This window comes from Clupea harengus, chromosome 24 (genome assembly GCF_900700415.2).
Source record: "Clupea harengus chromosome 24, Ch_v2.0.2, whole genome shotgun sequence".
NCBI classification, from domain to species: domain Eukaryota; kingdom Metazoa; phylum Chordata; class Actinopteri; order Clupeiformes; family Clupeidae; genus Clupea; species Clupea harengus.
In genome coordinates, this window is record NC_045175.1 from 15,663,842 (window position 1) to 15,808,020 (window position 144,179).

Below are 144,179 nucleotides of genomic sequence, written 5' to 3' on the forward strand. Positions count from 1 at the left end.
GTAAAGCACCTCTCAGACCATTTACTGTTATTAGCATTTAAAAGGCCAAGCAGGTTTTGACGGGTATTTACTTTGTCCTAAAACTCCTGGATACAACTTTTTTCAAGCAGTGCTTAGTCTGCTCTCGGACTACCATACTATTTCGTTGAACTGGGCGTTGATATGGAGAAAATAATATAAAATGTAATTTCTAAATTGTTGGCATAGTCTATTTAAAAAATCAGCCGCTAAACAGAAGACAAAACATAGCCTACCTGCAACTTGGTGAAGCAGAAAAAAGTAGGATATTCCTGAGATTTTTCATTTATATGCCAACGTCATTAACTCCCTCTGTAGCCTACCCCGTGGGCCACATCCAGTTAGATTCAAAAGTGGCAGTTTGATGTCAACCTCTGTGTTTACAGATAATTGCAGCGTCACAAGCAGACTGTATTATAAGCAGATGTCTTATAAGAAACATACAGTATGCGTTGCTGAGACAGACCCAGTGTTAAGTCTGTGCAGATGAGCTCTCCTCCCAAAGCCACATTACATGTAACAAAGTTTGAGAGCATGGCTTTACAAGTCCCATCGGTAAGGCACAACATCAACTCCTCCTGAAGTAATGTTCAGCTATGACTACTTAATATGACAGGGGAGAGAGGCAGGCTTCATTACCAAGCCCCCCTCAGACCATTGACTGTTCAAAGCATTTGAAAGGCCAAGCCACTGATGTTGTGGTGAGCATGCAGACAGACACACAGACACAGGCACACAGACACACAGCACCACAAAGATGGAGAGGAGATGGAAGTCCACACAATAAGTGTCGCTCATTTTATTGATTATTGTACACAGGCACACAGACACACAGGCACACAGGCACACAGACACAGAGACACAGAGACACACAGGCAGGCATGCACACAGACACACATAGCTTCTTCTTACTACCAAATTGAAGTAAATTATTTTAAACGGCAGAAGTCTACTTAAAACCACTGGCAGCTGGCTGGCTGGATTGTTTAATGTGCTAAACAAATATCCAGCACTTAAGGCAATCACACAGAGGTCTAAATGGTTCAGCAATACAAAGAAAGAAAAAACTCTGGTGCTGTAAGGGATTCAGTAATGGTTAACAGTTTTCAGATTTCAGGAGAAGCAAGTAGTAAAAAACTATGTGTGGTCAATGTGTTGGCACAATCACACACAGAACTGTCCGAGTAAAAGAACATACTCCTTCACATCAACAAATATTTATGCTGTGTTTGTTAATGATTAACAGCAGTTACCTCAATGTGACCGCTCTCACAGATGACTTCTATAAACTAATGACATCATATCAAACACCTGTCTGCATTCCCTTATTACCTGCAGGTAAGGTGTATCATGTATATCATACAATTAACTTCATGGAAGAAAGTATGCAAATATCTGTCCCACAAAAGCTTTCCATAAAGCTCGCAAACTACAACCGCTCACATAAAAATCACAGCACCTTATAGCTCAGCACGAATATGTAGAATAATCTCCACATGCATAAACAGTAGAAGAGGCAGTGTCTAAAACATGTGTCTCAGTTGCTGAGCTGACAGCGCGGAGATTAAGGTATGACCGCTGTGGGTTTCCTGTGGTGAGAGTAGACCAGGGCCCACTCAGCCAAGGCCCTTGATGTTTTCATGTTATTTCTACAGGCGTTTAATGTCAGCCATTTTGCAAGCTTGAGCATTGAGAGGAAAACTGTGAAGAAGCATTACACAAAATGGTGGCCAAGGCCCACTGATGCCCAAAATGGGGACTACTGCTAGTACGGCCATACTGCAAAGCAAAAGTAAGTGGAGCTGTAGTTCCACAGTTTGTCTGTATGTATGCATATTCATTTCCATAGTGTAATAATATACATGTATATGATCTTTTGTTGTTTGAAATGCTACATTCATAGCACACAAATAGGTATTGTAAAGGACACTTGTGCCATGTATTTTGTAATTTTTCTAAACTTTATATTTTTTAAGATATTAAAGAAAAATGTGTCAAATTTCTCCCACAAATATTCATATACAAAGAGAGGGAAAGAATATCTCTTACCGTATGATTCATTTTCTTGCCTGTTATACTTTTAAGATGGACATACTTATTTCAACACCAGTTGTTGTGTCAGAGAGAGGAAAGCCTCCTGATGACTTATAATGATCTTATGAATAATTAAAAAAATAAAACTCTGTTCGAAAAAGACTTAAAGACTAAATATCAAGTATGTGTGTAAAACTCACCTCTTTCACCAACCACCAGTTTTAGTCCAAAATGAGCAGAAATAAACTTTTTGTTCAGAACAGTGGAGATAAAGTTTGTGTTCATGAAGTACAACTGTCAAATACAAACTACACACCACTGTTAAACACAAGTTATTATAGAACATAAAAACCACAGCAACACCCTTGTCTCCCACACACAGAACTGGCCAATCAGATCATCATCTCAATGAAATAAACCAATCACCTTATCACCATCTCAAAGAAGGTCTCAGTACAGGGCGTCATCTCAGTACATGTGTGCGGTCATGGCTTCCCCACGTGACTTCCTGTTGATGCTCAGTGACTGTGTTCTGTGCAACACCCTCTCAGACTGCAGCAGTGGCATACATCCTCTAACTGGCATCCTGCAAGTTTCTCTGAAGTCACAAGACCTCCCTGAACATAGAAGCCGAAACAGAGGTGAGATAGGTGCCCCCTGCTGATTGGACTGGTTTAGTCATTTTGTGGGTGTCACATAAACAGGCCAAGTGTTACATCCCTTAGGCGCAGGAAGCATCAGAACAAGGAATAAGAAACTGCTTCATGTAAATCCAGTGGGCATTTATTGGGTGTCTGACACCAAATTCAGATGAGAAACTCAAAGACTGTTCAATTCAATTATATTCATATAGTCCCAATAACACTTGAAATTGTCTCAAAGCAGCAAGCACTTAGGCGACTGGGGGAAGGAGAAACTGAAAGGCCGTGTGAGTGACAGTGTTGTCTGCAACACCTTCTATGTGTGTAAAACTGATCTCTTTCACCAACCACCATGTGCCTATTTAATGAGCAATTCTACTTATCAGTGATTAGAGTAGTGTAAGTGAAGTACACAGAGAAAGTGCAAATATACAATAAATTCAACAAACACTACACACGACCAATGATGCACACTGATGAAAATATTATTTAATTCTCTCCATATACCCATATCAGTCAACATGTCAACATGGAGGATCACAACAAAACATGTCCCAGTTTTCATGCTACTTCAGTAGTGTGCATAACACTGTAAGCTCAGCAAATATAAGACAAACGTAAAGTTCACTTTAGAAGATATAGTGCAGGTCAGAGGTGTGTGTCTCCCACTGGTGTTAGCAAATTCAAAACAGCATCAAAATATCCACCAGTGGCCAGAAATATATTACACCCATTCCTGTATTTCAGCAGACACTTATCTAAAGCCACTTACAGTAGCCTATAGGGTGTAAATGATCAAAAGTACTCACCAGCCTGTTTGCCTATAATTCCCATGTGTTTAATCTTAGCATGCTATATGTATATGATGTAGTCCAAATACAAATGTGTCCAAAACAGAAGTAGATGGATAGATAGATAGATAGATGGATACTTTATTAATCCCGAGGGAAATTTAGGTCATCCAGTAGCTTATACACATATACACTTATACACCTCACCGACATACATACATAAATCACATATACATACACATAGGGAGAACATATATACATACACATAGGGAGAACATTTTCACACAGAGTGTTTCCAGATACAGGAAAAGGGTCTGACCCTATTGTACAGAGTGCAATGATTTTGACAGTGTCGGTGTCCAGGAGGAAAGTGATCTTGTGCTGCTGGTGTGGATAGTGCAAAAAAAAATATATAATGTTCTTGTGCTTGTGAGGATGGGTAGTGCAAGATAGTGGTCTTGTGCTTGTGTGTGTGTGTGTGTGTGTGTGTGTGTGTGTGTGTGTGTAATGAAAGTGCAAAGAGCAAAGTGATAGTAGTGCAGAATATGTAAGTGGTAAAGTCTGTGCATGGGGCTGAGATGAGATGAGAAGGGGAGGGCAGACTGAGGTAGACTCATGCAGAGATGTCCATCTCCCTCCCCCTCCCCTTCTGTGTGGCATTAAAAAGCTGGATGGCCCTGGGGACAAAGGACTTCCTCAGCCTGTCTGATGAGCATGACAGTGACAGGAGTCTGCCACTGAATGTGCTCCTCTGTCTGTTGAGAGTTCTGTGTAGTGGGTGGTGGTCATTGTCCAAGATGGTCAGCAACCTACTCAGGGTCCTTCTCTCCGCCACTGTAGTGAGGCAGTCCAGTTCAGTGCCAACAACAGCTCCCGCCCTCCTCACCAGCCTGTCCAGTCGCCCTGCATCCCTCTTCTTTATGCTGCCTCCCCAGCACACCACAGCATAAAAAAGGACGCTGGCAACAACAGACTGGTAGAACATGCGCAGGAGTTTGTTGCAGACATTGAAGGACCTCAGCCTCCTCAGGAAGTAGAGTCGGCTCTGACCCTTTTTGTAGATTGCATCAACGTTGGCTGATCAGTCCAGTTTATTGTCCATATGAACACCTAAGTATTTGTAGGTGTTGACCACCTCCACACTGATCCCCTCGATGGAGACTGGTAGCAGAGGAGGCTGGGACCTCCTAAAGTCCACCACCATCTCCTTGGTCTTAGTGGCGTTCAGCTGCAGGTGGTTATTCCTACACCACTGCACAAAGTTATCCACCAGGCTCCTGTACTCACCCTCCTGTCCATCCCTGATACATCCCACAACAGCAGAGTCATCAGAGAACGTCTGGATGTGGCATGACTCCGTGTTGTAGGTGAAGTCAGATGTGTACAGGGTGAACAGGACTGGTGAGAGCACAGTCCCCTGTGGAGCACCAGTGCTGCACAGCAGTCTCAGAGACACAGTCCTTCAGTCTGACGAACTGTGGTCTCTCCGTCAGGTAGTCAGTGATCCAGGATACCAGGTGGACGTTCACACCCATCTGCAAGAGCTTGTCACTCAGTCTGAGGGGCTGGATGGTGTTAAAGGCACTAGAGAAATCAAAAAACATGATTCTCACAGCACCTTTCCCCTTGTCCAGATAAGAGTGTGCCCTGTGCATTAGGTAGACGATGGCATCTTCCACGCCCACCTTCTCCTGGTAGGCAAACTGCAGCGGGTCGAGTGCATGGCGTACCTGGGGTCTGAGGATGTGAAGTAGCAGTCTTTCCATGGTCTTTGAAATGTGTGATGTTAAGGCGACTGGCCTGAAGTCATTAAGCACACTGGGGTGTGGCTTCTTTGGAACGGGGATGAGACAGGATGTCTTCCACAGTGCAGGGTTGAAGATATGCTGCAGAGGCTCACCCAGTTCCACCACGCATGCCTTGAGAAGTCTTGGACAGACTCCATCGGGGCCGGCAGTGAAAATGTGTGTACTATATTTACAGGTGTGAGATCCAGGAAACAACAACAAGAAGAGGGATGAAGAGGGGACTCACAACACCGACCCTCTGGAGGTCGCACCAAAGGTCACACCGAAGAGGAACTGAGGACAGTATCACTAAAGTCTGTGTTCGCACATTCAAGCTCAGAAACAACTTGTGGAGAGACAATAAGTCATTAGACTCCAGTTATTGTTGTTATGAAGTTAATCTAGCAGGCTGTAATAGATTAACATTATGAAGTTAGTCTAGCAGGCTGTAATAGATTGTCGATATAAAGTTAATCTAGCAGGCTGTACTAGATTAACATTATGAAGTTAGTCTAGCAGGCTGTAATAGATTGTGAAAGTGAAGCCCAATAAAAGGGTAAAGGGGTGAAAAGAGATCTTTTTTAAACACTGTTACATTTGTTGTGTCTCCAGTCAAAATGACCAGTCAGCCGCGGCTGGTGGGGCAGGTGGTGCAGTGCCCCACCAAATGTTAATCCACTTAAAAAAACATTGATCCTTAAAATAAATGTTTGATCAATTGTTGTTAGTTCAATTACATCCTTAAAAGTAGTGAAGCATTTGTCTCTTTAGTGTTATGTTTATCAGTATACAATGATTGGGTATGGTTCACCCTGCTCATAGCTTGCCTCTTCTGCTACACTTAGGATAGTAGGTTTCATGTGGGGCAGAAGACGCCTCTGCACACAGGAACTCCACAGCGCCCCCCACAATTTCCCCATGTTAATCTGTGGTCAGATATGGAACTACAGTGAGACATAATAGACAGCCGTTGGGGCCAAAATAAATCTGCTCAATTGCTGTTTACATCATGCTGGGACCAAGGCAACGCAATGGTAGACCTACAATATTAATATTACATTAGTTCGCACTAGCAAATTGAAGAAATAAGCCAGAATGGCGTCTTATTAATATTCCGGAATACTGTAGTGTTACAGAAAACACTCTATGGGAGAGAAGCCCTCTGCCTGCTGCAGTCAACACAGACGCTAAAGTTAGCTCACAAGCACTGCTAGCTAGCTTCATGGCTCTGGCACAGCAGCCACCTCAGACCAACACAAGTGTTTGTTCTAAAAAACACGAAATACTAATAATCCAGAGATCAGATTTGCACTAGTGGTATGTAGAATATGTTAAAATCATTAAAATGAGGCTTAAAAACTAGACATGATATCTAAACAGATTGTAGAAGAAGAAGCTATGTTTAAAATTATAAATGCTACCAACAATGAAATGCGAGTCTGGGAGGTTCACACCGGTTTCAAAGAACAGAAAGGATCCTGCCTCAAACCTTTTGTTCCCTTTGCTTTGTACTTTTTTGTTAGCATTTTAATTTCCAGCAGGGGGCGCATTATCACTACTAATGTAAATGTATCAGGCCTACAGACTGCTCCTGGCTGATCCTGGGCCAATGGACAACTTTGCTACAGGGAGGGGTCTATCTGATCAGCTGATGAGCTCAAATAGCATCAACCTGGTGCAGGACCGTAAGAGCTGTTGGAATCTACTAGTCTTGAGGAAGTTTAGAATCACTTGTCACTTAAACGTTGTATTTTTCAGTCATAACTGAAGTACATACTGCACTTTCAAATTCAGCAAACACTATGTGGATTGCTAGTGTTAAAGTGTTACTTGACTTTGACTAAAAGTGTAACTTTTCCAATCAAGGACTGCACCTTTAACACAGCCTTCCCAGATGCCAGGAAATGGCTGTTGCTCAATACTTTGCTGAGCAACAACCCTTATGCACATATCTGAGTATGTTGAAGTATGCCTAGCCTGGGTAGACCGAGCACAGTTACTGTCTGACATAACCATTAATGCAAATGCATGTTATTTTTGTTTGCACTGACATAGACACTGGCACTTAAAGCACAGTTAGCTTTTTATCTGTATATTGTCTGTTTACTGTGTATTGTCTTAACAAAATCTTGTTTGAGAGTTACCATCAGCCAGATCCACATTCCTTATGTCTTCTGACATAATAAAATTGGTTAAACAAAACAGAATATTAAGTTTGAAATGTCACATTTCCCATTTCCCAAGTCAGAGCTCTGATGATGTCACTGCATTGGGTCAGTCACATCCTGAATAAATCAGTTCTAGACAGGAATGTTCCCTTTAAAAATAGTTTAATCATTTAAAATTTCACACATCATTCAACACAAGGCATCTGACTGGAATAAAACAAAGGCATGTAAAAGTACACGTGAAGGGATTTAACCTTCAAGAGGTACTGGATGGGATTAGAAATTTGAAACACAGGATACACACCCTTTGGGAAACAGTAAAGGTTCCCTTCCACAAGTAGGCCATTCGAATATCCAAGTCCTTACAAAATAACAATAGGATTTTATAATTTAGCATGTGAATAACAACATTAATAAAGTGCTTCTTTCAATGGTCGTTAAATATCAGTCGTTTTTATCCATTAATCATTCGATCCTCCAACCCAATCAATCCTCTCATCCAGACACTGTCTATATACAATCAAAGAAGGTTTCACATTTACATGCAGTCATTTAGCAGACACTTCTATCCAAAGCGACATACAAAAGGTGAGAACAATCAAGTTTTAAGAAACTGTTGAAAGACCAAGACCATTTAGGCTACACAGTAGTTATGGGTGCTTGTATTCCAGATCAATGTAATCAGGTCAAGTCCTCTGCCAGAGCCTGGGTTCTCTGGATATCCACATCACTCCACTATTCCGCTTCATTCCACTGTTCCGCTTCATTTCTGTCACTGTCACTTCGCTGTCATGCTTTTACTTATTAATTAAGTCTGTTAATCTGCCTATGTGTCTTTCCATCTAGTACACTGTAGAGGGAAGGACATTTAGGAGAGTAAGTACAAAAGAAAATGAGGAATTTGTAATCCAGTTGATTGTAATCCAGGAATATCTAGTTGAACTGTCATTGTTTGTGTTTTAGCGTCTGAAAAAAGGGGCTATGGAGGACCCTTATCCTGCCGCACTTCTCTACTGTTCTCCACCAGCCATCCTGCAGACTCCCTCTCTCCAACTGATGGGTCATCCTCCTCCCTCAATCACTCACAATCCTAATCTATCCATCTGCCTATCTATCTATCTACCTGGTAAGTTTCAGCGTCTGACAAAAGGAGCTATGAAGGACCCTGCTACTGCAGCGCATCTCTCTGCTGTTCTCCACCACCCGTCGTTCTCTCCCCCTCTCTCCATCTGCTGGTTCCTCTCCTGCCTCGGTCGCACACACTCCTCCCTCAGCTGTTCTGTTTCTATGCGTCTCCTCCCCTCCACCAGCCTCTGTGTCTCAAGCTCCTGTCGTCCTCTCTCTGCCTCCAGTCTCCTGGCTATCTCCTCCTGTTGTCTCTTCTCCTCCTCCAGCCTCTTCCGTGTCTCCTCTTGTAGTCTCTCTTCTTCCTCCAGCCTCCTCCTCTCCTGTTGCTGTCTGTTCTTCACCTCCTCCATTCTCCTCCTCTCCCTCTCTCTTTCCTGTCTCTGCGTTCTCCTTTCCTCCTCTTCACGCTCCAGTAGCTTTTTCTTTTTCCTCTCCTCCTCCCGTCTCTTCCTGTCCTCTTCCTCTATCTTCCTCTCCTCCTTTCTCTTCTGTCGCTTCATCTCCATCTCTCTCCTCATCTCCCCCCATTTTCTCTCCTCTTTTTCCTCCAGAGCTCTCACTTCCTCCTCTTCCACTTTCACCTCCATCCGAGCCTCCAGGAACTTGTCAGTAGCGTAGAATTCCCCTCCACTCCTCTCCACCACAGCGTCCATCTTCTCCAGCAGCTTCATCAGATGACACGGCTCCATCTCTGCCTTGCTGTTCACAGTGTGGTAGCCTCCCCCACAGCTTCTGATCAGGAGCTGCACGTCCTGCTGTGACAGGAAGTGGTCCCACTCTCGACTCGTGACCTTCTCTCTCCCAGTAAACAAAACAACAGTCATCCGTAGAGCCTCCTCGCCCAGCCTCTGTTTGATCCACTCCACAGCTCTCACGTCCCCCTCTGAGAGAGGCTTCCCGAGAGGGACCACCAGCAGGAAGGCGTGAGGTCCTGGAGCAGCCATGCTCAGACACCTCTCCAGTTCATCTCCACTTGGTCCGTCATCGCTTGAAGAGGAAACCATCAGACACCTCGGGGTGTTGTAAGATAAATTTGAATCATCAAATTTATCTAATCATATCACATTTAATCAAATGTATCAATGAAGTATAATCACAAGAAAAGGGCAGTCTGCCAACAAGTCAGAAAAACAGCGAGTAACATCTGCAGGGGAAATGTAAAGAGTCAGACAGGAGAAAGCAAGTTAAAACAAAGGCCCGGAAGAGGAGAGAAGCATATAAATCTTAGGTGGTCAAGGCTGGGGCACAGACAAAATGTCCAGACATACATGTCAGCAGATTAAAAGCAGAAGTTAATCATGTGTTATAACAAAGTGCCGAGTGGAAGACAGTGTATGTGGGAGGTGCAGGGGGCCAGAAGTGACATCACAGAATTAGGCCTTAAAAGTGGGAGCATCCTCTGTTTAGACTCTAGAATTCACATTCTCCGGCTTGCTTGACTGTACTTGACTGTCTGTTGGGCAAGTTGTATTGTGTCGTTACCTACCAGTAAAACTCAACCTTGTTACAACAAATTGCTTCGTATGGTGGTTCCTCTCCGAAACAACACGCAGAGTATTTTTTCTATAACAGTGTCAATCAAAGAGACGCTCCTCTCTCCGACATCTGATGTCTGCACAGAGCCTCTAGTGGTCTCCTGCTCTTCAAAAGCGTGTCTGCCCAGAATGGCGTTCGCTGTTGTTGTTTTCCCTGATCCAGGCTGACCCAGCAGCACCAGCCTGAGATCGAGTGCACCTGATGCTCTTCCAGATCCTACAAGGCATGAAGAGGTGTGTTGCTGGTTAAATGTAAATAGTAAAATAAATGACCAAATATTGTATTATCTTTAAACTCATAGTACATCGCAAGAAGTAAATTTAAAGGTGTAGTTCTTGGGTATAATCTCTTACACTTCCTGCCAAATTCAGTGTAAATCTCCTTGGTATTTGTGTGCCCTCAAGAGCCAAACTATTCTAGTAAATTAACATAACATGTTGCTTCAAGAACACAGGGATTGGTGTTATTTAATTGGTAACAACCTTTTGCCAGAAATTAGCACAGAACTTTCAATTTAAGAAGGAGCGATTTGTCATTTTCTGTGTTGTAAAAATGAGCTAAAACTCACCGTTAGAGAGATCCATCTCTCCTCAGGAGCCTCTGCAGTGTGGTGAGGAAGGTTTGTTTACGTAACGACAGCCAGGCAAACCACTGTTGGACACTGCAGTGTATTTACTCTTTTATTCCTAAATGGCAGATAAATACAAAAAAGTCACCTAAAAAGTGTCCATGCACGCAGGACCCGTAGACAAGCATACTGCTTTTGTCTCTTTTTCTTTACAATGAGAACAGAAATGCAGAGAGGAATAAAGCTCCTTTAACATCTTCCACTCTGTACAAAATACAACAATTAAATACTTGACAGGAATCTGGGAAAAGGCATTTTCTTCTTTATCTCTATAACAACCATTTTCAATACAGGTAAATCACAGCAACATCTGTTACGTCCCCCTGCCCCTAGGGGTCATAGTTTACCCTTGTGCCTATTTTGTGGCTGTGCCTATTTGTTTTGCTTGTGTGCAGGTGTGGCCTGTCAGCCGGGGCGGAGCCCGATACGTCTTAAGGCCGGGGTGGTCGTCCAGAAGGGTCTCACTCTACTGCGTGCCACATCAAACAGTGCAAAAAATAATTTCAATAACAATGCACATATATAACCTACATTTTAGTTGTGGGGCAACATACCTGAATGACAGATAAATACAAAAATGTCACCAGAAAAGGATTAATGCACGCAGGATCTGTACAGATAAAATAAAATAATATAAAGACTTACCATTAGAGAGAGCCATCTCTCCTCAGGAGCCTCTGCAGTGTGGTTTACAATTACTACCAGGAATCTGAAACCCAAATAAAAACAAACTGTAAACACAATGAAAGATGCTGTGGATCAGCTGGTTGAGAAAAGTGCGAACAACACCAACACCATGGGTCCAATTAACCAGAGAGAACCATGGGCTGGGTCCAACCTGTTCTGTAAGGTGCTTGGAAACACAAACACACACACACACACACACACACACACACACACACACACACACACACACACACACACACACACACACACACACACACACACACACACACAACCTTGGGCTGGGTCCAACCTGTTCTGTAAGGTCCTTCAAATCACTGACTACACACAAAGAAAAACCATTGAATGAGAAGGTGTGTCCAAACTTTTGACTGGTACTGTACATAAATAAATGACCATTACTTTGAACACTGTCACGATATCCACAACATGGCCTACAGGAAAGGCATCTCAGACGGGGAAAGGCATAGCTTCTCTTCACTGGAGGATGAATCAAGGATGGGCTAAACACACCCTGATGTGTTATAAATAATGACTGATTAAAAAAGTATAAAAGTCCCTTTACTGCTTTGTTTTTGGAATCAAATCAAAGCTGACATTGTATGCTATGGTGTTTAGGCAAAGTGAGGCATATGTATCCAAGCTTTTAACATTTTTAAGTGGTACAAAAAAAAAATAACAATTACACAATTGGGAACTTAATAAGTTGGAGTTGGAGAAGTATTCCATTCTTTGTTCATATTATTTAAGACTGTGATTCACGTCACCATCTTCCTTTCATTGAATAACGTTTTGTCCTTTTGATCACAGTTAAACTGATCTTAGATGATTGTGATCTATAATCCGTGCAATAAAAGTGACACATTTCAAGACTTGGTGGCCTTTAAGGTTATTGCGATGTATAGACAAACGTGCGAGGTGGTGAGCTGGGTACAGGTTTTACTGTGTTTACGTGTGACAGACTGCACCCACTGTACCCACGCTGTAGAATCCCATTGTCTCTCATGAAGTTAGGCCACATAAGATTATGAATCAATCTTGGTGTGTTTACGTGTGAATGACCAATTATCCATTTTGGCAGTTGTTTGAAGGCCCTGGGTATTAAAAAAAAAAATCAAAAATGATATTAAATGTTTATTTTTATGGTAAATATTTTTGTTGAATGGTAACTTCAGCTATAGATTGGTTAGGTAGCTCTCTAGGTGAGTGTTCCAACTGTTCCATAGTGCTCTTCCAACAACTCCATGGATTGGAGCAAAAGTAATTCTTGTGTTTAGGAGCTGATTGAGTAAAATATGATGTAATTGCTCATCACTTTTTAAGTAGACAAGCTAAATAAATATCATATGGAAAATGCAATATGTTCTCAATTATTAGTTTTGGTGTGCTAGCCTAATGCAAAAAGCAAAAGATGTACCATTACCTGACGGTTTAAATGTAAAATAAATTACTCAAATAATTGTTATACTGTAGGCCTGTGTTAGCTGCTTCGAAGTGGGCAACAACAAAAGCCTCACTTCGAGGCTACACTACTCCTCCACTCCACGCAAGCTCTTATGTTACTTCACAACCCAAAGGAAGTGCGCCCTCATGCAAAGATAATTACACTCACACGACCCAACTGCAACCATATCGTTTACACAGGAAATCACATCTGAGACTGAGAGTTGTAAACTCGCGTTGTACTAAAAACAGGGACACTGATATGTTAGCAGGCCCGGCAGGTTGGGCTACCAGTTCACAAATAGGCCGACGTGACCAAGCTTAGTTTACTGGGCCACAAAAGACACTGACGCTTTCCTCGTCATGTAGCCTAGGACTGTTCTGTGTGAGCGACTGTATGGCGATTGGCTTTGTGTGGGCCAAGTAGGCTACCTTAGCATAACCGATGTCAGTGACGTGTTTAGCACTTGAACTCGTAGTTAAACTATATCCAAAAACAACAAGCAAATGTCGTGGTTTGAGTAATAAAGCTGTTCGTGCTTCATGATATGTACCTTCAGCGTGTCAGTATACAACTTCAGATATTACAGCAACCTAGCAAATGTGGATCTTGTTTTCTTCTCTATTGAATGCCTGTCGGTGCATTTCAGTGGTTGAACTAAGCAATTGGCAGTGCCGTGTCTATCGAACTCTCTCCAGCGGTGTAGCCAAATTATCCACCGATTTAAAAAGTTGCTTACTCCTCCAACGAGTGAGATGTTTACTAAAGTTTACAAGAATCTCACCTGGTTTTTAGGTCCTTTGCATCTGATGAATACAACTTTTCGCTCTGGCTACTTCTTTCTGTCGGTGACGTCTCACACGAAACCGAAAGGTTGATCTTGAAAACAGGAAGGCTGCTGCGGTTCTGATATGTAAGAAATGGGAAAAATACAAGCTCTGATTCGGAGGAAAGGATTTGAACCCAAGGTGGTGTCGGATATTTTGTTCGGAAACGTTTGACTCGTGACAGTCATATTATAAACGCTATTTGATTACTTTTAACAAGTCATGTAATATTGTATGTGATATATTAACATTCTTAATGTAGGCTATTAGTGAACTTGCTACCGTTACAGCTCTGTAAAACACATTGGCAATAATTGATAATAGCCTACTAGTCCCATTGAGCTTGATTGATATGAACATTAGCTACTGATATGTTTCAAACTACTATAAATACTAATGTAAGGTTAATGTACTTCAGAGACCTTGCAGGTGAGACGTCCGATGCGTCAGATGTAGAAATCCAAACACCTGGATATGAAGTGTAAATGCGGTCACAAAGTTTTCAATGGTTTCTCCACTATGTGGTATCTTGAGCTACTTAAGATGTTTAGATGTATGTTTGACTCAATTTCCCATCATGCATGTAACATGTCACTTCCTGTTGCGCGTTTGGATGAATGACTGGATGTCAGCGTGAATTCAAGTTTGCTATAGGATTGAGCTGTAATATACTCTCGTATGCTCTCTGAAGAACTGCAAGCTGTAATATACTCTCTTAGTCCACACGCAGGCAAAAGTGGTATGTTATGTTTTGTTTGGTTATTATTTTAATAACGTTAAAGATTGTTCTTGTCTTTATAAACGTATGCTTGATTTTATGTCTTGTATTAATTTCTGTTTAGTTCTACGGTATTTTCGTGTCTGTGTTTTTCGGCGCAATAAAGAACATCAGTATTAAAGAACCTGGACCTTGGATGTGTGACTAATAAGAGCGGCATATGAAGATTACTGTTGGCTGATAGGTGGGGAGAGGTCCACTGTTGCCAAAGTGGGCTCTTGTAGTCCTAGCACTCTGTTGATTTACCATTTACTTCTAAATTCCTTGGTCCATGAACACACACACACAGGAAAATTAGTCCTTTTATTTGTTGTATTTAAATGTGAGGATGAATATGTATTTACAAATGGATTGAATTGTTTGCCCTCATTCCCTGTCATGTTAAATTCAGGGTGACCAAAAGTTTGCCTGACTTCTGCTTCAATAGACCTAAATAATGAACGGGCATAACCTCTTAATCTCAATATCTTAAACAAAGTTCTTGTAGCTATTTCAACGACTTCCTTCAAAGAGCAGATTCTTCTGAAGCCAATAAGTTGTGATTTCACTCTTCCCTTATGATCATGTTTTGAGTGGTGCAAGGTCTGTAAAAAATGTTTAAAAAGTGCATCATAGATTACAAATGTTAAAAATAAAATAAAAGGTAAAGTACATTAACAGAAAATTAAAAGATAAGAACATGAAATAAGAACATGTTAATAAGCATCATCCTCTGATTCTGTATCAACCCATGATTCTGTATCAAAATATAATCTCCTTTCAGCTGTTAATGCTGCTCCTGCTGCTGACGCTACTCCTGCTCCTCCTCCTGCTGCTCCACCTCCTGCTCCTCCTCCTGCTGCTTTTCCTGCTTTTGCTGCTCCTCCTCCTCCTGATGCTTTTGCTGCTGCTGCTGCTTTTGCTGCTATTGCTTTTGTTTTTGCTGCTTTTGCTGCTGCTGTTGCTTTTGCTGCTATTGCTTTTGCTTTTGCTGTTTTTGCTTTTGCGTTTGCTGCTGCTGCTGCTTCGGCTGCTCTTGCTGCTTTTGCTTTTGCTTTTGCTGCTGCATTTGCTGCATTTGCTTTCGCTGCCCTTGCTTTTGCTTTTGCTGCGGCTGCTGCCGCGTTTACTTTTGCTGCATTTGCTTTTGATATTGCATTTACTCCTACTGCTTCTGCTGCTGTTGTTGTTGTTGTTGTTGTTGCTGCTCCTGCTGCTCCTCCTGTCGCTACTGTTGCTCCTACAGTTCCTAGTGCACCAAACACAGCAGTGATTTTAGCTCTTTTATCTTGTTCTCTGAAGTCCTTCTCCTCTGCTTCGAATCTCTGCCTGTATTTTTCCTCGACCTCCTCCACCTCTGCTTTGAATTTCTTTCTCCTTTCTTCCGTGGCCTTCTCCTCTTCTTCTAATCTCTGCCTCCTTTCTTCTGCGGCCTTCATCTGTGCCTCTCCCTTCTTTCTCTTATCATTTTCTAACTTCATTTCTGCTAGTTTTTTCTTTCTCTCTTCCTCTGCTTTCCGTGTCTCTTCCTCTTCTCTTTTCCTCTCCTCCTTTTCTCTTATTCTTCTCTGCACCTCCTTGTACATCTCACTGGTATAGTTTGCTCCCCAATTCTCCTTCACCATGGCCTCAATTTTCTCCTTTAGCTCTCTGACTTGAGTCCTGTCTTTACTCTTATTGTTGAAGACGTGATATCTACCCCCAAAATGTTCAGTAAGACATGAGAGAGCAGGACTTCTGCACAGAGCATCCTTCACTGATTTCCCCTCCAGCACATCCCCATGAGTGAGGAGCACTATAGTGTACTTCAGCGCCCCCTCACCAAAGTTCTCCTGGATCCACTTCACAGCATTCTTCCCCTCCTTTGTGAACCTGACACCTAATCTGATCACCAGCAGGAAGGCATGAGGCCCAGGCACAGACATCTCAACACACTTCTCCATCTCATCATTCAGCTCTTCCATAGGCTTTTCTGTATGAAACAATCCTGGTGTATCAATCACTGTAATTTCTCTGCCATTCACTACAGTATGTTGATTACTGCAGGTTTCAGTCACAGATTCAAATGAGACGTCCTCTTTAAAAGCTTCCCTCCCCAGGATGGTGTTTCCTGAGGCACTCTTTCCAGAACCAGTTTTCCCCAGCAGCACGACCCTTAGAGGAGACACTGTGGATGAAACAGTCAAAACTCTTTAATGGTGTGGAATGAGCAGTCATTTTAGAAAAAGACAGGATCTATATCTGCATGACCTTATCCACATAAGTTATCAACACAAGAGGGTATTGGGTTACAATGTAACTTAATTTACTGTGCGTAATGTTCATATGAAGGTGCTGTCATGAGAAACACTAGTCATGGTATAGTCTCATTTAATATGGAATGGGATAAAGGCAATGGAACATGTTTGGTTCTAGAATGAGTAAGTATTGTATTGTCATCTTCTTCATGTGTACATGATGCTTGATCTCAAGTGTCTAAGCCTGACAATGATAGAATATATCACTGTATTTTGATATGGGGCAGCATGGCAGGCATTCATTTATCACGAAACCATGTCACATTGCAATGCCTTTTGTCCACAAGAAACACAAACACATCAGTATTGCGCCCACAAAATTATGAAGAGAGTACATTCTTTCATGCACAGAAAACAAAACGAATGATTCATGTCATGCACTAAAATGTACAAAAAGATGTAGGCATTTCTCACTATGTAGACAAAATTAACTAATTTTATAGACAAAAGCAATTCTGTCAATGTAATAGATGTCTAAAGCCAACATACCTACTTTTGTGGCATGAAAAGTAGAATGGACTCTACTATGATCATTCTGTGCCATTGAATATGAATTTTGTCTATGGTAACATGGGTTTGCCATATTACTGGAAGTATGATGTGCACAAAAGGTCTTTGGTCCGATACCCAACATCAGTCAGCAGGTTATATTATGCATGTCAAAATGAACATGAATACATAAAAATGTACTCACTTTTGGGAGGTAGAGTAATGCAATTGCTCCGTGTTCCTAAGAGATCAGCGCACAACAATGAATGTTACTTAGAAACGCATACAGACTGATTTAATTACAATAAGTTTTGATTTTGCAGAACAGAAAAAAATGTCTAGAATGAAGTTATGGCAAAATACAAGTGATTCTTGGCTAGCAGATTAATTCCTTAATGTTGGTATGTGCTGTATCTATTTAAAAAAAAAAAGAAAGTTTAACTGCAATGTGTTAGGGGAGAACGGGGTTAGTTGTCACACGGGTTGGTTGTCACACTCATTATATCTCGCCACCAGAAAGCGCTGTCTCCAGAATTTTGGTATGGAAATTTCCAGAATTTGGATCAGAGCTCACCTACATAGTCTCCTCTGGAGTAAGACAGCTGAACTTGAGTTGAGAGGACTTTTTGTGTTTTTCATGTCAAATTGAAAATATTCAGCTCCTCAGTATTTTTCTTCTAGGCTTTTACACAATGGGTTTATAACAAAACAACTGTTCAGGCATATTAGCGTTTAGATGGCCATGATCAGGCATATTAGCGTTTAGATGGCCATGGTCAGGCATATTAGCATTTAGATGGCCATGCTCAGCTAGACCCCCTGACTGGCAATCACACCTCCAATATCCCTTTTCTTACACGTCCCCACCTCACACCTTGAACTAAGGCCCCCACACATACATGCATACCCCCTTTCCTTATGTAGTACACCTATCAAACTATAGACCTATTGTCCACAATTTCTTCCCCCACGGAAATAGCGACACATTTATCCCCCACATGCCCCAAAAGCTTCCGCCAGGCGGACAGCTGTGGGTAATCTTTATGCCACTGTTTAGTATGTTACTACGTTTTGCTGTGACATGACTTCAGTAGGAGGCTTCAAAGTCTCTATTCTCAATTCAGAAGGAGGACACTGGCTGTGATGTTGCTGTGACAGAACTTCAAAAAGAGGCTGGGTACGGTCACACGGTCTCTTTGTATACAGTATAATCATATCAAAAGGGTCAAAATTGTCTTTCTATACTTCTCACATAGCCCACTATAAAATATTGTGTATGATGTGTTTCCATACTGAACACTTTGAAATGCTGTTTTGGTAATGCACTGGACTGTAAACCATATGTGCTGCAGTACTGCTACAGCCCTAGCTCACAGTGTTTTGCATTTTTGTAAATTAAAACCTGTAATACAGGTCCAGGTTGAGAGGATTAGTCACTTGTGGGATGTCCCCACATAATAGAACACGGACTTAAAAATGGTTTCTGTCTATAACTAAAATAAAAAATCAACATCAAAAAGACTTCAACATCAAGAATACAGTATATTACAATTTGGAGCTGTGGTGAAGGTCATTTTTCTTACGGTTCTTGGGTGGCTACTCTTCTCCAACGTAGCCTCTGTCTTGTCCAGCAGTTCCAGTCTCCAGTTCTCTATATAAATACACACAAGGGTTTAAGAAATGGTTGAAAGAACAAGACCATTAATCCCAGCACCTGATAACCGCTCTGAATGGCTAACATTTGAGTGCTTAGCTGACCAGTGATGCATTCACACAAAGCATTTTTGTTGTGCATTGATCATAAATAAATGACCATCACTTTGAACACCGTCCACAACACGGCCTACAGAAAAGTCATCTCAGACCAGGAAAGACATAGCTTCTCTTCACTGGATGGGATGAAAACATGCTAATGAAGGATGGGCTAAACCACCCTGATTGGTTTGAAAGTCCCTTTACTTGTTGAGGCAAAGTGAGAAATATGTATCTCAGCTATCCAAGTAAACATTTTTCAGTGGTACATTTTTTCCCCACATATAACAATTGCACATTTGGGAGCTTAAGTAGTAGTTGGAGAAGCTCAATATTTCAGTATTCCATTCTTTGTTCAGATTATTTAAGACTGTGATGTCAGTATTACATTCTTTGTTCAGATTATTTAAGACTGTGATGTCTGTAATATGTACTAACACCAGACAAAATATAGCTTAAAGGTGCAGTACGTGATTCTGGTGAAGGTTGTTAATATTTGAGATCAACAACAAATCAAATTTCAACCTTCTGTTCTCCTGAAGTCATTTTCTGATTGCTCAGTTGGAACAGAGGGATAGCTGGAACACCTTAAATAACTCACAATCGCCTCAACCACAATCTGTGACTTTAGCTCTGCACATGCTCAGAAGCATCCTCTTTGAAGGTGGTAAATGTTGAGGATGCACCCCTCTCCAGTCTAAAGATATTTTACATTATTTTGACATCTCAAACTTCGTTTCCCACTGAATAGCTTTTGTCCTTAGATCACAGTTAAACTGACCTTAGATGATTTTGATATTTTATCTGTGCAGTAAAAGTGACACATTTCAAGACTTGGTGGCCTTTAAGGTTATTGCGGTGTATAGACAAACGTGCGAGGTGGTGAGCTAGGTACTGGTTTTACGTGTGACAGACTGCACCAACTGTACCCACGCTGTAGAATCCCATTGTCTCTCATGAAGTTAGGCCACATAAGATTATGAATCAATCATACTACTAAACACTCATATGTGGAAAGGTGAGTGTTCCAACTGTCCCATGCTGCTCTTCCAACTGCCCCAGGGTTGGAGCAAAAGTACTCCTTGTGTTTAGGAGCTGATTGAGTAAAATATGATATAATTGCTCATCACTTTTTAAGAAGCTAAGAAAAAATATAGTTTCTCAATTATTAGTTTTGGTGTGGTAGCCTGATGCAAAAAGCAACATGTGTGACAATACCTGGCGGTTTAAATGTAAAATAAATTTCTCAAATAATTGTTATACTGTAGGCCTGTGTTAGCTGTTTAGAAGTGGGCGTCAACAAAAGGCTCACTTCGAGGCTACACTACTCCTTCACTCGAGCTCTGATGTTACTTCACAACCCAAAGGAAGTGTGCCCTCATGCAAAGGGGATTAGACTCACACGACCCAACTGCAACCATATCGTTTAAACACGGAAATCAAATATGCAAACTCGCCTTGTACTAAAAACAGGGACACTGATATGTTAGCAGGCCCGCCAGGTTGGGCTACCAGTTCACAAATAGGCCGACGTGAGCAAGCTTAGTTTACTGGGCCACAAAAGACACTGACACTTTCCTCGTCATGTAGCTTAGGACTGTTCTGTGTGAGCGACTGTATGGCGATTGGCTTTGTGTGGGCCAAGTATCTTGACATAATCGATGCCAGTGACGTGTTTACCATGTGAACTCGTAGTTAAACTATATCCAAAAACAACAAGCAAATGTCGGGGTTTGAGTAATAAAGCTGTTCGTCCTTCATGCTATTTACCTTCAGTGTGTCAGTATTCAACTAAAGATATTACAGTAGCCTAGCAAATGTGGACATTGTTTTCTTCTCTATCAGATGCCTGTCGGTGCATTTCAGTGGCTCAACTAAGCAACTGGCAGTGCAGTGTCTCCCGAACTCTCTCCAGCTGTGTAGCCAAATTATCCACCGACTTAAAACGTTGCTTACTTCTCCAGCGAATGAGATGTTTACTAAAGTTTACAAGAATCTCACCTGGTCTTTAGGTCTTTCGCTCTGGCTACTTCTTTCTGTCGGTGACGTCCCACACGAAACCGAAAGGTTGATCTAACAGGAAGGCTGTTCCTGCGGTTCTGATACGTCAGAAATAGGCAACATACAAGCTCTGTTTCGGAGGAAAGGATTTGAACACAGGGTGGGGTCGGATTTTTTGCTCGGAAACGTTTTACTCGTGACAGTCATATTACAAACGCTATTTGATTACTTTCAACAAGTCATGTAATATTGTACATGATACATTAACATTCTTATTGTAGGCTATTAGTGAACTTGCCAGTGTTACAGTTACACATTGGCAATAATTGATAATAGCCTGCTAGTCCCATCGAGCTTGATTGATATGAACATTGGCTACTGATATGTTTCAAACTAACATAAATACTAATGTAAGGTTAAAGTACTTCAGAGGCCATGCAGGTGAGACGTCCGATGCGTCAGTAGAAATCCAGACACCTGGATATGAAGATTACTGTTGGCTGATAGGTGGGGAGAGGTCCACTGTTGTCAAAATTGGCTCTTGTAGTCCTAGCACTCTGTAGATTTACCATTTACTTCTAGTGAGGTGATATGTCAAGATAGACACAACCTAGGGTACATTGGGATTTGTTATGTGGGTGTATGAGGGGATGGGGGTGATACCATCCAAATATAACAAGGTGAGACAACCCTCGGCTCTGAACACTAAACACGATCATCAGTTTTTTCTACATACTGTTGGCTGTATGCCGAACCACAGCTGATGGATGAAACTATTTGTGAAGGCTGGTTGTTGAAACAGAGTATGAAGCATACCATAAAGAAAGGAACATTTGGATAAATAAGCCCTTAAAATGATGAGACCAACCTTCAACAGATTCTATGTATCACATTTTAACTCATTCAGTTTGTGTTAAACCCAACAAGTTAAAATAAGGAGCACCTGCATATCATACAGTTAGCCTGCTACATACAGACACGGCAACCCCTCACTGACTAAATGCTATAAGAGCATGACTTTCTAATACATTCGTTTTCATATTTTGTCAATAAGCTATCGATCACATTGTTACACACCATTGCTCACACCAAACAACACACTTTCCAACCAGCAAAATCGTATTTATCTTTTATTGATTAAAGGCATAGCCTACAGCAGAGTACAAACAGCTGTAAAATACATTATATATGTGTACCATATATGTAGCATTGCTAAATTAACAACTTAATGAAATTGTGTGTGTGTGTGTGTGTTATGAAGCAAGCATGTGACTAAAAAACACAGGACTAAATCAACCAAAAGCAGTAGCAGTAACAGCAGTATAACACAGTCCATGTGTGCCATCATGTACCATTGCAAACAAAACAACTAATGCAAGTGTGTGTGACGTGTGTGTGTGTGTATGTGTGTGTGTGCGCGTGCGTGAGCATGTGTGAAGCAAGCCTGTAATAACAGTGAAATGATTTAAAGGTTTGACCTGAAAGATGAGTGATTTAAAACACTGTAAGCAGCACTGTGACTGAGAGGGTCTCCTAGAGCGTATGTGCCCTTGGAGATCCAGGTATACTGCTTTGCACTGCGTTCAGAAACACTGGCGTAACATTAAGTACGTAGTAAGTTAAAATAACACGTTAGCATTCAGACATTCAGATACACTCATCAGGTTGAGCCTCACTCTAAACAATGATATTTGGAAAATGGGCATATCTTAACAGGAAGTCAGTATTACAATACATTCACCTCAGTGAGACTAGTTACTGAGATACAGCCATTTTCCCCCATTTAAAAAAAAGGGGATTCAAATATAAATTGACCTATCTCCACTAACAATCATGTGTTTTGACAAATAAGGACTCCTTGAAATTGGAAAGATAAAGGAATTTCAATATCTCAGTTAATTTGACATTTAGGTTACTGATGACCTTTTTACTATAACAAACCTATATTTGTATAGGATGTAGGTAGCATATCTGGGTTTAAATTTCAACTATTCTAATTTGGAAAGTTTTTCAGTCAGTTTCTCTATGTCGTTGTTGCAGTCATCTACCACATAGTTCACGAAATCAAACAGATTTCCGAACCCTGCTGCACGAACCTCTTCTTCTTTCCCATTCTCTCTGGCTTGATGAAGAACCCCGCCCTCAACAAAGGTCCCGACTCCTTTTACAAAAGAAAAGAAGTTTTTAAATTTCTGTGCTGTCTTGATCTTCTCGTGAATTGTGGATCTCTGTTGTTCTTTCTCTCTCTCCTCCTGCCTGATCATCCTCTCGTTCTCCTGCCTCTGTATCTCCTCTGCCTGCCTCAGCATCTCCTCATCCTCTCTCATCCTCCTCTGGGCCTCCTGGTACATGGAGTTGGTGTAGTATCTCCCTCCGTTGTCCATCACCATGGCTTCAATCTTCTCCAGCAGCTCCGTGACTTGAGTCCGATCAATCTTGTCTTCGTTGTTGATGACGTGGTGGTTCTGGCAGCTCTGGACAAAATCCTTGAGGTCGGCACTGCAGGCCAGAAAATTCGCCACGGATCTCCCCCTCAACTGGTCGCCACCTGTGAAGAGCACTATGGTGTACCTGGATGCCCGTGGCCCAAAGTTCTCCTGGATCCACTTCACTGCGTTTTTCTCCTCCTCGGTAAACCTCCCCAGCCTGATCACCAGCAGGAAGGCGTGAGGCCCAGGCACGGACATCTCCACACACTTTTCGATCTCTCTTTTCATCGTGTCGGCGGCCATCGTCGTGTCAAACAGACCCGGGGTGTCAACCACGGCGACCAATTGGCCACTCACCATACCAGTCTTCCTCTCGCAGGTCGCCGTGACTGACTCGGGCGAGAATTCGGCACAGAAGTGGTCGTCGCCACCCAGGATGGTGTTTCCGGTGGCGCTCTTGCCTGCTCCGGTTTTGCCAACCACAACGATCCTCAACTCAGCGTCTGTGGTGACACAGCCAAGGGTAGTATGTGCGTTACTGAGGAGTTCTAACAAAAAAAGACATACAGTTGGAAATCCATGTTTATGACATGGTTAAGGGGGGAGTCTAAGATTCTGGCAAAAGGTTGTTAATATTTGAGTTCAACAACCAATCACATTACACCTCTCCCTTCTGTGCTGCTGAAGTAACCTGTTGATTGGCTGGAATAGTGCACAGCACTGTCCAAGCCACTTTGATTTCCATTTACAAAGACAGGACTGTGTATGAACAACTTAGCATCGAGGAGAAATTCCTGACAAAAAAGTTTAGATAATTAGAATTGCGTACAGTACCTGTAAGTCAGTTTTAGAAGTGTCACTTTTGTGGACATGTACTGAGCCAGAATGACACATGATGAGTTTGTATCTATAGTGATGAATATCATCTAGGACCCAATCACATTAGGTCATTATGAACAAGAAATAATGGTAATAATGGAGTCCGTATACTCCTTTGTAATACTATAATCTGGAATAAAATGGCATTACATAAATGTGCACCATTTTGTACTGCAGGACTGTCAACTTTCAGGTTTTCCTGTCTCTATTTATAAAGAGAGTGATCACCGGTATCTGGTATTTGGGTGTCAAAGCGGAATGAGCGCAGGCTGCTGCTGCTGCTGCAGTGAGCAGAATATTCTGCGCTGAAACTGGCTCCTTCAGCCCCTCCAGAGGAACTTCCTGAAAGACAGAGAGAGAGGAGAGGAGGAGAAAGAAAGTAATGAGACAGGGAGAGATACTATTACAGAAAAGCCTGACAAGCCATATTGATTGAACTACAATTAAATCAATTTCAGATAATCATCATGTCAAACTGGATTGTACACAGTCTCTGACCACACATTCTACTATGATATGCCCACCTCCTTCCCTTTCTCCTCCATTTCGCAATCGCCAATATTGAGCTCTAAGCTCACGTTACCACTAGAGGTCCCAGGACCACGACCGGCTACCAAGCCAAACATGATTATTATCAGCGCTCTATATCAATCATCCTGACGGTTAAACTAGTGAACCACATCAATTTCAGGTCATTGGCACTGTAATCTAAATATTAACTACATTAACTCCAGCCATGAAAGTATGCTGCTGTAAAAGAGTAACTTGCCTGATTGCAGCTCCTTATCCAGGTTAAAGGCCAACTGGTTGAAGTTCATCTTCCTCAAGATGTCCGACACGACACTGCCACAGTTGCTCTCACAGTAGGCCTGCACCATCATGGCCACTATGTCGTCTACGTTAGCCTTCTCCAACCTCTGCCTGGGGATTTGGCCACGGCGTTCAAGGTTATGCTTGAACCTTTCGAAGTTGCTGAAGTCAAGACTCTCCAGTGTTTTTATCAAGACATCTGAGATTCCGCTCATTGTGGAGGTTTGTTCAGCAGCCCGACTGGACGGAAGGCAACAAACACAGAATACAATAGTTGGTGTGTGTTGGTAAGAATTTTTTTTATCAGCATTTGGTGGTGCATGCATCAATTGCAATAGAAAATTGATTATAAATAAACAGCCATAAATAAGCACATATGAGATTGTGCTCATTGGATGTTGGTTCAGCAGTCACTGATTAGATGGAAGCAAACAAACTAACAAACAGTGTGAGCTGTATTAGTTAGATGATATTGATCAAAGCATATTATGTCAGAAGCATCATATTATGTCAGAAGCATCAGTTGCAATAGAAAATTAATTATGAATAAACACTCATAAACAAAGTATTTCAGTTAGTTTAGGTGTCTTCACAACATTATTAAATGTTCATATCTTGCAATATTACATTCACTTGTCACACCATTAAACTGATGAAGAATATGCTGTCTGATATTTGCCTGTACCTGTTCTATGTGCATGTAGGCTAATGTGTTTATAAGATCATCAAATGTATGCTTAAAATACTAAATATCATTCTTGCAGTGTAGCAATGCAATGCACACTAATATGGAATAAAGCAACTGACTACATAATCATTGGGCATGCTACCTTTTAGTTGTGGGTGTTCTGTATCTAACCATAAAAAAAAACTAAATGTGTTATTTGACCGCATGCATTTTGAACGGTTTCATTCATAGCGGTAAATATATACTGTAGGTATATATATATATGTATGTTATAACTAGTTATTAGTATTATCAATATATATATATATATATATATATATATATAAGTATATATATATATATATATATATATATATATATATATATATATATATATATAAGTATATATATATATATATATATATATACTTTGTTGCCTCATAGTTCACATGCACCAGCATGTGCTGACGACACACTGAGGTGGTCCAGCCTTCTGGAATAGATTCAACTTTTCAAGGAATTACTGCAGAGGGAAAGGTCACTACACAGTGTATAAACCATAGAGTTAAGGAGTCAATGTTCACATGGACGACGTTGGGACAGAACACTTGTTTAGCTATATATAGGCTATGGGTGAAGACGCAGTTGGGACTTTCACCCACGAAAAGTTTCTACGGCATTTAAGCTCATTTCAAGTGTAAAAGTAACAATAACCAAACTGATGCAAAAAACTAAACTTAGAATTGGAGAAATAATATCATACAAAAGCCTAATCTATTTCTCTTGAAAATTGTTAAATTGCTGAATAGACAAACGTGCTAGACTCATTTCTTTACCATATGCATCGTTATACACCAGATAGTCATAGTAGCGATAATATAATAAAGCTTTTATCATATCATGTAGGCCTATAGACCGACCATTAGTCATAAATATAAACCGCCTCATCTTTTGAAATATGCACTTTCTATCGTTTTCCGGTGGCCTTTAATTTAAGTCAATTGTCAGTCTTTCTCTGCCCAATGTAGTCCCGTTTTTCAGCACTTCATAAAATCATGTCACAAATCATATTTTTCCTAATTTTTCCTCGTTCCTCAAAGCTCATGAGTCAAGCTCAGATGTTTTGAATGACTGTTTAGGAGCTTTATTCAATTCTACACGCCACGAGATTTTCCATGACTGAAACTTCAGAATGTTTCACAAGTATGCAACGTGAAACCTGACGCTTTTTTTTTGACATGTGCCTCCTTGTGTTGCCTATAGATGACCTGATTTGTAATCTGCCTTCGCAAGGGACCATTTGCATTACAAAATTATTAGACGAATCATCGGAATCATTTCTTCCACAAAACTTATAATCTATCTAATTCCTGGTAGACAGCTATCTTGTTGCAAAGTAGTTCTATAGCCTAATGACATATGAAACACTTGTGTTTAGAACCATAATCCCTCGTGGATTCCCTTATTACCTGGTAATACTGGTTACCTGAAAGATCAAATACAATAGAAAGCATTTAGAGTCTAATCGGTCAAACACAAGATACAATAACCCAAAGATACATACTGTAACGAAGACGGCAACTTCTGGCTCTCTCCTTTGGCTTCTTTGTCATTTATTGAACTGTCCAAGTTAGTCAAACCAACAAATCTTTGTGCTGTGTTTGATAATGATTAACAGCAGTAACCTCTCTGTGACAGCACTCGCAGGATGCTTCACCTGATTGGAAGAGGAAGGAGGGCAGGTATACAGACCATTCCCTCATAAACGTGTTCTGGTAGCACAATAACAAAGTGAAGGGCAGAGGGTGACATATCCGACAGACAATTCTGAATAAGTCACCAACATCCCAGCAGCCCATTCAGACAGACACTAATTATATTCTAGTCGGTAAAGTGATGCTTTCACACATAATTTAATGCACTCAGTCAGAGTACTGTACGTTCTCAAAATGATCGCAATGCTGTGTTTGTTAATGATTAATGGTACTCACAGATCACGTAGCAAGCTGCCACTCCATCCAAATGTGCCGTGAAGCAAACCAAAACAACTGTATCTTAAGGAGTGGAGTCACATGACCAACGCAATTACCATATATGGTAATTTACCGAAACATGCTTTAGCTGGGCAACTTAACAAACTACTTACTATGACCTTTCCCTTCCTCTGACGTTTTTATGTATTTTTCGTGTCTTTTTGTGTTCAATGCAAAATAAATACAAATATCTTTAAAGGCACTGTTTGCGATGCTGATAAAAGATTTTTGAGTTGAGCTCAACAGCCAATCAAATACACTCCCATGCTTCTGAGGTCGATTAGCTTGTTGTTTATGGTCTGTGCGTGAACACCAGAGTTTCCTGAACACACGCACTGGACAGTCAGAATTGTTTAATGTATGTGCGTGAACACCAGAGTTTTCTGAACACACGCACCCTGACAGACAGCTAGAAGAACGTGAGGAGAATTTCGCCCAATTCAACAAAACAGTTGTAATGGGTTCGGACCGTTAGCAGTGACGAAGGAACCCCCACTTCTCCACCCTCTCTCTGGTAATATCCATGCGCCACCTAGTGGTATTCTTGCTGAACTGCACTGCTATAGTTTGTCCCACCACTGTTCGTAGCGCTTTTCTGCATTCCTCTGGGTATTTGGGTACGACTCGATAGACAACCATGGCATTAGACAAGGGAACACTGGGTAGATCAGTGCATGGTTTTGAAAATAAGTAAAGGTACAGTCCGTGATTGGGGTGAAAGGATGTTGATATCTGAGACTATAAAACAATTTAGCTACCACATTCAGATTATTCAGATCAGATTAAGGATACATTATAGCAGGGGTACTCAATTAGAAACCCAAAAGGTCCACTCGCCAAATTTCCATTCAGTCCAGGGTCCGGAACAGTGACGGTCAAAATCCAAAAACATAACTCCAACAAAAACGTTCAAACTAACGTATGCACAAACGGTTATGTGGTCTGGCCTTATTTGGGCATAAAAGGTGTGACGGCCAGGCGGAGGCACTGATGTAAGTGTTCATTGGGTGTGCTCCTGTATTTGTTTTTCACCATATTCATGGTTGAAAAGGCAGACTCACAACAGTATCTCTATCCTAAACTGTTGTGTTATACTGCATATTTTCAGTTTAAGTACATTGAGAGTAACTAAACCCAGAAAAAAATCCTTGTATATGAAAATGTACTTGGCCAATAAACTGATTCTAAAACAGATTCTGATTCTGATTCTGAAATATGTTGAGGTATGCACGCTCTTGTTGTGTGGCTGATCTAACTATTACACTGCATGTTGCTTGGTATGATTGCAGATGGTTTATTTTTCTGCCCCTTACCTCAGAGTTCTGCGGGTATTTTTGTTCGAAGTGTGCATGCTTTGTTTCATAGTGACGTTTCACGTTACCACTTTTGACAAGGGCAACCGTCTCGTTACAGATTAAACACATCGGTTTTGTGCTCCCCACAGGCAGCACAAATGCATACTTGTCAGTCCACTCTGTCTTAAATTCGCGATTTTTGGAATCAACTTTTCTCTTTTTGTCGGGTTTAAAGCACGCCATGATTTTCGTTCGCTGAGAAAAAAATACCGTTCACATATCTATCTGCCAGCATTGTTGCCATTGACACACACAACCTGCGTGACCCACAGAGCTCGCGGCCAACATTGAGTAAGTGAGTGAGTTGTCATAGTGATGTTGTTCTATTACAGCTCCTGATTGGACCTCTGGATTGGACACGGAAGATAGAAACCACATCGAGTAGGGAAAAAATATATAGCGCGAAATCACGCACCAATGAAACCTCGCTTGATCATGATTAAATTAGAATTTTGATTTAGGCTTCGGTCCAAATTTGATTGCGTCTGGGTCCGGATCCGGACCGCGGTCCGCCTATTGAGTACCCCTGCATTATAGGGTGCAGTTTACTAATGGGCACCTAATTAGCCAACATACTTTAATAACAGACAAAGAGAGAGAGAGAAAAAATAAAGAAATTAGGTAGTGAGAAGTGTAATCAAATAAAATAATAAAACGACAGTACTGTGCAAAGGTTTTAACAATGCTTTACAGTCAGGTTCCTTTGAAAAGACAACATACAAAGTGCATACAAAAGTTTGAAATGTTTGAAAATCTAAATACAATATGTAGAGACAGAAATATCTTTTAAGACAAATGTCTAAAGCCTACACACAGTTGGCTACTGGACTAAACATACACGTACTAAACATTCACTGTCCCTACATCCTGTTGGTCTCATGCACTCAAGTCTCTTCCAGTACCATCGCCTGCATGGCTCGATGAAGTTGTTGTACTGGTGAACTACAAGCTATAACAGGCTCTGGTGTCATGTTGCCCAGGAGAAGTCACACCATTTCCAGGAAATGTCTGTGAATACAAATACCCACGCCACCCCTTGGGTAAAGGAAATGCCAAGTGTTCTTTAACTGGTGATTTTGGTTTACTAGAATCCTTGGAAACCCATGCCGTTGAACATTTGAAAGGTTTCATTCATAACAGTAAGTATATTTTGGCCTATTTTTAAATTTGTGCAAGTAGTCTAACTAAACGGCACGTCGAACAAGTTTACCAGTCTCCTTGCGTGTTATTGTTTATACTGTATTGGCGCATGCGCCGGCTGTTCTTTTTCACTTTTAATTGTACCGGCATGTCTCACGGTTTGCTCCGTGTTCAGTAAATTACCAACTACATACACACCATCTGCATTATGGCAGCTAACGTTAACCGCGCAACGAAACAGTGGTGCTTGTCTAAAGAGTCTCAGATTTATTTTGAAAACTGGAAGCAGAACTTGCTGTAGGATCCATTGTTTGCCCCGTTTCTCGTCGAGGGTGCGACATACTTTCTGGTAACAGCAAAGCATAAGTCAGTGTACGCAATACTCAAATGTGCCATCTTTCATTGCTGCTAGGACCGAAATTTAAAGAATGTACTTGGCTATACGCAACGCTAACACTCAAACCACTCGCTTACATTACGCCTGAGGCTGCCTGGCTTGGCTACTTGGTTGAAGTGGATCGATTTCTCTCATCGACACCGTGTAAAAGAAATGTCAGGTTAGCAATTTTACATGTTATAACTTGGGAAGTGAAAATACGTATGAGAAACTAATTTAAATGGGAGAGCTTTGGTCCGTCTGGACACCGAAGCTGCATGTCTAAAATAACGTTACAGACGTGCAGCACGCCAATAAAGTTCGCCTACAGGAATCTTGTTTACGTTTTCCCCCCCCCGTGAAATCAGAGTAGCTTGGTGTCATTTATCTACAAATATCTAATGCAATTACAGTCTTTTGGGAATTGGGACTTTGTTAACTCCAACTAACATGGTCGCAACCAACAGCATTCAGACTTATTTGCCTTGACTCCGGAAATAGTGCGGAGCGCGCTGTCTTTATAGCTGGGTCCTGCATGATACATGATCAACACAAAATAGCAAGTTCATGCAGTCAAATACAAATCAAACTTTTTTGGTGTCACATGCAAGTACTCATAGCCAACAGCCTAACCAATATAACATCTGCCCAACCACAGGTGATGAGCTCTGCTCTGATTGGCTGATTTACAGACCGTAACCTATCGAAATAAATCGCAGATCTTACCCATGCATCTTTCCCAGTAGTTATTTCTAACCAATCAGGGCGTGTTTAGCCCATCCTTGATTAGCATGTTTTCATCCCATCCAGTGAAGAGAAGCTATGACTTTCCCCGTCTGAGATGTCTTTCCTGAAGGCCGTGTTGTGGATATCGGGGACAGTGTTTCAAAGTGATGCCATCATGGTCATTTATTTATGATCAATGCACAACAGAAACGCTTTGTGTGAATGCATCACTGGTCAGCTAAGCACACGTTGGCCATTCAGAGCGGTACTCAGGTGCAGGGATCAGTCAAGCTCAATGTTTTGGGTCCTCAAGTGGAGGATTTTGTGAAACTACGTATATATGAATGTATGTAGACAGTGATTTGAAGCACCTTACAGAACAGGTCGGACCCAGCCCATGGTTGTCTCTGGTTAATGGGACCCATGGCATTGGTGTTGTTTGCACTTTTCTCAACCAGCTGATCCACAGCGTCTTTCATTGTGTTTACAGTTTGTCTGTATTTGGGTTTCAGATTCCTGGTAGTAATTGTAAACCACACTGCAGAGGCTCCTGAGGAGAGATGGCTCTATCTAACGGTGAGTTTCAGCTCATTTGTACAACCCCAAAAATGACAAATTGCTCCTTCTCTAAATTGAAGGTGCATTGCTATTTTCTGACAAATGATTGTTATCAATAAAATGACACCAATCCCTGCTGTGCTCCTGAAACATGTTAATTTGCTGAAAAAAAACAAACAAACATTTTTTACATTTTTTTGTGCACTTATCGAATACCAAGGAGATTTACACTGAATTTGGCAGAAAGTGGAACGGATCATACTACACCTTTTAAGTTGATTTATTGCAATGTACTAGAAAGTTAGGAGATAATACAATATTTGGTCACACTATATTTTACTATTTACATTGAATCCAAGATGTCTTGATTTAATGTTTTGTGATTTACCACCAACATGTCTCTTCTTGCCTCGTAGGATCTGGAAGAGCGTCAGGTCCACATGATCTCCGGCTGGTGCTGCTGGGTCAGCCTGGATCAGGGAAAACAACAACAGCGAACGCCATTCTGGGCAGACACGCTTTTGAAGAGCAGGAGACCACTAGAGGCTCTGTGCAGACGTCAGACGTCGGAGAGAGGAGAGTCTCTTTGATTGACACCCCGGGGTGTCTGATGGTTTCCTCTTCAAGCGATGACCGACCAAGTGGAAATGAACTGGAGAGGTGTCTGAGCATGGCTGCTCCAGGACCTCACGCCTTCCTGCTGGTGGTCCCTCTCGGGAAGCCTCTCTCAGAGGGGGACGTGAGAGCTGTGGAGTGGATCAAACAGAGGCTGGGCGAGGAGGCTCTACGGACGACTGTCGTTTTGTTTACTGGGAGAGAGAAGGTCACGAGACGAGAGTGGGACCACTTCCTGTCACAGCAGGAAGTGCAGGGCCTGATCAGAAGCTGTGGGGGAGGCTACCACACTGTGAACAGCAAGGCAGAGATGGAGCCGTGTCATCTGATGAAGCTGCTGGAGAAGATGGACGCTGTGGTGGAGAGGAGTGGAGGGGAACTCTACGCTACTGACAAGTTCCTGGAGGCTCGGAGGAAGGTGAAAGTGGAAGAGGAGGAAGTGAGAGCTCTGGAGGAAAAAGAGGAGAGAAAATGGGGGGAGATTAGGAGAGAGATGGAGATGAAGCGACAGAAGAGAGAGGAGGAGAGGAAGAAAGAGGAAGAGGACAGGAAGAGACGGGAGGAGGAGAGGAAAAAGAAAGAGCTGCTGGAGCTTCAAGAGAAGGAAAGGAGAAGGCAGAGACAGGAAAGAGAGAGGGAGAAGAGGAGAATGGAGGAGGAGAAGAACAGACAGCAACAGGAGAGGAGGAGGCTGCAGGAAGAAGAGAGACTACAGGAGGAGACTCGGAAGAGGCTGGAAGAGGAGAAGAGACAACAGGAGGAGATAGCCAGGAGACTGGAGGCAGAGAGAGGACGACAGGAGCTTGAGACACAGAGGCTGGTGGAGGAGAGGAGACGCATAGAAGCAGAGCAGCTGAGGGAGGAGTGTGTGCGACCGAGGCAGGAGAGGAACCAGCAGCTGGGGAGAGGGGGAGAGAACGACGGGTGGTGGAGAACAGCAGAGAGATGCGCTGCAGTAGCAGGGTCCTTCATAGGCCCTTTATTTTTCAGACGCTGAAACTTACCAGTTAGTTAAACAGATAGATAGACAGATAGATAGACAGATAGATACATACATACATACATACATACATACATACTGTACATATAACAAACACACACACACACAATCACACACACACACGCATATACATACATACATGGGAGTGGTTGAGGGAGGACAGGAGGAGGATGATCCAGGGAGTCTGCAGGATGGTTGGTGGAGAACAGTAGAGAGGTGCGGCAGGATCAGGGTCCTCCATAGCCCCTTTTTTCAGAAGCTAAAACACAAACAATTACAATTCAACTAGATTATCCTGGATTACAATCAACTGGAATAGAAATGTCTCATTTTCTTTTGTACTTACTCTCCTAAATGTCCTTCCCTCTACAATGTACTAGATGGAAAAACACATAGGCAGATTAACAGACTAATTTAATGCAAAAAAGCATCACAGTGAAGAGACAGTGACAGAAATGAAGCGGAACAGTGGAATGAAGCAGAATTTAGGAATGATGTAGAATGAAGCAGAATTTAGGAAGGATGTGTATAGCCAGGGAACCCAGGCTCTGGCAGAGGACTTGACCTGATTACATTGATCTGGAATACAAGCACCCATAACTACTGTGTAGCCTAAATGGTCTTGGTCTCTCAACAGTTCCTTAAAAACTTGTGTGATTTTATATAGACAGATGGATAGATGTCTGGATTGATTGGGTTGGAGGACTGGATGATTAATGTATAAAAACAACTGCTATTTAACCTCAACAATTTAAAAAAGCACTTTACATACTTTTACATGCCTTTGTTTTATTCCAGTCAGATTTCTTGTGTAAAGAACTGATGTGTGAACTTACATTTACATCCTCTTTACCTACCTCTATACTACCTGTACCCTGCAGTTTGTTCCTGGATTGTCTGATATGATTAAAATATGTTTAAAGGGAACATTCCTGTCTGGACCTGATTTCTTCAGAACTCTAGCTTCATAGTACCATGGAAATGTGACATTTCAAACTTCAGGTTAGGTTTTGTTTAACAGTAAACAGAAACTATACAGATAAAAAAGCAAACTATACTTTCAGTGTCATTGTGTATGTCAGTACAAACAACAATAACATGCATTTGCATTAGTGAATGGTAATGTCAGACAGTAACTGTGCTCGGTCTACCCAGGCTAGGCATACTTGAACATACTCAAATATGTGCATAAGGGTTGTTGCTCAGCAACAGGATCTCTATGGACCTTTATGTCCAAAAACACTATTGAGCAACAGCCATTTTCCTGGCATCTGAGAAGGCCATGTTAAAGGTGCAGTCCTTGATTGTAAGACGATACACTTTTCGTCAAATTCAAGGGAACACTTAAACACTAGCAATCCACATAGTGTTTGCTGAATGTAAAAGTGCAGTATGTACTTCAGTTATGACTGAAAAAACAACGACTCCAAAAGCATTAATTAAATAAAAAATAAATCAATGAAGAAGTAATGTACAAAAACTTAAAACAATATATTGGAAAGTGTAGAACATACGTCTTGTTTAAGTAATGATCCTGTCCAACATGGAGGACTTGTAAACCCAATAGACTTCAGTGGGTAGTGCGGTGTGTACATTTATATGCCTATGGTTAGTTCCATTACAGCCCACGCCACGCTTTGTGAAAGTTAAGTAGGTTACACCTGTTTGGTCTAGATGTTGTTGAATTGTACCCGTTAGGTATGTTAGGTTAGGTGTATCCTGTATAGATGTTTCCACATTAACAAGAAGGATGTTACTGACTAATTCAGAATGGTCGGACATGTCATCCACTGCCCTTCACTTTGTACTTGTGCTACCAGAACACGTTTATGAGGGAGTGTTCTGCATAGCTGCCCTTCTTTCTCCAATCAGAAAAAGCATCCTTGGTCGCACTAGTTATCTGTTAGAGCCATTAATCATTAACAAACACAGCATAAAGATAATTTATGTGTGAAAGCTTTACTTTACAGACTAGGATACAATCAGTGTCTGTCTGAATGGGCTGCTGGGATGTTGTTGACTTATTCAGATTTGTCTTTCAGATGCCATGTCACCCTCTGCCCTTCACTTTGTAATTGTGCTACCAGAACACGTTTATGAGGGAATGGATTGCATACCTGCCCTACTTTCTCCTCCAATCCTTGACGGCACTAGTTATCTGTGAGTGCTGTCACAGCGAGGTAGCTGCTTTAAATCATTAACAAACTCACCATAAAGATCTGTTGATTTGACTTTCCCGGACAGTTAAGAAGCCAAAGGAAGAGCCTCGAAGTTGCCGTCTTCGCTAAAGTATGTATCTTTGGGTTATTGTATCTTGTGTTCAACCAATTAGACTCTTAATCCTTTCTATTTTTACATTTACATTTAGTCATTTAGCAGACGCTTTTGTCCAAAGCGACGTACAAGGGAGAGAACAGTCAAGCTAAGAGCAATAAAAAAGCATGGTGTAACAATAAATACTACTTTACATGAGAATTAGAAAAACAACAACCTAGAAAAGAGGGAAAAGAAGTGCAGGAATGTAACTGCTGAAGTGCAAGTTAAGCGCTAGTCAGGTGCCAGTTAGGAGGGGAGGTGCTCTCTGAAGAGTTGGGTCTTCAAAAGCTTCTTGAAGGTAGAGAGGGACGCCCCTGCTCTGGTAGTACTAGGCAGTTCGTTCCATTCGTTCGTTGTATTTGATCTTTCAGGTAAACAGTATTACCAGGTAATAAGGGAAAATATGTGGGATTATGGCTCTAAACACAGAGAAGTGTTGTATATGTCATTAGGATATAGAAGTGCTTTGCAACAAGAGAGCTGTCTACCAGGAGTTAGACCGAGTAAAGGTTACTGTGGAAGAAATTATGCCCGATGATTAGTGTAATAAATCTGTAATTCTTCTTTTTAATTGTCCTATAGCCTACATAGCGTAAAAACTTAGTGCTCGGTGGTGAAAGTCCTAACTGCATCTTCATCGAGCCTATAAATAACAAAAAAATTGTTTTTTCCCAACGTCCCATGTAAATATTCACCTGTTAACTCTATGGTTATCTCATAGCCTATCTTTTCCTTAAAGTGTTGAGTCTATTTACACAAGGTTGGACCACCACAGTCTGTCGTTTGGCCATGTGGTTTACTTTGGACTTGGAACTGCTGGTGCAGGCGAACTTTGAGACTAACACTCATTTTTAGTGAAGAGTCTCTGATAGATTAGGCTACTTTAGATTGCAAAAGTTTAAAATAGGTCTAAATATACTTTACCATTATTAATGAAACCTTTAAAAATCTTTTGTTTTTCGGAATTTCAACCAAAATCACTGGTTAAAGAATAGTTGCCATTTTCTGTTTGCTAAATAGCCAAGTGGTCGGATGTGTAATTGCATTCAAAGATCCTGGAAATGGTATGCCTTCTCATAGGCAACATGACACCATTATAGCTTGTAGTTCAGCAGTAAAACAACTCCATAGAGCCATGAATTGAGTTTGTAGCTCGTTTTCTACCTTACGGTTGCAAGGAATCATCTGTTGTGTCTGAAAAAAACATTATGTGAGTCTTTAACTCTTAAAGAAAAATCAGGGGGCTCAATGTGTAGATCTGTGTCTGCTGTTCAGGCCCTCTTAAAGGCACCTACTCCTCATTTTATGTGAGACAGTTGCTGTGGCCAATCAGAATTAGTTTCACTTTCAGTTTCTTGTCTCATCACATCAGCCAGTTTGAGTGTGACAACTCTGGCGAGTTGAGTCAATCCCGTCAATCCTTTCCAAAAATAAAGAAAAAGGGCTACTATGCAATTGAGTTATCAATGGTCAGCCAAGCTTAAAATCTCACTTGTAAGTTGCTTTGGATAAAAACGTCTGTTAAATGACAAAATGTAATGTAATGTAAAATTGTCAAATGTATTGAAATTTTAAATTTTCTTTTAGGTTGATTTTTTGGTGGATCAGCTGTCTTTGACTGAATCACCAACCTTTGTATTTCGTGTCACAAATGTATACATAATGTCAATATTAGCCTATCGTCCACTACACTATCATTCGCCGGGGAAGGTTTTTTTTCATTGTCCCGCTGCAATTAATACGCCGACGTCAATACAATTTTTCGGATTATGGTTCCAGGTCACATTTTCATCCCGGTCCACCATCTAATGTTAATACAGTGTTGTATAATGGTCAGGCTCCTATAATGTATAATGTATAATTGAGCAACACGTAGGCTACAGGATGGGTGTGGTAGAGCGAGAAAGAGAGAGAGAGAGAGAGAGCGGTGATGCACACTTCGGCTCTGGAGCAGTAAACAAAAGTCTCCCCTGTAATCCCCGACTACGACTAGCAGGAGAGGTAATATAATACAATACTTGATAGGCTAATTCATACAATATTTATTTGTGTGAGTCTGGTTGTTTAGTGCAATGGGGGTGTATGATCGTTATTGTCTATAAAGGAAGGCATTGCAACGGGAGACTTCCCGTTGATTGCGTCCATTCGCGCCCCACCTGTCACGTCTCTGCGACCCAACTTTATTTGTACGGCGCATTTCATACACGGCGGTAACACAATGCTTCTCACAGTAGGAAAAAAAAAGACAAACTCAGATTTTCCAGAGATAAATACACAGGCAATGACATACTAACCACACTGGCACCGTAAAGGACTGCTCATCACGGTTATCGTCAAACTAAGAGACAGCTGCTTTTCTTGTAATAAGACACAGATAAGTACATAAATAAATGTTACATAAATGGTAAATAAATACATTTTACAGTGAGTGATAAGCGATCAAAGAGGTATGTCTTAAGTGCATGTTTAAAGGTTTCAACCGGTGTGTACCTTGAGAGCATGTCTGTTATATATTCAGGTGCATGACTATGGAGACAGATCGTTTTTTGGAGTCAGCATTAATCATGAGATCATTTACAACCTTGACTAATGCCGTTTCTGTGCTATGATTGGAACGAAAACCAGATTGGAAAGTGTCAAAGGCACTTGGCATTAGCGACGCTAAAGGTTTTGGCCTGAGACTGCCATGGCTTGGCTACTTGGTTGACGTGTTTTCCTACAGGACAACAGGAATCTTGTTTTCAATATTTTTTTCGTGAAATCATAGTAGCTTGCTGTCAATTTTTTACAAATAAATGCAATATGCAATTACAGTTTTTCATGAATTGGGGCACCATTAACTTTAACTAATGTTAACTCAGCCAACGGCAATCAGACTTATCTGTCTTAACTCCCAAAAAAGTCTATATGGCTGGGGCCTGGCTAATGACAAAACATGTTACAGGTAAATCCATGATCAACAAAAAATAGCAAGTACATGTGGTCAAAGAAAAATCATACATTTTTGTTTTTATGTTTACATACAGAACAACCACAACTGAAAGTTAGCCTGTCCAATGATAATGTAGTCACTTGCTTGTGAATAAGTAAACATTACTCCATATAAGTTTGCATTAGGTCGCTGCACTGCAAGAAGAGTTTTTAGTATTTTAAGCACACATTTGATGATATTATTAAAACGCATTTGCCTACATGAACATAAAATCTATACAGGCAAATATCCGACAGCACATTCTACATCAGTGCAGTGGTGTGAAGAGTACATGTAATATTGCAAGACTTTTACTTCTGTTGTGAAGTCACCTTAGCTAACTGAAAGACATTATTCTTTATTTATGAGTGTTTATTTACAATTGATATTCTATTGCAACTAATGGTTATGGCATACTATGCTTTGATCTTAGCAATATCTTCTTACAAATACAGATCACACTATTTACATCTTACTAATACAGCTCACTGTATTTTGTGGTTTGTTTGCTTCCATCTAATCAGTGACTGCTGAACCAACATCCAATGAGCCCAGTCTCATATGTCTTTATTTATGCCTGATTATTTATCATCAAAATGTTCTATTGCAGTCGGGCTGCCGAACGAACCTCCACAATGAGCGTAATCTCAGGTGTCTTGGTAAAAACACTGGAGGATCTTAAAATCAATGACTTCAAAAGGTTCAAGCACAACCTGTGGAGCCGTGGCCCAATCACCAGGCAGAGGTTGGAGGAGGCTAGCATAGACGACACAGTGGCCATGATGGTGCAGGCCTACTGTGAGATGAACTGCGGCAGTGTCATGTCGGACATCTTGAGAAATATGCACCACAACCAATTGGCCTTGAACCTGGAGAAGGACCTTCAATCAGGCAAGTTACTCTTCTACAGCAGCATGCTTTCATGGCTGGTTAATGTAGTTGATGTTTAGATTACAGTGCCAATGACCTGAAATTGTTGTGGTTCACTATTTTCGACCATCAGGATGCTTGATTTAGAGCACTGATAATATGCATGTGTGTCGTGGTCCTGGGATGCCTATAGTGGAGATCGTGTGAGCATTGTCTGCTGACACCCCATATGGATAAGGGTTAATGTGAGCTTAGAGCTCAATATTGGCTCATGTCAAAGATGGGGCATTACCATTTTACCCTCATTTACCTCTCACTGCTGTCTGGTTAATGTGAGTTTAGAGCAACTAGTGAAATGGAGGAGAAAGGGAAGGAGGTGGGATACTTGGCTATGCCAGAGCGCGTGATGTAGAGAGAGGTAGGGCACGTTAAGATCTCCTAGAAGCGGGGTGACAGCTGTCAGTCATCCCCATGGGATCCTCACAAAACTGATATTTTTTTATTTTGTTCCAATAAATGAAAAGCTCATACTCCCCCTGAGCAACCATGTGTAGGAAGCCTATAGGTGACGACCCTTTTAAAACACAGAGAAATCATTATGATGAATGTAACTGGCATACTTTACAGCAGCCAATAAATGGCCTTTAAATCCCTGAAATGCAATGCCTCTCTCTTTCAATATTGCCTTATCTTTCTGATGGTCCTTGTTCATCAGTGGTTCACATATCAGTAATTTATTGTATTGGTATTTGTTTTGGTGTTTTTTCCTTTCTTTGGCATATCCGTATAGTAAAATTCATGTGTGGTCAGAGACTGTGTACAGTTCAGTTTGACCTGATGGTTATCTGAAATCGACTAAATTTGAGTTAAATCAATATGGCTTATCAGGCTTTTCTGTAATAGTATCTCTCCCTGTCTCTTCACTTTCTTTCTTCTCTTCTCTCTGCCTTTCAGGAGGAGTCAGGTTGGGTTCCCCAAGTGTCTCTGGAGGGGCTGAAGGAGCCAGTTTCAGCGCAGAAGATTCTGCACACTGCAGCAGCAGCCTGCCCCCATCCAGCTATGACACCCAAAGATCAGATACCGGTGATCACTCTTTTTATATAAAACCTGAATGTAGACAGTCCTGCAGTACAAAATTGTGCATATTTGTGTAATGCCATTTTATTCCGCATTATAGAATTACAAAGGAGGATAAGGACTCCATTATAACTTTAATGTCTTGTTCAGAATGGCCTAATGTGATTGGGTCCTAGATGATACTCATAGATACTTGGTTGTTAAACTCAAATATCAACAAACTTTTGCCAGAATCCAGTTAACCATATCATCAACATGGATTTTCAACTGTATGTCTTTTTTTGTTAGAACTCCTCAGTAACGCACACACTACCCTTGGCTGTGTCACCACAGGCGCTGAGTTGAGGATCGTTGTGGTTGGCAAAACCGGAGCAGGCAAGAGCGCCACCGGAAACACCATCCTGGGTGGCGACGACCACTTCCGCGCCCAATTGTCTCCCGGTTCAGGCATGGCGACTTGCGAGAGGAAGACTGGCATGGTGAGTGGCCGATCGGTCATCGTGGTTGACACCCCGGGTCTGTTTGACAGAATATTGGCTGCAGACGCGATTAAAAGAGAGTTTGGAAAGTGTGTGGAGATGTCCATGCCTGGGCCTCACGCCTTCCTGCTGGTGATCAAGCTGGGGAGGTCCCCCGAGGAGGAGAAGAACGCCTTGAAGTGGTTCCAGGAGAACTTCGGGCCGCAGGCATTAAGGTACGCCATAGTGCTCTTCACAGGTGGCGACCGGTTGAAGGGGAGACCTGTGGAGGATTTATTGCCCCGCAGGGCCGACCTCAGGGATTCTGTCCACAGCTGCCAGAACCGATACCACGTCATCAACAACAAAGAGAAGATTGATCGGACTCAAGTCACAGGGCTGCTGGAGAAGATCGAAGCCATGGTGATACACAACCGAAGGACATACTACACCAACGCCATGTACCAGGAGGCCCGGAGGAGGATGAGAGAGGAGAGGAAGATGCAAAGGCAGAAGTATGAGATGAGGATCAGGCAAGAGGAGAAAAAGAAAGAACAAAAGAGAGCCACTATACAAAAGGAGATCAAGAGCGCAGAGAAATGGAAAAAGTGCTGTTCCGTTCTAAAAGACGTCGGGGCCTTTGTTGAGGGCGGGGTAGAAGAAGAGGTTTGTGCAGCAGGGTTAGGAAATGCGCTTGGTCTTCTGGACTATGTGGTAGATGACTACGAAGATGACATCAAGACATTGACCAAAAAACTTTCTAAATTAAAATAGTTGAAATTTACACCCAGATGTGATACCTACATCAGTAAAAAAGTCATCAGTAACCTAAATGTCAAATTTACTGAGATATTTGAATTCCTTCTGATTTTCCCTTTTCAAAGACACATTTTCCTTTTCAAAACACGAGATTGTTAGCTTTAGATATGTCACTTTAGATTTTTTCTTTAACTGCATCTCTCAGTAAATGGTCTCACTGAGGTGCATTTATTGTAATACTGACTTCCTGCTAAGATGTGCCCATGTGCCAAGTATACCTGGATCTCCAAGGGCACACTCTAGGAGACCCTCTCAGTCAGAGTGCCAACCAGTATTTCTGGATCTCCAAGGGCACACTCTAGGAGACCCTCTCAGTCAGAGTGCCAACCAGTATACCTGGATCTCCAAGGGCACACTCTAGGAGACCCTCTCAGTCAGAGTGCCAACCAGTATACCTCGATCTCCAAGGGCACATGCGCTTGAGGAGACCCTCTCGGTCGCAGTGCTGTTTACAGCGTTTAAAATCAGACTAATCGTTCAGGTTATACTTTTTTAAGTATTTCACTGTTTTTCATGCTTGGTTTATATTCTGCTTGCTTGTATTCTGTTGTTGGCTATGCATTGAATTAATAAAGATAAATTGATTTTCCAAGATTTTGCTGGATGGGAAGTTTGTTGTTTTTGTTGTTTTGGTGAGCATTCAGGCTTGTACTGTTCATTTATGTAAAGTTAGATATAACAACGTGATTAATAGTTTATAGAAAGACCTTGTGAGAAATATGTGTTCAGGGGTTAAATTGGGCAGGGGCTTTTCTTTGGTCTACACTCAGCTATGTCATCAGGGGACGGTCAGCCTTGCACATCTTATAATTATAATTATAATTAAGACCTTTGTCAGGTTTTTAATGGCACACACGACACACTGGAACACACACGTGCATATATGGAGGCGACACAGGACACACACACACAGGTAGGCCTGATGTTACGGTGAATTTATTTTCTGCTTTTTCCCATCCTGAACCGTCCTTCCTCAAGGACCTCCCAGGAGCAGTGGGCAGCTTTGCAGCGCCCGGGGACCAAGTGAAGTGAACTGTCCATCTTTGGTCAGGGATGGACATGAGTTCTGTTATTTTGCATGTTTTTACTGTTGGGGTTCTTAGTGGAGGAAACCCCTTGTGAACACGGGGAGAACATGCAAACTCCACACAGAAAGGCCCGGGAGATAGCCCACCTGAGCACTGTGCACTCTGGGGAGGACCTGCCCCCCAGAGCCAACAGCGCCCCATGCGGGAATAGAACCCATGACCTTCTTGCTGTGAGGCAGCAGTGCAAGCAACTGAGCCACCGTGCCCTTCTTCTACGATGTATAGATTTGCACACGTTTCATTTTTCTGTCACTGGTATTCCTTAAAAGCTAGCAGATGAGGGACCTCAATTCAGTCAGTCAGACAGCATAGATAAGTCGTTCTCAAAGTATGGTCCGCGAGTGCCCCGTAATGGTCCGCGACGCCCAAAAGTAAATTATTGCGACATTTCTAACATACAACTCAGAACGAAGAGAACACAGTCAGTAGTAGCCTAATCTATTAAAGAGTTGCCTAATCTATTAACAAGGTCATGGATTGGTGGCTTAAGACAGGGACAATGAAAAGAAAATGAAATGAGAAAGCCTCTGACACAGACAAGGAGAAGGTGCAACGGCGAGATGGTTCAGCCGCATTGGGCATCATCCCGCCGCAGAGCTGCATTCAAACAGCGTTTTTTTCTCCCGCTGCGGAGACAGCAAGATGATAACTATATTCTGTGTTGTGTGACGTTGGATAATGACAACTCTTAATTATGAAAAGTTGACTACTAGGATGGCTATATTAATGCCAGTCGGGTAGCCTACTGTTGGAAGTGAATTACTGCGGTCGCGTTGTCGGTATACGCATCGTTGTGTTTATTGGTCGTGTTGTGTGTTACATTGGCGTGTCTGAGTGTGTGATGATGGGAGTATGAGGCTGTGAGCGAACTATAGTTTGTAACATAACCAAGTCACGCATGGCACAGGGTTCCAGATGCTTTGCCTAGCGCATTGTTATATCTATAACTAGCCTACCGGTACGTAAAAAAGAAGAGCCCACCCGCGAAAATCATGTGCCGCTAACGATTGTCTGGCGCCAGGTCTGGGTAGGAGGCCTGTTGTTCCGGGGATATACTATTTAGTTATATGGTCCGCAAGTTCTTTTTTTATTGGCGAAGTGGTCCTTGGTTTTAAAAAGTTTGAGAAACACTGGCATAGATGGAAGAGTGATATGTGGGTGGAAAGGTAGAGAGAAAAAAGGTCAGAAAGTGACAGAAAGTGACATGTTTCATAACAGACTGTAAATTATGAAACAACGTTTCGATTAGGCCTGTACTAAATTGCCGTTGACGCAGGCTAACTGTTACATTAACCTAGTTGGAAAGCTCTAGCCGGTTCTGGCTGTAGTTCGAGTTAAACTTTCAAGCAAGCCAGCCCTTATTGAAATCTCTCAGCATTGTCAGGACTTTGACAAATCCCAGTTTAGCCCCTGGTTATGTCCATAATGACATCACCTCACTAGAAGTAAATGGTAAATCAACAGAGTGCTAAGACTACAAGAGCCCATTTTGTGAACCTCTCCCCACCTATCAGCCAACAGTAATCTTCATATCCAGGTGTCTGGAATTCTCCATTTGACGGTATCAGACGTCTCACCTGCATGGCCTCTGAAGTACATTAAGGGGTTCTGCCTGTACATTATTTAGGTCTATAAGAGCAGAAGTCAGGCAAACTTTTGGTCACCTTGAATTTAAAATGACACGAAACTAGGGCAAACAACTCAATCCATTTGTAAATACATATTCATCATCACATTTAAATACAACAAATACATATTAAATTCATTTTCCTAAAAAGGGAGCCCTCCCAGGTGTGTGTGTGTGTGTGTTTGTGTGTGTGCATGGACCAAGGAATCCATTTCAAATTGGTTGGGTCCATCAGCACACCAACCCACAATCCCCAGCCCAGAGTGAGATGACAAACATTGGCCTGCAGTAGGCTGAGAAGGTCTTGGTTGATGGCGTTTCCAATCGATAATTACGCCCACCTGATAGAAATAGAACAATCTGATTTGCAGACTTGTTTTACAATGAAAATGAAATGTTCTAATCATGCACATTACTGTGGACCTGCTGCAGAGCTCACTTTAGATCTGGAAAAGTCTGTAGGGCCCTCACAGGTCTGCAGCTTGCCTAATGTTGTGTTTTCTACCGTATATGACAGTCAATGTGAAGCACCTTGCCTAATGTTGTGTTTTCTACCATATATGACAGTCTCAAACCGGACACTTTACGAAGTACTCTGCAATACAGGGCACTGCAATACAGTGCACTTACATCTGTAGTGCGATCTGTCGCTGATTAGTGTTGTCTCAAATGGAACACTGACTGACGCAAATGTGCGAGCATTTTACCCATAAATCTGAGCGCCAGCTTCCTCCAGGCCAATTGGAAATTTTAAAGAAAGATGGCGGACCAAACTCCGCTGACGGCCGTGTTTTGTATGTAAATCTACATCTTTTGGCGTTTTCTCGCTTAGATTTTTTAAAGTTACAGAGAAATCGACATTGTTCTATCAGATAACACAGTTATTGTAACCAGCAATAATGGTTGAAGTGATATGCGAGGCGTTAGTCAGCCAACTTTCCAAACTGAAAAGCTGCCGAAGGGCTCCTCCTCTTCCGCTACGTAGCCAAGATGGCGCCCGTTTAGGGAGTGTAGTGTCCATCGTTTTACACTGCATTTTTTGACCATTTTCAGTGCACAATCCTGGTACTTTCAGTGCCCTGAATTCTGCAGGTTCTGTCAGTGTGAACGCCCTATGCACTGAAAGTCAGTGTTCGAAGTGCACAAGTGCTCGGTTTGAGACATGGCACATGTGTAGTACCTTGCCTAATGTTGTGTTTTCTAACGTCTATGACATGTTGCTTGTATATGTAGATTAATGTAATAATCCATTAATATGCCGTTATATTAATTTATTACATAATTATTTTTATTTAATTTTTCTATCAAAAGCACATACCCAGTAAACTGAACTTAGTTCATTCTTAATAGAGTAGGGGAGTCAACCGGATGTTTGTAGCGTTAGCATTTTAACACATGTAACGGTTGAGTGAGTTAAAATGTAGTTTTTGGTTTGTCTTTTGTAACAAACTGTTGTCATGTCTCATGAAAATAAAGATGTTGCTAAATAAGAAAAGGAATGGAATACATTGTGTTACCAAGTAACAGTTACTTGCCTCAGGAAAAAATAAGTGGTATCCATGGTTACAGACATCTCTTAACTCACACTTTGCGGTTAATCAGGGATGTAAAGGTTCTAAATAAATCCAAATTTCAAGACAGATTTCTGTACTGACAAAGCAGGCTAACATGTGCGCAAAATATGAGGCAAACAGAAAATGAGCAAATGTACAATTTGTTATGGATGTGAAAATCATATGTATCGTTATTTTGAGCAACAACGGCTGTCTATAATGGCTCGCTGTAGTTCCATATCTGACCACAGATTGACATGGGAAAATTGTGGGGGGCGCTGTGGAGTTCCTATGTGCAGAGGCGTCTTCTGCCCCACATGAAACCTATACTAATTAGTGTAGCAGAAGAGGCAAGCTATGAGCAGGGTGAACCATACCCAATCGTTGTATACTGATAAACATAACACTAAAGTGAAAAATGCTTCATTACTTTTAAGGATGTTTTGAACAAACAACAATTGATCAAATGTTTATTTTAAGGATCTATGTTTTTAAGTGGATGAAATTTTGGTGGGGAACTGCACCACCTGCCCATACGGACGAGCCACCGCTGACTGTTACAGTCTTGGACATTAACTCATTTCAAAGGCCTGGTCATTTTGACTGGAGACAAAACAAATGTTACTGGGTTAAAAAACATTATCTTACTATAATTTATTTTATCCATTCAAGTAAGTAGGGTGAATAATGTCATGAATCCTCATGAGTTTAAATAGATAGATAGATAGATAGATAGAGAGATGGATACTTTATTAATCCCGAGGGAAATTTAGGTTTAAGATGCATGAAAAGATTTTCATTCAAGACTGAAGAGAAACAGCATGAGGGTAAATGGAAAGGAAGCAGTGTGCACTGAAGCAGGGAAAGGACAGTTTGACTCATGGGTGTAGTTGTGTAAATCACTGATAGGTGACGCATGTAGTTTACTGGAGAGAGGGATTCCATGGACTTCACTTTGAGGTTAACTTTTGGCATATTTACAAAAACAAAAACAAAACATGTTGTTGTACAATGAATAATAAAATAAAAAAAAAGTCAGACTGACATTAGTCGCGCAATTAATTTAACCTCCTTTCTTTCATTCATTACAGCACGACATATCACCATGACAACAACAGGAACTATTGGCATCTCATGCCATATCATTTGTAACACTGATTTACTACTGTAACAAATCGAGGGGCAAACAGGGGGGGGGGGGGGGGGGGGGGGTGGGGGTGTAGAAAAGAATCATGTACAATTCACGATTGCATTTGGCAAAAGTGTACGTCACTCAATGTGCAGCTGTGCTGTATGAAACTAAGGAATCTACATTCAGAGGAATGTCATACTATATCAAATGAGCTACAGATACATATGATATATATTAAATTGATTATGAGCTACATAAGAAGTGAATGTGTGACGCTGATGCTTAGATTTTTATAAATGTAACCTAGTGGTAGTTAGGTCTTGGCTCTGGATGCGACTACGCCACCTGGTGACTTTCACACCAAGATATATTGTTCGGTGTAAATTGTACCTTTCGACAGAGACAAGCGGGCTCTCACACAAGTACGTTCCAGTAACGACAGAGACGAGGTATTCCAGTATAAAAATAACAGTATTTATTAATACACGGCTAAATGATGATAGGATATTGCAAGAGAGGGGGTAAGGGCTGCCACCAGAATGGTAAGGGATATAGGGATATAGGGAGCAGCTGTTGCAGGGGGTTACCTGTCCTGGAAAAGGAAGTGAGACCGACACGCCACCCGTGCTCTTGATTCGTATGCCTACTCACACATCCACACACAGACCAACACCTCTACACACAACACACGTAGGCACAGGCACTGCAAACAGGTATCACAGCAATGGTGAGGTGCACTTTACCACTCAATACATGCAGTGCGTGAAGAAAAGGACTCAGTTCGGGCGACCTGCCCCGTAGACAGCTGCAACACTCTGGGGAGAAAAGGGGAAGAGGAGTTGGGGTTAAGCCTAACTGGCTAAAACCAGGCAGAGTTCAAATTTAAGAAAACGCTTACTCCAACTAGGGAACAATGCTGGGGCAGCCAATACAACACCTATCGCTCTAGCACCAGGGGGAGGAAAGGGGAAAATAATAAAAGTAATAAAAAGCAGCACGCTAAACCTAGCTCACACCTAGGTTTAGGCTAAGTCAACCAAACAAATACAAAAGCAAACAATATAAAACAACACAGTCAAAAGCTGAAATCACCCTAAATTTATAACAGGCAAAGCAGCAGTGGCAAAATCTTCCTACAGGAAGAAACCAATAAATGAACGTCTATTATGTACAGGATGATACATAATAAGCATGTCAGGAATGTATCATAAAATAAGTCAGATTGGCTAATGTTACCTTCATGCGGTACGGACAGAGCAAACACTGAGAATAGGGCTCCCTGGCAGCTCACAACCAACACCTAGTTGAGCACACAAACATAGTTCACGTAATTATTTGAATCATCCAACATTCAGATAATCAGCTAACAAAGATGAACAGATGCTAGGTCACATCTATCTATACGGAGCTTACACACAAGCATTTCAATCCGTTAACGTGAGCTACGTAGGGAAAGTTTACCTGGACTTGTCTTCCTATAGAATACAGCAGGGTGTGTTAGCTCGTTGTCTTCCAACCGAGACCTTCGGCAGCGAAACGCATGCTACCCGGAAGCGTCTTGTGCATTACAAACACCTGTATCATCCTACCTGGTTAGCTTGTTATATAGGAGCAGCACTTTGGCTAATGAATGAACAGCCAGAGTGCTACTCAGGGGCGTGGCAGAGCAGGACCGGGGCTAAGGTGGCTGCTGGGAGACAGGACCGTAATTCTGCCGGTTACATAAAGTTACCGAGAAATAGACACGGTACTATGTAAAAAAAAAACATTGTTGTAACTGAAGAATACGTCTGAGGGTATTAGCGAGGCGTCATAGTCAGCTGTCTAATGTTAGCACGTTTGCAAGGTAACTACCCACAGTGTAAACAGCTCGCTAGCGGCGTGATTGGTTGTTGACCTGTCAATCTCACTATAAACGTCTCTCTTATCAACACAACCCCATGCGCCAGGTACGCCCACTCTCATTTGTCTTTATTCGCCGTGAATCCACCTAATGTGTCATTAGAGGTGAACCACGGAGCGTGTGGGCATAACCATCGATGTTTGAGCTTCATTGGAGGAGGAAACAAATCTTGAGGAACAGCCGGTTTTTCGGAGATTTGAAATGAACGCTTCTGTGTGGTAAGTTTTGTCATTAACTTTTCTCAGTAACAATCTGCCCCACGTAAATTACACACAACCACGACTATTAGGATAGTTGTAACTTTGGTTTTAGCATTGTAACAAGAACATTGGATTTATTTTGCAGTTCTGTCAACAATGATTTGACGAAGCTAGTTTGGACATGCAGTTTTCATTAGGAACTCTGGTGTGTTGTTTGTTATGAATTCCGAGTGCTGCTTTCAAATCTCGTGACTTCAGTAGGCTTTAATATTATGATGTATTGTACAGTAATAGCCTACCCTTTGATATTGTAACATTGTTTTGCATAATTGTGCGCTGTTAAGCGTCCCTGTGTGTGTGTAAGATACAGTGTCCACGCGTTGTGCAACTGCCTTCGTAGACGCATTTTAGGCTATTGCTCTCCGCTGCCTGAACAAATAAAAAAAAAAACTGCGTCGGATTGAAACTAGCAAAGACACTCGCGTTGCACTTGCGCACCGTCGCACCAGCTACAAGATAGGGCCCAAAAGATTAAGAGGCGATGCAATACAGGCCAAAGAAGTTTTTCACCTGTATTGATCAGGCATTTGCTGTCATGTTAAATGTTAAAACGTGTGTCCACCTTCTCTTTCTATGACGAGGAGCTGTTTACAGGAAATAAACCGACAGAGTTTATTTGGAATGTTGACAGAGTACATTCCATTGTCACTTCCATAGAACCACCCTCAGCTGTGCACTAACTTGTAGACTACCTGCCATCAAACAATGGACATCATCATCGTCATCATCATCCTTTACACCTATGTGGGTAAAACCCACTTTTTTTGGCCTTTGTAGATAGATCATCTTTTTTGCTCTGTAGATGGTTACTTGAGCTAGCTAGTAATGCAGTGCCATCTGCAAACTTAAGATCTTCCAGGGTTGAGTAGAGGGTCCACCTTATGCCTCTCTTCTGATTACCAATAGTTTTATGCATTACCCAGTCAGTTGCCACAAGAAAGAGAATAGGTTGAAAATACGCAGCCTTGTCAGACACCACTCTTTTCATAGAACAGTTTGATGATTGTAACAAACTTTTCAGGGCAACCATAGGATAATAGGATCTTCCATAAACTATTTATATGAATGCTGTCAAACGCTTTTTCAAAGTTAATGTGTATGTTACTGTTGCTGCACAATCAATGCTTTGCTCCAGAATATTCCTCAGGGTGAAGATTTGGTCTATACAGCCCACTCCTGATCTTAACCTGCGTTTGACTTCTTTGTATATTCAGATGCATACTTTCCAATCAGCCTTTCTGATTTTGTACCGTCTTTCTTTTCTTCCAGAAGTCGTCTTTTTTTTATCAGATTCCATGACTTTGTTGATATCCAGATCTTTTTCTGTTTTCTTCTACTGGGTATGATCTTCTCACATGCATAATGATAACTTTCTTTTCCAGCTCTCCAGATAGCCTCTACGTCCCTTTCCATCCCATAATCGGTGTCCCTGAGAACTTATAACCTGTTCCTTAGGGTTGCGGCAAATCTCTTTGATGTTTATGGGTCTTTGAGTCTTGCAATGTCGATACAAGTGACATGATATAATCGTGACGTGACAAGTGTTCTGGATTAGAGACAAATCACCTGATGTATTCATCCAGATGTGACCATGGAAACACTTTATTTAATTCCATTAAAGAAATGATGATTTGCTTTATATTTGTTACATTGAGTAAACAGTTTACGGGTTAAACAGGTTAAGTATGACTGTGAGTGAAAATGATAGGCTTATAATATCATCAGATCACAAAATAGTCACACCCAAGGTGATTAACAGATTAACAGGCTCAATTAATGCCAAAAGCATGAGAGTGAAGTGACAGGGACAGAAATGTGGTGCATATCCAGGGAACCCAGGCTCTGGCCGAGGACTGGACTTGACTTACTCTCTATCCATGCTACTGGAAAACAGGCAGTCTTAACCACTGTGAAGCTTAAATGGTCTTGTTCTTTCAACTATTTCTTCAACCTTTGTGTGGTTGTATAGAGAGCTGGAGACTGGAACTGCTGGACAAGTTGGAGGCTACGATGGAGAAGAGTACAGCTCAGCCACCAAAGAACCGTAAGAAAAAGGACCTTCACCACAGCTCCAAATTGCAATATATGTATAAAGTATTTTTGCAGATTTTTTAGTTATACATAGGAAAAGATGTTTAAGTCCTTGTGCTATTGGTTGGGGGCTTCCCAACTCTCACTGTTAATGCACGTACATACCCAGCAATCTAACCTAACCAATATAACTACTGCCCAACCACAGATACTAATTAGCAGGCTTCAACACAGATGCACAACTGAGAGCCGTCACACACACCAGATGTTATACCCCGGATCCGGAAGGCACAGAGATTACTGCCAGTTTATTCTTCATTCGTCCTGAAGCACCTCTTGTATAGTCAGGACAGGCAATGTGTATTAACTCAGACTCCAATGTGCTTCATGATGAATTAAGGGATTCGATTTTGAGTTGAACCACCACAGACACCCCTGACAAACGAATCATTCAGTTGTACCACCACAAAATCAAACACTTTATAATTTTTTTTTAAACCACACTTTCCCAGTAGCATAGCTGAGGCAAGACGACATGAAGTAACAACAAAAAACAATGACTGACAGGAGGAGGGCCTTCGCATTCAGCTGAAAGAAAAGCTCAGCAAGAGAGAATGAAAATAAGACATCCAGCTAGTTATTACAGCAGAGCACCCATACATCTACATGTTAGTGTCAGTGAACTGTGTCTCCTTCAAAGGAACGCTGGAGTTCTTAAAGTTTGTTTCCCAAAAAAAACGCGTTTAAAAGGTTCTCCCGCTTCTCCCTGGCTCCGCAGTAACAGTGCTTGTACGTCAGGGGAACCTCCATCTGGCTTTGTGAAGAAAAAAAAAAAAACAGAGACAGAAGGGAGGAAGCGTGTTAGTCCAAACGGTCTTCTAGCAGCTGGCACGAGGAGTGCATACTATCAGAGAGCGAGAGAGAAGGATATCAGTTATAGAGAAGGATATCAGTTAGAGAGTGAATGAGAGCAGACAGGAGAGAGGCGAGGTGGGCTAGGGGGAGAGAGAGAGAGCACGAGAGCTAGGGGAGAGAATGAAGGAATAAAAGTTACACACAAAAACCAGCAGGCTTCTCAAGTAACAGTTCCCTATGTTTCATCATATGAAACTTTCTACTCCGTGAGATCCGGATCCTTCACAGCACACCAAGCACTGTCTGTAGCCCACAACTGCTAAACACAACATGACTGCCCAACCATAGAACCAGACACAACTGCTAAACACAACATGACTGCCCAACCATAGAACCTGAGCAGCAGGCTACAACAATGATGAAGCTGCTTTTGTGAGCGTTTCACTGGGGTTTTCAAGCAGGCACCTTCCTTCATCAGTGTCTTGTTGAATTAGGCCCAGGACACCTCCAGAAGGCTTAACAGTTTTCTCTTTGAGTGACTGGTATCATAAATTATTAATGTAATCATTGCAGTAAAAAAAAACTGTAAGAAATGAAGATACTTAATATATTGCATACCAACATTCCGTATGGTCCTACATTGGTACATTAAAATCAGAAAAATTAAAAATCGGATATCATGAAAACCAAACTTCACACGTCATTATCATCGTAATTGTTGAACTTCTACTCAGATTCAGATTCTACAGGTGGCAGTTAGTCACAGGAGAATTAGATCCTGATATCTTCAGTGTCCTAAAATCCTAAAGCACACTTAAGATGGAAGTGGGACAATTCCTGTGAGGGCACTAGTAATCTACCATCATTCTACCTTTTGGTGTTGGGCACTGAAACTTCACCTGTGCCCATATCTGGAGTTTGGGTATACATGATACACATCTGGAGTACGGGTATACATGATACACATTTGGGTTACGGGTATACATGATGCAAATCTTGGAGTACGGGTACACATGACAAATCTGGAGAAAAACTGAGGGAGTCATGTGGGGCCTTTAGGCAATTTCACTTGCTCCCATGTCTTTTGACTGTCACTCTCCCCGCTGCACTTCATTCATCTCATCAGTCACGTTCACATTCCCAGCTGCACATGATTCACATCCCTTAATCACCAAGCACACACACCTGAAACTCCCCTACATATACTCCTCACTTCCCTGTCTGCTCTCGTCGCTACATGGACAAAGATACTACCCCAGACGGCCAGCTCAAGAAACCACTTCGGCGATCTCGTCGTCCGCCTGGATTCCCCTCCAGCGTTTCCCAAGGTTCCGCGCCCACGACCCCAGGTCCTCAGTGACTTCCTATGTTTAGCTCTGTGCCCCTGCATGCTAGTTTTCCCCATACCGTATACATCCTTAGTTCGTTTTACTCCAGAGTAGGGATGGGAATTGATAAGATTTTAACGATTCTGATTCCATTTTCGATTCAGCTTATCGACCGATTCCTTATCGATTCTCATTGGGTAAGGGAAAAAAAAAGTAAAAACGGCTTCATTAATTTTCTTTTATATAATATTCTCTGAATAGATGATGCACAGCATATACAGTATGTATGTATAAATGTACATATTTTTAATAACCAAAAACAAACCTTGGAATAGGTCAACAAACTCTCAAAGCCCATAGCCTAGGCTTCCTTTTCCTTGATTGAATGCCAAGGGGTCCCCAGAAAGAATTTTCTTTCTATAATTCCAACCATAAGTAACATAATGTATGACTGATTTGGTAATGGGTTTCATACAATTTTTGTAATAAAACATCTTAACTCAAAAATCTTATCAGATGGGGGAGCCTGGAAAAGAATATTATCAAATGGGAATCCCTCCCTGGTCTAATTTGTGGCAGTTTTAGGGTCCTTGATATACAAGAGTTTGAAAACCACTATGCTAAATAACATTTCAACATGCCAAGAAACAAATGGCACTAACACAATAGACAGGGTCTAGGAGGAGTTTACCTCCGAAATGAACAGATGAAGCACTAACGTAAGTCGCGCTGCTGTTGCTTGGTTGAGATTCATTAACGTTATTGTCACTCCGTAGCGCAAAAACGTGACATCCCTATAAAGTTATTGCATGCTGTATGGATAAATGTTTCTGCATATTGGTAGAATTGCATGTGGCCCTATGGTAATCTTTCGCGTGAAATATGACCACACTTTTAAACGCCTCTGCCTTTACGCCATGTTGGCTGCGGTCTTACAAAACAAGACTTTGTGCATGTGACGTCATTTCGCATGCGCAAACGGCACTGTAATCGATAGTGGAATCGATAAAGGCCTTTGGCTAAAATTCCAAGGAATAGATCCATTGGGAACCGGTTCTCCACAAGAACCAGTTCTCGAGCCCCATCCCTACTCCAGAGTTAGACTGTGAGGGCCAGATTTACTAACAGAATTTCGCCCACTTCAGGCATACTTTCTTCTAAATATGCGGGTAAAGACGTAGAACCGTATTTACAAAAGTGGCACACTTGGAAAAAAAAACGCAGATTCCCCGCTGCTGAAGCGGATAGAGGCAGGTTGCGCTTCCCGTCTTATACATATGCATAAATGGGAGGGTATAAGGGAAAGTGGGGGTTCGCCCCAAAAAGATGGGAGGAGATGTGTAAAATGCGCCTAATTATGTTTTCCGTGGTATTTACTAAAACTGCCTGACGAGAGCGCATCTCTAATTTGCGTGAGATTTCTCCGCCTCATAAAAGCAGGTCGAAACCAGGTCTGTTCCATTTGTAACGAAACAAGCGATGTCTTAGCATGACATATCAGGTGCTGAATAAAACTTTGTGCGTGCGAGAGAATTTACGCAATTAATAAAAAAAATATACGAACATCAGGGTTTTGGGTGTGAAAACAGGTGAAAATATAAATGTTATTTGTTTAAATGTTTATATTTGATATAATTTCATATAGGCATATAATAATGCTGCAATTTGTCTATTTAACCCCCCTTATACATCCAGAATACATTTTACGCTACTATGGAGGAATATGCAGATCACCATAAAATCTCACTGATTGACCTAAAACTGGAAAGAGATATCATTCTGGTGTTTTATGGCTTCATTTTATTTCTAAGTACATATTGTTGTTATCTATAACATTTGGAATAAAAAACTATTTCTGTTATCAGGAATAGTAACAATGTGATGAAAAAATATTGATATTTCTTATATATTGTATACAATTAAAACAGCGTGGGGTCAAATTGACCCCAAACAACACCTATGCGTACATCATGTGTTCAGGACATTGAAAACATATCATCATGTTAATTTTGTGTTTACCCAGTTGTCCCCATTAAATTAGGAAAAGTCATTAAATATGAAGCAAAAAAAATTATACCAATCATTTATTTAGAGACGTTAAACATTGAATGGGGTCAAATTGACCCCAAACATAATAGGAGGGTTAAGTTCACAACGGGGTACCAGACCATACATAACTTGAACAGAGGGTTCTGCAGTATTGATACCCCCTCCACACCCCAAAACTCCGGGTTCGCGTTGTAGTGTGGACAGGGGAAACTTTTAGTTGCCATGGCACTGGCTTGCGGGGCAGGAGTGGCGTAACCATGACAGCATCTGTCATTTCAACGTGTTAGTGTGGACAACAAACATTCGGAAAACGATATAAAAAAGGTAGTGTGGATGGAGATCGTTTTTATTGCGAGTATTTGTATTTACCCGGGTTAGTGTAGACAGGGCTTAAGTTTGCTGTAACCTCGTGAACCAAAAGCTCTAATTCTAATTCTAACTCATCATTCATGGTGGCAGGAACACACTGGCCCATTCTCATTTATAATTCTACTCACTCTGTACAATTGTATTCAATTTAGCATAATTCAAATGTAATTCACAATTTCTCAATTTCAAGAAGTTATTACATTTACTTTACTAATATTGAACTGTATGTGTCACAGCTGTTTGCACATTCCTTGACAATCCAGTGACCTGGTAAAGGCACTTCCTCTGCTAGTCAAGAGGTAAATAATAACTTGTGTCTAGTCAGGCCATAACTTCATTCCATACATTTTTGTTTCTGCAAAATCAAAACTTATTGTAATTATCAAAAAAAGAAATTAAGTATTTTTTACATTTGTCATTCATTGTTGTGCGCTGATCTCTTAGGAACACGGAGCAGAAGCTGTTCTCCACCTCCCAACAGTGAGTACATTTTGTTTTTATTCATGTTCATCTTGACATTCATGATATAACCTGCTGACTTGTGAACATCATACTTTATGGCAAACCCATATTACCATGGACAACATGAATATTCATAGGCAAGGAATTATCATAGTATAGCACATTTTACTTTTCATGCCACAAAAGTAAATAGGTTGTCCTCTATTAAATTGTCAGACTTACTTTTATCTGTGAAATTATTTCATTTTTTCCGCAAAGTGAGAATCATTCATTCATTTTGGTTCTGTGCATGAAAGAATGTACTCTCTTCATAATTCTGTGGACACAATGCTGACTTGTTTGTGTTTCTCGTGGACAAAAGGCATTACAGTGTTGCATGGTTTCATGATGAATGAATGCCTGCCATGCTGCCCCATATCAAAATACATTACAAATACATAGATTATATTCAATCATTCCCAGGCGTAGACACTTGGGATCAAGCATCATGTACACATGAAGATGATGTCAATACAATACAGTTTTGTATCTGCAAGATCCTAACTTGTTCTAGAACCAAACATGTTCCATTGCCTTCATCCCATTCCAAATGTGATTAGACTATACCAGGGGTTCCCAACCTTTTCTACTCCGAGGCCCACCTTTTTGTACGTGTAACAGGTCGGGGCCCAACAGACACCCCGCTTACTTTAGCTAATCTATATTCCATTCTTATTAATAAGCGATTGTTATGTGTCACAAAGAACATCATCACCACCTGCTACAGGTCGGAGCCTAGAAATTAATACAAGAAAATCTTCTTCTAGATATTGCAATAAAAATTGTATTGTGCACCAGAAAACAACATAAACCCGCACAGAGCATTTTCAGTCAAAAAGGATTTATTATCCAAAAGAGTTTTGAAACAAAGGAACTTAATTGCAGTAGGCCTAGGCCTATTTGTGCACAGCGAACAAACAAGGAAATAAAACCAGAATAGACCCAGAAGATAGCATGCACTCAAAACAAGTGATGAAACATGCAAACAAGACCACTCAGCTAGGCCTAATTAAAATAGGTGATGCTTCAGACGTGCAAACAAATAGGTTCAAATAAGGTTCAATAAATAGGTTCAAATAGGTCAATATAATGATTCAAAAAATTGAAACTAATGATTAAAATCTGTGGCTGCAATCTATTATCAACATAAATAGAACCGAGCAATCCTGGGCAGTAGTTCATAGCTTATCTACAGAAAAGTGTGTCCTCTTGTAGAATACCACTCCAATGATAACGCACAAAAAACGGCACTAATGCAGCTTTACTGACGTCCGTCGACTCGTCTAACTTGTTTTTAAAGGAACGGCTACCTTTCATCCTTTCCAGGATCGGGTTCTGGATGTGTGTGCTGGATGTTGCATCTCCAAATGTCGATTCAGATTTTAAGGTTTGAGCGCCTCATTAGACAGCTTTAAAACGCATTTGACACACTGCGCCCTGGGCTCAAAGTCGTCACCTCCATTCACGAAACCAAATCTAATATAATCAGGGTTGTATTTACGTTGAATTTTAGTAGTTTTCGGTAGTATGACATTACCAGTGCTGTCATCCTTTCGCTTAAGAAACGTTTTCCGCTAATATCGCCAGAGACTAAACATTAACCGAGCGCCTTAACTTGATGACACTGTAAAGCTCGAACAAGATAGGATAATACAGATCTGTCTGTTATGCCTATTTATATATTTTATATTGTGTTTAAAACATCCAATTTCAATCATAAATTGTATTAATATTGTTCTCAACTAAAAATCCGTTCTACGTGGAAAATTCTTGGGAAAAAAAAAAACCTGAAACATTTTTGCGGCCCACTGGATGGTGCTCCGCGGCCCATGGGTTGGGAAACCCTGGACTATACCATGAATAGTGTTTCTCATGACAGTATCTCCATATGTTCTTAAGAACATTAGGCAGAGTAAATGTTGTGACCCTGTAACCCAGGGGTCTCAAACTTAAATTACCCGGGGGCCGATGAGTGTCCAGTCTGGTCATTGGGGGGCCAGATTTTACGGTAAACGTTGGGGTGGCCCAATCAATGGAACTTTTTTTTTTTTTTTTTATCAATGGAACTTTGCGGGCCGGATAAAATCGCTTGCGGGGCCGGAATTGCCCCGCGGGCCTGATTTTGAGACCCCTGCTGTAACTCAATACCCTCTTGTGTTGATTACTTATGTGGAGGAGGTCATGTAGATATAGATCCTGTCTTTTTCTACAATTACTGCTCATTTCACACCATTCAAGAGTTTTGACTGTTTCCTCCACAGTGTCTCCTCTAAGGGTCGTGCTGCTGGGTAAAACTGGTTGTGGAAAGAGTGCCTCAGGAAACACCATCCTGGGGAGGGAAGCTTTTAAAGAGGACCTCTCATCTGAATCTGTGACTGAAACCTGCATTAATCAACAAACTTTAGTGGCTGGTAGACAAATTACAGTGATTGATACACCAGGATTTCATTTTGGTACAGAAGAGTTGAACGGTGAGATGGGCAGGTGTGTTGAGATGTGTCTCCCTGGGCCTCATGCCTTCCTGCTGGTGATGAGATTAGATGTGAGGTTCACAGAGGAGGAGAAGAATGCTGTGCAATGGATCCAGGAGAACTTTGGTGAGGGGGCGCTGAAGTACACTATAGTGCTCCTCACTCATGGGGATCAGCTGAAGGGGAAACCAGTGGAGGATTTTCTGTGCAAAAGTCCTGAACTCTCATCTGTTATTGAAGATTGTGGGGGTAGATATCACATCTTCAACAATAAGAGTAAACACAGCACTCAGGTCAGAGAGCTAAAGGAGAAAATTGAGGCCATGGTGGAGAAGAATGGGGGAGCAAACTACACCAATGAGATGTACAAGAAGGTGCAGAGAAAAATAAGAGAAAAGGAGGAGAGGGAAAGAGAAGAGGAAAGAAAGAAAAAACAAGCAGAGATGAAGTTAGAGGAGGAGAGGAGAAAGAGGCGAGAGGCACAGATGAAGGCCGCAGAAGAAAGGAGGCAGAGATTCGAGGCAGAGGAGGCGCAGAGAAAATTAGAGAGGAAGAAGAGAGAGAAGGAGACGAAGACTGTGGGGGCCTTTGCTGGTTTAGTAGTAGCAGGAGCCACACTAGCAGTCGGAGCAGCAGTAGTAGCAGCACCATTAGCAGTAGAAGTAGCACTAACAGCACTAACAGCAATAACAGCAGGTGCAGCAGGAGCAGGAGCAGGAGCAGGAGCAGGAGCAGGAGCAGGAGCAGGAGCAGGAGCAGGAGCAGGAGCAGGAGCAGGAGCAGGAGCAGGAGGAATAATAGTATTAAGAGCAGCAGCAGGAGGAGGAGCAGTAGGAGGAGGAGTAGCAGCAGCAGGAGGAGGAGTAGCAGGAGGAGCAGCAGCAGGAGGAGTGGTAGCAGCATTAGAAGCAGCAGCAGGAGGAGCAGCAGGAGGAGGAGTAGCAGCAGCAGGAGGAGGAGTAGCAGGAGGAGCAGCAGGAGGAGGAGTAGAAGCATTAGTAGCAGCAGTAACAGCAGCATTAGCAGCTATAGGGAGACAAATTTGGGGAGATGAGGATAATGCTAATTAACAAGAGCATCTGAGTTTATTTCATGTTTCTTATCTTTTAATTCTCTGTGTCTTTTAATGTAATCTACCTTTTCTTTTAATACACTTAACCTTTTAATCTATTATGTCTCTATGTTCTTTGTATCTGCTAAATGTGCTGTTGAATGTTATAATAGATATGAGTGCATTAATAGATATGTTTGTAAATCTTGTTTTATCTACTGTACATATTCATTGTGTAATGTAAAGGTTATGCACATTCCAAATCAGGAATGTGGAAATATTTACACATTTCATCAAAATAAAGAACATGTTTTCCTCTACATTGCATAAATCCCAATAGAACTCTATGATGATTATGATTCAACTGTATTGTCATTGCACAGAGTACTGAGACAACGAAATGCAGTTTCGCATCTAACCAGAAGTGCAAAATAGCAGTCAAAGTGCAGAGTATGTGCATATTTAAAGTGGAATATGTAAATAAATAAGATATGTACAGTAAGAAATATATATGGAATATGAACAGAATGGATACAAGACTTGCAGCAATAGAAGTAGGTAGTGTAGATATGATGTAAAGTGCAGGTGGTGATGGTAAGTGAAATGAAAAAGAGAAAAATTAAGTGAATGAGGTGGTAGTAATATTATATACAGAGTAAGTTAAGAGGTATGGTATGATATACTGTAAGTATGGTGAAAACACTATGAGCAGGATAAGTATATAAATAGATATAGTTATGAACACACTATAAGTGGGATAATACAGTAGTACAAAGTAACAGTCTAGTGCAAATGTTCAGTGGCTGTCCAAGCCAGGGTGGAGGGGGGAGTACAGTCACTGGAGGATGTGTGTGTGGGGGTGGGGGTGGGGGGGGTGGGGGGCTACCGCCATGATTCAGGGTGACAGCCACAGGGTAGAAGCTGTTCCTGAACCTGCTGGACCCTGTAGCGCCTCCAAGAGGGGAGGAGGGCAAACAGTCTGTGGCTGGGCTGTGAGCTGTCCTTGACGATGCTGCGTGCCCTCCGCAGACATGTCTTGCTCTGGAAAGCCTCAATGGTGGGGAGTGAGGAACCGGTGATGCGTTAGGCAGTTTTCACAACACTCTGCAGTGTTATTACTGAGATGCAGTTAGTAAGGATGCTCTCGATGGTGCAGCGGTAGACATTTACCAGAATCTGAGGAGACAGATGGGCCTTCTTCAGTTGCTTCAGGAGAAGAGACGCTGGTGTGCCTTCTTGACCAGGGTTGAGGTGTTGAGGGTCCAAGAGAGGTCCTCAGAGATGTGGACACCCAGGAACTTGAAGCTGGCGACACGCTCAACCTCCGTCCCGTTAATATGGATGGGGGTGTGCGTGCCACCTTTCTTCCTGAAGTCCACAATGAGCTCTTTGGTCTTCTTGGTGTTGAGAGCCAGGTTGTTGTCGGCGCATCACTCCGCCAGGTGCTGGACCTCTTCTCTATAGGTCGTCTCATCGTTGTCGCTGATGAGGCCAATCACCGTTGTGTTGTCTGCAAACTTGACAATGGTATTAAAACCATGTACAGGTGTGCAGTGGTAGGTGAAGAGCGAGTAGAGGAGAGGACTCAGAACACAGCCCTGTGGCACGACGTTGTTCAGGATGAGGGTTGAGGAGGTGTGGTTCTCTAACCTAACAGACTGGGGTCTGTTGGATAGGAAGTCCATTATCCAATTGCAGAGGGAAGTGTTGATACCCAGGTCACTGAGTTTTGTGATCAGTTTGGAGGGGATGATGGTGTTGAAAGCTGAACTGAAGTCTATGAACAGCATTCTCAAATAGATGTTGTTATTGTCCAGGTGAGAAAGGGCAGAGTGTAGTGCCGTGGAGATGGCATCTTTCGTACTCCTATTCTGGCGGTAGGCGAATTGGAAGGGGTCCAGTGTGGGTGGTAAACAGGTTTTGAGTTGAGCCAGAACCATCCTCTCGAAGCACTTCATGATGGTGGGGGTAAGTGCAACAGGGCGGAAGTCATTAAGGGTCGCTGCAGTGGAGTGTTTTGGCACCGGCCGGATGGAGGTGGTTTTAAAGCATGTGGGGACAGCTGCTTGTGCCAGTGACGGGTTGAATATGTCAGTCAAGACCTCAGCTAGCTGCCCAGCACAGGCCCTGAGCATGCGTCCGGGAATGCCATCAGAGCCAGCAGCCTCACGTGCATTGATCCTGCTCAGTGCAGCACACTTCTGTGGAGGAGAGTGTGATTCCTGGTTGTCCCTGTCAAAGCGAGCATAAAAGCTGTTCAGCTCATCAGGGAAGGAGACATCACTGTTTTGGGAGCTGGTGTTGTTGGGTTTGTAGTCCGTAATGGCCTGGATGCCTTGCCACATGCACCAGGGGTCGGAGTTGTTCTTGAAGTGCTTCTCAATCCTTAGCTTGTGGCAGTGCTTGGCCTTCTTAATGCCTCACTTTAGGTCAGCCCTGGATGAACTGAAGGTCTGAGCATCACCTGATCTGAAAGCGGTGTCTCTTGCCTTCAGAAGTAGGCGGACCTCTCTATTGATTGATTTGATTGATTGATTGATACATTTTCAATACTGTAATGTCCATCAGATCTCTCAGTCAACACTGGCACACATCCTAAAAAGACATCAGGTTAAAATGAAACAACTTTATTTGTACTGTATTTTCATTTTTTTCCTGATCTTTTTTTAATGGAATTGTAACCTGTACTGGATACGTAATTTTACGTTTGTCTGATATTTGCTGAGCTTACAGTGTTATGCACACTCCTGTAGTAGCATGAAAACTGGGACATGTTTTGTTGTGATTCTCCATGTTGACATGTTGACTGATTTAGGTATATGGAGAGAATTAAATTAATATTTTCATTAGTCTGCAGCATTGGTCTTGTGTAGTGTTTGGTGAATTTATTGTATATTTGCACTTTCTCTGTGTACTTCACTTACATTACTCTAATCACTGAGAAGTAGAATTGCTAAAAGTGTTTTAGGTTTTCAACAGCAGTGTGTAACTGGTACAAACAGAATTCAGTCATATGCAACGTGTGTGTTTCATATGGTAACAAAATATGGTTTAGTTAAATTAGTGTATAGTTTTTACAAGAGTGTTTCATTTTGCTCATTGGGTGATTGGTTGTGCTAATTGTGTGAGGTGTTTTGAAAAACAAAACAAAACGATCAAAATCGTGCTTAAGCAATCGAGAAAAACTGTAACAGCAAAGGAGCAGATTCATTTCTGCAAAAATGGCTGTCTATCAGGGCCCGCTGTAGTTCCATATCTGACCACAGATTTACATGGGGAAATTGTGGGGGGCGCTGTGGAGTTCCTGTGTACAGATGCGTCTTCTGCCCCACATGAAACCTACTATCCTAAGTGTAGCAGAAGAGGCAAACTATGAGCAGGGTGAACAATACCCAATCATTGTATACTGATAAACATAACACTAAAGAGAAAAATGCTTCACTACTTTTAAGGATGTAATTGAACAAACAACAATTGATAAAATGTTTATTTTAAGGATCTATGTTTTTAAGTGGATGAAATTTTGGTGGGGCACTGCACCACCTGCCCATACGGACGAGCCGCGGATGACTGTTACAGTCTTGGACATTAATTTAAAGGCCTTGTCATTCTGGAGACACAACAAATGTTACAGTGTCAAAAATGTTATGAATCTTACTATAATTTATTTTATCCATTCAAGTAAATAGGGAGAATGATGTCATGAATCCTCATGAGTTTGAGATGCAAGAAAAGTGGTGCAGTTCACCACTAGGTGGCGCCTGCAGATCACTGGAGAGAGGGATTCCATGTGAACAGGAGGCCCTGACAAGTGGGGCGAGGTTAACTTATATTTACAAAACAAACAAACAAACAAAATGTATTGTTGTATGATGAATACAAATTAAAACACGTCAAAATGACACTAGTGGTGCAGTTCAGTTAACCTCTTTTCTTTTATTCATTACAGCATGACATATCAAGGCTCTACTGGCATCTGATTTCATATCATTTGTGAGACTAATTTACTACTGTAACAAACCAAGGAGCAGTAGGTTACATATCATGAATATTTGTAATGTTTAATCAATCAACAGAGGCAATCCCAAAGGGGGAAAAATCTAAAAAGAAAGAATCACGTACAATTCACGACTGCATTTGGCAAATGTGCAGGTCACTCAGTGTGCAGCTGTGCTGTGTGAGACTAAGCAATCTACTTTCAGATGAAAAACTCAGATTTGAACTCATTAGAGGTATTCTGCTATAACATGCTATACTATAACAAATGAGGTAAAGACAGACACATATCAGATACATGATGAGCTACAATTGAATACATGCCAGAGTACAATGAAGACTGCATACAAATGACAACATGGCTGCCTGTCCATCAGATACCAGATTTCACTAATCTGTTTCTCTGGTGGATTCCTGTGGTGATGCAGGGGCACACACAGACACACACACACACACACACACACACACACACACACACATACTAATACACTCACACACAAACACACACACACACACACACACACACATACAAATACACCCACACATACTAATACCCTCACACACACACACATACAAATACACACACACACACACACATATTAATACACACACACACACACACACACACACACACACACACACACACATACTAATACACACACACATACATACATACACACACACACACACATACTAATGCACAGACACACACACACACGTACAAATACACACACCAGAGTGTCTATGCGTTGTGCATCTGCCTATTTAGACGCATATTAGGCTGCTATCTTTATGATACTATGATGCTGCCTCAAGATGGCAATGTGCCAACATGTCTGAACAAACCTGATTTTAAAACCAACAAGCCTGTGGGCACTCAGATGGGCACACCTGTATTTGCTATTCAAATAATGTGGGCGCTGGGCGAGGAAATGACAACTGTGTCGCTCTGAAACTAGCAGAGACACTCACTCCACGCCTGCACCAGGTACACGATGAAAAGAGGCAATGCAACCCATGTTTTTCACCCATTTTATCTGACATTTGCTGTCATGTTCTTCAATGCTAACACGTGTGTCCACCCTCTCTTTCTATAAAGAGGAGCAGAAGTATTTCTATTTTAGGAAAGAAACAAGTGCACAAGAAATACTTTGCATCTCTATGGAAATGCCAATGGAATATTATCATAACATCACAATTCTTTCCTGTAAACCGCTCCTCTTTATAGAAAGAGAGGGTGGAGACACACGTGTTAGCATTGAAGAACTTGACAGCAGATGTCAGATAATATGGGTGAAAAACCTGGATGGCATTGTTTGGGTGGCATTGCCTGTGACCAAAGATGACCTGACATGCTCACTCTCCCATGTGGAACAACAGTATCTTGATCCACAGCTGATGACAATTATAATAATCACCAAAGAGAAAGGAATCCTTGCCAGCAAGAAGACTCACCATTGGAAGGCTGTGGGAGATTTTATTTAGAAGGTGCCATCTTGTCAGGACAACCACATTCTTGTAAGTAAGGCTAATTATCCAAATGATAATACGGATAAAAAGCAAGAAATACTCTGCACAGGAGTACAGAACAACACAACACAGGGCTGCAGGAGGATGAAAAATATGGAAACATTCTTACTTGGTATATTTTTAGCAGAGAGGTGCACTGCAGTAGTGGGGTCCTTCATAGCCCCTTTTATCAGACGCTGAATCCTGCCTTATTTTTGAGAGATAGATACATAGATAGATATGGTTATTATGGATAGATAGATAGATAAATAGATAGATAAACAGAGTTATAGATAGATAGATAGATAGATAGATAGATAGGGTTATTTATTGGGTTACTGACAGGGACAGAAATTAAGTGGATATCCAGGGAACCCAGGCTCTGGCAAAGGACTGAACTTTACTTACTCTCTATCCATGCTACTGGAATAAAGGCACTCTTAACCACTATGAAGCCTAAATGGTCTTGTTCTTTTTATTTATTAAACCCTTGTTTGGTTATATATAGAGAGCTGGAGACTGGAACTGCTGGACAAGATGGAGGCTACGACGGAGAAGAGCAACCTAACCTAACCAATATGACAACTGCCCAACCACAGATGATGAGCTCTGCTCTGATTGGCTGATATGCAGCGAGGCACAATAACCTGTCGATATAAATCGCCCAAAACTGTGAAAGTTGAACCATAGACCGTTTGGGCATCTAACCGTGTATGTTTGAGCTTTCATTGGAGGAGGAAACAGAGGTTGAGGAACAGCCAGTGGCTTGGAGATCGGACATTTAAACTTCTAAGTGGTACGTTTTGTCATTTAGCGTTTCCTGTAACAATCTACCCCACGTAAATTAGCTGTAACACCCTAACTTCAGCCTAGCCACAACAAAGACTATTAGGATAGTCATAACTTGGTTTTTAGCATTGTAACAAGAACATTGTTTTTATTTTGCAGTTCTGTCAACTATGATTTGACGAAGCTAGATTGGACGGGCAGTTTTCATTAGGAACTCTGGACAGCAAGGGCAGCTCCTAAATGTGTTGTTTGCTATGAATTCAAAGTGTTACTTTCAAATCTCGTGACCTCAGTAGGCTTAAGTATCTTGATGTACAGTAATACTCTTTCATTTTGTAATATATATATTTTAAACTTGTGCATATGTGTGCACTGTTAAGCGTCCCTGTATGTGAAACACGCCTGTATGTGTCCACGCGTTGTGTAACTGTCTATGCAGACGCATATTAGGCTACTATCTTTATAATGCGCCTTCAAAAAGCAGTGAAATAATGCACTTCAGAAGTTTTTGTTTGTCAATCGCGCAATTGCTTCCCGCTGTCTCAAGATGGCAATGCGCCAACATACCTGAACAAACTCCATTTTAAGACAAACAAGCTCCAGGGCGCTCAGATGGGCGCAACTGCATTTGTTATTTAAACAACGTGGGCGCTGGACGAGGAAATGACAACTGCGTCGGTCTGAAACTAGCAAAGACACTTGCGTCAACCTTGACGGTCAAGTGGTTCTGAATGTGTGTGTGTGTACAGTATGTAGCCAGTGATTTGAAGCACCTTACGGAACAGGTTGGACCCAGCCCATAGTTCTGTATGTGCGTGTGTTAAGTTATCTGTCTTGCGCAGGCATAACTTGGCGTGGAAGTATGAGCGGAGCGTCTGTTTTATAAGTATTTATTCTTTACAAGTGCACCGGCTATATCCATCCTTCTCTGTGCAGCACATAACATACAAGTGAACTTTTCTCAACAGGCTGATCCACAGCATCTTTCATTGTGTTTACAGTTTGTTTTTATTTGGGTTTCAGATTCCCTGCAGTAATTGTAAACAACAAGACCTCACCACACTGCAGAGCCTCCTGGGGGAAAATGGCTCTCTCTGGTAAGATTCAGCTAATTTTTACAGAAGAGGACGATTCACTCCTCCTTTAAATTGAAGGTGCTCTGCTCTTCTCTGGCAAATGGTTGTTACCAATCAATCACCAATCCCTGTGCTCCTGAAACAACATGTTCATTTGCTGGAATAGTGTTTGGCTTTTATATATATATTGTAACAGGTTTAGGGTGGGGCAGTGCAGTGCAGTTTAACTGAGGAAACAGTCACAATGGGAGGTTAAAAAGAAGGTTTTAATTCGGTTTTTCACTCAAAGGCAACACAGGTAGGTTTTTGAAACACAAACTCAAAAGTCCAACACCAAACACAAAATGTCTCTTTTCACCTCTTCATTCAGGGTTTTCCTCCTCTTAAACAATTGTCAAACTTCTGGTTACTTTCCTGCTTGTCGGTTCCCAGTTGGTCCAGCTCCTTCCAGCTGTGGGGTCTATCCTTCCCACTTCCGAACAGGGGCTCTCAGACTGTCTTGCTCCTTCTGAGCGTTCGGTCTCCGTCCCACTGCCCTTCCAGCCGTGGGTTCTCTGTCCCTTGATTCACTTCACGTGCTCCAGGTTCTCCAGGTGCTCCAGAACCTGCACTCATGACTTGGAAGATATACAAGATTTGGTCATTTATTTTAACAGATACCAAGAACATTTGCACTGCATTTGGCAAAAAGTGTAAGGCACCATACTCAAGAACTTTACCTTTAAGTGGACTTCTTGCGATGTACTCATGAATTAGAAGATCATACAATATTTGGTCATTTTGTAGCACTTGTCTGGGGCTAGTAATAGAAAAAGTACTAGATATCTGCCTAGGTTCATAGGAGAGGTAGGCCTAAGACAAGGAACAGTTGAACAAATGACCAGTTTATTGTTTCAGACGTGGTCATGCACAAATCAGTGTAAAACAGTGAAAAATAAAAAAAGGAAGAATAGATCTTTTCAGTGTGTGTGCTTGAAAGTTCCAGGATAGGGTCCTTCAGTCCATTTCAGTGTGTGTGCGCTTGAGAGTTCTGGGAGTTCCGTTCTCGTCCGGTCTGTGTGTGTACTACCTGCCTTCCTGACGGCAGGACTGGGGTCTGATGTTTTCGTGGTTTGCTTATCAGGTTCGATCTGGATCACGCGGTTGGCCACACCGCATCCAAAATCTGGGTATAGCTCGCCATCTTATCATCAAGTTCACAGGATTCAGATTCTCAGATTCTTCTGCTGTACATAAAAACCAATCTACACAAAGTGCAGAATAATCAGTGTTTCTAATTCTAATTATCACATGAGATCTCATTAACTTCTCTATACAGAATATACAACCATTATCTGGGTGCACTGCGACCACACAGAGATGATAAAACAACATCACATCACACTCTTATAACATTACAACTTCACCTGCCCAGAAGCTTGCATTTTCAATCACTAAGCAAAGGCTTATCTGTTTCAAACATCCTCCTTCATTATATGTTATAATTATATCGTATCTATTGTTACTATGTACATATTATTATACTTGACTTAAACATAACTCATTACTATTTACATATTATTATACTTGACTTAAACATGAGAACAATCATCGAACTCCATCTAAAATATGCATTGGCTATTCAGATGATATGCATCTGCAATGCACTTACATAGCAACCCATTGCTATCCGCTACCAACGTAAGCTACATGGCTAAACCTTAAACAACTTAGTGCCACGCATCCATTCCAAATCGCCATGCGGTCTAGCTGTGCTAGTCAGTCAAGACATTAGCTGTTGGTCTTAACATTACCTCCCCGATACAGTGAGCACCAGTGTGGAGGGTTAACATTTACTCTTACAATATATAATATTAAACATGGTGTTAACTATAATTACAGGCTGCTAAAGTTCGCTAGTAACATTGATAATTACTACGTTAATACTCCGATTGGTTTTTAAAGAGGTAATCTTTCAAATAGCAACTTAAAAGCAGTATTAGTCATCTCCCAAGTTCGCTAGCATGATTATACTAGTAGCTAGCAGTGACTAGCTAAACGTGTTCACTCACCGGAGTTTTCAGTGTGGTATTATTCTAGGGATTTGCTTCAATTGACCCTCTCAAGTTGGATGTCTAGTTGGAAAATAGTCTTATTAGTATAATTACATTTAAATTATGGTAATATTTTGAGTGTTTAATGTTATTTCGTACCGAATTCCGGGAGCCTCTTTCTCACACGTCTCATGGGAAAATCTTGGAAGGATAAAAGAATCTCTTGTTCGCAGGGAGTTCCCTTGAACAGAAGGCAAAGTGCGCCCTCTTTAGGCAATAATTTATACTACACTACTCATATTAGTAGCCCTAATTTCATGAGGGTTACAATTTATTTTACTATTTACACTGAAGCCAAGTCTTGATTTAAAGTGCTATGATTTACCACCAAAACATCTCTTCTTGCCTTCTAGGATCGAGAAGAGCATCAGGTGCACCCAATCTCAGGCTGGTACTGCTGGGTCAGCCTGGATCAGGGAAAACTACAATAGCAAATGGCATTCTGGGCAGACACGCTTTTGAAGAGCAGGAGACCACTAGAAGCTCTTTGCAGACATCAGACGTCGGAGAGAGGAGAGTCTCTTTGATTGACACCCCGAGGTGTCTGATGACCGACCTGATGACCTCTTCAAGCGATGACCGACCAAGTGGAGATGAACTGGAGAGGTGTCTGAGCATGGCTGCTCCAGGACCTCACGCCTTCCTGCTGGTGGTCCCTCTCGGGAAGCCTCTCTCAGAGGGGGACGTGAGAGCTGTGGAGTGGATCAAACAGAGGCTGGGCGAGGAGGCTCTACGGACGACTGTCGTTTTGTTTACTGGGAGAGAGAAGGTCACGAGTCGAGAGTGGGACCACTTCCTGTCACAGCAGGAAGTGCAGGGCCTCATCAGAAGCTGTGGGGGAGGCTACCACACTGTGAACAGCAAAGCAGAGATGGAGCCGTGTCATCTGATGAAGCTGCTGGAGAAGATAGACGCTGTTGTGGAGAGGAGTGGAGGGGAACTCGACGCTACTGACAAGTTAGAGGCTCCGAGGGAGGTGAAAGTAGAAGAGGAGGAGGTGGGAAGGCAGAGACAGAAGCAGGAGAGGAACCGGCAGGAGAGAGGTGCGGTAGTAGTGGGGTCTTTCATAGCCCCTTTTTTCAGACGCTGAAACTTGCCTTATAGATAAATAGATAGATAGATAGACAGATACAGGAGTGTGATTGATTGAGGGAGGAGAGGAGGAGGATGACCCAGCAGGATGGCTGGTGGAGAACAGTAGTGAGCAGTAGTGAGCAGGGTACCCCCATCCCAAAATGTGTGCTAGATAACTTGGTCCCTCACAGGCTGAGAACTAGCTCATGGTTTTTGCAGGTGTGTAATTTTTCTCTTTGAGTGACTGTTTTCAGAAATTGTGTAAAGTGTAAAAATTTAAAGATTGCAGTTAAAAAAAACGAAATAAAAAAAAAAAATGTATATAATGCATACAAACATTTAGGAATTCCTACTTAGATTTTTTATTTAAGTCTGGAAAAGAAATCATATTGCATGAAAACCCAACTTCACACATCATTATTGGTGTAATTGTTGATGATCTACTCAGATTCAGATTCTACAGGTGTGTTACGTTCACATAAATATTTATTATGGGAACTACACATGATACACAACTGGAGTACGGGTACACATTATACAAATCTGGAGTACGGATATACACGATACACATCTGGAGTACGGGTATACATGATACACAGCTGGAGAACAACTGCGGGAGTCATGTGTGGACCTTTAGGCGATTTGGCATGGAATGACCCAATAATGTGATATTTATAAATACCTTCTTTAATCTGCGAAAAAAAAATATTTTGTGATCTAATCATTAGTGATCTGTTTGCGTCACTATGCAATGTGTGTGTGTGTGTGTGTGTGTGCGCATTAGAGGTTGGATACCCGACCCGGGCCCGTCAGAACCCGACGGGACCCGACAGGCCGTGCAGGTTTCGGCCAAATATTTAGAAATTATATTCGGGCTCGGACACATTTCTGCTTAGTAGTCGATGCGATGTTAGATCTGTCCAATGTAAAGATGTTTGAAGTTTTAATGAAATATGATTGATGCCATCCTAGTTTCTCCACAACAACATGGATTAAACCTCGATGGTTAGACTATGTAGATAGTTTTATAATGAACGTTGCCGTGCACTTAAAGTTTTCAAGAAAAAAAATAGCAGATGCCTGGTGTGTGTAATGTGTAGGATATTTCTTTTTTTTATTTTGTTCTTGCAATGTGAATCATTTAATTTCAATATGCTTATTGGTCCTCTTGTGTGCGCTTGTGCGTTTAACACGATAGTTTGTGTGAGCGAGTGCATTTATCTGTGGATGCCCGAGTTTCATAAAGGCAGGCTATTCATAAAAAACTTAAATGTGTAAATGTTTCATTAGTATGAACAGTTGAGACAATGTCTCTGTCGGGCTTGGGTCGGGTTCGGACATAATATTGTAATGGCTGTCGGGCTCGGGACGGCTCAGTCACTACTCTGTCGGACGCGGGCCGGGCTCGGACAGGAAAATTTGCCCGATCCACACTCTAGTGTGCATGTGCACATGCATGAGTTACAGCTGTTTGCATTTAGTGCATTCCTTGCCAATCCAGTGACCTGGTAAAGGCACTTCATCTGCTAGTCAAGAGGAGAGAATAACTTGTGTTTGGCCAGGCCATAACTGGCCATAACTTCTATACATTTACTAATACGTAATTATGAAACAAAATTAAAGTATTTTTTACATCAGTCTTTATGTGTTTCTAAGTACATTAATTGTTCTGCACTCTTAGGAACACGGAGCAGAAGCTGTTCTCCACCTTCCCACAGTGAGTACATTTGTATTTAGAATTCATGTTCATTTTGACATTAATAATAAAACCTGCTGACTCATGGTGGGGTCAGACCAAAGACCTTTTGTGCACATCAAACTTCCAGTAATATGGCAAAACCATACTACCATAGACTAAATTAATATTTGATGGCAAGGAATAATCATAGTATAGCACATTCTACTTTTCATGCCACAAAAGTAAATAAGTTGGCCTAAGACATCTATTACGTTGACAGAAATACTTTTGTCTGAAATAAGTTAATTTTGTCCACAAAGTGAGAAGTGCCTTCATCTTTTTGTACACGAAATGGAAATCACAGCAGATATTTTTGTGTGTGACATGAATCATTCGTTTTGTTTTCTGTACATTAAAAATGAACTCTCTTCATAATTTTGTTCACGCAATAAGGGCGCTTTTATGTTTCTTGTGGACAAAAGGCATTACAGTGTTGCATGGTTTCATGACAAATGAAGGTCTGCCATGCTGCCCCATATCAAAACATAGTGTTATTTTCTATTATTCACAAGCTTAGACACTTGGGATCAAGCATCATGTACACATGAAGAAGATGACAATACTATACAGTTTGGGATCTGCAAGTTCCAAACTAATTCTAGCACCAGACATGTTCCATTGCCTTTATCCCATTCCAAATGTAATTAGACTATACCATGAATAGTGTTTCTCATGACAGCATCTCCATATATTCTAATGAACATTACGCAGAGTAATTGTTGTTACACTGTAACCCAATACCCTCTTGTGTTGATTACTTACGTGGAGGAGGTCATGTAGATATAGATCCTGTCTTTTTCTACAATTACAGCTCATTTCGCACCATTCAAGAGTTTTGACTGTTTTTTCCACAGTGTCTCCTCTAAGGGTCGTGCTGCTGGGGAAAACTGGTTCTGGAAAGAGTGCCTCAGCAAACACCATCCTGGGGAGGAAAGCTTTTAAAGAGGGTGGCTCATTTGAATCAGTGACTGAAAAGTGCAGTAATCAACATACTGTAGTGAATGGCAAAGAGATTACAGTGATTGATACTCCAGGATTGTTTGATACAGAAAAGCCTGTGGAAGAGCTGAATGATGAGATGGAGAAGTGTGTTGAGATGTCTCTCCCTGGGCCTCATGCCTTCCTGCTGGTGATCAGATTAGATGTGAGGTTCACAAAGGAGGGGAAGAATGCTGTGAAGTGGATCCAGGAGAACTTTGGTGAGGAGGCGCTGAAGTACACTATAGTGCTCTTCACTCATGGGGATGTGCTGGAGGGGAAACCAGTGAAGGATGTTCTGCGCAGAAGTGCTGCTCTCTCATCACTAACTGAACAATGTGGGGGTAAATATCACGTCTTCAACAATAAGAGTAAATACAGGACTCAGGTCAGAGAGCTAAAGGAGAAAATTGAGGCCATGGCGGAGAAGAATGGGGGAGCAAACTACACCAGTGAGATGTACAAGGTGGCGCAGAGAAGAATAAGAGAAAAGGAGGAGAGGGAAAGAGAAGAGGAAGAGAAAATGAAAGGAGGAGGAGCAGCAGCATTCGCAGGCGCAGTAGTAGGGGCAGTAGTAGGAGCAGCAGCAGGAGTAGTAGTAGGAGCAGCAGCAGGAGCTGCATTTGTGCTTATGAGATTTATTCGATGAAAAAAAAAAAGGATGACGCTAATTAACAAGAGCATGATCCAGATGAGGGAGCATCTGAGTTTATTTTATGTTTTTATCTTTTAATTCTCAGTGTCTTTTAATTAACTCTAGATTTTATTTGAATGCACTGTACCTTTTGAATCTATTGTGTCTCTATGTTCTTTGTATCTGCATTATGTGCTGTTTAATGTTATAATAGATATGAGTGCATTCATAGATATGTGTATACATATATGTTTGTACTGTACATATTTATTGTGTTTATTAACTGCTAATGGTAATGGAATGTAAAGAAGAGGCCTTGCACATTCCAAATCAGGAATGTTTAAATATTTACATGTCACTTACATTTATACAGTGCCCTCCACAATTATTGGCACCCCTAGTGAATATGAGTAAAACAGGCTATGAAAAAATTGTCTTTGCTGTTTATCCTCTTGGTCTTCCAATCAAAATATTCACAAAAATCTTACCTTTTCATTGAGGTAAAATAATTGAAAGAAAAAACAGTTTTGCCATTAAATAAATATTGTTCTCCAAAACATGTGTTCCACAATTATTGACACCCCTTAATTTAATGTTTTGTGCAGCCTCCCTTTGTCTTCTCCTATAATGCGTGATGAGGTTGGTGAACACATGGCACGGGATCTGAGACCATTCCTACATATAGTATCTCTCCAGATCCTTCAGATTCTGAGCTCAATGCTTGTAGACTCAGCTTCAGCTCATCCCACAGATTTTCTATGGGGTTTAGGTTGGGGGACTGTGAAGGCCATGGCAAAACCTTTATCCTGCGGTCGGTGAACCATTTTTGTGTTGATTTTGAGGTGTGCTTCGGATCATTGTCCTGCTGGAAGGTCCAACCACGGCCGATTTTAAACTTACTGGAGGGGTTTGTTAGGTTTTCATTTAATATCTGCTGGTATATGATGGAGTCCATGATACCATGTATCCTAACAAGATGTCCAGGGCCTTTGGAAGAAAAACAGCCTCACACCATCAAAGATCTGCCACCATACTTCACAGTGGGTATGAGGTGCTTTTCTGTATGGCTATCTGTCTGTCTACGCCAAACCCACATTGGATGTTTGTAGCCAAAAAGCTTTATTTTGGTCTCATCTGACCATATAACTCGGTCCCATTGAAAGTCTGACTTACATTTGGCAAACTGTAAGCACTTTAGTTTGTTGTTGATTGACAGCAGAGGCTTTTTTCTGGCAACCCGCCAAAAGAACTTGTGGTGATTCTCCAGCTGTGATCCTTGGAGATTTTTTTGCCAGTCGAACCATCCCCTCACCCCTAAAACATCCTTTTGTGACAAAACTATTGGGAGTAGAGAGCTAATATTTGGGACTATACCTATTAAGAAGTGTATGAACAACCTTGAATTTTTTCAGCCAAATCTGAGATGGTCGAGTGGGGAATTTTCCTTAAATTGTCACGTTTGGCGTGGAATGACTCCATAGTGATGAATGACTAATGGAATTTGGCCTGTGTCACCTCATATTTGTACACCAGTGGAACAGGAAGTCATGGTTGACCTCTTAAGGTCTAATCAAACAGGTGAACTAAAAAATTTTAAACATTAGATTTTAATTATAAGATTTTTCTAGGGGTGCCAATAATTGTGGCACACATGTTTTGGGGAAAAATATGTATTTAATGTAAACAGTTTTTTTTTTCTTTCAATGATTTTACTTCAATGAAAAGGTAAGATTTTTGTGAATATTTTTAGTGAAAGACCAAGAGGATAAACAGCAAAGACTATTTTTCATAGCCTGTCTTGCTCAAATTCACTAGGGGAGCCAATAATTGTGGAAGGCACTGTATGTCTCTTTTACACAAACATAAAGAACATATTTCCCTCTACATTTCATACATCCCAATATAACTCTATAGCTATGTTTATAGTCTACAGCCAAGATAATTATTTCAAGATTTTCTCACGTGTAGTGGTTGTGTAAATGCTCTTTGAGTGTAAACAGAGACCATAACACCAAAAGTTGCCAAACACTAAGATATTGGTTATTTGTGAGGCCCAGAGTGGTGAAGTGCAGGGGCGGAGCATCTGTGTGATTGACAGGCCTGTGAGGCCCAGAATTAGCCCCTTGGTTTGTATTCACACAGGTGCCCTTCTTTACCTCTCCCCAGGTGTTGATTCTCATGCGTAGCTGCCTATATGGGTCTTAGGTTGTGCATTTCTGTGCCAGGCCATATATTGTGTGAGTTAATATCTCAGGATTTGGAATAATATAATTTGCCTATAAGCATGTTTTATCGTATGACGTAAAACTCATACTATAGTAAGCCTGTGTGTGTATGCTTCTAGTTCCTATGAACGAGCACACACACCTCCTATAGCTCAGAACTTTCCCTTATGTCACACTGTGAATTTATCAACCTTGGGAAACATTGAAACTCATGTCCAGCAGGGGTAGTTTTTAAATATTAGTTTTTAACTAATAACAAAAAATAAAGAATCTTTAATCTTTATCACACAACTACAAAATTGATAACCCATATTTGAGCAAAAGACACAATAGAGAAAAAATAGGGTGTGTCCACAACCCAAAAGTGGAGGTTACGAGGTTAAAGTTACATTTTCTGTCATGCGCTTCAGTGCCAACAAATTGTGTCAACCTTTTCCTTCAATGAAGAGGAGCAGTTAACAGGAAAGAGATTGTGCTGTCATGACTCATGACTCACAACATTCCATTGGAATTTCCATAGACGCACACGTAGGGATGTTTTACCTTGTACCTGCCATCAGTCACTGAGTGTCAAAACAGAGATATTTGTGTGTGTGATCCCAGTGCTTTACTATTGTTACATACATCCGTAAGGAAAAAAGGAGATGACACAACAAGAGGAGAAGGAAGAATAATATGCTTGAATAGAGTTATGGAAGTAAAGGCCCTGAAAAACAACTACAGTGTTTGGGAGTCATTTGCAGGGATGATTCCCCTTTGACCAAATAAAGCTCTGGTAAAATGCCATAGCCGCTTAGCCAGTTTCATGTACTCAAATAGACATGCTCTTTCAGTGGGAAAAGCCAATATAACTGTAACACTTCTTGGGAACAAGGATGTTTAGCCTCATGAAGGAGAATTGTGTCACTGAGTCTATTCACAAGCAATAGAACACAAATACAAATATTATTAATTTGGCTTTCCTATTATTCCAACATTTTTTTAAACACTTGTCAGGTCTGCTGTTTAGGTAGAATCCTTCTCTGTAATGACATACAAGCTCCACCTAGTGGTCTTTTACCTGAACTACTGCTACTAATGTAGAATCCTTCTCTGTATTGACATGCAAGCTCCGCCTAGTGGTGTTTTATCTGAACTGCACCACTAGAGGCAATTTGCCCTGTCCCTGCTTTCTCCTTTCCAGTAGTGGGGAAACATGTGCACTGTCATACGCCAATATTTATATGGCAGCATGGAAGAAATCAGTATCTAGAGGAGATTTTAAATCTACAGACATGAATGCTCTCTTTTATAAGACCTTGTACCACTCAAAACATACACATAAGGGAAGAGTGAATCACAACTTATTGGCTTCAGAAGAATCTGCTCTTTTAAGGAAGTCGCTGAAATAGCTACAAGAACTTTGTTTAAGGTCTTGAGATTAAGGGGTTTTATGTCTATAGAAGCAGAAGTCAGGCAAACTTTTGGTCACCCTGAATTTAAAATGACACGAAATGAGGGCAAACACTTTAATCATAAATACAAAATCATTTGTAAATGCATATTATACATCTAATAAAGATGTTTCTACCGCTATGCTAAATAAGAAAATGAATGGACAGCATTGTGTAACTTCTCTCAGGCAACATGAGTGGTGTCCATGGTTACAGATAACTCTTAACCCACACTTCACGGTTAAGCAGGGATGTACTGACACAGCAGGCCATGTGTGAAAAAATGTGTGAGTTCTCTTGAGAATCAAATCTTAAAATGTCACTTTTCTGTGTCAGCATCACAGTCAGCAGGAAAACTATTAAAATTTGGCAAAATGACAATCTGTTGGACTATATTAATTTATAGGTCTACCGTTGCCTTGATCCCAGCATGACGTTAACAGCAAAGGAGCAGAACTGCAGCACTGTAGTTACCATATCTGACCACAGATTTACATGGGGAAATTGAGGGGGCGCTGTGGAGTTCCTGTGTGCAGAGGCGTCTTCATTTTCAGACTCTTTATTTGTCAAAACACATGATTGGTAGCTGTGGGAAATGGGGGGAAAGGCCTTAAGATTCAGACTTATATTTTAGGTCATACTTTTTAACTCTTCACTCTTTTTCCCAAGCCTGCTTCATGATACACACACACTTTGTATTGTACTGCTGTTACTGCTACATACACGCACATGCACACACATGCACACACACACCCAAATATTATTATGCAGACAAGAAACAGATAAACACACACACACAGACAGACAGACACAAAATTGCATTAGTTGTTCTGTTTCCAATGGTACATAATTAGCCTGGATGCCAGACGAACTTAGCCCCGCCCACACACCATTTTTGGTCGGGAAGTTCGGTCTGGCGTCGCTCCGTTGGGGAGAAACTATCTCCTCACAAAAATATGTGAGGAGATAGATAGACCAATCAAATTGTCAGGGCGGGCTTTATACGATGATGGACAGATGATCAACCATAACGTAATCAACCACGTCACCAAAGAGCTTTTGGGGTGAATTCCTTTTCAACAAACATGGCTGCCGTTGGGGAGCTGAAATGTGGAGATTCGAGTCTGTTTTAGAAGACATTGACAGCACATTCATTTTGAAAGAGGAACAGAGAAACGCGATCAAGGCATTTGTCGATCGAAAAGATGTTTTTGCCGTCCTTCCTACGGGATCCGGTAAAAGTTTAATGTATCAGCTGGCCCCATGGTCTATGTTATGGTCATACTACGTTGCTCTGATTGGTTCTAGACATATCCAATTGAGCGAAGAGGCATTTTTTTTCCTGGTTCGTTTGAAACACGCCCCATAATCACAGCCCAATGGAGCGGTATCAGACTCATATTCTGACTAGAATTATGAGTATGACATCGTCAGTCTAGTACATAATAGCACACATGGACTGTATTTCACTGCTGCTACTGTTTTAGTTTTTTGGTTGTGGTTGATTTAGTCCTGTGTTTTATAGTCACAAAAATACGCACACTGTCAAAAGACTAATTTGAACAATCAACAAAAGTAGATAGTCATCTTGACGTTCGGAACGGGACGTGAGGCCCCTCTGGCGAGATCATCCACGGCAGGACACGGTTTATAAATGGAACGGCTCCAACCCCAAACATAGGCCGCACCTGAAACCTAAAAGAGCAGGCACAAACTAAACAGAACTACGCCACCCGGAGGCTAAAGAGGACCGTAACCCATGCACTCACAAACGCGCACACACACACACACAATTTCATCAGCTGTTAATTTACAGTAACAATGCTACATACATATATAATGTGTTTTACAGCGGTTGTTTGTTTGTGTTTTGTATTCTGCTGTAGGCTATGGCCTGAATTAATAAAGATAAAAAGATTTTGCTGGTCGGAAAGTTTGTTTGTTGTAAGCATTTAGCCATGTCCTGTTCATTCATGCAAAGATAGATGTCACAATGTGATGAATAGCTTATAGAAAGACCTTGTGAGAAATATGAAACAATCATTATCATTAGTATCAGCCTTGTACCTTGTACTATCTTGTAAGGGCAGATAGTCTGTGTAGTTATGTTTGGTTATCTGCATAATTTACATTACGGACATCCTGTAAGTTAAATGCTGGCAACCGCTGGCTGGTTCGAATCTACCCACTCTGGAGACCGTATTCAAAAGGTTGCAGGTTCAGTGACCCATTCGACAACATTTCTTTTCCGGATTCAGGCAATCCAGGTTCCTTGTGGACGGGCCCTGAAACGGACAGACACACTCGCATTGCGCCTGAGGCTATGCAACTCAGGCCAAACAAGACATTTGTTGTCATGTTCTTCAGTGCTAACACGTGTCTCTACCTCTCCACCACGTCTCTCACTTCTCTTTCTATGAAGAGGAGCGGTTTACAGGAAAGAATTGTGATTTTGACAAAGAACATTCCATTCTAATTATAGAATCACCCATAGCTGTGCACTAACTTCATCAAACAATGGACACCAACGCTGATATTATCGTGATGTAATGTGGCATGACGAGTGTTCTGGATTAGAGACAAATCACCTGACGTATTTATCCAGACGTGACCATGGAAACACTTTTGTTTATTTACGTTAAAGAAATTATGCTTTGCTTTATATTTGTTACATTGAGTTTACTAGTTTAACAGGTTTAGTATGAATGTGAAAATGAGAGGCTTATAATAGCATCAGATGACAGGATGGTCACACCCAAGGTGCATATGTAGGGTTTAAATACAGAAAGCAATCATTGCCAGCAAGAACTCACCATTGGAAGGCTGTGGGAGAATTTGTCTTGTCAGGACAACTACACTCTTGTAAGTAAGGCCAAGTATCCAAATAATAATATGAATAACAGCAGGAGGATAAAAAATGTGGAAGCATTCTTACTTGGTATATTTTTAGCAGAGACATGCGCTGCAGTAGTGGGGTCCTTCATAGCCCCTTTTATCAGACGCTGAAATCTGCCTTATTTTAGAGAGATAGATAGATAAATAAATAGATAGATAGGGATATTATAGATAGATAGGTAGATAGAGAGAGAAAGAGATATATGGAAAGATAGATAGTTAGATAGAGAGAAAGAGAGATAGATGGATCTCTCAACCATTTCTTCAACCCTTGTGTGGTTATACTGTATATAGACAGCTGGAGACTGGAACTGCTGGACAAGATGGAGGCTACGATGGAGAAGAGTAAAGCTCATCCACCCAAGAACTGTAAGAAAAATGACTTTCTGATTTTTTTTTATATTAGATATACACAGCAAAATACGTTTCAGCCCTTGTGCTATTGGTTGGGGATTTCCCACAGTGGCCAATCCTCTCAACCTGATCCTGTATTACAGTTTTTTTTGTAAAACTGCTTTTCATTTTCAGTGCTAGAATGTACAATATAAAGAAATTGTTCTTCTGAAACTAGGTCTAATTTGATTTTCAAAAGTCGACGCCGTTCACAAAACTGAACACCCAAAATGCAGAACACCACAAATCTCCTCTTTGAATTGCATTCAAAACTCACTTACCCCTTTTGAAAATCTAACTTTTGTGTCAAATGATAAAAACAACTATTCATATGGTTAGATCACTAAACAATCACTCAGTACACAGTAGTGTGATTCATCTAAAACCGTCTTGCCTTTGTTGGGCTAAAGGCTTTTTAGTACAGTGTTACAGTGCACTTCACAGAGCAATCTGACAAAACCGGTTTCATTTAGTAATTTTAGAAACACGGAGCAATTGCGTTAGTTTTTTTAGAATGTATGTTTATTTTAACATTCGTAATATAACCTGCTTTGGTATCGGACCAAAGACCTTTTGTGCACATCATACTTTCCGAAATATGGCAAAACTATATTAGCATAGGAATATTAATGGTGATAGATTTAGGTGAATTTCAGATATCAGACCATAATTTCACATACCAGACCACATACCAATTAGACTCCCAATCTCAATTTGACTAGCACCAGGCCAGAGCCATCAGGCTTGGTTCCTGGCCTTTTGTCTATGTCATCAGACATGGTTCCAGGTTTTTGTGTGTCTTGGAGCCAGAACTATTAGACTCTGATTGTTGGATTTTGTCTACAGCCATGACAAGATACATTTATATGGCCCTACCTGGTCAAGTGCACCTCCCCTTTGACCTCCAGACACACTCAACCCCCAGCCCCTCCTATTCACCTATGTCATTGTTAATATGTTAATTCTACATTATAAGAACTGTACATTTCTGTAATTTAAGAAGACTTTCCTTGTAACTGAAGACTTTCCTCGCAGAAGAAGACCTGTGGCTAGGTAGCTGTGGCTAGTGTCGGAATAAACATATTATTTTGCTGTCTTCCACAAGTCTCTTACTCTAAACAAGCTAACTTGAACCAAGGGATTTCGCCGAAGAACAGCATACTTTTTCACAAGGAATTATCATAGTATAGTACATTCTACTTTGCATGCCACAAAATATGGTTCTATGTTGGCCTATTACGTTGACGAAATCACTTTTGTCTATAAAGTAAGGAGTGCCTTCAGCTTGTTGTACACAAAATGTAAAGCACCACAGACATTTTAGTGCGTGACATTGATGGTAATTAGTTTTATACCATATATTGAAGATTCAGTCTTAGGTTTGATCAGTCAGGATTCAGGTTTATTCTTATACAGTGGTGGCCACCAAGGGAGACAAAGCCTGAACGTCCACTCATAGCTTCACCTCAGACTCATCTGACTTGTTCCTTGGGGAACAGTCGGTTAAATACACTGACATTAAGGGGTGTCACCGTCTATTCAAATGGGCCATGCATGCAGGGTTCTTTGTCTCGACCTGGGGGGGAGGTGAGACCAATGTCGCACCTCACTTACCCAGGCCAGAGACAAAGAATATTCACCAACCAAAGTCCACTCATGGCTAATTAAATCCAAATAAAAGTAACAATTATGACTAGGTATAATATCATTGACTTATTGACTATGGCATATTCTTATGACCTATGCTGGTCCCTTCATTCCCCCTTTTTAAGACTGTATGTCTTAAACATCAGATCATTTAACTATTTTCTTTTTCTTGAGTGAGTGGCTTTGTTCAGTCTTTGTCTCACAAATGTGGCATTCTCTCACGAGGGAATATAACAGAAGTAATACATATATGTACATGGTACCCATTCGGAAAATGCAGTTTACAAGCGGTGAGAACACAGAACAAACTTAATTACACATGTTAACTCTAAGGTAAACTAAGCTAAAATGAAAGGTTAGGATTAAACAATAGTACAGAAGATAACGGATTATGGGAGATACATTATAGTGTCACAACATTTTAAAACATTTCCTTTCTGGTTACTGAGGGGTACATGACATGGAGCATTACTTTATTGTAATGTGGGTTGACGGTAATACGGTTAAGTGTGTGTCTCTGTGTGTGTGTGTTCGTGTGTGTATGTGTGTGTGTGTGTTGACACTTGTCTCAGTTGTTTGCCTCCTATGGTCTTCTCTGTGTCTTGTGTCTTGCCTTTGTTTTAAAGCAAGGGTTGACTTTCCTTGGGAGGGGGTAGGACGTGTGTGTGTGTTTGTGCGTGTTAGTGTGTGTGTGTGTGTGTGTGTGTGTGTCTGTGACGCTTGGCTTGTCTCAGTTGTTCCCCTCCATATGGGGTCATTCCACCTTCGGCAATTTCCTGATATGCTGTTTCGTCAAAGTTCTTGGGTGGGGGTGGGCTATTGTTTCAGGTGTTGCCGTGCTTCCTTGGAGTTGATCGTCTATGATGGTTGAAGGTGTGATGTTTTGTTCAAACAGTCCTGCGGGTTCCAGAGGTGTTGATCTGGGTTAATGGCTGAGGGTTCCGTGGAGTTTCCAATGGTCGTGCTCCTCCCCCTTTCGACATCATGGCGAGATGATGATGCTGCATGGGGCTGATGTCCTTCATCTGCTATTCTCCAAATTCCTAAAAAAACTGACTGTAACAAGATCTCAGACAAAGATAATACTGGATCGCATCTCCATGAGGCAGGAAGCCTGTTAGCATACTCAACACATCAGACAATAGACATTTGGTATTGGGTGTGAAAGACGGCAGACAGCTTAATCTCAGACAAAAGCAGGTTTGCTTAAATCTCACAAGAGACATCACATCATCCTGTTATCTGCAAGGTTTGGGCATTTAAAAACCACAGACCCATACTAACCAAATAAAGAACTGAGAGTGGGGATTTTGAAAGAAGTTGAATGTTTGAAAGAAATGGAATGATTGAAAGAAAGAAAACGTTTTTAAATCTCCTTCAATTCAAACAATTTCACTTAAAGACAAAGTCAGTGGTCAAATGTAGGTTAAACAGTCCTGTAAGTTCATTCATTCATTCATACGACGGCTGGCCAGCCTACAGGCATACACACACATTCATTCGCTTGTTCAGGAGACAGGTGTGTCCATCCCTAAGAGAAAGGAATCAATCTGTTAACAGAGTTACGTTACAGTTAGTTAGTTAGTTACAAAAGTATCTCATAAAATCCATTTTTATCCAGATTCCAATGGCACTTGAATGCCAAACCATTTAAGGCATTCCTTAATTCATTAATTGCTCCTGGATCATTTGATGAAGTCAGAAATTCAGCAGCTAAACCTGTTTTGAGAAAAAAAACACATTCTGCAGTTATCATCTTATTAAGGTCAATTCTCTCTGAAGCTCAACTACTCCCCCTTTTGATCTACCAGCAGTCGTCTGCTGCTGTGAGATCACGTACGGTTTCCGAAAAAAATTTTTTTCCATGTACCTTAAACCCATACACTAAGGATGCACTTTGTTCTGTTAAAAATATGCTTACAATTATTCATAATTGTAACACTTCATACAATGATTTTAGCATGGGTTAAGAAAATCAATGTGTAGGCAAAATAAAAATGTTTAAAGTCTCCACTCCTGCTATGTGGCTTTGGTGTGGTTCACTTCAGCTTAATGGGCCATCAAGGTCACAGGCGCGGCTGTGCCTGAAGTGTGAATTAAGTGGTATGCGTGAGAGCTTTCTGTAACTATTGTGTGAACAGACACAGTTTAACATTTAGCAGTCTAACATCTGACTTTATCAAAAGCATTGTGAAATCTGGACTTAAAGGAATCTTATGTCTTGAATCATGACTGGTCAAATCCAAGAACTGAATCTCCACAATCTAATGTAAATAATTTACAAATTGACTTAGAACAATTTCTAAATTCAAATATTAAAATAAACCACTGTAGATCCTTTTTCCAAACACCCGTTATGACCACAAAACACTTCTATTCTCTTGGGAATAATAGCGGCAAAACTAGATTTGTAGAACAAATGTACAACCCCAGCTCAGACTGTGTTGCACCAGATGCCCGTGAAGACTTTTTTAGAGTCTGAATGGAACTTTTAGTAAGTCCGTGGAGTGTCTTTCAGAACAGGGGAGAATTACTCCAATTTCTGGCAGAACACTCGAATATGGAGCTTCAAGGAAGCTCGAATTTGTCTATCTCCACACAGGGGGTTGCCTGTTGGAAATGACTAAAATCTATGGCCTAAATTTTCCCAAGATTAGGTACTTACCAAAGTGTTGTGTCAAACCGGGTGAAAAGGCATCTTACAGCAAACTCGAATCAGCAAATACAAGAGCGTATCTTTCGGTGAGGACCTCCATCTGATGGTAATTAGTTTTATACCATATATTGAAGATTCAGTCTTAGGTTTGATCAGTCAGGATTCAGGTTTATTCTTATACAGTGGTGGCCACCAAGGGAGACAAAGCCTGAACGTCCACTCATAGCTTCACCTCAGACTCATCTGACTTGTTCCTTGGGGAACAGTCGGTTAAATACACTGACATTAAGGGGTGTCACCGTCTATTCAAATGGGCCATGCATGCAGGGTTCTTTGTCTCGACCTGGGGGGGAGGTGAGACCAATGTCGCACCTCACTTACCCAGGCCAGAGACAAAGAATATTCACCAACCAAAGTCCACTCATGGCTAATTAAATCCAAATAAAAGTAACAATTATGACTAGGTATAATATCATTGACTTATTGACTATGGCATATTCTTATGACCTATGCTGGTCCCTTCAACATGAATCATTTGTTTTGTTTTCTGTGCATGAAAGAATGTACTCTTTTCATAATTTTGTGGACGCAATGCTGATGCGTTTGTGTTTCATGTGGACAAAAGGCATTGCAGTGTTACATGGTTTCATGATAAATGAATGCCTGCCATGCTGCCCCATATCAGAATACAGTGTTATATTCTATCATTCCGAGGCTTAGACACTTAGGATCAAGCATCATGTACACATGAAGAAGATGACGATACAATACAGCTTGGGACTCCATGATCCTAATTCTAGAATGAAACCGGTTCCATTGCCTTTATCCGATTCCAAATTAAATCAGACTATACCATGAATAGTGTTTTTCATGACAAAATCTCCATATGTTCTTGAGAAAATTACCCTGTAACCCAATACCCTCTTGTGTTGATGAAGTCATGTAGATATAGATCCTGTCTTTTTTCTACAATTACTGTTAATTTCACACACCATTCAAGAGTTTTGAATGTTTCCTCCACAGTGTCTGCTCTAAGGGTCGTGCTGCTGGGTAAAACTGGTTCTGGAAAGAGTGCCTCAGCAAACACCATCCTGGGGATGAAAGCTTTTAAAGAGGATTTCTCACCTGAATCTGTGACTGAAAAATGCAATAATCAACATAATGTAGTGGATGGTAGAGAAATTACAGTGATTGATACACCAGGATTGTTTGATACAGATAAGCCTATGGAAGAACTAAGGGGTGAGCTGGAGAAGTGTGTTGAGATGTGTCTCCCTGGGCCTCATGCCTTCTTGCTGGTGATCAGATTAGATGTGAGGTTCACAGAGGAGGAGAACAATGCTGTGAAGTGGATCCAGGAGAACTTTGGTAAGGGGGCGCTGAAGTACACTATAGTGCTCCTCACTCATGGGGATGAGCTGAAGGGGAAACCAGTGGAGGATTTCCTGTGCAAAAGTCCTGCGCTATCATCTCTTACTAAACATGTTAGGGGTAGATATCACGTCTTCAACAATAAGAGTAAAGACAGGACTCAGGTCAGAGAGCTAAAGGAGAAAATTGAGGCCATGGTGAAGGAGAATGGGGGAGCAAACTACATCATTGAGATAGCAAAAGTAGGAGCAGCAGCAGGGGGAAGAGAAAGAGCAGCAGCAAGAGCAGCAGTGGCAGCAGGTGCAGTAGCATCAGCTGGAGGAGCTGCAGCAGCAGCAGCAGCAACAGCAGCAGCAGCAATAGGAGCAGCAGCAGTAGGAGCAGTAGGATCAGTAGGAGTAGCAGTAGTAGGAACAGTAGCAACAGCAGTAGGAGCAGCAGCAGCAGCAGGAGGTGAAGTAGGAGCAGCAGTAGGAGGAGGAGCAGCAGCAGGAGGTGAAGTAGGAGCAGCTGCAGTAGGAGCAGCAGTAGCAGCAAAAGTAGGAGGACTAGTAGGAGGAGCAGCAGGAGGAGCGGCAGCAGCAGCAGTAGGAGCAGCAGTAGGAGCAGCTATAGGCGCAATAGTGGCAGCTGCAGGAGCAGCAGCAGTGGGAGCAGCAGTAGCAGAAGCATTAGGAGCGGCAGGAGCAGTAGGAGCAGCAGCAGGAGCAACAGCAGTAGGAACAGTAGTAGCAGTAGTAGGATCAGTATTCGGAGCAGAAGCAGTAGGAGCAACAGCAGAAGAAGTAGCAGTAAAAGCAGTAGTGGCAGCAGCATTAGGAACATCAGCAGTCGCAGCAGCAATAGGAGCAGCAGTGGCAGCAGGAGCAGCAGGAGCAGCAGGAGCAGCAGCAACAGCAACAGCAGTAAAAGTAGGAGCACTAGGAGGATTAGCATTAGGAGCAGCAGCAATAGCAGCAGCAGCAGTATTTGTAGGAATCATAGCAGAAAGCTCAAGGGCAGAAAGACTAAGAGAAATATTTTTCTTACTAATATTAGGAGCATTACTAGCAGTATCAGGAGCAAGAATAGCAGTACAAGTAGTAGTAGCAGCAGCAGTAACATTAGGAGCAGTAGCAGGAGCAGTAGAAGCAGCAGCATTAGGAGCAGCAGTAGGCGCAGTAGAAGCAGCAGAATTAGGAGCAGTAGCAGCAGGAGTAGTAGCAGTAACAGTAGGAGCAGCAGAAAGAGGAGTAGTAGGAGCAGCAGCAGGAGCAGCAGCAGCAGTAACAGTAGGAGCAGCAGTAGCAGCAGTAGCAGCAGTAGGAGGAGTAGCAGGAGGAGCAGCATTAGTAGAAGCAGGAGGAGCAGCAGTAGGAGCAGTAGGAGCAGTGATAGTAAGAGTAATAGTATTAGTAGCAGCAGCAGTAGTAGCAGTTATAGGGAGACATATTTGGTGAGAAGAGGATGATGCTAATTAACCCTTAAGAGGCCCAGGACTGTTTTTTACGAAGTCTCACATGCCTTGATGTCTTTGTAGATTTCCCTTAAATAAACGTATTGATGCACAAGTGGCATTTATAATTATATTCTTGAAGACCTCAGCAATAATAACATGTGAGTAAAAGGAATGTAGTAAAATGTAGTTATTTAAATCAAGTGTTAAAAAACCCATACAAAAACCTTCATTCAGAGGTGCTCAGAATTTGTAAAAAAAAAACATTGTAAAGTTTTCGGACCGAGACTTTTGAACTCTGAGCCTTGTAAACATAGATGTTAGCCATACATATGTGAGTTTAGCATTCAGAAAGTTTGTGTTGTTTCACTACTAAATATTTATAATTTCAGAACAACCTGTTCCTCTCCAAAAAAAAGTGTCCTTATTCAATGCATATTGATGAGTTAGGTGTAAACAACCTAGGACACCTCGGTCAAAGATGATGGCCATTACGTAATGGCCCTGGAATGTCTTTGTGGCCCTCTACCCCCTACAGGTTTTCTTGACACATCATGACCCAATAGTGATCACTGAGTTATCATCCTCTTATCATATGAATAGTTGTTATTTACTAATGGGCGGGTCGTAGGAGCTGAAACCTCACTCAGAGACTGAAATGTGCAAGGGATTAGTTATATTCGCTTTACAAAGTGATCATTTATATTTTAGTTTCAAACTGTATATATTTTAAAAATAAAGGGCTCAAGGTTGCTGTGGTGTTATTTTTATTATTCTACGACGAAAATGTAAGAGTTAACAAGATCATGATACAGATGAGGGAGCATCTGAGTTCATTTTATGTTTTTTTATCTTTTAATTCTCTGTTTTTTAATGCACTCTATATTTTATTTTAATGCATTTAACCTTTCGATCTTTTATGTCTCCATGTTCTTTGTGTCTGCTTAATGTGCTGTTGAATGTTACAATACAGTGGTGCTAGAAAGTGTGTGAACCCTTTAGAATTTTCTTTATATCTGCATGAATTTAATCTAAAATGTGATCATATCTTCATCTATGTCCTAAAACTTGATAAAGTGACGCACCCTTGACGACAAATATTATCAAATGTGTTAGATTTAGGTGTTTTTCATATACTTTCAACTCACATTCTTGTGGGGGAGGAATTCATATATCACATTCTCGCCACCTTCATTAACACACAAATGGTCAGCAAGACCCTCCCTGTCTGCTGACATTCACACCTTTTCATATATAGGTAGACCCCATGCCCAGCATGCACCCAACTGACACCGTGAACCAGACCACAGACACACCCATTATGCTAAGTTGTCTATTCTATTACTATAATGTAACGAAATGTAACTAAAATGTAACTTGTATGCTGATTGTGTTGTGTTGAAGAAAGAATGCCGTAGAGACACTGACCACTATGAGTGGTGAGAGAACGGAGCAGGGAGCATCAAGGAGACATTGCGGCCTGTGAAGACAAGGCCAACCAGAAGACAAACTACACTATGGACCATACCTTCTTATCTCTCCTTCTCTCTCTCCATCATAGCGTGTTGTGTGTGCTCGAGGTCTGTTATATAAAATAAACCGGCATCACCCATCAGACTGGCATTTCATCAAGTTCTTTGCTAGAATCACGCAAACGCAACTAACGTCAGGGCTAACATAGAGGTCTGTTATATTATAGTAGAACAGTGTTTTTTTCACGGGAAATCTGTTTAGCATTTCCACCCAGCCAATGATATCTTTCAGTTGGTGTTTCCACCCAGTTTCACGATAAAATAAAAGAAGACACTACTAGGAGTGTGGCGTTCGTCGCCTAGACGAATAACAGGACTCAATAGTCACTGCCTTTCAACAATGAATGGCTATTTATTCAGAACATGTGTAGCATCTCTTAAGTGCAATCAAAATGGTGACAGCACGTACATGCGCATATGGTTTATATAGTGAACGTATCAATATCACGCATGACATCACATGACATCTCCCCCCTTTTTTCAAGTATGCATTACATAAACATAAACCCTCTTTGTTTTAGTCTCCTGTTAATTGTTACTATTTAAGCAAAAATCTCTTTAACACAGCAAACAAGATTTGTTTTCTTTTTCTTTTCTCTGAACATCTCTAACTAAGGGTGTGGGTAGACTACCACAATCCCTTGAGATGGGACAGGGTTTATTCTGCCCTGTATGTCCTTCATCTCACTAGCTCACATACCTTGGGTTTGGCTTTACAGTTCTACCAAACCTGGTGACAACTTGACCCGAGGACTTAGGGGTACTGGGGGGTTCACTGGGAATGCTCTGGGTGTCGCCAAAGTCCGGTTCCGCTGGCCCCTCTGGGTCTTGTTGCAGAGGAGAATCCGTCTTCGGAGTTAAGGATGGCTCTCGACTCACCAGCTGGATGTGGCGCCGGTTTCTCCTTGGAGTGTTGCCTTGCTCTGTCTCCATAGTGAAGGAGCGTGGCGTAGCCTCCTGGCGCTTCACAGTCGCGGTGGTTGTCCAGGCCTTTTCCCCATCAATCTTCAGCCTCACTTCATCACCGATGCTAAGTGACGGAAGAGGTTTGGTGGAGTATCTGCGGTTGTAGTACCTTTCATAGCACTTTGCTTTTGCATCATTTCTTTTGATGGTTTCCAGGTCAGGCCACACTGGCCGCAGGTTCTCTTTCAGGACTGGAAGTGTTGTGCGGATCTCACGACCCATCAACAGCCTGGCAGGGCTCTCTCTTGTTGGTTCTGTTGGAGTTGAACGGTAACTCAAAAGTGCCAGGTGGGGGTCATCCTGTTTCAAGATCCATTTTGCCGTCTTTACAGCACTTTCGGCCATGCCGTTGGATTGTGGAAAATGAGGACTTGAAGTCACATGTTGGAAATCATACTCTGCTGCAAAGCATCTGAACTGTTCAGCTGTGAATTGTGGTCCGTCATCGGTCATTAACTCTTCTGGTGTTCCGTAACGTACGTACTGTTTCTGAGTTTGTCTTTGGCAGTTCCAAGATCTCGAGCCATCTTGAAAAGTAGTCAATTACAATTAAGTACTGATGACCCTTATGCTCACACAAGTCAGCAGCTAGCTTCTGCCAAGGTAGGTCTGGCAGTGGTGTCGTGAGCAGCGGTTCTTAGTTCTGGCTTGGTCTGTGGATACAGCAGTGTTTACATGATAACACAAGCTGTTTCACGTCTGGCTATGCCTGGCCACCACACAGCACCTCTGTAACGTTCTCTGCACTTGGTAAGGCCTAGTTGGCCTTGTTGTATCTTCTGGAGCACTTTGTCTCTCATGCTTTCAGGGATCACAATCTGTTTACCGCGGCGCAGCAGTCCATTGGCTTCACTAAGTGAGCCACGCTCTTTGAAGTAGGCACTTGCCTGCAACGCTACACTCTTAAGATGTTCCGGCCACCCCTTGTGGATGTACCTGAGGACACACTGGAGCTCGCCGTCTGTCCTGGTCTTGTCTTTTATCTGATTGATGACAGGCTTTCTCACCCTAAGGTCATCCTCAACTGAGTCGACGTATGCTCGCACCTCTGCTTCTAGGTCACCTGGTGGAGTGTTCGCCACAGGTTGCCTGGACAGGGCATCTGCTACTACTAGTTGTTTTCCAGGAACATATTCGGAAACTGGATTAAACTTCATTAACCTGATGAGCAGGCGCTGACAACGTAAAGGTGTGGTGTCAAGGTCTTTTGAATTGATTAGGGTTACTAAAGGCTTGTGGTCTGTAAGCAACTTGTATTTCTCGAGGCCGCACAGGTACTGATAGAAACGTTCTGATGCCCACACTCCTGCGAGGCACTCCTTTTCGATCTGAGCGTACCTCTTTTCAGCGTCAGTCAGGGTGCGTGAACAGAAGGCCACTGGCTTCAGTCTTCCATCATGGCTCTGCATGAGGACTCCACCGAGCCCATAGCTGCTGGCATCAGCACTGACGAGCGTTGGCTTTGCTGGGTCAAAGAACTCTAGGACCGGAGCTGACGAGATTAACTGCTTCACTTCTGTGAATGCTTGTTTTTGTTGCGGTCCCCAGCACCAGTCAAGCTCAGACTTGAGCAGCTTGTTGAGCGGTTGGAGCACGGTGGACAGGTTCGACAAATATCGTCCGATGTAGTTCACCATCCCCAGCAGCCGTCTCAACTCACTGATGTTTTGGGGCGGATCCATTGCCACAATGGCCTTGACCCTCTCTGGGCTTGGGGCAATGCCGTCTTTGGTCACCACTTGCCCTAGGAAGTCCAATTCTGGCTTGTTGAACCGACATTTCTCTTTATTTAACCTTAGACCTGAGGCCTGTATGGTCTCCATGACCCGCTTGAGTCTCTGGTCGTGAATTTCTTGTGTTTCACCAAACACCAAAATGTCGTCCATGTAGACAACTGTCCCGTCGTGCCCCTGCAGTAGCTCAGACATCTTTTGTTGGAAGATTTCGGGCGCTGACGTGATGCCAAAGGGTAACCTTTTAAAGCAGGATCTGCCCAGCGGTGTGATAAAGGTGGTCAGACGTGCACTGTCTTCTTTTAGAGGGATTTGCCAAAATCCACTCTCGGCATCCAGGCTGGAGAACACTGTACTCTTGGCTAACTTGGGAAGTATATCGTCCAACGTAGGTAAGATGAACTTCTCTCGTTTCACATTCTCATTAAGTCTTTTTAAGTCCACACAGATTCTTATTTTTTCCATTCTTTTGAATCACTGGCACCATAGGAGCACACCATTCAGTTGGTTCGGTTATTTTCCCTATTATGCCCATTGACTCCATTCTTTTCAGTTCCTCCTCTACTTTGGAGAGTAAGGGAATAGGAACCAGTCTTGGTACGGCTACACTGTACGGCTGTGCATCATCTTTTAAGGTGATTTTCACCTGATCCCCTTTGAGTGTGCCCACACCACTGAATGAGCTGACTTCATCCAAGCGCTTAATTAAGCCTAGCTTAGTAGCCACAGTTCGGCTAAGGAGGTTTTCTCCACTGGTTTTCACAACCACTACACGGAAACAGCAGTTTCGTAGCTGTCCATTGACATGGGCTTTAATTTTGGCTAAAAACTGCCCCCTTGTGGCCACAACGCCGCCTGGGCTTTGCAGTGTGTTTTTCACCTCTACGAGTTTGGGCTTTTCCTTTAATGTTTCATATGTGGTTTCAGACATCACTGATGCATCCGCACCGGAGTCAATCTTGAACGAGACTGGTGTGTGTGCTACAGTCAGAGTAGTGCGCCACGGTGACTCATCCTCAGCTAACAATGAATTCATCATGCTTTGCTCCTGTTGCACTGAACCTAAGAACATGCATTCTTCCACATTAGCCTCAGTTATTTCATGTACAGCTGCTTTTGAGTGGCACATGGCAGCGTAGTGTCCTACTTTGTTACACTTTAGACACTTTTTCCCTTTTGCAGGACATTCTTCGCCATTGTCATGATTATGGCCACATCTTGTGCATTTTCCTTTTCTATTCTTTATAAATGTCTTTCCTGAGTAGCCAGTTTTGTATTATTTCTTTCTAACTGACTTTATGTTGTCCACGTGCTGTGCATGTTTCTCTCCTTCAGTGTTCTGAGATTGTATTAACTCGCAGTGTCTCGCCATTTCAATTGCTGTGCGCAATGTGAGATCACTTTTCATTTGAAGTTTTTCTGACACTTGTTTATCACGAATTCCAATCACTATGCGATCACGCATCTGTTCATCTTTCTGTGCTCCAAAAACACAGTTTTCAGCTAACTCATAAAGCTGCCTGACTACATCAACAAACTTCCCCCTGCTGCAGTGCACACCAGTGATGATACATGGTATATACCCCATCACATGGTCCATCACAACGGCAAGGACCGCATCGTGTACAATTGTTCATTCACACACCAGGGTGGCAATTTGAATGAGCAACTCCTTCCAGGTCCCACACTAGGATCATCCTTGCTGGGAGTTCTGCTCCGTTTCAGGCAGTACTCCACTGCAGTGAGCTCTGACATCAAGGGGATGTTCCATCAGGTTCGTCTCCTGCCTCAAGACAAGCCCTTCCTGCGCTTTCTGTGGAGGGACATGGAGCGAAGCAGGGCACCAGATGTGTATGAATGGCAGGTGCTGCCATTCGGTACGACATGCAGTCCATGCTGTGCCACCTTCGCTCTCCAGAAACATGTCCTGGATCACAGCAGCCCGGAGGAAGATACCCGCTACTCAGTTGAGCACTGTTTCTATGTTGACAATCTGCTGCAGAGCTTTGCATCAGTGTCAGAAGCCAAGCAGCTAGTCAACAAGCTACAGCCTCTACTCCTCTCTGGTGGGTTTGAGCTACGCCAGTGGGCCACCAATGTGCCCGCCATCATCAGTCACCTGCCATCTGAAGTCAGATCAGAGAGCTGTGAGCTCTGGCTGTCACACGATGGAGCTGACCCACAAGAACGGACACTGGGACTACTGTGGCACTGTGCATCAGACACCCTCACATACCAGCTCCGTCAAGCAGAGCAGACTGAGCCCACCATGCGGAGCATCTATCGGGTCTTAGCCAGGCAGTACGACCCACTTGGCCTCCTCATCCCATTCACCACACGGGCCAAGATCCTGGTGCAGTGTCTTTGGAGCAAGAAAAGAGACTGGGATGACCCCCAGCTCCCAGAAGACCTGCTCCAGCTGTGGCACGCTTGGGAGGGTGAACTCCATCAGCTTCCGTCACTTTCACTCCCAAGGTGTTATAGTCAGCCTGGGACTGATGTGTCATCATGTATACAGACCATACATGTATTCGCTGATTCATCAGAGAAGGCTTATGATTCTGTGGCATATCTCAGGACAGTGGACCAGGCAGGCAACATCCAAGTGACCTTCCTGGCAGCCAGATCAAGAGTAGCCCCAGTACAGCAGCAATCCATCCCCAGGCTGGAACTATGCGCTGCACACGTTGGTGCCCAGCTAGCTGCAGTCCTGAAAAAGGAACTCACCCTGGCCATAGCCAGCATCACACACTGGACAGATTCCACCACAGTTCTGCAATGGCTGCAGTCACAGTCCTGCCGTTACAAGGTGTTTGTTGGCACCAGAGTAGCTGACATCCAAGAGCTGATAGAAGGCAGTCCCTGGCGACATGTCAGATCAGCAGACAACCCTGCTGATGACATAATCAGAGGCCTGACCCTGTCACAACTCCTGGGTGAGCACCGCTGGATCAACGGCCCATCATTCCTTCTGCAGGATGAGACTACATGGCCAGCAGAACCAGATTTTGCAGCATCCGAGGAGTCCGTGGAACTGCGGAAGTCACACTTCTGTGGCCACGTTTCGGTGACCCCTGCTTCGTCACTTCCAGATGCAGGGGGTTTCAGCAGCTACCAAGAGCTGCTGGAAGCCTCTGTCAAAGCACGTCATGGGGCGGCTACGCCCACTGTCCCCACAGCAGAGGATTTCAGACAAGCTGAGCTTGATCTCATCCGGACGGTGCAGAGGGACTGCTTCCCGGAGGAATTTCTTCTTCTTTCAGGAGGGAAACCTGTCTCTGCATCCAGCAGACTGCTCACCTTGGCTCCTGAGTTCGACTCAGGGGTCCAACTGATCCGTGTGGGGGGGCGGCTCCGCAGGTGCGAGTCCCTGGAGGAAGACACCTTGCACCCCATAGTGCTGGATCCGCATCACCCCATCACCAAGCTCATTATTCAGAATGGTGACAGCCGACTCATGCATCCAGGCCCGGAGAGGGTGTTTGCTGAGCTACGGCGACGGTTCTGGATATTGAGGGGGAGAGAGGCCGTCAGAAAGCACCAGCACGGCTGTGCTGAGTGCCGGAAATGGCGCAGTAGTCCAGTCATCACCAGAATGGCTGACCTGCCCCCATCCAGCTTGCGGCTTTCCAAGCCCACTTTCTACTCCACAGGTATGGACTGTTTCGGTCCATACCTCATCAAGATTGGACGGAGGACAGAGAAACGATGGGGCATCGTTTTCAAGTGTCTGACAACCCATGCAGTGCATCTTGATCTGCTAGCAAACATGGATACGGACGCATTCCTGATGGCTCTACGTCGTTTCATCGCGCGACGAGGCAAGCCGCATGAGTTGCTATCAGATCAAGGCACAAACTTCAGAGGTGGCAACTCAGAGCTACAGGATGCCTTCAAAGCTCTCACACCCGAGCTACAGGCCCAATTGGCTGGTCAGCAGATCAGCTTCAAATTCAACCCCCCGAATGCCCCACATTTCGGTGGGTCCTGGGAGAGAGAAATCCGGTCCATTAAATCTGCCCTACACACCACCCTGGGAGCTCAGTCGGTTGCGGAGGAGGTTTTGATGACAGTGCTGATCGAAGTGGAAGGCATCATCAACTCAAAGCCACTGGGTTACACGTCATCAGACATCGCGGATCCAGATCCCATCACACCCAACATGCTCCTGATGGGGCGGCGTGATCCATCAATTCCTCAGGTAATCTACTCAGAAACAGAGCTCCTCAGCCGCCGCAGGTGGAAGCAGTGCCAGGCCCTAGCGGACCAGTTCTGGGTCAAGTACATTAGGAACTACCTGCCATCACTACAGACCCGTTCCAAGTGGCAACAGGAAAGGGACGCACTCACAGTTGACAGCATTGTCATGATTGTTGACCAGCAGCTTCCACGTGCCTTGTGGCCTGTTGGTAAAGTCACGGCAGTCTTTCCAGGAGCTGATGGCAGAATACGGACTGCGCAGGTCCAGGTCAAGGACCGGACATACACGCGGCCTGTTGCCAGAATCATCAGACTTCCATCCCTCCCACTAGATACCACTGTCTAACATCAGGGAACAACTTTTCTACGCAAAGTTGGGGGCGGCTGTTAAAACGCCTGCCTCCACCAGCTCTATCCAGTTGGGCACCCCACTGTGCCGGCCATTCACGGGACCTGGGGTCCATGAGAGGTCATCCTATCATTTGATCCCAGAGTTCCGTGGGGCTCGTGCACAGTGGAATTTCACTGACCATTTGGTCAAACCCAACGGTTTCAAGGCTCCCCCTCAGCTCCCCTATATAAGCCTGACCCACCGCTGGCCAGTGTGTGGGTCAATAGAAGCTGGAGAGGAGCATTCTCATCAAGGAGTAAACGGACAATCCATTATCAAGGACATTCACTTTCGTCTTGCCCAGTGTTAATTTTGGCAGCTATTTTAGATTTAGTCTTAGTCTTAGTCTTTAGACGAAAATGCATATTAGTTTTAGTCACTTTTAGTCATTTTTATCCTGCTTAGTTTTAGTCTAGTTTTCGTCGACGAAAACTCAGAACATTTTAGTCTAGTTTTAGTCAACGAAGTCTCATTACATTTTAGTCTAGTTTTAGTCACATTAAACTAAAAATTAAGTCCATCTTATAGTCACATTAAACTCCTTTCCATCCCTTCTCAGGCCCGGGGACCCCTTGTGTTGTGTCTACAACTGCATAATAGTCAAGCTTGCAGTACTTAAACTGTGGATGCAATTAGTCTCTAAGATACAGATCTCCTATGCCTACAGCTGAATTCCAATGAATTCAATGTAAATAATAATTTTAAGGCAATACTTAATTAACAGTATTATCATTAAAATATAAGAGAATATCAAGTCTAGATTTTGAAGATTCAAATGATCTGATAACACAATACAACTACTATGCCTACCTGGCCTTAGTTAAATCAACCACATATCCTCCATATGAATTGCTGTGCAATCTGATAACCAACATACAGTATTTAGCTAGACGGATAGTTTGAGAGTTGATAGTAGTGCCCAGTGGCGGCGCCAGAGATTTTTTTCTGCAGGTGCTATGGGGGTGCTCGGCGTTTTACCGAGGGTGCTATGAAATTAGGGTGATAGCATATGTGTCACATGGTTCTCTACTACAACACCTCCCCACCAACACCTCCCCACCATATACACATGAGGTCCGACGGGCAGTGAGGGAAGTATGGAGTGTATATAGTGTGTAGAACAGGTGAAGGTGAATGATGCAGATGTTGGCAATTGGGAGGATGACTGAAGTGCAGCTGGGAGAGTGAATGAGTGACAGGCTGTAGCGGGTGTGGGAGTTCAAAGGGGGCGTGGCCGGAGCGGAGTTCAGCACAGACGTGACTCATGAACACTGTCTTCCTTTTTAATAAGATATTACATTTACTTTTCTAATATAAAACTGTTTTTCATTAGTGACCTCTTTGCGCCACCATGCAATGTGTGTGTGTGTGTGCATGTGTGAGTGTGTGTTACAGCTGTTTGTATTTAGTGCATTCCTTGACAGTCCAGTGACCTGGTAATGACAATTAATATACTAGTCAAGAGGAAATAATAACTTGTGTTCTTGTGTTGCATTCTATACATTTTTGTTTCTGCAAAATCAAAACTTATTCTAATTATCAAAAAAATTTTGAAGTATTTTTATACATCAGTCTGCATGCGTTTCATAATAACATTCATTGTTGTGCGCTGATCTCTTAGGAACACGGAACAGAAGCTTTTCTCCACCTCCCAAAAGTGAGTACATTTCTTTTGAATTTATGTTCATTTTGACATGCATAATATAACCTGCTGACTCACGGTCAAAACGTAGCACATATTACTTTTCATGCCACAAAAGTACATATGTTGACCAAAGACATCTATTATGTTGACGGAATTACTTTTGTTTATGAAATGACTAAATGTTGTCATTTGTCAAGCACAACAGACATTTTAGTGAATGACATGAATCTGTCGATTTGTTTTCTGTGCATGAAAGAATGTACAATCTTCATAATGTTATGGACGCAATGCTGACGCGTTTGTGTTTCTTGTGGACAAAAGGCATTACAGTGTGTGGTATCATGAGAGGTTTTACAAATACGCGGGGTGTAGGGCAGTGCGTCACAAATAGACAGAGCAGGCAAAAGTGCTTTCAAACATGTTCCATTGCCTTTATCCCATTCCAAATGAAATAAGACTATACCATGAATAGTGTTTCTCATGACAGCATCTCTATATGTTCTTAATAACATTAAGCAGAGTAAATGTTGTTACCCTATAACCAAATACCCTCTTGTGTTGATTACTTATGTGGAGGAGGTCATGTAGATATAGATTCTGTCTTTTTCTACAATTACTGCTCATTTCACACCATTCAAGAGTTTTGACTGTTTCCTCCACAGTGATTGCCCTAAACAACTTGGCCCTAGGGAAAACTGGTCCTGGAAAGAGAAACAACAACTACATCCACGTCATCGTCAGGGGTCAAGAAGGGAGAGGCAGAGATGGAGGCAGAGGAAGAAAGGAGAAAGAGATGAAGAAGGAGAATCTTTTTATTCTCTATCAATAATGCAGAGATAATGCAACCTTTTCTTTTTCTTTTTACCTTTTTAAATCTATGAGGCACTGTACCTTTAACAAATAAAATTACCCCAAAATAATCTAGCCTAAACTAAAGGCAGAGATGTTACTAGATGTTGAAAACTTGTGATGTACTCTAGCTTTTCTTTTAATCCACTTTTTCTTTTTAATCTATTGTCTTGAGACAATTTTAATATGACAATGATGTTCTAATGTTGTCTTGAGGCATTTTTTTTGTTTTGGCGCTATACAAATAAAATGTAACGTTTCCCTCCCTCTACATTTCATATATTCCAATATAACTCTATAGCTATGGTTATAGTCTAAAGCCTAGATCCTCTCATGTAGTGGTTGTGTAAATCTTGTTTCTGCATGCTCTATGAGTACAAACATAGAACATAACCCAAGGTTACCAAACACTAAGTTATTGGTTATTACTGTGGTGGTCTCAGGCTGTTTGAAGGGCAGAGGAGAACAAATAAAAAGGGCTCCTACTGCACAACATGGGGCCCCACCTGATATGATGCATCATGTATGAGCAAATAGCCCTCATCCTTGAGTAAGATTAGCATTACGTCATTAGGTGATCCGGATTAAATGTATAACCACAGCTTCATGATAAAAAAAGGGAACAATAAATACATTTCACAAACAAATAAAGTTCACCTAAAATAATGCAACCTGAACTAAAGGCAGGGATGTCACTAGGTGTTGAAAACATTTAGGGCTTAGCCCAGGTCTGTAGGGAGGTCATGGGTCATCCTCCCTCTGGACAATGTTTTCAATTCTAGTCATAGTCATAGAGCTGTTAATAACTCTCATTAGGTGCCAGCATGCCTTAGCCTTGGCCAGTTGGCCGTGGGTTAGAGACCAATCAGCAACACGTGATCAAATCAGCTGATGCATTTATCCAGACATGGAGACATCCCAGTGCTTTATTACTGTTACAGACATCAGTAATGAAAAGAAGGAGAGGACAAAACAAGAGGAGAAGGAAGAATATGGCCGAAAAAGCAGGAGCAGCTGTTTGGAGGCAGCATTTGGCGACAAATTTGGTCAGGAGTTGGAGCTGTGACCTTGGGAGAGCAACAGGATATTTGTTATTCTTTCTTTTTCTTTTTTTAAAGGGGTAAATGCTATGAAAAATAACTACAGCGATACTTTTAGAGTAGTTTGGGAGTTATTTGCTGGGATGATTCCCCTTTGACAGAAGAAAGCTCTGTGAAATACCATAGCCACCTAGCCAGTTTTATTCATCACACTCTAATAGACATGCTATTTCTGTGGGAAAAGCCAATATAACTGTAACACTTCTTGGGAACAAGGATGTCTAGCCTTATGAAGGAGAATCACTGAGTCTATTCACAAGTAATAGAACACAAATTCAAATATTTTTAGCTTTCCTATTATTCCAACATCTATCTGTTTGTCTTTTTTTACACTTGTCAGGACTGCTGTTCATGTAGTAACCTTCTCTGTAATGACATGCAAGCTCCACCTAGTGGTGTTTTACCTGAACTGCTGCTATTCATGTGGAATCCTTCTATGTAATGACAATCAAGCTCTACCTTGTGGTGTTGGCAGCATGGAAGAAATCATCATCTAAAGGAGATTTTTAAATCTATAGACATGAATGCTCTCTTGCATAAGACCCCGCCCGTACAACTCAAAACATACTCACAAGGGAATAGTGAAATCACAACTAATTGTCTTCAGAAGAATCTACTCTTTTAAGGAAGTCGTTGAAATAGCTGCAAGAACTTTGTTTAAGGTTTTGAGATTAAGGGGTTATGTACGGTGGCCGTGAGGTGCAAACCAACATTACAAAATCTGAAACACTTTTACAAAGCTTGAGACAAATTTACATTTTGAAAAACATTTTTACATATCATAAAACAAAATGACATTACCATAACGCATTTACAAGTCCCACCGGAAAGGGAATGTACCAACTCCGAGATTGACGTGGAAGAGGAAGAGTGGAGATGAGGAAGAGGAAGAGTGGAGAAGAGGAAGAGGAAGAGAGGATACATTATACAAAAACGAGGGGCGCACATATAAAGCCAATAGCCAGTGCAACAACACTACACATGTCTTACTCGTTGCATAGCACACCCATTAAGGAAGCCAAACACGGCAACTTGTCAACAAGTGAGGAATACTGGTAAAAATCCAAGTGTTGTATTGTCAACTTTAGAGAATGGATTGTATGAAATCTTGCTACTTAGCTAACGCTAGCTAGCCAGTGACTTGTGACGTTCCTTGTTATTGCCATTCAGTCGAAACATCAGTTCAAGTTCAGCTGTACCGCAATTTGCGTCATTTTCGATGTGTCATGAAATACAAATTTGAGTAATCATAACAACGTTAGTTTTGGTGGAGCGAACTAGCCAGTTTAATTAGACACGATTGAACTAATCAAGAGCTATGCATCTTGGAATAAAAAAAATGTCAGGCTGTCCAAATACACCAAAATGCTTAATAACTACATAATAGCTACATTTAACAAATAATGATAATACATACTTTTGTTATATCATTTTAGATACACTTTTAGAAGACAAAGAAAACATTTTTTGCAGGCGATTGGGAAGATGACGTGGAGGTGTGTGTGTATCCATAAACCGTACAGGGGGCGTGGCCGGAGCGTAGTGCAGCTCAGGCGTGACATTTTCTCAGTGATTTGTTCTTGAATTAATGTTTGTTCATCGTTGCGATCGTTGTTGTGTTTATGTGAAAGAAATGCAGTCTTACAGGGCAAAATAGCATTTTAAAAAGTTGCAATTCCGTTTTCGTGGGAAAAAAATATATTATTTGGAGGGGGGGGGGCGCCAGGAGTGAAGCTCGCCTAGAGCGCCAAATGTGCTAGGGCCACCCCTGTCTCTAGCTATACACTCTTCAACATTTCCTAGGTATAAGACTGTACATGTAAAGGGAATTGGATATCCCACGGTCTGGCATACAACTTTGACCACATATTTACATGGGGAAATTGTGGGGGGCGCTGTTGAGTTCCTGTGTGCAGAGGTGTCTTCTGCCCCACATGAAACCTACTATCCTAAAGGCAGATTTATGGTTGTCCGTTTACGGAGACACGGAGAGCCCTCTCCGACGTTGCAAACCTTGTCCGAGCACCTCTCCGTGGTCTGACGTGAACCTCCCAAATTTTTTAACTGTCCGTCGAAATGACGGAGAGCTCATGGAGACCCCAGGGATGTTTACCTTGTGGGTAGTAGAATGCTAACATTAGATAGCTGGCTCAGACACCTCGCAAATCCGCTCAGACGTATTTTTTTCAGTTACAATAACGGGGTTTTTACATTGTACAGAGTCTATATACTCGGTAACTTAAACATAAACATAACACTAAAGAGGAAAATGCTTGACTACTTTTAAGGATGTAATTGAATAAACAATAATTGGTCAAACGCTTATTTTAAGGATCTGTGTTTTTAAGTGGATTAAACTGCCCATACGAACGAGCCGCGGCTAACTATTACAGTCTTGGACATTAATTTGGTCTGGTCATTTTGACACATGTAAAAAAAATATTATGAATCTTACCATAATTTATTACCATAGGATGAATGAATCCTCGTGAGTTTAAGATGCAAGAAAATATTTTCATTACAGCTGAAGTTTCAAAACGGTCATTTTTGATCGAGACACAGCATGAGGGTGAATGGAAAGGAAGCAGTGTGTACTGAAGCAGGGAAATGACTCATGGGTTTAGTGGTGCAGTTCACCACTAGGTGGTGCCTGTATATCTCTGGATAGAGGGATTCAATGGGAACAGGAGGCCCTGACAAGTGGGGTCATGTACTTCACTTTGAGGTTAACTTCTGGCTCTTACAAAGAAACAAACAAAGAAACAAAACTTGTTGTTGTATGATGAATACAAATACAAATATGTCAAACTGACACTAGTGTTGCAGTTCAGTTACTCTCTTTTCTTTCATTCATCACAGCATGACATATCACCATGACAACACCAGTCACAAGGTATTTCATTTGTGACACTGATTTACTGCTGTAACAAACCAAGGAGCAGTAGGTTACATATCGTGAATATTTTTTATGTTTAATCAATGTCAACAGAGGCATCCCCAAAGGGGAAAAATCATCTACAATTCAAAAATAAATTTGAAAAATGTGTAGGTCACTCAGTTTTGTGCTGTGTGAGACTAAGGAATCTACTTACAGATGAAAAACTCAGATTTGAACTCATTAGAGGTGTTCTACCAAAACCATACTATAACAAATGAGGTAAAAACAGATACATATTAAATATATCAAAATGATGATGAGCTACAAGTGAATACATGCCAGTCAGTTAGGGAAGAGCCCAATGAAGACTGCATACAAATGACAACATGGCTGCCGGTTCATCTAGGCCTACCAGATTTCACTAATCTGTTTCTCTGGTGGATTCATGTGGTGATGCAGGGGCACACACAGACACACACACACACATACAGTCACAGTCACACACACACATACATACTAATGCACACACACACACAAACAAATACACACACATACATACTAATGCACAGACACACCATAAAATGAGCCAACGAGCCATGAAACGGGCCAGCCACTCCCGCTGCCCCGCCAACTGTTCCGGCGACCGCACCGCTTACCGTCCGACACCAACACCCATGACCGGATTACCAAACCCTACCAAGCACACGCACCCTCCTAACACCCCTCCAAACGTGCCTCCTCACAGCCCTGCACCTTCAACGTCCCTGTATGTGAAATAGCGTGTCTATGCATGTAGATGCATATTAGGCTACTCTCTTTATAATGCACCATTCAAATAACAGGGAAATAATGCGCAATTAACTTCAGACCAAGTTTTTGTTGGCAAACCTCATTATAAGGTCTACAAGCCTGTGGGTGCTCAGATGGGCGCAAGTGCATTTGGTACTTACAGTTTTTCTCGATTGCTTAAACACAATTTTGACTGCTTTGTTTTGTTTTTCATTTCACTCACACAATTAGCACAACCACACACCCAATGAGCAAAACACCTCAGATCCATTGCAAAATGAAACACTCTTGTAAAAACTATACACTAATTTAACAAAACCATATTTTGTTACCATATGAAACACACACGTTGCATATGACGGAATTCTGTTTGTACCACTTACACACTGCTGTTATAAACCTAAAACACTTTTAGCAATTCTACTTGTCAGTGATTAGAGTAGTGTAAGTGAAGTACACAGAGAAAGCACAAAGTGTGGTAATTTGACTTGCAGTGCTTTGGAATTGCAAGGAAGTGACATCTTGATATACGTCTGTGTCTAAAGCATAAAAGTGTGTTTAGTGTTTTGCAAATCACAGTGTGTGTATTGTTTCGCAAAAAGTGTGATGTTGACATGTGCTTATAGTGGTGCAAATCCGAGCCGTTGTTTTGCTCCTTGAGTGAAGGTTTTGATAATTGTGTAATACTTTTGATTTTAGTGTTTATCCAGTCGTAAAAAACTGTAAACAATGTGGGCGCTGGATGAGGAAATTACAACTGCGTCGGTCTGAAACTAGCAAAGACACGTGCGTCGCGCTTGGCCTCTTTGCACCGGGTGCAAGATAGGGCCCAAAAGATGAAAATATGCAATGCAGCCCAGGCCAAACACGTTTTTCACCCATATTATCTTGATCTGACATCTGCTGTCATCTTCTTCTGTCTTCTTCAATTTTAACACGTGTCTCTACCTTCTCTTATGAAGGCTCCTGGATGCAACTTTCTTCCATAGCTTTCAACCTGTAACTTGCTACTCTAGCTATGTAGCAAGAGGGGACATATTACTGTTGTGTGCTGCCAATAGTGGACAAAAAGGTATTGCTGTATGAGTTAATCAGCTAACTTAATGTACCTACTGAATGGGTCGCCTTAATCACTATAAAAAAAATTGCCCCCCCTGAGAATTTCTTCAGGAGCCGCCACTGTGAGGGACTCTAGAGTGGTATCCATGGTTACAGACATCTCTTAACTCACTTTTCACGGTTAAGCAGGGCTGTAAAGATTACAAATAATTCCAAATTTCAAGACAGATTTCAGCCAGAGCCTGTGCTTTAGTAACACAGCAGGTTAACAGGGACACCAAATGTGTGAGGCAAATTCACATTTTTTTTTATATTTATTGTTCTTTAGAGAAACATCTCTTAAAATGTAACTTTTCTGCCATCAAGTCACCAACTGAGACACTCAGCAGGAAAACTATTACAATTTGGCAAAATGACAATCTGTTGGACAATGTTAATATTGTAGGCCTACCGTTGTGTTGCCTTGGGCCCAGCATGACGTTTACAGCAATGGAGCAGATTAGGGCTCACTGTAGTACCATATCTGACCACAGCTTTACATGGGGAAATTGTGGGGGGCGCTGTGGAGTTCCTGTGTGCAGAGGCGTCTTCTGCCCCATATGAAACCTACTATCTTACATTTTTTCTCGATTGCTTAAACACAATTTTGACTGCTTTGTTTTGTTTTTCAATACACCTCAAACAATTAGCACAACCACACACCCAATGAGCAAAACACCTCAATTCCATTGCAAAATTAAACACTCTTGTAAAAACTATACACTAATTTAACAAAACCATATTTTGTTACCATATGAAACACACACGTTGCATATGACTGAATTATGTTTGTACCAGTTACACACTGCTGTTATAAACCTAAAACAGTGACTTCTCAGTGATTAGAGTAGTGCAAGTGAAGTACACAGAGAAAGTGCAAATATACAATACATTCACCAAACACTAAAAATCCTTCACTACTTTTAAGGATGCAATCGAACAAATCGAACAATTGATCAAGGATTTATTTTGAATGTGTGAACACAGATCAAGTGTTACTGTCCTTAGTTCCACTTCAGTGTGACCTTTTGTGTGACCTCCAGAGGGTCTGTGTTGTGAGTCCCCTCTTCTTCCCTCTTCTCGTTGATGTTTCCTGGATCTCACACCTGTAAATAAAGTACACAGTTGTGAAAGGTTATGACCCATTTTCACTGATGCCTCTACCTATGTTTGGACACATTTGTATTAGGTCTACTTAGCATGCAGATACACACCTAACGCACAAAATAAAGCAAATATCAAACACGTGTGAATTATAGGCCTACATACAGGCTGGTGAGTACTTTTGATCATTTACACCCTGTAGGCTACTGGGTTTGCTGAATTATCAGGAACTGGTGTAATATTTTTTTGGCCACTGGTGGACATTTTGGTGTTGAGTTAGCAAACACCAGTGGGAGACACAAACCTCCGACCTGCATTTCATCTTCTAAAGTGAACTATGTGGCAAAACAGTTCATATTGGGAAATTAAATAAAAAATAAATATTGGTAATAATAATAATGATACTTATTATTATGTAGTACTGATTATTATTCTTTATATTCAGAGTCTCTATAAACATTAGATTAGACTACTTTAGATTGCACAAGTTTAAAATAGGCCTAAATATATTTACCCGTTATGAATGAAACCTTTCTAAATTAGAATAGTTTAGACTTACACCCACATATGCTACCTAGAGCATATCAAAATCTACAATTGTATAGTCAAAAAGTCATCAGTAACCTAAATCTCAAATGAACTGAGATATTTTAATTCCTTTGTCTTTCCATTTCCAAGGACTCCTTATTTGTCAAAAGAAATGGGGGGAAAGTCCTAAAGATTCAGACTGATATTTCAAGTCATACTTTTGAACTCTTCACTCTTTTTCACAAGCTTGCTTCATGATACACACACACACTGTGTATTTTACTGCTGTTACTGCTACATACACGCACATGTACACACGTGCACACACACACACACAGATATTATTATGCAGACAAGAGACACAGATAAACACGCACACACACAAACAGACACAAAATTGCATTTGTTGTTCTTTTTGCAATGGTACATAATGGCACACGTGGACTGTATTTCACTGCTGCTACTGTTGTTTTTTGGTTGTGGTTGATTTAGTCCTGCGTTTTATAGTCACAGGCTTGCTTCATAACACACACACAGAAATACAAGCACGCCCTCACTCACTCATGCACGCACACACACCAACACACACACACAATTTAATTTAACAATGCTACATATATGGTACACATATAATGTTTGCCCTGAATTAATAAAGATAAATCGATTTTACAAGATTTTGCTGGTTGGAAAGTTTGTTTGGTGTGAGTATTTAGCCATTCATGTACAGATAGTCACAATGTGATTAATAGCTTATAGAAAGTCCTTGTGAGAAATATGAAACTATCCTTGACATTAGTATCAGCCTCGTACTCTAAGGGCAGATAGTCTGTGTAGTTATGTTTGGTTATCTGCATAATTTACATTACGGACATCTTGTTAGTTAAAGGCTGGCAACTGTCATATGAAAAATGTTGATTTTGTTGCATGTCAGTTTAATGTAAGGTGTTGTAGTATCTGTATGTAGCAGGCTAACTGTGCATCTCAGTGAGGTGTTGTAGCGTCTGTATGTAGCAGGCTAACTGTCTGCATCTCAGTGAGGTGTTGTAGCGTCTGTATGTAGCAGGCTAACTGTCTGCATCTCAATGAGGTGTTGTCGTGTCTGTATGTAGCAGGCTAACTGTCTGCATCTCAGTGAGGTGTTGTAGCGTCTGTATGTAGCAGGCTAACTGTCTGCATCTCAGTGAGGTGTTGTAGCGTCTGTATGTAGCAGGCTAACTGTCTGCATCTCAGTGAGGTGTTGTAGCGTCTGTATGTAGCAGGCTAACTGTCTGCATCTCGGTGAGGTGTTGTAGCGTCTGTATGTAGCAGGCTAACTGTCTGCATCTCAGTGAGGTGTTGTAGCGTCTGTATGTAGCAGGCTAACTGTCTGCATCTCAGTGAGGTGTTGTAGCGTCTGTATGTAGCAGGCTAACTGTCTGCATCTCAGTGAGGTGTTGTAGCGTCTGTATGTAGCAGGCTAACTGTCTGCATCTCAGTGAGGTGTTGTCGTGTCTGTATGTAGCCCGCTAACTGTCTGCATCTCAGTTTAATGTGAGGTGTTGTAGCGTCTGTATGTAGCAGGCTAACTGTCTGCATCTCAGTGAGGTGTTGTAGCGTCTGTATGTAGCAGGCTAACTGTCTGCATCTCAGTGAGGTGTTGTAGCGTCTGTATGTAGCAGGGCAGGCTAACTGTCTGCATTTCAGTGAGGTGTTGTCGTGTCTGTATGTAGCCCGCTAACTGTCTGCATCTCAGTTTAATGTGAGGTGTTGTAGCGTCTGTATGTAGCAGGCTAACTGTCTGCATCTCAGTGAGGTGTTGTAGCGTCTGTATGTAGCAGGCTAACTGTCTGCATCTCAGTGAGGTGTTGTAGCGTCTGTATGTAGCAGGCTAACTGTCTGCATCTCAGTGAGGTGTTGTCGTGTCTGTATATAGCCCGCTAACTGTCGGGGACGGCCCAGTGTTCCGAAAGCCCGATATTCCGATATCTCAATATTCCGAAAAATAGTCCCCTGGCATAATTTAGAAATATTTTAAGTGCCACAAAACACACACAGCATTTAGTTTGCGGAGCGGAGACGCTCACCGGGCTATCACGCATATAACTTTTCCTAGGCAATATTTGTTAACTTAGCCTACTGTGCTTTTGAATATGGGGTAGGCTACCACTCATGCGAAGGAAATCACCGGCAGATTGTCGCAGGACATTATGCAGATCTTGTCAAGCACTGACAGAGCATGCGTTGGCTATCATACAAGTATTTTTGTATCATCGCAATGAAAATGCCATGTGTGTATAATAATATTCTGAATTAAAGTTCATGATTGTGTGATTCATTGGGATGTGCATGTGGGCTATAGTGGTTCACGTTGCTGTGCTCACGATTTCTGAACAATGGGCTGTCGGAATAATGGGCTTTCGGAACATTGCCATGGAACCTAACTGTCTGCTTCTCAGTTTAATGTGAGGTGTTGTAGCGTCTGTATGTAGCAGGCTAACTGTCTGCATCTCAATGAGGTGTTGTTGTGTCTGTATGTAGCAGGCTATCTGTCTGCATCTCAGTGAGGTGTTGTAGCGTCTGTATGTAGCAGGCTAACTGTCTGCATCTCAGTGAGGTGTTGTAGCGTCTGTATGTAGCAGGCTAACTGTCTGCATCTCAGTGAGGTGTTGTAGCGTCTGTATGTAGCAGGCTAACTGTCTGCATCTCAGTGAGGTGTTGTCGTGTCTGTATGTAGCCCGCTAACTGTCTGCATCTCAGTTTAATGTGAGGTGTTGTAGCGTCTGTATGTAGCAGGCTAACTGTCTGCATCTCAGTGAGGTGTTGTAGCGTCTGTATGTAGCAGGCTAACTGTCTGCATCTCAGTGAGGTGTTGTAGCGTCTGTATGTAGCAGGCTAACTGTCTGCATCTCAGTGAGGTGTTGTAGCGTCTGTATGTAGCAGGCTAACTGTCTGCATCTCAGTGAGGTGTTGTAGCGTCTGTATGTAGCAGGCTAACTGTCTGCATCTCAGTGAGGTGTTGTAGCGTCTGTATGTAGCAAGCTAACTGTCTGCATCTCAGTGAGGTGTTGTCGTGTCTGTATATAGCCCGCTAACTGTCGGGGACGGCCCAGTGTTCCGAAAGCCCGATATTCCGAAATCTCAATATTTCGAAAAATAGTCCCCTGGCATAATTTAGAAATATTTTAAGTGCCACAAAACACACACAGCATTTAGTTTGCGGAGCGGAGACGCTCACCGGGCTATCACGCATATAACTTTTCCTAGGCAATATTTGTTAACTTAGCCTACTGTGCTTTTGAATATGGGGTAGGCTACCACTCATGCGAAGGAAATCACCGGCAGATTGTCGCAGGACATTATGCAGATCTTGTCAAGCACTGACAAAGCATGCGTTGGCTATCATACAAGTATTTTTGTATCATCGCAATGAAAATGCCATGTGTCTATAATAATATTCTGAATTAAAGTTCATGATTGTGTGATTCATTGGGATGTGCATGTGGGCTATAGTGGTTCACGTTGCTGTGCTCACGATTTCTGAACAACGGGCTGTCGGAATAATGGGCTTTCGGAACATTGCCATGGAACCTAACTGTCTGCTTCTCAGTTTAATGTGAGGTGTTGTAGCGTCTGTATGTAGCAGGCTAACTGTCTGCATCTCAATGAGGTGTTGTCGTGTCTGTATGTAGCAGGCTATCTGTCTGCATCTCAGTGAGGTGTTGTCGTGTCTGTATATAGCCCGCTAACTGTCTGCTTCTCAGTTTAATGTGAGGTGTTGTCGTGTCTGTATGTAGCAGGCTAACTGTCTGCATCTCAGTGAGGTGTTGTAGCGTCTGTATGTAGCAGGCTAACTGTCTGCATCTCAGTGAGGTGTTGTCGTGTCTGTATGTAGCCTACTTACTCTCTGCATCTCAGTGGGGTGTTGTCATGTCTGTATGTAGCCTGTGCACCAGGCTAGGACTAGGTCCCTTAGTCTCTCTCTGCCCTGAGCGCTCTCTTCCTAGTGCCAATCACGTCACTAATTGGGGGGTGGAGTGGGCATCTGGTAGGCCATCTAAATGCTTTAGAGGCAGGCGTATATATAGACACCTGGAAGTGAGGTGTTGTCGTGTCTGTATGTAGCTGCATCTCAGTGGGGTGTTGTATGTAGCAGGCTAACTGTCTGCATGATGTGCAGGTGCTCCTCATCTTAACTTGTTGAGTTGAACTCAAACTGAGAGGTTTATGCGATGGAATCTGGATGGCTTGATCACCCTCACACCTTCAACTCCTTCACAATCTATTAATGCCTACTAGATTTACTTTATAAAGACAATAGCCGGAGAGTGTCTAGTCTAATTACTTATTGCCTCTCCACAAGTAGATGGATTGTGCTAAATCTCTTACTTAATCATGGGTGTGTTTGGGGCTTTTGCACCCGCCTTAGGCCACTCTCTTTATAATGCACCTTTAAAATCACAGTGAAGTAATGTGCAATTAACTTCAGACCAAGTTTTTGTCTGTCAATCGCACAATTGCCTCCCCCAGCCTAAAGATGGCAAGGTGCCTGAACAAACCTCATTTTAAGACCAACAAGCTCCAGGGGGCTCAGATGGGCACAAGTGTATTTGCAAAGTAGACGCTGAAGGAGGAAATGAAAACTGCGTCTGTCTGAGGCCACGTCCACACCGAGCCTGGATTGCCTGAATCCAGAAACATTTTTGGACATGTGGATGAGAGGCCGATTCAACAACATTTCTTTCCGGATTCAGGCAATCCAGGTTCCGTGTGGACGGGCCCTGAAACTAGAAGAGACACTGGCATTGCACCTGAGGCTATGCAACTCAGGCAAAACAAGAAATTTGCTGTCATGTTCTTCAGTGCTAACACGTGTCTCTACCTCTCCACCACGTGTCTCACTTCTCTTTCTATGAAGAGGAGCGGTTTACAGGAAAGAATTGTGATGTTGACAAAGAACATTCCATTCTAATTATAGAATCACCCATAGCTGTGCACTAACTTCATCAAACAATGGACACCAACGCTGATATTATCGTGATGTAATGTGGCATGACGAGTGTTCTGGATTAGAGACAAATCAACTGATGTATTTATCCAGACGTGACCAAGGAAACACTTTTGTTTATTTACGTTAAAGAAATTATGCTTTGCTTTATATTTGTTACATTGAGTAAACAGTTTACTAGTTTAACAGGTTTAGTATGAATGTAAAAATGAGAGGCTTATAATAGCATCAGATGACGGGATGGTCACACCCAAGGTGCATATGTAGGGTTTAAATACAGAAAGCAATCATTGCCAGCAAGAACTCACCATTGGAAGGCTGTGGGAGAATTTTTCTTGTCAGGACAACTACACTCTTGTAAGTAAGGCCAAGTATCCAAATAATATTATGAATAACAGCAGGAGGATAAAAAATGTGGAAGCATTCTTACTTGGTATATTTTTTAGCAGAGAGGTGCGCTGCAGTAGTGGGGTCCTTCATAGCCCCTTTTATCAGACGCTGAAACCTGCCTTATTTTAGAGATATAGATAGATAGATAAATAAATAGATAGATAGGGATATTATAGATAGATAGGTAGATAGAGAGAAAAAGAGATATATGGATAGATAGATAGATAGTTAGATAGAGAGAAAGAGAGAGAGACAGGGAGATAGATGGATCTCTCAACCATTTCTTCAACCCTTGTGGGGTTATACTGTATATAGACAGCTGGAGACTGGAACTGCTGGACAAGATGGAGGCTACGATGGAGAAGAGTAGAGCTCATCCACCCAAGAACCGTAAGAAAAATTACTTTCTGATTTTTTATATTAGATATACACAGCAAAATACGTTTCAGCCCTTGTGCTATTGGTTTGGGGATTTCCCACAGTGGCCAATCCTCTCAACCTGATCCTGTATTACAGTTTTTTTGTACAACTGCTTTTTCATTTTCAGTGCTAGAATGTACAATATAAAGAAATTGTTCTTCTGAAACTAGGTCTAGTTTGATTTTCAAAAGTCGACGCCGTTCACAAAACTGAACACCCAAAATGCAGAACACCACAAATCTCCTCTTTGAATTGCATTCAAAACTCACTTACCCCTTTTGAAAATCTAACTTTTGTGTCAAATGATAAAAACAACTATTCATATGGTTAGATCACTAAACAATCACTCAGTACACAGTAGTGTGATTCATCTAAAACCGTCTTGCCTTTGTTGGGCTAAAGGCTTTTTAGTACAGTGTTACAGTGCACTTCACAGAGCAATCTGACAAAACCGGTTTCATTTAGTAATTTTAGAAACACGGAACAATTGCGTTCGTTTTTTTAGAATGTATGTTTATTTTAACATTCGTAATATAACCTGCTTTGGTATCGGACCAAAGACCTTTTGTGCACATCATACTTTCCGAAATATGGCAAAACTATATTAGCATAGGAATATTAATGGTGATAGATTTAGGTGAATTTCAGATATCAGACCATAATTTCACATACCAGACCACATACCAATTAGACTCCCAATCTCAATTTGACTAGCACCAGGCCAGAGCCATCAGGCTTGGTTCCTGGCCTTTTGTCTATGTTGAGGGTCATCAGACATGGTTCCAGGTTTTTGTGTGTCTTGGAGCCAGAACTATTAGACTCTGATTGTTGGATTTTGTCTACAGCCATGACAAGATACATTTATATGGCCCTACCTGGCTATAACCCTTGGTCAAGTGCACCTCCCCTTTGACCTCCAGACACACTCAACCCCCAGCCCCTCCTATTCACCTGTGTCATTGTTAATATGTTAATTCTACATTATAAGAACTGTACATTTCTGTAATTTAAGAAGACTTTCCTTGTAACTGAAGACTTTCCTCGCAGAAGAAGACCTGTGGCTAGGTAGCTGTGGCTAGTGTCGGAATAAACATATTATTTTGCTGTCTTCCACAAGTCTCTTACTCTAAACAAGCTAACTTGAACCAAGGGATTTCGCCGAAGAACAGCGTACTTTTTCACAAGGAATTATCATAGTATAGTACATTCTACTTTGCATGCCACAAAATATGGTTCTATGTTGGCCTATTACGTTGACGAAATCACTTTTGTCTATAAAGTAAGGAGTGCCTTCAGCTTGTTGTACACAAAATGTAAAGCACCACAGACATTTTAGTGCGTGACATGAATCATTTGTTTTGTTTTCTGTGCATGAAAGAATGTACTCTTTTCATAATTTTGTGGACGCAATGCTGATGCGTTTGTGTTTCATGTGGACAAAAGGCATTGCAGTGTTACATGGTTTCATGATAAATGAATGCCTGCCATGCTGCCTCATATCAGAATACAGTGTTATATTCTATCATTCCGAGGCTTAGACACTTAGGATCAAGCATCATGTACACATGAAGAAGATGACGATACAATACAGCTTGGGACTTGGGAATTCTAGAATTAAACCGGTTCCATTGCCTTTATCCGATTCCAAATTAAATCAGACTATACCATGAATAGTGTTTCTCATGACAAAATCTCCATATGTTCTTGAGAAAATTACCCTGTAACCCAATACCCTCTTATGTTGATGAAGTCATGTAGATATAGATCCTGTCTTTTTTCTACAATTACTGTTAATTTCACACACCATTCAAGAGTTTTGAATGTTTCCTCCACAGTGTCTGCTCTAAGGGTCGTGCTGCTGGGTAAAACTGGTTCTGGAAAGAGTGCCTCAGCAAACACCATCCTGGGGATGAAAGCTTTTAAAGAGGATTTCTCACCTGAATCTGTGACTGAAAAATGCAATAATCAACATAATGTAGTGGATGGTAGAGAAATTACAGTGATTGATACACCAGGATTGTTTGATACAGATAAGCCTATGGAAGAACTAAGGGGTGAGCTGGAGAAGTGTGTTGAGATGTGTCTCCCTGGGCCTCATGCCTTCTTGCTGGTGATCAGATTAGATGTGAGGTTCACAGAGGAGGAGAACAATGCTGTGAAGTGGATCCAGGAGAACTTTGGTAAGGGGGCGCTGAAGTACACTATAGTGCTCCTCACTCATGGGGATGAGCTGAAGGGGAAACCAGTGGAGGATTTCCTGTGCAAAAGTCCTGCGCTATCATCTCTTACTAAACATGTTAGGGGTAGATATCACGTCTTCAACAATAAGAGTAAAGACAGGACTCAGGTCAGAGAGCTAAAGGAGAAAATTGAGGCCATGGTGAAGGAGAATGGGGGAGCAAACTACATCATTGAGATAGCAAAAGTAGGAGCAGCAGCAGGGGGAAGAGAAAGAGCAGCAGCAAGAGCAGCAGTGGCAGCAGGTGCAGTAGCATCAGCAGGAGGAGCTGCAGCAGCAGCAGCAGCAACAGCAGCAGCAGCAATAGGAGCAGCAGCAGTAGGAGCAGCAGCAGTAGGAGCAGTAGGATCAGTAGGAGTAGCAGTAGTAGGAACAGTAGCAACAGCAGTAGGAGCAGCAGCAGCAGCAGGAGGTGAAGTAGGAGCAGCAGTAGGAGGAGGAGCAGCAGCAGGAGGTGAAGTAGGAGCAGCTGCAGTAGGAGCAGCAGTAGCAGCAAAAGTAGGAGGACTAGTAGGAGGAGCAGCAGGAGGAGCGGCAGCAGCAGCAGTAGGAGCAGCAGTAGGAGCAGCTATAGGCGCAATAGTGGCAGCTGCAGGAGCAGCAGCAGTGGGAGCAGCAGTAGCAGAAGCATTAGGAGCGGCAGGAGCAGTAGGAGCAGCAGCAGGAGCAACAGCAGTAGCAACAGTAGTAGCAGTAGTAGGATCAGTATTCGGAGCAGAAGCAGTAGGAGCAACAGCAGAAGAAGTAGCAGTAAAAGCAGTAGTGGCAGCAGCATTAGGAACATCAGCAGTCGCAGCAGCAATAGGAGCAGCAGTGGCAGCAGGAGCAGCAGGAGCAGCAGGAGCAGCAGCAACAGCAACAGCAGTAAAAGTAGGAGCACTAGGAGGATTAGCATTAGGAGCAGCAGCAATAGCAGCAGCAGCAGTATTTGTAGGAATCATAGCAGAAAGCTCAAGGGCAGAAAGACTAAGAGAAATATTTTTCTTACTAATATTAGGAGCATTACTAGCAGTATCAGGAGCAAGAATAGCAGTACAAGTAGTAGTAGCAGCAGCAGTAACATTAGGAGCAGTAGCAGGAGCAGTAGAAGCAGCAGCATTAGGAGCAGCAGTAGGCGCAGTAGAAGCAGCAGAATTAGGAGCAGTAGCAGCAGGAGTAGTAGCAGTAACAGTAGGAGCAGCAGAAAGAGGAGTAGTAGGAGCAGCAGCAGGAGCAGCAGCAGCAGTAACAGTAGGAGCAGCAGTAGCAGCAGTAGGAGGAGCAGCAGGAGGAGCAGCATTAGTAGAAGCAGGAGGAGCAGCATTAGTAGGAGCAGTAGGAGCAGTGATAGTAAGAGTAATAGTATTAGTAGCAGCAGCAGTAGTAGCAGTTATAGGGAGACATATTTGGTGAGAAGAGGATGATGCTAATTAACCCTTAAGAGGCCCAGGACTGTTTTTTACGAAGTCTCACATGCCTTGATGTCTTTGTAGATTTCCCTTAAATAAAAGTATTGATGCACAAGTGGCATATATAATTATATTCTTGAAGACCTCAGCAATAATAACATGTGAGTAAAAGGAATGTAGTAAAATGTAGTTATTTAAATCAAGTGTTAAAAAACCCATACAAAAACCTTCATTCAGAGGTGCTCAGAATTTGTAAAAAAAAAACATTGTAAAGTTTTCGGACCGAGACTTTTGAACTCTGAGCCTTGTAAACATAGATGTTAGCCATACATATGTGAGTTTAGCATTCAGAAAGTTTGTGTTGTTTCACTACTAAATATTTATAATTTCAGAATAACCTGTTCCTCTCCAAAAAAAAGTGTCCTTATTCAATGCATATTGATGAGTTAGATGTAAACAACCTAGGACACCTCGGTCAAAGATGATGGCCATTACGTAATGGCCCTGGAATGTCTTTGTGGCCCTCTACCCCCTACAGGTTTTCTTGACACATCATGACCCAATAGTGATCACTGAGTTATCATCCTCTTATCATATGAATAGCTGGCATGTGCTAATGGGTGGGTCGTAGGAGCTGAAACCTCACTCAGAGACTGAAATGTGCAAGGGATTAGTTATATTCGCTTTACAAAGTGATCATTTATATTTTAGTTTCAAACTGTATATATTTTAAAAATAAAGGGCTCAAGGTTGCTGTGGTGTTATTTTTATTATTCTACGACGAAAATGTAAGAGTTAACAAGATCATGATACAGATGAGGGAGCATCTGAGTTCATTTTATGTTTTTTTATCTTTTAATTCTCTGTTTTTTAATGCACTTTATATTTTATTTTAATGCATTTAACCTTTCGATCTTTCATGTCTCCATGTTCTTTCTGTCTGCTTAATGTGCTGTTGAATGTTATAATACAGTGGTGCTAGAAAGTTTGTGAACCCTTTAGAATTTTCTTTATATCTGCATGAATTTAATCTAAAATGTGATCATATCTTCATCTATGTCCTACAACTTGATAAAGTGACGCACAAATATTATCAAATGTGTTAGATTTAGGTGTTTTTCATATACTTTCAACTCACATTCTTGTGGGGGAGGAATTCATATATCACATTCTCGCCACCTTCATTAACACACAAATGGTCAGCAAGACCCTCCCTGTCTGCTGACATTCACACCTTTTCATATATAGGTAGACCCCATGCCCAGCATGCACCCAACTGACACTGTGAACCAGACCACAGACACACCCATTATGCTAAGTTGTCTATTCTATTACTATAATGTAACGAAATGTAACTAAAATGTAACTTGTATGCTGAGTGTGTTGTGTTGAAGAAAGAATGCCGTAGAGACACTGACCACTATGAGTGGTGAGAGAACGGAGCAGGGAGCATCAAGGAGACATTGCGGCCTGTGAAGACAAGGCCAACCTGAAGACAAACTACACTATGGACCATACCTTCTAATCTCTCTCCATCATAGCGTGTTGTGTGTGCTCGAGGTCTGTTATATGAAATAAATCGGCATCACCCATCAGACTGGCATTTCATCAAGTTCTTTGCTAGAATCACGCAAACGCAACTAACGTCAGAGCTAACTTAGAGGTCTGTTATATTATAGTAGAACAGTGTTTTTTTCACGGGAAATCTGTTTAGCATTTCCACCCAGCCAATGATATCTTTCAGTTGGTGTTTCCACCCAGTTTCACGATAAAATAAAAGAAGACACTACTAGGAGTAGGGATGAGAATTGATAAGATTTTAACGATTCCGATGCCTTATCGATTCCTGCTTATCGATTCGATTCCTTATCGATTCTTTTATCGATTCTTATTGGGCAAGGGGTGAAAAAAAGAGCACAAACGGGTTTATTTACATTAATTTTCTTTTATATAATTTTCTATAATGCTGCACACACCATATACAGTATGTATATACACATAAAACAAATGAAATAACCAAAAACATTCATACATATTCCTCTTGAACTTAAAATAAAACTTACATAACTTAAATAAAATGTATTCTGTTTAATTTAAACATGTTCCTAGAAATTAACCTAACGAAAATCTGGGGCATCTACCGTAGTAAAAGGGTGCAAACCTTTCACCACAAACTTAGTCACTGCTCGGTGACATTCGTTGGTCCTCTCCTCGGTAATTTTATTTTTCCCTGTCTCGAAGAAAGGATGGGCTAGAGGCGTACATGACGTGCTAGCTGTAGCCTGTGACCCAGACAGACTACCAGCCTCTGAACCGGTCTGACTCTGAACGTCATCAGCTAAATTGGATGGAAATGGAGATGATCTATATAGTGAAAGGTGGTTTACACAATGAAACAAATGGCACTAACAAAATCGCTGACTTTGCTGAGCTGACATAAAGCCACATTAAGATTGGAGGCAAACACTACCTCTGCCTCAATGTAGGGGGCTGAAAATGGAAGATTCTATAGCCAAGCTAGCGTAGCTATATGCTAAGTTTAATAATGGATTAAAAGACGATATGCTCAGTTTAATAATGGGTTGACACAAAAACGCGAACGTTTGCTGATAACACACGCCCTGCGATAATTAACACCGTTACGATCAAACATTTCTCAAAACTGGACTTTCAATCCAAACGTGAAGTGATCAATAATGGGAGACCAATGCCGGAGCTAAAATGTATGCTTCAAACGAAGGGACAGAAGATAACTTGATCGACTACACACAATAAAGGCAAATTGCTTCACACAGTGAGTGGTTGTGATCACTTTTGAAGAGTTTACCTTGGACAGAAAGAGATGAAGCGCCGACATTAGCTGAGCTGCTGCATGCTTCGAAGACATGACATTCCTGTAATTTAATTCCATGCTGTGTGTTCAAATGCTTATTCATATTTGTTGTATTTCCTCCCTTCGACGAAATAGACTTTTTACACAGGTTACAAGTGGCGTAGGTGTCATTTTTGTCGTGTGAAATAGAGCCAAACTTTAGAACGCTTCTGCCTAGTTGCCATGTTTGCTGCAGTCTGAAGAAGAAACTAAAAAAGTTCGCGCATGCGCAACACCACAAAGGACCGATAGCAGAACCGTTAAAGAATTTGGCTGACGATTCCAAACAATCGGTTCACTAGGAACCGGTTCTAAAAAAGAACCGGTTCTCGATTCTCATCCCTAACTAGGAGTGTGGCGTTCGTCGCCTAGACGAATAACAGGACTCAATAGTCACTGCCTTTCAACAATGAATGGCTATTTATTCAGAACATGTGTAGCATCTCTTAAGTGCAATCAAAATGGTGACAGCACGTACATGCGCATATGGTTTATATAGTGAACGTATCAATATCATGCATGACATCACATGACATCTCCCCCCTTTTTTCAAGTATGCATTACATAAACATAAACCCTCTTTGTTTTAGTCTCCTGTTAATTGTTACTATTTAAGCAAAAATCTCTTTAACACAGCAAACAAGATTTTTTTTCTTTTTCTTTTCTCTGAACATCTCTAACTAAGGGTGTGGGTAGACTACCACAATCCCTTGAGATGGGACAGGGTTTATTCTGCCCTGTATGTCCTTCATCTCACTAGCTCACATACCTTGGGTTTAGCATTACAGTTCTACTAAACCTGGTGACAACTTGACCCGAGGACTTAGGGGTACTGGGGGGTTCACTGGGAATGCTCTGGGTGTCGCCAAAGTCCGGTTCCGCTGGCCCCTCTGGGTCTTGTTGCAGAGGAGAATCCGTCTTCGGAGTTAAGGATGGCTCTCGACTCACCAGCTGGATGTGGCGCCGGTTTCTCCTTGGAGTGTTGCCTTGCTCTGTCTCCATAGTGAAGGAGCGTGGCGTAGCCTCCTGTACTCTTGGCTAACTTGGGAAGTATATCGTCCAACGTAGGTAAGATGAACTTCTCTCGTTTCACATTCTCATTAAGTCTTTTTAAGTCCACACAGATTCTTATTTTTTACATTCTTTTGAATCACTGGCACCATAGGAGCACACCATTCAGTTGGTTCGGTTATTTTCTCTATTATGCCCATTGACTCCATTCTTTTCAGTTCCTCCTCTACTTTGGAGAGTAAGGGAATAGGAACCAGTCTTGGTACGGCTACACTGTACGGCTGTGCATCATCTTTTAAGGTGATTTTCACCTGATCCCCTTTGAGTGTGCCCACACCACTGAATGAGCTGACTTCATCCAAGCGCTTAATTAAGCCTAGCTTAGTAGCCACAGTTCGGCTAAGGAGGTTTTCTCCACTGGTTTTCACAACCACTACACGGAAACAGCAGTTTCGTAGCTGTCCATTGACATGGGCTTTCATTTTGGCTAAAAACTGCCCTCTTGTGGCCACAACGCCGCCTGGGCTTTGCAGTGTGTTTTTCACCTCTACGAGTTTGGGCTTTTCCTTTAATGTTTCATATGTGGTTTCAGACATCACTGATGCATCCGCACCGGAGTCAATCTTGAACGAGACTGGTGTGTGTGCTACAGTCAGAGTAGTGTGCCACGGTGACTCATCCTCAGCTAACAATGAATTCATCATGCTTTGCTCCTGTTGCACTGAACCTAAGAACATGCATTCTTCCACATTAGCCTCAGTTATTTCATGTACAGATGCTTTTGAGTGGCACACGGCAGCGTAGTGTCCTACTTTGTTACACTTTAGACACTTTTTCCCTTTTGCAGGACATTCTTCGCCATTGTCATGATTATGGCCACATCTTGTGCATGTTCCTTTTCTATTCTTTATAAATGTCTTTCCTGAGTAGCCAGTTTTGTATTCTTTCTTTCTAACTGACTTTATGTTGTCCACGTGCTGTGCATGTTTCTCTCCTTCAGTGTTCTGAGATTTTATTAACTCGCAGTGTCTCGCCATTTCAATTGCTGTGCGCAATGTGAGATCACTTTTCATTTGAAGTTTTTCTGACACTTGTTTATCACGAATTCCAATCACTATGCGATCACGCATCTGTTCATCTTTCTGTGCTCCAAAAACACAGTTTTCAGCTAACTCATAAAGCTGCCTGACGAATGCTTCCACACTTTCCCCGGGAAGTTGGACTCGTGAATGGAACTTGGCACGTTCATAGATAACGTTGCGCTTCGGGATAAAATGTTCATCAAACTTGACCATTACTACGTTGTATTTGTCGCTATCACCTACTGCTGTGAACGTGAACGACTTGAATATGTGCTCAGCCTCTGCTCCCATTGAATATATCAAGGCATTTACCTGTACCACTTCGTCATCCTCCGCAAGCAATGATGCAACTCGCTATCTAGCAAACCTTTGCTTCCAGTCCGGCCACGCTTCGGGCTTGTGAAAGTCGAACTGCTCAGGCGGGGAAAACTTGGCCAAAGCCATGGCGATGCACACTTCAGTACCAACAAAATCACGTCTTCACACACTTTTCTTCTGACACCATGTGGCGTTCGTTGTCTAGACGAATAACAGGACTCAATAGTCACTGCGTTTCAACAATGAATGGCTATTTATTCAGAACATGTGTAGCATCTCTTAAGTGCAATCAAAATGGTGACGGTGCGTACATGCGCATATGGTTTATATAGTGAACGTAACAATATCACGCATGACATCACATGACAAGGAGAGATGCGCATCTGAAGCCTGCTGCCTCAATCCAACCAGTGAGTGAATCTTTTATTTAAATGATCGTTTAGAGTTAGGTTGCAAGGACTCCTAAGTTTCCATACCTGCAGTGATTTGAGAGAGAATTAGCTGTATGTTTTAAGCACACTTTCATTCATGTCATGAATAACAGGCCCAGTAGAGATTTGTTGAACAGTACGTTTGAGGGGAAAGCAACAGTTGTGTGTTGGTGCCGTTTCTATTCTAGGTCATCCTAGTGTAGATTTATTTGGAAATAGCTACTATTTTAACCGTAGGTGTTCTTCAGAGAGCACTTCTCTTCAGAGAGCACTTCCCGTCCTAACTGGCACTTCGACTAGTGCGTAACTTGCAATTACAGCAGTTACATTTCTGCACTTATTTAAATTTTTTATTTCATTTTGTTATATTTCTTATGTAAATTAGTATTTATTGTTACACCAGGTTCTATTGCTCGTAGCTTGACTATTATCTCCCTTGTACGTCTCTTTGGACAAAAGCGTCTGCTAAATGACTAAATGTAAATGTAAATGTCTTATGACCGCTTCACAGAAGCGTGGCATTTTCAATTGGCTGGCTGAAAAGCAGAAATTGAATATGAAATAGTAAGATGCCGTACGTAGGCTGTTTGTTTTGGTGCTTGAAGGCTTGATTATAATTTAGCTGATGCTCGGTTGTCCTGTGAAATCCAATCGCATGTTTTAAATAGCCGAGGAGCTAATTTTGCGTTGATGTGGGCATCTTCCTTAGCCGAGAGATTAATGATCAAAAACCAGACGTTTTAATTCAAGATTTAAAACTGATATCGCAAGCGACTGTTTTTTGGCACAGTGAAGCTCATCGGGGGTATGAGACCTCGAGATAACGTAGTCTTAGTGGGAAGTTGTGTACATCCGATTTAAGTTTTACCTTTGTGGAACATCCGTTTTGAATTTATAAGAAAGAGCATTACATTGCTGGAAGCACAACGCGCGTTACGGAATTCATCTGATATTCCGTTTTCTTTTGTTTAGCTTTAAATAAATAAAGATGTTCAGGAGAAGTTTTAGCCAGGCCAAAAACATCCCTAATATTGTGATGGGTGATTTGGCAGTGCCTGATTTTGATGAGAATACCATGATTAAGACAATCAGAGTTTTTTTGAACAGTCATCTTAAGCTAAATGAGGCCGAGAGGAAAATTGTGCTGCAGTACAACATTCTGCCCGACCATGGTTTATGGCCTCTTGATGACATCAGGCGCAGTTTTGAAAAGCTGTTGCACGAAAAAGAGAAAATCCAACTTTCTCTCGTGACCTTAGATCAGATAATGCGCCGTCAGAGGGCACAAGAAAAAATGGAATCAGACAGAATTCTGAAGATTGAGAGAGATAAGGTATCGTCACTTGAAAGTGAATTGGTTAAAGTAAAACCGAACAAACATTGGGACACAAAACAAAGTCAACACAGTGAAAGGATGTGGATTCACAGTGTAAAAGAGTGTGCCCGAGCGGTTGGTTTGGTCAGACTTAAGGGATGGATGAAAGGCACAACAGTACTTCCAAAAACGTTTTTCTTTCATTTTCTTGTAGGTTGAACAGACAATACAAACAAACAAACAAAACACTGACTGCAAAATAAAACAAACACTGGGACAATGCCCAAGCTATCTATTCACCTGGACTTCACACCAGCACCAACTTAGGTCTGCTCACGCCAGCAACCTTTTTTAACTGAGCTGTGCAGCACGCATTTAAACAGCTGGCCGTTACCATTAAACGTGCATTAATCAATCAGCCGTTTCGCACGGTATTCTCTTCTTCCATGCATATTGGCACAAGATATTACATATGAACATGCATGTTATATTAGTAATTCTGCCATTAAACATTTTAACAAAGAGTTAGTTAGATCACTAGGAACACCCCTGCCCTAATCAGCGCTTCCCTAGCAGCGCGCGAAACAAACGCAGAAAATCATTCACCGCCCTGTATCCCCGTTTGCTTCCCACGCTCTCGGAAGACACATGCAACAGGTAAGAATGCAACTAAACATTTTGGCCACCGATAAATGCACACAGAAACCCCATCCTGTGTTAGTCCCCACATCGTATCACATCACACCACATAATCACATACATACATACGTACATACAATACATACATAACGTTCATATTTATGTCCATCTAAACGTATGATATAATCAGTGAATAAGATCTGCGTGTATGTGTGTGTGTGTGTGTATTTGTGTGTGCGTGTGTGTGTGTGCATCTGCAGGGAACAATAGCACCCTTGACGACAAACATTACCACTTACCACAATTACAGATGGTGTGTTTGTGTTTGTGTGAGTGTGTGTGTATGCGTGTGTGTGTGTGACTGTGTGTGTATGTGTGTGAGTGTGTGTGTGTGTGTGTGTGTGTGTGTGTGTGTGTGTTGTTTGCACGTGTGTGTGCACGTGTATACTGTATGTGGGTGAGCATGGACCAAGGAATCCATTTGAAATTGGTTGGGTCCATCAGCACACCAACCCACAATCCCTAGCCTAGAGTGAGATGACAAACGTTGGCCTGCAGTGGGCTATGAGCTGCGAAGGTCTTGGTGTTTCCTGTCGATAATTACGCCCACCTCATAGAAATAGAACAATCTGATTTGCAGACGTATCTGACAATGAAAATGAAATGTTCTAATCATTTACATAACTGTGGACCTGCTGCAGCTTTGGAGGGCGGAGCTCATCACCTCATTGAAAAGTAGCCCAACCGGCCCTACCAGTTCCATGTGTGTGTGTGTGTGTGTGTGTGTGTGTGTTTTTGTGTGTGTGTGTCTGTGGTGTGTGAGTGTATGTGTGTGTGTGTGTGTGTGTGTGTGTGTGTGTGTGTGTGTGTGTGTGTGTGTGTGTGTGTGTGTGTTTGTGTGTGTGTGTGTGTGTGTGTGTGTGTGTGTGTGTGTGTAATACAAACTGTTTCTGAATGTTTCCCCACAGGGTTGGAGTTGAGGATTGTGCTGCTGGGTAAGAGTGGAGCTGGAAAGAGTGCAACAGGAAACACCATCCTGGGGAAAAGGGTTTTTGAAGAAGATTCATTTTTTGACTCTGCCACTTCAGTTTCTCTTAAGGAGAGTGGATGGGTGTTTGGGAGGCAGATCACACTGGTCAACACCCCAGTACTATTTGATACATCTAAGACACCAGATGAGCTGAAAAGTGAGATAGAGAAGTGTGTCAACATGTCTGTTCCTGGACCTCACGTCTTCTTGCTGTTGATCAGATTAGGGGTGAGGTTCACAGAGGAAGAGAGGAATGCAGTGAAGTGGATCCAGGAGAACTTTGGCAAGAGAGCAGAGTTCACCATGGTACTGTTCACTCATGCTGATCAGCAGAAGGGGAAATCAGTGGAACACAACTTTAATAAAGACCTTCGGACCCTGATAGACAGCTGTGGAGGAGGATATCACTCCTTTAATAATTTAGAGCGGGATGACCAGACTCAAGTGGAAGAGCTGCTGGAGAAGATTGATGCCATGGTGGAGAAGAATGATGGAGAACACTACACAAACAAGATGTACCAGGAGGCTCAGAGAAAGATGCAAGAAGAGGAGGAGAGGAAGAGACAGGAGGAGGAGAAGAAACAAAAGGAATATCAGAGCCAGATGCAAGAAGAGGAGGAGAGGAAAAGACAGGAGAAAGAGAAGCAAGGACAGGAGTATGAGAGGAAGATCAGAGAAGACGAACGGAAGCAAGCCGAGGAAGATTTTAGAAAGGCTGAAGAGGAGAGGAAAAAACAAGGAGGTTTTGGAGCCGTTTTGGGAAGATGGAAGGAAAGATTTGTAGGAGGTTTGGAAGCCAGTTTGAGAAGATTGAAGAAGATAGCATGTTTGGGAAGATTGATGATGGAAGAATTTGACTGCAGATGGCATGCAGGGTGTGCAGCTGGCATTGACAGATACAGCTCCTGCTGTTGTTGCAGTAGCGACATTATATGTTGTGGTCAGCGTAGGGGGTGTTGAATGGATTGCTTTAAATATGTGTTCTGTTACAATTACTAATTTCCTGTTAAATATGTTATTCAGTAATCTTATCCAAGTATCACAATATTTAAGTAATGTAACTTGATAACTTTCCGTTACTTTTGGATGACCTCAATGCCAAATGTGCAAATGAAGACAACTGAAGCATATTCTGTAAGTCAACAGCACAATGTAACCTTAGAAAAGAAAATTAAGAAACCAAGTTTTAAGAATAAATTATAGGACCTTCAGAGTGCTCTAGCATAGTAGCTTAGTTTACAAATGCAGTTTGAATGTTGTTCGAGTGAGTCGTGGTAGCGGTCTGCATTTAACTTATATGAAGCCAAACTTGCTTTGTTAATAAACAGATGTTACTCACATTTCACGCTGAAACTTAAACTGATCATATTTCGGTCAGAGGTTTGTGTTTTATCCACACACGATCATCCCAGTTATCACAGGCTCCCTTATTCATTACGTTAGTATGCAAGCAATACTAACAGGTTAGCAAACCAACTTTAACCTTAGCTAACTGGTTGTCTGTGTAGACGTTAGCAGTCTTAACTGTAAATGCTTCATTCAATTTGACAGTATTTTCACTGCTAGGAGGCATAAGGTGTACTGCACTGTTATGTTTTTCCCACTTTCAGCTTTGAAGACAAAATAGTGTCGATATTTCCAGCCAGAGTAAGCATTTTCTTAACTCAAGGTCATCATATGGACTTGTAGGTTTCTCTGTTATCTTCTCTTGAAGTGTTGTGGATAACAGTATAAAGTTCTTAATTTTTAAATCTATTTGAAATGTGTAATCATGTTAATAATCCAAAATGTTGCTAAAAGTATCTGTAATCTTTATGTAACTGTACTGGAATACAGTTTCATTGTTTTTTATCCTAATGACATAACGCCGTTCCATGTATTCTGTCACTTCCCAAACATGGTTATAACACCAGTATTAACCGGAATGGATTTTCTTGTGTCTTTGTGTATTTGAGAGTAATAAGGAAGTAATTTGCAGGGATGAATCCCCTTTGACAAGAGAAAGCTCTGAAAAAATATCATAGCCACCTAGCCAGTTTGATTCATCACACTCTAATAGACATGCTCTTTCAGAAATGCCAACATAACTGTAACACGTCTTGGGAACAAGGACTTCTAGCCTTATGAATGAGGATTGTGTCACTGAGTCTATTCACAAACAATAGAACACAAATACAAATATTATTAATTTGGCTATCCATTTCAACATCTATCTAATTTCCTTTTTTAACACTGGTCAGGTCTGCTGTTCATCTAGAATCCTTCTCTGTAATGACATACAACCTCCACCTAGTGGTGTTTTATCTGAACTGCACCACCAATACTGCCGCAGAAAAAGAAGAATAATTCAGAAAATTCCTCAATTCATGACACATCAAAGAACGTGCTCAGGTTGCGTGTGCAGGAAAGACCTCCTGTTGTTTTTATGTTTGAGACCCATTTTCTCTTGTGCTATTAATTATTTCTCAACGAATGCAGATTGTATCCCTGAGCAGTATGCTAATATTGAATGTGTTAACATTTTTTAATGATTGAAAGTAATTCTCAAAAACTCAAGCCATATTCTTTCACTAGTACCCAGCCTCCACCCCTCCTGGAACCGAACCTGACCCTCCACTGCTGACAGATCACCTTCTCATCATTGGCTGAAATCTCTCCATCTGACCTTTCCTCAGTGGTAGCAGTAGTGGTATGAAGTCATCTACCAGTGCTTTGGACTCTCCACCCTCATCAAGGCCTGTCTCCTCAAACTCTGTCCACTCATCACCAAAACTGTAAACTCCTCCCTGTCTTCTGGCTACGTCCCCTCCACCTTAAAGCTTGCCGCAGTTACCCGAATACTCCTGGACTTGACCCTTATGTCATGTGCTTCTTGTGTTTGTTTTGTCATTTTTGTTTTTGTCCTGAAAACTCTGCCCCTACCTGCCCTCTGTCACTTCCTGGATTGTCCTGTCACCATCTACCACACCTGCTCTGTTAATTAGTCTGTTCGTTATCCTGATTCGTTTTTCCTGCCTTTTGTTTGCTTCCCACCAATTATCTGTTTCCCCTCTGGTATTTAACCCTCCTATTATGTTCAAATTTTACCCACATCTATTATGCTTGGGGTCAATTTGACCCCAGCAATTTAAACCTCCAAAAAATGATTATAATATTTGTTTTTACCCAAGTTTATGTGTCAGGTACTTTAGGTTTGTTTGTTGACTACCTAAATAGCCCTTAAAAATAAAACAATACCCCCACCCATATTATTTCTATCATATTATTTCTAAGTACATATTGTTGTTATCTATAACATATGGAATAGAAAACTATTTCTGTAATCAAGAATAGTAACAATGTGATAAAAAAAGTGTATTTTTCTTATATATTTTATACAGTTAAAACAGCCTGGGGTCAAATTGACCCCAAACAACACCTATGTGTAAAGCATGTGTACAGGACATTGAAAACATATCATCATGTTAATTTTGTGTTTACCCAGTTGTCCCCATTAGATTAGGAAAAGTCATTATATATGAAGCAAAAAAAACTATGCCAATCATTTATTTAGAGACGTTAAACATTGAAAAGGGTCAAATTGACCCCAAACATAATAGGAGGGTTAAGTTTAGTCTATCCTATGTCCCCTGTCTGATCGAAACATTAAGTCTGGTTAGTAACTCTGAGTCCTGTCCAAGCCTGTGAATTTCTGTATCGTTTCCCTGCTTCACTTCCGTGGATATTCTGCCTGTGTGGGATACGTTTTGGATTTTTGTGCTTAATCTTTTACTCTGCCTTTGTTGGATTTTTGGATCTTTTGTGTTTTACCCTTTTTGGAATCCTTAGTTACCTGGATCTTTTGTGTTGAATTTTGGACTTTTAAGTTTAACCTTTTGTAAAATAAATTCTAAGTTCTTGCTCGCATCTGATCTGCACTTGGGTCTTTTTCTGCGCAACTATAACATTATGAGCCTTTTAGAAACTTTAAAAAGCGCTATATAAGTGTGATGTATTATTATTATTGCCTAATGTTGTGTTTTCTACCATATGTAACATACTGCTATTGTATGTAGATTCATTCAATAACCCATTAATATGCCTTTATATTACAGTTTTTTTACGATTGGATAAACACTAAAATCAAAAGTATTACACAATTATCAAAACCTTCCAACAAGGAGCAAAACAACGGCTCAGATTTGCACCACTATAAGCACATGTCAACATCACACTTTTTGCGAAACAATACACACAAGTGATTTGCAAAACACTAAACACACTTGAATGCTTTAGACACAGAAGCATATCAAGAGGTCACTTCCTTGCAATTCCAAAACACTGACTGTCAAATTACCACACCTATGAGCCTGTCAAATAAACACAGCCATCAAGTGCGCAAACACATGATTGCTTAATTGTAGACACACCAAACAGGTTTAAGCCCTATAAAAAATGCAGCAGATGAGTTCATCTGTCTTCAACCAAAATGGAAGGAGTCAGAAGAAGAGTGAGGGTGAGAGGGGGAATCCACAGAGGAGGAGAAGGAGGAAGAGGAAGAGGCGGAGGCCATGCCAGAGGCTGAGGTCGACGTGGAGGTAGAGGAAGAGGAAGACCTGAAGCAGGAGGAAAACGTGCTCAAAGAAGAAGAAGACCAAATTTATCAAATAAACTTGAAAGGAGGATGAGGGCCCATATTCACGCAAGAACAAGAGACAGGGATCATAAACATGGTTTTGGCCAATAATGCTATCAGGCTCAGAGAAATTCAAGCCAACATTATCGATGACCATGTCATTTTCAATACTGTAATGTCCATCAGATCTCTCAGTCAACACTGGCACACATCCTAAAAAGACATCAGGTTCAAATGAAACAACTTTATTTGTACTGTATTTTCATTTTTTTCCTGATCTTTTTTTAATGGAATTGTAACCTGTACTGGATACGTACTTTTAAGTTTGTCTGATATTTGCTGAGCTTACAGTGTTATGCACACTACTGTAGTAGCATGAAAACTGGAACATGTTTTGTTGTGATTCTCCATGTTGACATGTTGACTGATTTGGGTATATGGAGAGAATTCAATAATATTTTCATTAGTCTGCAGCATTGGTCTTGTGTAGTGTTTGGTGAATTTATTGTATATTTGCACTTTCTCTGTGTACTTCACTTACACTACTCTAATCACTGAGAAGTAGAATTGCTAAAAGTGTTTTAGGTTTTCAACAGCAGTGTGTAACTGGTACAAACAGAATTTAGTCAAATGCAACGTGTGTTTCATATGGTAACAAAATATGGTTTAGTTAAATTAGTGTATAGTTTTTACAAGAGTGTTTCATTTTGCATAGGATCTGAGGTGTTTTGCTCATTGGGTGATTGGTTGTGCTAATTGTGTGAGGTGTTTTGAAAAACAAAACAAAACGATCAAAATCGTGCTTAAGCAATCGAGAAAAACTGTAACAGCAAAGGAGCAGATTCATTTCTGCAAAAACGGCTGTCTATCAGAGCCCGCTGTAGTTCCATATCTGACCACAGATTTACATGGGGAAATTGAGGGGGGCGCTGTGGAGCTCCTGTGTGCAGAGGTGTTTTCTGCCCCACATGAAACCTACTATCCTAAGTGTAGCAGAAAAGGCAAACTATGAGCAGGGTGAACCATACCCAATCGTTGTATACTGATAAACATAATACTAAAGAGAAAAATACTTCACTTGATCAAATGTTTATTTTAAGGATATATGTTTTTAAGTGGATGACATTTTGGTGGGGCACTGCACCACCTGCCCATACTGACGAGCCGCGGCTGTCTGTTACAGTCTTGGACATTCATTTAAAGGCCTTGTCATTCTGGAGTGTTACAGTGTCAAAAATGTTATGAATCTTACTATAATTTATTTTATCCATTCAAGTAAGTAGAGTGAATGATGTCATGAATCCCAGTTTGAGATGCAAGAAAATATTTACATCACAGCTGAAGTTTCAAAACGGTCACTTATGACCGAGACACAGCATGAGAGTGAATGGAAAGGAACCAGTGTGCACTGAAGCAGGGAAAGGACAGTTTGACTCATGGGTGTAGTGGTGCAGTTCACCACTAGGTGGCGCATGTAGATCACTGAAGAGAGGGATTCCATGGGAACAGGAGGCCCTGACAAGTGGGGTCATGAACCTTTACTTTGAGGTTAACTTCTATTTACAAAACAAACAAACAAACACAATGTATTGTTGTATGATGAATACAAATACAAAAACGTCAAACTGACACTAGTGGTGCAGTTCAGTTAACCTCTTTTCTTTTATTCATTACAGCATGACATATCAAGGCACTACTGGCATCTGATTTCAAATAATTTGTGAGACTAATTTACTACTGTAACAAACCAAGGAGCAGTAGGTTACATATCATGAATATTTTTAATGTTTAATTAATGTCAACACAGGCAATCCCAAAGGGGGAAAAAAAAAAGAATCATGTACAATTCACGACTGCATTTGGCAAATGTGTAGGTCAGTCAATGTGCAGATGTACTGTATGAAACTAAGGAATCTACATTCAGATGAAAATCTCAGATTTTCATCTGGGAAGGGATGGGACGGGACACTTCAAGCATAGTGTTGTGGTTGGAGGGTAACAAAGTGGCCTTCTAACTGTACGTTCAGTTTTTACATAAAAAAATAAAAAATAAAAACCTCTGTCCCTCCACTCTGGCCCTGGCTCTGTAAATTGGAGACACAGTGGCTCGGAACTCAGAGCCATAAACAGTCCGAGCCAATCAACATGATGCTTCAGGAACATGGAAGGGAGGGGTGTAATTTGATTGGCTTTTAAGGTAAGATATCAACAGCCTTTTGTGAAACCGCAACCAAATCGCAGACTGCATCTTTAAAACTGAAACAACATGTGAACACCATACCTGTTAAATCGACTTCTACCATTGCAGAGTTCTGGAACTCCACTTCCTCCTGTGCCCCCTAGTGGTGAAGTCCACCATCACCAGGGGCCTAAGACAGGTTCAGATGTGCCCCTGTGCCTCTAAAAAAGGTTCAGATGTGCCCCTGTGCCTCTAAAAAAGGTTCAGATGTGCCCCTGTGCCTCTAAGACAGGTTCAGATGTGCCCCTGTGCCTCTAAGAATGGTTTCTTTTCCACTGTTCTTGTACCAGGTGCACATGGCTGGGTTGGCATCACTGCGACAACATGCCATAACATACACATGAGGTAAAGACAGATACATATCAAATATATCAAATTGATTATGAGCTACAATTGAATACATGCCAGAGTACAATGAAGACTACATATAAATGACAACATGGCTGCCTGTCCATCTAGGCCTACCAGATTTCACTAATCTGTTTCTCTGGTGGATTCCTGTGCTGATGCAGGGGCACACACAGACACACACACACACACACACACACACACACACACACACACACACACACACACACACACACACACACACACACACATACACACACACACACACACACACACACACACATACTAATACACTCACTCACACACACACATACTAATATACTCACACACACACACACACACACACACACACACACACACACACACACACACACGCACACACTCACACATACAAATACACCCACACATACTAATACACTCACACACACACATACAAATACACACACACACACACACATATTAGTACACACACACACACACACACACACACACACACACACATACTAAAGCACAGTCACACACACACATACAAATACACACACACATACTAATACACACACACATACATACATACACACACACACACACATACTAATGCACAGATACACACACACATACAAATACACACACCAGTGTGTCTATGCATTGTGCACCTTGCTATTTAGACGCATATTAGGCTACTATCTTTATGATACTAAGATGCTGCCTCAAGATGGCAATGTGCCAACATGTCTGAACAAACCTGATTTTAAAACCAACAAGCCCGTGGGCACTCAGATGGGCACACCTGTATTTGCTATTCAAATAATTTGGGCGCTGGGCGAGAAATGACAACTCTGTCGGTGTGAAACTAGCAAAGACACTGGCGTCACGCTTTCGCCACTTTATAAAGAGGAGTGGAAGTTTTTTTATTTTAGGAAAGGAACAAGTGTACAAGAAATACTTTGCATGTCTATATAAATGCCAATGGAATGTTATCATAACATCACAATTCTTTCCTGTAAACCACTCCTCTTTATAGAAAGAGAGGGTGGAGACACACGTGTTAGCATTGAAGAACATGACAGATGTTATGTTAAATGTCAGATAATATGGGTGAAAAACCTGGGTTGCATTGCCTGTGACCAAAGGTGACCTAACAGACTCACTCTCCCATGTGGAACAAAAGTATCTTGATCCACAGCTGATGACAATAATAATAAATATAATCACCAAACAGAAAGGGACCCTTGCCAGCAAGATGACTCACCATTGGAAGGCTGTGGGTGAATTTATTTAGAAGGTTTCATCTTGTCAGCACAACTATATTCTTGTAAGTAAGGCTAATTATCCAAATGATAATATGGATAAAAAGCAAGGAATAGTCTCTGCACAGGAATACAGAAGAACACAACAAAGGCTGCTGTATTGGTTCAGGAGGATGGAAAATATGGAAGCATTCTTACTTGGTATATTTTTAGCAGAGAGGTGTGCTGCAGTAGTGGGGTCCTTCATAGCCCCTTTTATCAGACGCTGTAACCTGCCTTATTTTAGAGAGATAGATACATAGATAGATATGGTTATTATGGATAGATAGATAGATACAGTACCAGTCAAACATTTGGACACACCTTCTAATTTTTTTTTTTTACTTTTATTATTTTCTACATTGTAGATTAATACTGAAGACATTTGAACTACGAAAGAACACATTTGGAATTATGTACTAAACAAAAAAAGTGTTATCTACAATGTAGAAAATAATAAAAGTAAATAAAAAACTTCTCAAAAAAATTAGAAGGTGTGTCCAAACTTTTGACTGGTACTGTAGATAAACAGAGTTATTATAGACAGATAGATAGATAGATAGATAGACAGACAAAGTTATTATAGATAGATAGATAGATAGATAGATAGGATTATTGATTGGGTTACTGACAGGGACAGAAATGAAGTGGATATCCAGGGAACCCAGGCTCTGACAAAGGACTGAACGTTACTTACTATCTATCCATGCTACTGGAATACAGGCACTCTTAACCACTGTGGAGCCTAAATGGTCTTGTTCTTTCTATTTATTAAACCCTTGTGTGGTTATATATAAAGAGCTGGAGACTGGAACTGTTGGACAAGTTGGAGGCTACGATGGAGAAGAGTAGAGCTCAGCCACTCAAGAACCGTAAGAAAAATGTCCATCACCACAGCTCCAAATTGCAAAATATACTGTTTGTGTAAAGTCTTTTTTCTGATTTATTACTTTAGTTATACACAGGAAAATATGTTTAAATCCTTGTGCTATTGGTTGGGGACTTCCCACAGTGGCCAATCCTCTCACTGTCACATGCAAGTACTCACACCCAGCAACCTAACCTAACCAATATAACAACTGCCCAACCACAGATGATGAGCTCTGCTCTGATTGGCTGACATGCAGATAGGCGCAATAACCTGTCGAAATAAATCGCCCAAAACTGAGAGAGTTGAACCATGGAGCGTTTCGGCATCTAACTGTGTAATCTAACTGTGTATGTTTGAGCTTTCATTGGAGGAGTAAACAGAGGTTGAGGAGCAGCCAGTTGCTCGGAGATTGGAAATGTACGCTTCTATGTGGTAAGTTTTGTCATTTAGCGTTTCCAGTAACAATCTGCCCCACGTAAATTAGCTGTAACACCCTAACTTCAGCCTAGCCACAACAAAGACTATTAGGATAGTCATAACTTTAGTTTTTAGCATTGTAAGAAGAACATTGTAATTATTTTGCAGTTCTGTCAACAGTGATTTGACGAAGCTAGATTGGACGGGAAGTTTTCATTAGAAACTGGACAGCAAGGGCAGATCCTAAATGTGTTGTTTGTTATGAATTGAGAGTGCTGCTTTCAAATCTCGTGACCTCAGTAGGCTTAAGTATCTTGATGTACAGTAATACTCTTTCATATTGTAATATTTACTGTATATATATATATTTTAATCTTGTGCATATTTGTGTGCTGTTAAGCGTCCCTCTATGTGAAACAGTGTCCACGCGTTGTGTAACTGTCTATGTAGACGCATATTAAGCTACTATCTTTATAATGCACCTTCAAAAAGTAGTGAAATAATGCACTTCAGAAGTGTTTGTTCGTCAATTGCGCAATTGCTTCCCGCTGTCTCAAGATGGCAATTCGCCAACGTGGCTGAACAAACTCCATTTGAAGACAAACAAACCCCAGGCCCCTCAGATGCGCGCAACTGCATTTGCTATTTAAACAACGTGGGCGCTGCATGCTTGCGTCATCCTTGACGGTCAAGTGGTTCTGTATGTATGTGTGTAGCCAGTGATTTGAAGCATCTTACAGAACAGGTTGGACCCAGCCCATGGTTCTGTATGTGCGTGTGTGTGTGTGTGTGTGTGTGTGTGTAGTCAGCAGTGGTGGAGGAAGTACTGAAGTTTAGTATTTAAGTAAAAGTACAAATACCCAGCAAAAAATATACTTAAGTAAAAGTAGAAGTATCAACAATCCTACTTAAGTAAAAGTAAAAAGTACTTACTTTTAAATTTACTTTAAATATTAAAAGTAAAAGTACTCACGCAATGGGTTGTCTCTCATTGTCTAGGCTGTGCCATTTTGATAAAGAATGCAGATATAGCTAATGGTAATACTTATGCCTCTACAGATGTCACTACTAGTAATAATTATAAGCAACAACATTTGTTTATTGGAAAGGTTGGTGTACTTATTGTGCTTACCCTCTGTAATACTGTTCACACTCTAACTTACAATTCTGCGGATGACAAGTTATCTACCAGGGATTATCTGCAAAGTTAATACCATTAAGCCAAACCAATTAAGACAACATGTTATATTTTTAAATCATTTATTTAATTGTAAAACTATTCAAAACATTGTGCTCTGTTAATAGCAGTATAGGGGAAAACAGAGTAGTCACCCAAGACTAGGCACAAAGTTCAACAAAGAAGGCAGATCTTACAATGAGGAAATTGGCAATACATTCATTTTGAGGGAAATGAGAATTTGACAATTTGCCAGGCAGTCAAAAGTTAATGAGAAAAAAAAGAAAATATGTCAAATGGCTATCGGTATTTTAAGCCTTGCTTTTCTTTTGCTTCTTGTATGTAACATGACAAAGAAATTTCATTGCAAAAGTTCACAACTGCAAATCTGCTCTCTTCTGAGAGGCTTTTATGTCTCTAGTTTGTGCTGCTTACTGGTTGAAGCGCCCTCCAGCAGGCAATGACCCCTTTCTTCACGTTGTAGTTGCAGTCAGGTCATTGTATTGCTTGAGGTGCGTTCTGTGCTTTCTCTATAAAAACAGTAACAATAACAAAAATACACTGTTAATCTTAATCATAATTTATTCAACCTACAACTCAAATTCTCACAACCTAATTTAAAACATTTGCAGGGACAAGGCTAATTTAACCTACACCATATAAGCAAAGTGCAAGTACAAACTAATCACTAACACTATTCTAACAACCTAGAAAGACAAGGGCCTTTACTACAATTTTACGTGGTGTCCTGTGATCACCATCTCTAGTGAAAGACGAGCCACTCAGCCGAGACAGGCGGAAAGCACCACTTTTCCAAGCAGACCATGACGTCGAGCAGGGATGCTAGCTTGACATAGCTAACCTACCAACTTTATCTTACCACTACGTTTAATAAATAATGAAGGTACAATCATGTTATTTTGATGCTATTGCTGTTGGTCAACATGCATTTCGCTAGATAACAGTATAATATCATGTCAGTAACCGAATTAAATATAATATGCAGAAGTCAGGGACATTAACTTAGCATAGCAAGAACTCTGCTAACCTCGACAAGTATCTTCAAATTTGAAGGCGAATTTTTACAAAGCCAGCAACTCCTTTCTTTGAAGCAGACAGGAAATGCACTGAAATCTTCACGAGTCAATCTTGGGGCCTCTAAACTCGAACAATTCTTTTAAATAGGGCCAAGGGTGGCTAAATTCAGAGGGCTTAGTCGAGGCCGACTGGATCCATGTTGAATGATTAGGCTGCATATTCAAAGGAGGCAAGTCTACCACTCGTGCCCCTGCCAAACGCGTGCTCTGCTATCATTGGAGCTGATAGTGTGTAGGCAACATTTTAGCAAAACTGTGTTCATAAAATGTAAAGAGTAACGACACATATTTTAGAAATGTACTGGAGTAGCAAGTATAGATAATAGCTGTTAAATGTAACAGAGTAAAAGTCAAAAGTATGCACTATTATTTTTACTTAAGTAAAGTACAGATACGTAAAAATGTACTTAAGTACAGTAACAAAGTAAAAATACTTTGTTACATTCGACCACTGGTAGTCAGTGATTTGAAGCACCTTACAGAACAGGTTGGACCCAGCCCATGGTTCTCTCTGGTTAATGGGACCCATGGCGTTGGTGTTGTTTGCACTTTTCTCAACCAGCTGATCCACAGCATTTATTTGGGTTTCAGATTCCTGGCAGTAATAGTAAACAACACGACTTCACCACACTGCAGAGCCTCCTGGGGGAAAATGGCTCTCTCTGATGGTAAGATTCACCTCATTTTTACAGAAAAGGACAAATCACTCCTTCTTTAAATTCAAGGTGCCCTGCTCTTCTCTGGCAAATGGTTGTTACCAATCAAATAACACCAATCCCTGTGCTCCTGAAACAACATGTTCATTTGCTGGAATGGTGTTTGGCTTTTATATATATATATTGTAACAGGTTTAGGGTGGGGCAATGCAGCTTAACTTTGGAAACAGTCACAATGGGAGGTTAAAAAGAAGGTTTTAATTCGGTTTTTCACTCAAAGGTAACACAGGTAGGTTTTTGAAACACAAATTCAAAAGTCCAACACCAAACACAAAATGTCTCTTTTCCCCTCTTCATTCAGGGTCTTCCTCCTCTTAAACAATTGTCAAACTTCTGGTTACTTTCCTGCTTGTCGGTTCCCAGTTGATCTGTCCAGCTCCTTCCAGCTGTGGGGTCTATCCTTCCCCCTTCCGGTCGTGGGCTCGCAGACTGTCTTGCTCCTTCTGAGCGTTCGGTCTCTGTCCCACTGCCCTTCCAGCCGTGGGTTCTCTGTCCCTTGATTCACTTCACGTGCTCCAGGTTCTCCAGGTGCTCCAGAACCTGCACTCATGACTTGGAAGATATACAAGATTTGGTCAATTATTTTAACAGATACCAAGAATATTTGCACTGCATTTGGCAAAAAGTGTAAGGCACCATACTCAAGAACCGCACCTTTAAGTGGACTTCTTGCGATGTACTCATGAGTCTGAAGATCTTGGTCATTTATTTTACTATTTACACTGAAGCCAAGTCTTGATTTAATGTGCTGTGATTTACCACCAACTTCTTGCCTCGTAGGATCTAGAAGAGCGTCAGGTCCACATGATCTCAGGCTGGTACTGCTGGGTCAGACTGGATCAGGGAAAACAACAACAGCAAATGGCATTCTGGGCAGACATGCTTTTGAAGAGCAGGAGACCACTAGAAGCTCTATGCAGACGTCATACGTCGGAGAGAGGAGCGTCTCTTTGATAGACACCCCGAGGTGTCTGATGGTTTCCTCTTCAAGTGGAGATGAACTAGAGAGGTGTCTGAACATGGCTGCTCCAGGACCTCACGCCTTCCTGCTGGTGGTCCCTCTCGGGAAGCCTCTCTCAGAGGGGGACGTGAGAGCTGTGGAGTGGATCAAACAGAGGCTGGGCGAGGAGGCTCTACGGATGACTGTCGTTTTGTTTACTGGGAGAGAGAAGGTCACGAGTCGAGAGTGGGACCACTTCCTGTCACAGCAGGAAGTGCAGGGCCTGATCAGAAGCTGTGGGGGAGGCTACCACACTGTGAACAGCAAGGCAGAGATGGAGCCGTGTCATCTGATGAAGCTGCTGGAGAAGATAGATGCTGTGGTGGAGAGGAGTGGAGGGGAACTCTACGCTACTGACAAGTTCCTGGAGGCTCGGAGGGAGGTCGAAGTTGAAGAGGAGGAAGTGAGAAGGCAGAGACAGGAGCAGGAGAGGAACCGGCAGGAGAGAGGTGCGGCAGTAATGGGGTCTTCCACAGCCCCTTTTCTCAGACGCTGAAACTCTATAGATAGTTAGATAGACAGATAGATAGTGGCAGTCACAGAAGTCACAGAAGAATAACAACCTGATATCTTCAGTTTTCTAAAATCCTACAGCACACTTTAGATGCAAGTAGGAAAACTCACGTGAGGGCACCAGTATTCAAACTGCATCATTCTGTTACCTTTTGGTGTTGGGCACTAAAACTTCACCTGTGCCCATATCTGGAGTACGGGTATACATGATAAATATCTGGAGTACAGGTATACATGATACACATCTGGATTACGGGTATACATGATACACATCTGGAGTACAACTGAGGGGGTCATGTGGGTACCTTTAGGCAATTTGACATGGAATGACCCAATAATGTGCTATTGATAAATGCCTCCTTTAACCTGAGAAGAAAATGAATATTTCTACTCATTCTCTCCAATTGTATTCAATTTAGCATAATTGAAATGTAATTCATGAACATTGTCATATACGTAACACTTTCAATAAGTTATTACATTTACTTTACTAAAATTGAACTGCGTTATGAAGGCACTTCATCTGGTAGTCAAGAGGAAAGAATAGCTTGTGTTTGGCCTGATTATCAAAAAGTATGTTTTACATCAGTCTGCATCAATTCTAAGTAACATTGTTGTGTTCTGATCTTAGGAACACGGAGAAAAAGTATTACTCCACCTCCCGAAAGTGAGTAATTTTTTTTTTGAATTCACGGACGGTATCTGACAATCTGATAATATAACATGCTTAATATTCAACGGCACGGAATGATCATAGTTAAGCATATTTTACTTTTCATGCCACAAAAGTAAATATGTTGGCCTAAGACATCTATTACATTGACAGAATTACTTTAGTCTGAAATGAGTTAATTTTGTACACAAAGTAAGAAGTGCCTTCAGCTTTTTGTACACAAAATGAAAAGCACAACAGACATTTTAGAGCATGACATGAATTATTAATTTTGTTTTCTGTGCATGAAAGAATGTACTCTCTTCATAATTCTGTGGACACAATGCTGACATGTTTGTGTTTCTAGTGGACAAAAGGCATTACAATGTGACATGGTTTCGTGATAAATGAATGCCTGCCATGCTGCCTCATATCAAAATACAGTGTTATATTCTATCATTCCCAGACTTAGACACTTTTGATCAAGCATCATGTACACATGAAGAGGATGACAATACAATACAGTTTGGGATCTGCAAGATCATGAAAGCATCTCCATATGTTCTTAAGAACATTAAGCAGAAAGTTGTTACCCTGTAACCCAATACCCTCTTGTGTTGATTACTTATGTGGAGGTCATGTAGATATAGATCATGTCTTTTTCTACAATTACTGCTCATTTCACACCAATTAATAGTTTTGACTGTTTCCTCCACAGTGTCTCCTCTAAGGGCCGTGCTGCTGGGGAAAACTGGTTCTGGAAAGAGTGCCTCAGCAAACACCATCCTGGGAAGGAAAGCTTTTAAAGAGGCTGTCTCATTTGAATCTGTGACTGAAAAATGCAGTAATCAACATATTGTAGTGGATGGTAGACACATTACAGTGATTGATACACCAGGATTATTTGGTACAGAACAGCCTACAGAAGAGCTGAATGGTGAGATAGAGAAGTGTGTTGAGATGTCTCTCCCTGGGCCTCATGCCTTCCTGCTGGTGATCAGATTAGATGTGAGGTACACAGAGGAGGAGAGGAATGCTGTGAAGTGGATCCAGGAGAACTTTGGTGAGGGAGTGCTGAAGTACACTATAGTGCTCTTCACTCATGGGGATGTGCTGAAGGGGATATCAGTGGAAGCTTTTCTGCTCAAAAATCCTCATCTCACACCTCTTACTAGACATGTTGAGGGTAGATTTCACGTCTTCAACAATAAGAGTGAAGACAGCACTCAGGTCAGAGACCTTTTGGAGAAAATTGAGGCCATGGTGAAGAAAAATGGGGGTACAAACTACACCAGTGAGATGTACAAGGAGGTGCAGAGAGAAATAAAAGAAAAGGAGAGGATAAGAGAAGAGGAGGAGAGAAATAGAAAACAAGAAGCAGAGATGATGTTAGAAGAGGAGAGGAGAAAAAGGGAAGAGGCAGAGATGAAGGCAGATGAAGAAAGAAGGAAGAGAGTGGGAGCAGAGGAGAGAGCAGAAGAGGAGATGAAAAGGGTAGAAGAGGAGAAGAAGAGGGCAGAGGAGGAGAAGAAGAGGGCAGATAAGGAGAAGAAGAGAGAAATAAAAGACAAGGAGAGGGAAAGAGAAGAGGAGGAGAGAACGAGAAAACAAGCAAAGAGGGTGTTAGAAGAAGAGAGGAGAAAAAGGGAAGAGGCAGAGATGAAGGCAGAGGAAGAAAGGAGGAAGAGAGCAGAAGCAGAAGAGAGGGCAGAAGAGGAGATGAACAGGGTAGAAGAGGAGAAGAAGAGGGCAGAGGAGGAGAAGAAGAGGGCAGATAAGGAGAAGAAGAGAGAAATAAAAGACAAGGAGAGGGAAAGAGAAGAGGAGGAGAGAATGAGAAAACAAGAAGCAGAGAGGGTGTTAGAAGAGGAGAGGAGAAAGAGGGAAGAGGCAGAGATGAAGGCAGAGGAAGAAAGAAGGAAGAGAGTGGAAGCAGAGGAGATATTAGGAGTAGTAGGAGTAGCATCTGGATTAGTAGGAGCAGTAGGAGCTGCAGTTGTAGTAGTGCTGCTACTTCGATGAAAAAAAGAGTCAGAGTATGACGCTAATTAACAAGAGCATGATCCAGAAGAGGGAACATCTGAGTTTATTTTATCTTTTAATTATCTGTGTCTTTTAATGAACTCTAGATTTTCTTTTAATGCACTGTACCCTTTTTAATCTATTTTGTCTCTATGTTCTTTGTGTGCTGTTTAATGTTATAATATATATAAGTGCATTTATAGATATCTGTATAAATATATGTTTGTACTGTACATATTTATTGTGTTTATAAACTGCTAATGTTAATGTAATGTAAAGAAGAGGCCTTGCACATTCCAAATCAGGAATGTTTAAATATTTACATGTCACTTACATTTATATGTTTGCCTCTACATTTCATATATCCCAATATAACTCTATAGCTATGTTTATAGTCTACAGCCAAGATAATTATTTTAAGATTTTCTCTCGTGTAGTGGTTGTGTAAATGGTGTTTTTGCATGCTCTTTGAGTGTAAACATAGACCATAACACCAAAGGTTGGCAAACACTAAGTTATTGGTTATGACCGTGGCGGACTCAGGCTGTTTGAAGGGCAGGGGAAAACAGATAAAAAGGGCTCCTACTGCTAAACATGGTGCATCATGTCCGAGCAAATAGCCTTCATCCTTGATTAAGATTAGCATTACGTTATTAGGTGATCCAGATTAAAAGTATAACTACAGCTCCATGATAAAAATACAAACTGGGAGCTATAAATGTATTTCTCAAACAAATAAAGTTCACCTAAAATAATGTAACCTGAACTAAAGGCAGGGATGTTACTGGGTGTTGAAAACATGCAGAGCGGAGCATCTGTGTGATTGACAAGCATGTGAGGCCCAGACTGTGCACTTGCTGCTTGGTTTGTATTCATGCAGGTGCCCTTCTTTAACTCTCCCCAGGTGTTGTTTCTCATGCGTAGCTGCCTATACTGTTCTTAGGTCTTGAATTTTTGTGCCAGGACATATATTGTGTGAGTTAATATCTCAGGATTTGGAATAATATAATTTTCCTGTAAGCATGTTTTATCGTATGACATAAAACTCATGCCTTATGACAACTATAGTAAGCCTGTGTGTGTATGCTTCTAGTTCCTATGAACGAACACGCACACCTCCTATAGCCCAGAACTTTCCCTTATGTCACCCTGTGAATTTATCGACCTTGGGAAATATTCAAACTCATGTCCAGCAGGGGTCGTTTTTAAATATTAGTTTTAAACTTAATCTTTGTCACACAACTACAAAAGAATTAATTATCCATTTTTTAGCAAGAGACACAACAGAGAGAAAAGAGGGCGTGTCCACAACCCAAAGGTGAACAGGGGTTAAAGTTTTTGTCTGTCCTGCTCTGCAACATTTTCTGTCATGCGCTTCAGTGCCAACAATTGTCTCCACCTTCTCCTTCAATGAAGAGAAGCAGTTAACTGGAAAGAGATTATGCTGTCTTGACTCACAACATTCCATTGTAATTTCCATAGACGCCCACTTAGTGATGTTTTAGCTTGTACCTGTCATCAGTCACTGAGTGTCAAAGCAGACATATTTGTGTGTGTGATCCCAGTGCTTTACTATTGTTACAGATGTCAGTAATGAAAAAAGGAGAGGACATAACAAGAGGAGAAGGAAGAATAATGTGCTTGAATAGAGTTACTACAGCGTTTGGGAGTCATTTGCAGGGATGATTCCCCTTTGACCGAAGAAAGCTCTGGTAAAATACCATAGCCGCTTAGCCACTTGCATGTACTCAAATAGACATGCTCTTTCAGTGGGAAAAGCCAATAGAACTGTAACACTTCTTGGGAACAAGGATGTTTAGCCTTATCAATGAGAATTGTGTCACTGAGTCTATTCACAAGAAATAGAACACAAATAGAAATATTATTATTTTAGCTTTCCTATTATTCCAACATTTTGTTCACACTTGTCAGCACTGGTGTTTAGGTAGAGTCCTTCTCTGTAATAAGATGCAAGCTCCACCTAGTGGTGTTTTATCTGAACTGCTGCTCATGTAGAATCCTTCTCTGTAATGACATGGAAGCTCTACCTAGT

General features: G+C 41.6%; 9 protein-coding genes and 2 long non-coding RNA genes across 11 annotated transcripts; 7 read left to right on the top strand and 4 right to left on the bottom strand.

The window, feature by feature from the left end:
- Positions 1 to 15,416: 15,416 nt before the first annotated feature.
- LOC116219099 (GTPase IMAP family member 7-like) lies at positions 15,417 to 18,803 on the bottom strand. Its single transcript, XM_031562043.1, has 3 exons — positions 18,779 to 18,803; positions 15,541 to 16,610; positions 15,417 to 15,428 (listed from the first exon to the last, which is right to left on the bottom strand). The coding sequence occupies exons 1-3, from the start codon at positions 18,801 to 18,803 to the stop codon at positions 15,417 to 15,419; spliced, it is 1,107 nt and encodes a 368-aa protein (XP_031417903.1).
- A 4,167-nt stretch (positions 18,804 to 22,970) lies between these two features.
- On the bottom strand, positions 22,971 to 25,315 carry LOC105905330 (GTPase IMAP family member 7-like). The gene is made up of 3 exons (XM_012833335.2): positions 25,060 to 25,315; positions 24,519 to 24,632; positions 22,971 to 23,959 (listed from the first exon to the last, which is right to left on the bottom strand). The coding sequence occupies exons 1-3, from the start codon at positions 25,313 to 25,315 to the stop codon at positions 22,971 to 22,973; spliced, it is 1,359 nt and encodes a 452-aa protein (XP_012688789.2).
- A 6,642-nt stretch (positions 25,316 to 31,957) lies between these two features.
- Positions 31,958 to 34,249, top strand: LOC116219100 (GTPase IMAP family member 7-like). The gene is made up of 3 exons (XM_042703516.1): positions 31,958 to 31,973; positions 32,372 to 33,009; positions 34,238 to 34,249. The coding sequence occupies exons 1-3, from the start codon at positions 31,958 to 31,960 to the stop codon at positions 34,247 to 34,249; spliced, it is 666 nt and encodes a 221-aa protein (XP_042559450.1).
- Positions 34,250 to 40,650: 6,401 nt separating this feature from the next.
- LOC105896103 (GTPase IMAP family member 7-like) lies at positions 40,651 to 42,064 on the top strand. The gene is made up of 2 exons (XM_031562292.1): positions 40,651 to 40,810; positions 41,138 to 42,064. The coding sequence occupies exon 2, from the start codon at positions 41,254 to 41,256 to the stop codon at positions 42,034 to 42,036; it is 783 nt and encodes a 260-aa protein (XP_031418152.1). The 5' UTR covers positions 40,651 to 40,810; positions 41,138 to 41,253; the 3' UTR covers positions 42,037 to 42,064.
- Positions 42,065 to 47,817: 5,753 nt separating this feature from the next.
- On the bottom strand, positions 47,818 to 49,138 carry LOC116219214. The gene is made up of 3 exons (XR_004163122.2): positions 48,943 to 49,138; positions 48,718 to 48,781; positions 47,818 to 48,296 (listed from the first exon to the last, which is right to left on the bottom strand). It is a non-coding gene; the product is annotated as an uncharacterized LOC116219214 (long non-coding RNA).
- Positions 49,139 to 51,480: 2,342 nt separating this feature from the next.
- On the top strand, positions 51,481 to 74,306 carry LOC105892272 (GTPase IMAP family member 9-like). Its single transcript, XM_031562045.2, has 4 exons — positions 51,481 to 51,688; positions 56,721 to 56,756; positions 73,429 to 74,106; positions 74,293 to 74,306. Exons 1-4 carry the CDS (start codon positions 51,565 to 51,567, stop codon positions 74,304 to 74,306), a joined length of 852 nt encoding a protein of 283 aa, XP_031417905.2. The 5' UTR covers positions 51,481 to 51,564.
- On the bottom strand, positions 68,458 to 69,933 carry LOC116219338. Its single transcript, XR_004163165.1, has 3 exons — positions 69,862 to 69,933; positions 69,721 to 69,783; positions 68,458 to 68,913 (listed from the first exon to the last, which is right to left on the bottom strand). It is a non-coding gene; the product is annotated as an uncharacterized LOC116219338 (long non-coding RNA).
- Positions 74,307 to 86,305: 11,999 nt separating the features above from the next.
- Positions 86,306 to 88,340, top strand: LOC105891529 (GTPase IMAP family member 9-like). The gene is made up of 3 exons (XM_031562046.1): positions 86,306 to 86,343; positions 86,436 to 87,048; positions 88,326 to 88,340. Exons 1-3 carry the CDS (start codon positions 86,306 to 86,308, stop codon positions 88,338 to 88,340), a joined length of 666 nt encoding a protein of 221 aa, XP_031417906.1.
- A 15,776-nt stretch (positions 88,341 to 104,116) lies between these two features.
- Positions 104,117 to 116,574, top strand: LOC116219101 (GTPase IMAP family member 9-like). The gene is made up of 3 exons (XM_031562047.1): positions 104,117 to 104,301; positions 114,661 to 115,273; positions 116,560 to 116,574. Exons 1-3 carry the CDS (start codon positions 104,117 to 104,119, stop codon positions 116,572 to 116,574), a joined length of 813 nt encoding a protein of 270 aa, XP_031417907.1.
- A 5,058-nt stretch (positions 116,575 to 121,632) lies between these two features.
- Positions 121,633 to 134,513, top strand: LOC116219102 (GTPase IMAP family member 7-like). The gene is made up of 3 exons (XM_031562048.1): positions 121,633 to 121,693; positions 125,112 to 125,960; positions 134,461 to 134,513. Exons 1-3 carry the CDS (start codon positions 121,633 to 121,635, stop codon positions 134,511 to 134,513), a joined length of 963 nt encoding a protein of 320 aa, XP_031417908.1.
- A 4,445-nt stretch (positions 134,514 to 138,958) lies between these two features.
- LOC105891528 (GTPase IMAP family member 4-like) lies at positions 138,959 to 141,550 on the top strand (the record flags this gene model as incomplete). The annotated part of the gene is made up of 3 exons (XM_031562049.1): positions 138,959 to 139,388; positions 140,084 to 140,119; positions 140,802 to 141,550. Coding segments are annotated over exons 1-3 (1,215 nt in total), but the record flags the coding sequence as incomplete, so codon positions are not given.
- Between the last annotated feature and the right edge of the window lie 2,629 nt (positions 141,551 to 144,179).

Excerpts from the sequence above, each read along its gene's own strand:
- LOC116219099 (XM_031562043.1), bottom strand. The coding sequence starts at position 18,803 with ATGACCTTCACCACAGCTCCAAATT. Across the intron at positions 16,611-18,778 it reads CTTCACCACAGCTCCAAATT|TGTCTCCTCTAAGGGTCGTG; the intron begins GTAATATACTGT and ends TTTCATCCACAG.
- LOC105905330 (XM_012833335.2), bottom strand. The coding sequence starts at position 25,315 with ATGAGCGGAATCTCAGATGTCTTGATAAAAACACTGGAGAGTCTTGAC. Across the intron at positions 24,633-25,059 it reads GGATAAGGAGCTGCAATCAG|GAAGTTCCTCTGGAGGGGCT; the intron begins GCAAGTTACTCT and ends TCTGTCTTTCAG. Across the intron at positions 23,960-24,518 it reads CACCCAAATACCAGATACCG|AACTCCTCAGTAACGCACAT; the intron begins GTGATCACTCTC and ends TTTTTTTGTTAG.
- LOC105896103 (XM_031562292.1), top strand. The coding sequence starts at position 41,254 with ATGGCGACTTGCGAGAGGAAGACTGGCATGGTGAGTGGCCGATCGGTC.
- LOC105892272 (XM_031562045.2), top strand. The coding sequence starts at position 51,565 with ATGGTCTTGTTCTTTCAACTATTTCTTCAACCTTTGTGTGGTTGTATA. Across the intron at positions 51,689-56,720 it reads AGCTCAGCCACCAAAGAACC|GAACACGGAGCAGAAGCTGT; the intron begins GTAAGAAAAAGG and ends CTGATCTCTTAG. Across the intron at positions 56,757-73,428 it reads CTGTTCTCCACCTCCCAACA|TGTCTCCTCTAAGGGTCGTG; the intron begins GTGAGTACATTT and ends TTTTTTCCACAG.
- LOC105891529 (XM_031562046.1), top strand. The coding sequence starts at position 86,306 with ATGACAAAATCTCCATATGTTCTTGAGAAAATTACCCT. Across the intron at positions 86,344-86,435 it reads GTTCTTGAGAAAATTACCCT|AGTTTTGAATGTTTCCTCCA; the intron begins GTAACCCAATAC and ends ACACCATTCAAG.
- LOC116219101 (XM_031562047.1), top strand. The coding sequence starts at position 104,117 with ATGAGCCAACGAGCCATGAAACGGGCCAGCCACTCCCGCTGCCCCGCC. Across the intron at positions 104,302-114,660 it reads CCTGCACCTTCAACGTCCCT|AGTTTTGAATGTTTCCTCCA; the intron begins GTATGTGAAATA and ends ACACCATTCAAG.
- LOC116219102 (XM_031562048.1), top strand. The coding sequence starts at position 121,633 with ATGTTCATCAAACTTGACCATTACTACGTTGTATTTGTCGCTATCACC. Across the intron at positions 121,694-125,111 it reads TATCACCTACTGCTGTGAAC|GGTTGGAGTTGAGGATTGTG; the intron begins GTGAACGACTTG and ends GTTTCCCCACAG. Across the intron at positions 125,961-134,460 it reads GAAGGAAAGATTTGTAGGAG|AGCTGGAGACTGGAACTGTT; the intron begins GTTTGGAAGCCA and ends TTATATATAAAG.